The 121,896-nt window shown below is 30.2% G+C and overlaps 2 protein-coding genes across 2 annotated transcripts; one reads left to right on the top strand and one right to left on the bottom strand.

The window, feature by feature from the left end:
* Window positions 1-3,561: 3,561 nt before the first annotated feature.
* LOC126750264 (pro-resilin-like) lies at window positions 3,562-13,845 on the top strand. Its single transcript, XM_050459823.1, has 4 exons — window positions 3,562-3,730; window positions 3,814-3,948; window positions 13,305-13,551; window positions 13,607-13,845. Exons 1-4 carry the CDS (start codon window positions 3,722-3,724, stop codon window positions 13,666-13,668), a joined length of 453 nt encoding a protein of 150 aa, XP_050315780.1. The 5' UTR covers window positions 3,562-3,721; the 3' UTR covers window positions 13,669-13,845.
* A 6,401-nt stretch (window positions 13,846-20,246) lies between these two features.
* On the bottom strand, window positions 20,247-93,434 carry LOC126750531 (uncharacterized). Its single transcript, XM_050460171.1, has 6 exons — window positions 93,277-93,434; window positions 31,379-31,748; window positions 27,478-27,675; window positions 27,205-27,293; window positions 26,944-27,147; window positions 20,247-20,831 (listed from the first exon to the last, which is right to left on the bottom strand). Exons 1-6 carry the CDS (start codon window positions 93,286-93,288, stop codon window positions 20,706-20,708), a joined length of 999 nt encoding a protein of 332 aa, XP_050316128.1. The 5' UTR covers window positions 93,289-93,434; the 3' UTR covers window positions 20,247-20,705.
* Between the last annotated feature and the right edge of the window lie 28,462 nt (window positions 93,435-121,896).

Genomic DNA, 121,896 nt, shown 5'->3' with positions numbered 1-121,896 from the left:
CTTCGGACAAGTGATCAAATGTGAAATATTTGTCACACATCCTTTCTGGGAGTATGAAATGACAAGTTTAATTCGGTTTTGAAAATATTTCTGTCATACCAGAGCTTTTCTGGAATAAGGTTTTTTTTTGAGCAGTCGTTTTTATAGAGGTCATACATAATTTGAACATTTAAATCGGAAGCCAGATATTCCTTACAGGTGTCCTTTCGGCAGTAGTGAGACGGTACTCGAGGAAATAAATTGATGTGATCAATAATATTTTGTTTAACATTTTCAGGGCGTTTATTTCCAGGTACATGATGACCTCTTTTGTCAGGTTGTACTATATGCTCCTGAGTCCGTTTAAATATAAGTTTCCTTACAAAAGTGTCAGATATGTCTAGGGTTTTAAGAAAAAATCCTTAACATTTCGCAAGGGACGGTTAGAGCCAAAATAATGTATCGCCGATTACGTGCTAACTGAAATTATTTAATTAGATCCCAAATGACTTAAGCGCTGTTGCTTCACTATGGCTCCAAACAAAAATGTTTTTTTGTATTTACGCATGACGGCAACTTCCTTAATATTAATAATAACTCTTCCGTTTCTTTGGCACTAAACTCTTGAAGAATTGAACATCCGTTTGGGTATATTAACTCAATTTCGCTAATTTTGTAGTTACGTCACTATGGTTCTAAGCCATCGTGTCAAAAGTAAGACCAAGTTTTTTTACATTTTCCTTTATTTCTAAAAACACGTCACCCACCCTAATATTTATTTGATTTTCAATAATTTGCACATCATTTTTAGGACCAAATACTAATAAACAACAATTGCTTGGATTTAGATAAAGAGAATGCGGTAGAGAAATAGATCTTAAATTTTCTAATTCTGTATTAACACATTGAAGTGACTTACGAGTTTAATCTTTAAAAAACGAGTATAATAGTTGCGTATCATCCGCGTAATAGTGAACTTTACATGTTTTTATTATTTCATTAATATTTGATGTATTCAATAATTCAATCCATTCAATAATGGACTTATAACCGATTCCTGAGGGACCCCGCAGAGAATATGCTATTCACTAGATAATATTCCATCAATCCTAACACGCTTCCTGTTAAATAATGTTTAAAAAATTAAATCGCATCTCTTTTAAATCCTACATAAGATAAAATTGCCAATAATAAATTATGATCTATAGTATCGAAGGCTTTGGTGTAAGTGCTAAAATTGTAATTTTTTCTATGTTGGTGGCCCTCAAAATATCATCTGTTATATGAGCCAAAGCTGTAGAACAGCTAGGGCCCTTTCAAAATACAGATTGCACATCTGGTATTATTTTATAATGTTGAACATGTTTAGTTATTTGGTGGTGAATATTTTTTTCTAACACCTTAGCCTAGCAAGATAGAATAGTAATAATTGGTCTTAGATCCTTATATTGTTTTGGGTCACTACATTTAGGAAGGAGTGTTATTATAGCACATTTCCATTGATTTGGAAAAGTTGAATTTATTAAGCAATAATTAATGAGATGTGCTATATAAGGGAAAAGAAAAGAATAACATAAATAATCCTTACATCCAATTCACCAGATCTTATCGCTTTGGACTTAATCTCTGAGATTAATTTAATAATTTTCATTGAAAATTTCCATGAAACTGGAGTAAATTTTAGAAAAGATTGTAAGTTTTATTTAAAATTACTTTTATAAAAGTTCATGACATCTTTATTGTTGATTTGATATTGTAGAATAACGGACATTAAAAAATTATTTATTTGATTAGAATTTTTTGTAGATCAGGTATTTCGGTGTTATTTTGTTTAATTCTATGACAATATTTTCGTAAGTCCTGCCAATAATTTTTCGATTTTGATAGTTTATTATTTAGAAATGATGTTTATCTTGTTTTAAAGTTAGAATTGTCCAATTACGCAACCATGTATACTGCCCAACTATGGAAAAAGGCAGTATCTGCTAATCAGCAAATTTGTGGGAAAAGGGCAAAAACTTTAAGATCATTTGCCAAGCTTTTTTTAAAGCAAACTTTAAACAAAAATGTGTTCTTATATTAAAGACAATATCAGAAATGTTTTTTCAATAAGCAAAAACGTTTTTTAGTTCTACAGTAATTAATTAAGCCAATTACTGCTTTTCTCCATTGTATTAAATATTCTTCTGAGGCAACCATAAAGCAGTAAGTGTCACTTACTGCTTTTCTGCATTGATTTTTTATTATACTGCTTTTAAGTGTTGGGTAATAATGAAAAATGATACAAGTAAACTTTGAACATTTTTATTTATTGAGTCACTCTTTTTTTGTTACATTTCTTTTTAATATTTTGTGTTTTTTGTGGAGCGGTAAACACAGGTAAATTAAGCCAGAATACTTTCCGATTTTCGGTCATTAGGCTCAACAAATTAGCTCAAGAAGAGGGTCAGAAATTGTTTTTATTTTATATACATCACTCCGAAGGAAATTAAGTGTTTTAAAGTTTTCACTTTCTAGATCACTTTGTACCATCAAGTCAAAAGATCCTCGTGCTGCTTTTACATGGACATTTACATAGCAATATCTTTTCTTTGTTAGTTGTCATGTTTCTCTTATTAACAGATGACAAGTCTTTAAACTCATAAAAATCAGTAATCATCATTTCTTTTGTTTCAATTTTTCCTCCGTTTGATTTTTGAATAGCGGTGACGAAATCATTAAAGTCACAAGTTTTTTTTTGACGCTTAAGTGATTCAATTTGATGGTGTAGGAAGTCGGCTGACATAAACGTATGACCGGCCTCAAAATAAAAAAAAACAATAGTCTGAGCTGTCACTCTTAAAGAATTAACAATGTAAACAAGAAATGTCATTATTGCCCAATTTTTATTTTGGGAAGAGCAGTTATCGAGCCAAAATATAAAATTTTCAGCGTCTCTATGTCGAAGTATAAACTGAAAGAAACAACTTATCAACTCCTCTTTCCCTTTTCCCCGTATGGCTTCATGCCAAGTAACTGCAAATGGTAATACTTTTTTGGCATTGGATTTTTTTGAACCAAGGGGTGAAAAAGTTTCGATTTTTTTTTAAACTCTTTTTTAAAAATTTTTTAAAACTCTCCATCCTTAGAAGCATGATGATTTTTTCTAAATCTGCTGAAACGCAAACTGTTTTACAATCGTAGTCAGTGTTTGCATGTGCTTTATATGTGAAAGAGATGGTTCATCACGTCATTGATTTGTATATACCATTATTGTCATCTATGCGTACTATCTTGAAATACATAAGAATTCCTTACAACTGACTTAACTGAAATGCTTATCAATACGTTCACAATTACATATTAATGCATTGATAAGCCAAAATTAACTTTTCTGTAGATTTTCTCTAAAATAATCTAATATTTGCTTAAGAATAAACGAAACCTAAGCGATTTTCTTTATCATTTTTTCAGATTACCATCGAAATCAATGATGGGTGCTGAGCCGCAAAAAAAAATCTCCCTCACATGTGAGATTCATAACTAGAGTAAAATAAATTACTTAACCGCCAGATCTCTACAATAGATTGCCAAATATGTGAAACCGTATATAAACCAAATAATTTTTTACGTTCCCACAGAACAACGAATCTTCGCGTCTCTTCTATTTTATTGCAGTTTCGTAGTGCATCTAATTGGTACTGGTCGGTTTTATTCTCATCTTATTTACGTACATTTTTTGAACCACTTCGGATTTTAAATTATGAATACTGTAAGTATAATTCAGCTTAAATATTATTCACAAGTTTAATTTTAACTTAAAATTTTCAATACAAAATAATGTCTCTCTTTTAGGCAATAGTTATTTTCTTTTTGGCAGCACTTAGTGTTGCTCACTCTGAACCACCCATGACTTATGGGGCACCCTCTCAAGGATATGGAGCCCCTGGGGGCGGTCATGGCATGGGGGGCGGCAAAGGATATGAAGAAGTAGGTATCATTAGTAGTTTTTATCATTTAGAACCAGTAAATAAGATACTTTCTTAGAAAGAGGTCTTTTTTAACCACAAAAAAATCCTTCGAACGAAAAAATTTCCTTTTAAGAAAGTATCTTTCTTATTTATCATTTAGTTTGCTTCTAAAATGATCTTCTTGATTAAAAAAAATTAGGGCAAGGTTGAGCATTATTTAGAGCACCTAACTGGAGCTACTATCGATAATATAGAGACTATCTTAATAAATGGTAATATTTTAAATGATTTTTGTTACTTAAAGTTATTAATCCTTTTAAATAGGCCGTTTTGTGCAATTTGGGATAGTCTATCGCATATTGAAACTTTTGTCTGGATAAAATTGAAAACTTTAATATTTGCTTTAGTTAGAAGAACTGGGGATAGTTAAGAATTAGGTAGCTCCTGGTTAGAGATGAGAGGATAACTAAGTCGTTTTTATTTCTCTTTTTTTTTTTTTTTAAGGAAGTTTAGGAAATCTGCTTCCAGACATCTCAGGCATTGATGGTCTAGCGCCTGAGGTAGTGTGGGGCTTTTACCCACTAAAACCCTTTCCTCCGTTTGCCCCGCTTCACCTGGGACTCTCCCATTGGGATATTCCTCAGATGAAGTAAGGTTGAAGTCTTCTCTCTAGTTCCTGTTACTCTCTTTCTTCTCTCTCCTTTGTTACTAACTATTCTTCCCATAAATTCTGTTATCTTCCTTCAGTTGTCTTTGTTGTCAATCATTTTGTCAATTAAATTGTATTTATTTAGACTTCCTATGTCTAACTCCAAGTTACTCCTCAGGTTTTCAAATCTTTCACATTGGAAAAACATATGTTCCGCGTCATCATTATCGAAATCCCTATACATACATTGAGGGCTGTTTCTTCTTTTATATTTATGCAGGTAAGTTGCAAAACACCCATGACCCGATAAAAATTGTGTCACACTGTAACTTATGGTTCCGAAGTTTCGATTTATCCATTGCAGGATGTCTGGTATAATTTGTCTTGTCCAAGCTCCTTTCTCACTGGTTTGCCATCTTTCCTGCCACCCTTCTAAAGTGTTTTGTCTCTCCTCGATGTACAGTACTTTCTTCTCTTCCTCTGTCATTAGTCTTTGACGGGATTTTTAAAAAATTCTGGCACGTTCTTTGACTAACATAGTGATCGGTATTTGCCCTGTTATAACCAAGATAGCATCCGCAGATACGGTGTGATAAGCACTAGCACATCGTAGCGCTAGTATTCTCTGGCATGTTAAAAGCCTCCGTTCATTACGGGCAATATTTACGGCGTCCTTCCAGGCTGGTGCAGCATACAGTATTATTGATTGTACTGTAGTCGCTAGTACTTTTCTTTTGTCCGCTGACGGGCCTGCAACGTTGGGAAGAAGGGCATTTAAAGCTTTTATTGTCTTTTTGGCTTTTTCGATGGTTCGTTCCAGGTGCGGGGAGAAGCTCAGGCGGTCTAAGGTCACACCTAGATATTTCAAAGTCTTTTCCGGGGTTATTTGGTGTTGGCCGATTTGAAATTTTATGTCCTTGCGATGTAGCTCCAGGAGAAAACTATCGCTGCAGTTTTTTCTGGTGCGACCTTTAATTTATGATGCGTCATCCATGCTACAATTTTCTTTAGTATTTTGTTACCTAGTTCTATGGTTTTCTGGACTGTTGTCGTCCTTATGAGTATTGCCAGATCATCTGCATAGCATATTAATTCCACTTTCACGTATGTCGATAGTTTCATGACTTCATCATACATGATGTTCCACAGTGTTGGTCCCAGGACCGAACCCTGCGAAACACCAGCCTCAACCTCAAAACCGCAGTCACGGTCGATCAGGACTTTTCCGTCGCGGAAGTATGATATCAACATGTTCATCAGCGACCTCTCCACGCATCTGCTCTGCAACTTTTCAATTATGATGTTCCAATCGGCGGTGTTAAAGGCGTTTTTTATGTCCAAACCGATTAATGAGACTATCTGTCTAGGGGTTTTATGGACTGTTTTTATAATTTTCATAATTGGGTCCACTGTGGATTTGCCTTTTGTGAAGCCGTACTGGTTTGCATTTAACCCTCCCGTCCTTATTATTTCTGCTTTGAGTCGCTCGTTTATAATTGTCTCCAAGACTTTGCCTAGTATGTCCAGAAGACATATTGGCAGATATTTTTTCTCCTCTTCAGGGCTCTTGATCGTTTTTCTAGTAAGATCAGCTTGGCACTTTTCTATCTATCGGGAAAACGACCTGATTGAAGACACTTTGTATAAAGTTGGGCAAAAATTGGCTTGTGTTCTGATATTATTTGTTTGGCATGTTCGGGCAGCATTTGGTCTGGTCCTGGGGCTTTTTTAATTTTTATTCTGCTTAATGCATGATCAATTTCTCCTTGTATCACTGGCGGTGGTGGGTTAGCTTTTTCAGGTAACGGCAGGGGACTTTTTTCGATTATGAAAAGCTCGCTGAAGATGCGGGATTTTTCTTCTTTAGTAAGGGTTATCTTTGGTGGGGTTTACCTTAGTTGGTGTCGGATAATTTGGTATCCCTGCCCAAAGATATCGTTTTCCAGTTCGTTGCACAGTTTTCTCCATTTATCTCGTTTTGCCTACTTAATGCTTTTGTGTAATATTTTTCGGGACCCTTTGTAGTTGTTGTATAGTCGATCTCTTTCTTCCTCGTCCCTCCGCTCACGTAAATATCTGCGTCTGGCTGATGTAGTCCTGTATCTGTTCATCGGTTTCTTCGTTCCACCAATATGGTAATTGGTAATTCGAGTCTGCTCTTCTTCGACCTTTGGATGTTTTATATGCTTTGTATATGCTCTCTATTAGATCTTGCTCATTGGCCTGACTAAAATCTTTATTGAGTTTTCTGGCCAAGTTGTCCTTGAGTTTGTTTGGGATGCCGCGATTGACCTATCTGCACCCTCTTGGGTTTGTATTTGAAGCTATGGTAATCTTTATAAACCGGTGGTCGCTTAAACTCTCTTCGTCATGAAGCACTTGCCATGTAACATTTTCTCGGTTAAAATTTTCGGAGATAATTGTCAGATCTATAAAAGATTTGCCAGTTGCTCTTTTCAGCGTTGGATGCGCTCCATCATTTAAAATTATCAGCCCTTGGGACTCGATGGCGTTATATAAGGTTCTTCCTCTATTGTCAGTGACTGCACCTCCCCAAATTGTGTTCTTTGAGTTAAAGTTTCGTTTTTATTTATCTGAGGTAAACGTATGTGGCAGAATGAGGCTTTGTTATTATTCTAGTGCAAGCAACAGTAAAAATCGGATAATTCTAGATCGAGCAGTAAATTTTTTTGTCAATGGGGTCACACGAATCTTCGCTGCAACTAATTTATACAGTGCTTTCATTTCAAAACAAACCACCCTTAATAACTTTCATAAAAAAAAAAAAAAAAAAAAAACACGTCAAATTAGATATACAGGGGGACGTTTAATTATGCATTTACTGAAGTTCTGTCAATCACCTCCTCACCTCCAGCTAACCTCACTTTAATATGTCTAATGCGAACCCCCATCGTGTGATACCATGGGGTAGCCATTTGACATACCAAAGTTTGGCGTAAATAAAATATTTATTATTTCTAGATATTTTCGTTAACTATTTGCTTACACATTTACCGATTTCATTTTTTTTTTGGTACCGTTAAATATAGAATTTTACGCTGCTTACTATGATGTATCAAACGATGGGGGTTCCCATTTGACATATTAAAGTGAGGTTAGCTGGAGGTGAGGAGGTCATTGACAGAACTTCAGTAAATGCATAATTAAACGTCCCCCTATATATCTAATTTGACGTGTTTTTTTTTGTTTTTTTTTTTTAAGAAAGATATTAAGGATGGATCGTTTTGAAATGAAAGCATTGTATACAGATCGATGCGAGAAGTGAATTTTTCAGAATCTTAGTTCTTACAGGTTACTTACAGGCATTTGTATGGAAATTTAAAGCCCCTATAACGAATTTGACTAATGTCTGAACTAGTTTATAGTAACTTTTTTAATATGTGAAAGGAACTCAAAACCGTAGAATAAGATAAAATGACTTAAACAGAGTACTCATCTTAGTCCCAAATTCCTGAAATAGAAAATTTTTTTGTACTTAGACGAATTTGCAAATAATTGAGAGGTAGTTCAGCATCTTGAATCAATTTAGTTCATTCTCATGGAAAATTCCAAAAAAATATTTATTGTATTTTGAAGAATTAAAGGCATTTTAAAGCCTTTTAAAGATTAACCCTTTTAAAGGCTACTTTATATTTGCTTCCTGAAATACGATAAAATTTTTTGGAATGTGGCACATTCAAAGATTATGGAATAATTTAAACATTAGGTAGCTTTAAAAATTTAAGATAATTTAGAGAGTAAACCAAGCTTCTGGAATGCGATAAAGATTTACTTGCAAGTGAGATTGTACAGACGTTTGAAAGCACCTTAGAGCATAATTTTTATAAAAATGCCATATAAAAATGTATATAAAAGATTTACTTATAAAACAAAATTGGGAAAACACTATCTTAAATATTAATGATGTCGAAATTGCCACCAAAATTTTTTATAATGTTGTCGAACATATTATACAAAGCTCTGAAGAGACAAAAATATTAAAACAAAAAATAATTAAAAAAATAAAACCTTGGATAACTGCTGCTATTATATGTTCAGTAAAAAATAGGGACAAAATAAAAAGAAAATTGAATAAAAATTATAGTTTGGAAAAAGAACAACAATATAAAGCATACAGAAACTCATTGGGTAAAATAATAAATAAATGTAAAAATGACTATTACAAAACAAAAATTGAGGAATCTAAGAATAATATGAGCAAAATGTATAAAGTTATAAATGAGGTTACAAATCAAATTACTTCTAAAGGAAATGACATAATAAAAAAAAAATAATAACAAAGAATTTTCAAATAACAAAGACATGGCAATCTTTTATAATCAGTATTTTATAAACGTAGGAGTAAATATGCAAAACCAAATAAAAAAACCAAAAAAACAATTCAAAATTAATCATAACAGTGTATCTTCAATGTTTCTAAAACCAACTAATAGGAATTAAATAATTAAACATATTTTTTCGTTAAAAATCAATTCCGCGCCTGGGATAGATACTATTCGCTCAAAATTTATAAAAAAAATTCATATTTATTTTATTGAACCATTGGTTCACATTATCAACCTAATATTTAAAACAGGAACAGTACCTACTCAATTTAAAGTATCAATAATCACTCCAATATATAAATCAGGTGATAAATGTGAAATAGGTAACTATCGTCCTATAAGTGTGATCAATAATTTTTCCAAGCTCTTCGAAAAATGTTTGAAAGATAGACTTATTGACTATTTACAAAAAAATAACGTATTAACACAAAATCAGTTTGGTTTCATTGGGGGGCTCAGCACATCCGATGCTGTCTGCGAATTAACAAAGCGAGTGAATCAGCCTTTTGATGGTGATAGAAAGTGTTTGGCAGTGTTTCTGGACCTAGCAAGGGCCTTTGACACTGTACCGCATGAGCTTTTGCTAGATACTTTAAGATCTTATGGTATTAGAGGTCCAGTGTCAAGGGTCTTTGAAAGTTACTTGGGGGACAGAAAACAGTCTTTAAAAATAAATAATGAGATTAGTGAACCATCTTATATAAAAATTGGAATTCCACAAGGAACAGTTATTGGACCTATACTTTTTATAACTTATATTAACGCCTTTACCAATCTTAAAATTCATGATGGGCCACTGATATCATATGCAGATGACACGGTTGCGGTGTTCCACGGAATATCTTGGGGAGACACAAAAAAAACTGCAGAACTTGGTCTAGCAACAGTCAAAAACTGGCTAGATTCTTTTAAATTAAGTCTCAATAGTCAAAAAACAAACTATATTGCATTTTCTATAACAGCTGCTAATCGCCTCAGCTTTCAACAAATTAAACTTGAATCAATTGATATCAAGGAAGTTTCATTTACTAAATATCTGGGTATCATTGTGGATAAACATTTAAAATGGGACCAACACATTCTAAAATTAACACAAAACATCTGTAAACATATTTATCGATTTCATATTTTGAGAAATATTTTAAATGAAAAATTACTAATTTTAATTTATAAATCCTTGGTTGAGTCCTTGTTAAGGTATGGGGTGATTGTCTGGGGAGGTCTATACAAGAATTGTTTAAAACAACTTTATGTAGTACAAAACTTTATTTTAAAAGTTATATACAAAAAACAAAAAAGATTTCCTACACAACAATTATATTCTGAAGAAATTTTTAATATACGCTCAATTTACATATTGTCAACATGCATTTATACACATCACAACATCTAGGTGTATGTTAAAAACAATGACTGTTAACTATTATTATTGAGTATAATTAAGTTTAAAAAAATTTGTTATAATATAAACAAAATTATTAATAAATTTGAATTTGAATTTGAATTTAGACTTAATAAAAATTAAAATTACTTACAGGCATTTGAGGTTAGCTGAGAGCAATTTGGGGCAATTTACAATAACCATAATTTCTATACAAGATTAGTTTCTCTTAAGGGGGTGAGATAAATTACTTAAAAATAGCTCATTATAGAACGGTTAAAATGTTTGCGTTACTCGAGCTTCGAGCTCCTGGAATAAGTTAAAACATTATAGTTAGAAGTAGGAAGTTAATTTAGCGGTTTTTATTTAACAGAAGGATATAAAGATAGTAGAATATGTTCTTTTCTATTAATTTTGTCCAAGCAGGAGTAAAATTGGATAATTCTGGACCGAGCAGTACATCTTGTTGTCAATGGGGTTATCTGAATCGCCTCTGCAACTAATGTTATAGAGATTGATGTAGGTCGTCAATTTTTCAACAAAACAAGCACTAAATTTCGAGATTTTTTTACCGAAATTAATAGAAATAAAGTATTTTTACAAAATTCCAAATTCCTGGACAAGATTAGATTTTGTTGTTTTAGAGATATCTAAGGTTAGTTTAAAGCTTCTTCAAGCCGTCATTTTTAGAATGCTGAAGGGATAAAATACATGAATACTATAATGACGGTTCTTATTAATCTGATATCAGCACGAGTAAAATTAAACAATTCTGAACCGAGCAGTAATGTTTTTTGTTTATGGGGTCACCTGAAGCCTCTCTCCGACTAATTTGTATACAGATCGATGTCGGACATGAATTTTTCAACAAATTTAGTCATAATTTTGTCATTTTCATGCTAAAATTATACTATTATGCAAGAACCTCAAGTTCCTTGACCAGTTAAATTCATCAGATAATTTTTTTTTTACTTCTAGGTATTTGGGTGGAAGTTTTTTCATTCGAAGGAATTTTAGAGCACCTAGAACAAATTGTGCAACAATTGTGCACAAAAGTGCTCAAAATCCAAACCGTAAAATAAGATAAAATAACTTGAACCTTAATATCTCTCTTGAAGTCAATCTAAGTTCTTGGAAAAGAATATTTTTTTCTTTCTAGCAGTATTTTCAAATAATTCATGGATTAATTTGACTCGTTTTCATACAAAATTCAAATATTAATTCTACCTGCAGTCAACTATAATAATTTAACTATTAGGTAGCTTACAGCATCTTGAGGCAATTTAGAGAGTAGACCAAACTCCCGGAATACGATAAATATTTTTTTGCAAAAGAGATAGTAGAGGCATTTGAGAGCACTTTAGTGCAGCTTTAAATCATGATTTTTGTAAGAATTCTAAATTCTTGGACGAAATAAAAACATTAATTTTACTTACAGACATTTGAGTAATATAAAGTACCTTAGAGAGCTTTTTGGAATTGGGAGTAGTTAAGAGTAAACCAAAGAACTCAAGCTCCGTAAATAATTTAAAACCTTCAAGTGCCTGAAAAAATCATAGATAATAGAATGGAGTCTTTTAATTCATTTAGTGTAAGCAAGGATGTAATCAGATAACTCTGGACTGAGCAGTAATGTTTTAAGTCAATGGGGTCACTTGAATCGTCTTTGTAACTGAATTTGATACAGATCGATGTGGGATCTGAATTTTTTAACAAATCTAGTGCTAATTTTGTTATTTTTTTACCGAAATTAATGCAACGAAGATTCTTTTTCAAACGTTTTTTAGAAGAAAGAACAGTGGTATTGCAATTGGCTATCACTGTGTATATTCCTCCCAAAAGAGTTTAAATAAGCAAATTGTATTACGGTAGCAATACAGTCACTAAGTGAATGATTAATGTACCCATTTCTTCTGCAAACACCATTTTAAATGTTATTACCAAATTTTAAAATATTTATAAGTAGTACACTAGAAATTTACCAAACATGATCAACTGGTAGTGTTAGACAGAAATTGGGTATTTTCAAATTAACTGTTTCTAATGTTTTTTGGACCACTTGTAGGCATTTACAAAAACACAAATTCCTGGATAAGATTGATTTTTGTCATTCTGGAAATCTGCAAGTTTAGGTTAAGCATCTTAGAGACCCAAGTCCTTGAATTCTGGACGAGAAAAAAAAAATTACAGGCATTTAGGAATAGTTCACAGCAACTTGGAGCAATCTACAAAAACCTAAATTTCTGGATTATTTGTTCTCAAGGAATTATAAAGTATCTTAGAGAGCTATTTCGGTCATTCCAAATTTTTGGAAAAGTTTAAACGATTGCTTTACTTAGACGTATTGGGGGTAGTTCAGAATAAACCAACGAACTGAAACTTCTGGAATAATTAAAAACATTATAGTTAGCGACAAGTAAATAATTTATAGGCTTTTATATGCCTAAAAAAAACACGTATGCATGAATAAAATTTTCTTATTATTCTGGTGCAAGCAGGAGTAAAACCAGACATATCTGGACCGGGCAGTAATTTTTTCGTCAATGGGGTCACCTAAATCGTCTATGAAACTCATTTTTATACAGATCGATGTGACGTGAATTTTTCAACAAAACCGGCGCCATGTTCTACCAAAATGAATGCAACGAAGTCACTTCTTCAGCAGTTTATACTAAGGCAGCAATATTGACATGCTTTACTGACCCTATGCAAAATGTATAAATATAAGCATTTTGGCTCATTACAATTTGTTAGAATAGTGTATACGTTCGTTTTATTAAACTCAAGCTCCTGGGCCTAATAAAAAATATTTATTTAAGTTGTAATTTTGAGATACTTGACAATAGCTTAGAGCACCTTAAAATAACTTAAAAAATTCTATATTAAGAGCTCTTAGGCACTTCGAGGCATTCGAGGGTAATTTAAGGTAGTTTGCTTGTACTATCCTAAAACCAGGACGTTTTAAGGGTAATTAATATAAGAAATTGTATTATTTTCAGCCTCAAGCGTATGAATTCGGCTACAGAGTAAAAGACGACTACTCCGGATCGAGTTTCCACCAAAAAGAAGCGAGTGACGGTAGCCAAGTGCGGGGAGAGTACAGGGTGCAACTTCCCGATGGTCGAACTCAAATTGTGACTTATTACGCTGACTGGCAAACGGGATTCCATGCTGACGTTAAATATGAAGGACAAGCGACTTATCCAGCGCAGAAACCACAACAGACCTACGGAGCTCCAAGTGCTGGTAAGGACTGTTGTGTTTTGTGGAAAATTGGGATGTTTGTCAATTTTTTTTACAGGTGGAGGTGGAAGTGGATACAGTTACCCCAGTCCAGGTGGTCAATATGGTGCTCCACGTTAGTTCTTTGCCGGATATAATTTTTTTTTTACTTTCAAAAATTAAAACATGTACCTTTAATCGTTTTAAATTTAAAAAAGTGAGTTTGTAAGGGGCATTTTACACCAAAAAAATTACCATAATTTTACAAGAACATAAGTATATTTAGTTTAGTGTGAATAAATGAAAAATCAAAAATTACTTGTTTTGTTTTTAAATTAAATGCATCGAGAAGTATTTAGAGCGCAAAAATTGCCAAATTATAGAGAGAATAGTCCATTTAGGGGCATTTGAGAGAAACCTTACGTTTAGAACTTCAAGTTCGTGGACCAAAAGAAAATAATTTACTTAAAGGCACTTGGGGTTAACTAAGAGTACCAGAGGGTACAAAATAAAGCCACATTCAATGCTCATTTCAAGTTTCCAGACCATTTTTTGTTTACTTATTAGAGGCATTTGAGGGCAGTTTAGAGCACCTCTAGGCAATTTGGACTAACTCAAGTGCCTGGAATAAAATATTATTTTATTTTACTTTAAAGTGAAACGTAGAGGTATTTGGGAGCAGTTTGAAATATATTAAACTTCTCATTCTAATTTATTTCCTGGTAGAAAAAGGAAATTAACTTACTTAGAAACATTTGAAAATCGCTTATAGTTTTAGCGTAGCCTAAGTTACTTTCAAAAATAATTGAAGAGCACTGAGTACTTTAAAGCATTTCAAACGAAATTTCAAAATAGTATATTTAGAGGCATTTGAGAGCATCTTAGGCTCATCATGTTCTGAACTCCCAGTTCTTAAACAAAATAAATATTTAATTTACTTATAGGTATTTGGGGTTAACTTAGAGTACCAGAAGGTGCCATATAGTGCCACAGTCAAGACTCATTCCAAGTTTCTGGAATAATTAACTTTTTTTGGGTAAAGGCAATTGGGAGTGGATTAAAGCACTTTGAGGCAATTTTGAGTGATTTAAGTGCCTGAAATTAAATACAAATTACTTTACTTAAAAGTAAATTTTTGAGAGGTAGTTTAGAGCATGTCTGTATATTCATTAATGCATGTATCTTATATCCTTTATTTTCAATTGATTTGTAAAAAAAAAAAATAAAAAGTTACTTAGAAACATTTGAAAATCGCTTATAGTTTTAAAGCATTTTAAGCAATTTTCAAAAATAATTGAGGAGCATTAGGAAAAAATTTAGACCGTTTCAAAGCAAAATTCCTAGTTCTTTTTTAGGGGCATTTGGGGGTATTTTAGAGCACTTTGAGGTAACTTGGAGTAACTCAAATGCCTGAAATAGAATAAAAAGTTATTTTCATTTATTTTATTTTACAGTGAAATTCAGAGGTCTTTAAGAATAATTTGAAGTATGTTATAGTTTTCAATCACAAAATTCTAAATTCCTACAGGGGAATAAATTTAATTAGAAACATTTGATTTTGAAGATCGTTTAAATTTTGCCAGCACCCAGAGATATTTCCAAAAATAGTTGAGGAATATAAGAAGTACGTTTAAAGAGCATTTCAAAGGAAAATTTCTAGTTCTGGGATAAAATAGTATTTAGAGGCATTTGAGAACATTTTAGGCTTACTATGCTTTGGACCTCCAGTTCTTGAACAAAATAAATATTTAATCTACCTTCAGGCATTTGGGCTTAACATAGAGTACCAGGAGGTGCACTATAGAGCCACATTCAATGCAAATTCCAATTTTCTAGAATAATTTAATTTTTTTTACTAAAAGGCGTTTAGAGCCCTTTGAGGCAATTTGGAATAACTCAAATACCTGGAATCAAATAAAAAAATATTTTATATTGAATAAATTTAGACTATTTTAAAGCAAAATTCATAGTCCTGAGACAAAATAGTATATTTAGAGGCATTTGAGGGCAACTTTACGTTCAGTACTTCGAGTTTCTGGACAAAAAGAAAATAATTTACTGACAGGCACTTGGGATTAACTTAGAGTACCAGGAGGATAAAATAGAGCCACATTCAAGGCTCATTTCAAATTTCCAGAACTTTTTTTGTTTACTTATTAGAGGCATTTGAGGGTAGTTTAAAGCACCTTTAGGCAATTTGGACTAACTCAAGTGCCTGGAATAAAATAATAATTAATCTTTCTTTCAAATGAAACTTAGAGGTATTTAAGAGTAGTTTAAAATATATTACACTTCTCAGTCTAATTTCCTAGTTGGAAAGGAAAATTAACTTCCTTAGAGATATTTGAAGATCCTTTATAGTTTTGAAGCAACCTAAGCTATTTCCAAAAAAATTATGGAGTAGGAAATGATGTAAACTTAGAGTATTTCGAAGCAAAATTGCTAGTTCTAAGACAAAATAGTGTATTTAGAAGCATATGAGAGCATTATGTTCATGATTTCAAATTACTGAAATAAAAAAAATTACTTAGAGGCATTTTGGATTCGCTTAGAGTACGAGGAGGTACAATATAAACCAACATTCTAGTCTCATTCCAAGTTTCTCGAATAATTTAATTTTCTTATTAAAGGCATTTGGAGGTAGTTCAGAGTACTTGAGGTAGTTTGGAGCAACTCAAATGTCTGGAATTTAATAACAATTATTTATTTTATTTTAAAGTGAAATTCAGAGGTCTTTAAGAGCAGTTGAATTTATTTTATACTTTTTATTCACAAAATTCTAAATTCCTGGAAGAAAATTAATTTAAATAAAAACATTTGATTTTGAAGATTGTTAATAGTTTTACAGTACCCTGAGCTATTTCCAAAAATAATTGAGGAGCATAAGAAGTAAACTCCTAGTTCTAAGATTTGAGAGCATCTTAGGCTCTTAATATTCTAGACTCCTAGTTCTTAAACAAAATAATTATTTAATTTACTTATAGGCATTAGCGGTTAACTTAAAATACCAGAATATACAATATAGAGCCATACTTAAAGCTCATTTTCAGTTTCTGGAATAATTTAATTTTCTTTTACGTAAAGGCGTTTGGGAGTAGTTTAGAGAGGTGCAATCTGGAGCAACTTATAAAAACCTAAATTTTTGTATAGGATTACATTTTCTCAATGGAGTAATTTAATGTTCTTTGGAGAGCTATTTATTTGGCTTATTCTAAACTAATGCAAAAATTAGAACATTTGCTTAACTAAGAGAAATTAGGTGTAGTTAAGAGTAAGCTAACTAACTCCAGCTCCTGGAATAAATTGAAATATTATATTTAGAAGTGAGAGGATAGAAAATAAAGAAATCATAAATCGTAGAATAGAGCTTTTTTATTAACCTAGTGCAAACAGAAGTAAAATCGGACAATTCTGGATCAAACTGTTTTTTTTTGTCAGTGAGGGTCACTAGTTGAAGCATCTCTGCATTTCATTTTTATATAGATCGATATGGGACGTGAATTTCTCAACAAAACTAGTTCGTATTTTCCTATTTTGTCATTTTTGATTTGAAGAGCATTTGCAGTAAATTTAGAGCATTTCAAAGCAAAATTCCTAGTTCTAAAAACAGTATATTAAGAGGCATTTGAGAGCATTTTAGACTTATTATGTTGATCATTTCAGTTTCTCGGACAAAATAAATATTTAAATTACTTACAGGCATTTGGGGTTAATTTAGAGTACTAGGAGGAGTAATATAGAACTATATTCAATGCTCATTCCAAGTTTCTAAAAAAGTTTATTTTTTTACGTAAAGACATTTGGGGGTAGTTTGTAGCACTTTGAAGCAATTTGAAGTGACTCAAGTGCCTGGAATCGAATAAAAAATTATTTTAGTTAAAAGTGAAACTTCTCTACATCTAAAGTAACTTAAATGCCCGGAATACAACAACAATTTATTTTATTTTTAAGTAAAATTCAGAGGTCTTTAAGTGCAGTTGCACCTATTTTATGCTTTTTAATCACAACATTCTAAATTTCTGGAGGAAAATTGATTTAAATAGAAACATTAAATTTTTAAGGTTGTTTATAGTTTTACAGCACCCTGAGCTATTTCGAAAAATAATTGAGAAGCATAAGAGCAAATCAAAGTAAAATTCCTAGCTCTGAGACAAGATAGTTTATTTAGAGGCATTGGAGAGCATCTTAGGCTTATTATGTTCTGGCCTCCCAGTTCTTGAACAAAATAATTATTTAATTTACTTATAGATAATTAAGGTTAACTTAAAATACCAGGATGTGCATTATAGAGCCATATTTAAGCCCCAATTCTAAGTTTCTAAAAAAGTTTTTTTTACCTAGAGGCATTTGAGGGTAGTTTCGAGCACTTTAACGCAATTTGGAGTGACTTAAGTGCCTGGAATCTAATTAAAAATTATTCTACTTAAAAGTGAAACTTAAGGATTTTGGGGATAACATTCGGGATAGAATTACATTTTTTCAAAGGAGTAATATAATGTTCTTTGGAGAGCTATTGGGCTTATTCTAAATTACTGCAAAAATTAAAACACTTTCTTAACTAAGAGAAATTAGGTGTAGTTAAAAGTAAGCCAACTCAAGCTCCTGGAATAAATTGATATTATATTTAGAAGTGGAAGAATAGTTTAGGGGTTTTTATGTGCCTAAAGAAATCATGGATGGTAGAATGGAGCTTTCTTATCTAGTGCAAGCAGAAGTAAAATCGGACAATTCTGGATCAAGCAGTTTTTTTTTTGTCAGTGGGGGTCACTTGAAGCGTCTCTGCATTTAATTTTTATATAGATCGATATGGGACGTGAATTTCTCAATAAAACTAAAATTTTTGATTTGAAGAGCATTTGCAGTAAATTTGGAGCATTTCAAAGCAAAATTGCTGGTTCTAAAATAAAACAGGAGGCATTTGAGAGCATTTTAGACTTATTGTATTCATTACTTCAGTTTCTTGGATAAAATAAAAATTTTATTTACTTACAGGCATTTGGGGTTAAATTAAAGTACTAGGAGAACAGAGTACTAGGAATTCCAAGTTTCTAAAAGAGTTAATTTTTTTTTACCTAAAGACATGTGCGGGTAGTTTAGAGCACTTTGAGGCAATTTGGAGTGACTCAAGTGCCTGGAATCAAATGAAAAATTATTTTACTTAAAAGTGAAACTTAGAGGCATTTGAAAGCATTTTGAAGTATCTAATAGACCTTACTTAAAATTGCCTTGTGAAAAAGGAAATTAAAACTTACTTAGAAACATTTAAAAATTGCTCATAATTTTAGAGCATCTTAAGCAAATTTTAAAAATAATTGAGAAGCATAAGGACTAAATTTAGAGCATTTCAAAGCAAAATTCCTTTTTTTTTAGAGGCATTTGGGGGTAGTTTAGGCCACTTTGAAGTAGTTTGGAGTAAGTCAAAAGCCTAGAATACAACAACAATAATTATTTATTTTAATTTATTTTATCTTAAAGTGAAATTCAGAGGTCTTTAAGAGCAGTTGATTCTATTTTATACTTTTTAATCACAAAATTCTAAATTTCTAAAGAAAAATTAATTTAAATAGAGACATTTGATTTGAAGGTCGTTTACAGTTTTACAGCACCCTGAGCTGATTTCAAAAATAATTGAGGAGCATAAGAAGCAAATTTAGAGCATATCAAAGCAAAATTCCTAGCTCTGAGACAAGGTAGTTTATTTAGAGGCATTTAAGAGTAACTAAGTGCCTGGAATCTAATGAAAAATCATATTACTTAAAAGTGAAACTAAGAGGTATTTGAGAGTATTTTATAAATCTTTTAAATTGCCTTGGGAAAATAGAAAATTAAAAGTAACATAGAAACATTTGAGAATTGCTCACAGTTTCAAAGCATTTTAAGCAATTTTTAAAAATAATGAAGAGCATTAGGAATATATTTGGAGCATTTCAAAATAAAATTTCTAGCTCTGAGACAAAATAGTGCATTTAGAGGCATTTGAGAGCTTCTTAGGCTCATTATGTGGACTCTCAGTTCTTGAACAAAATAATTATTTAATGTGCTTACAGAGTACTATGAGGTGTAATATAGAGTCAAATTTAAGGCTCATTTTAAGCTTCTAGAATAATTAATTTTTTTTTTACTTAACGGCATTTGGCGGTAGTTTAGACTCCTTTGAGGCAATTTGTAATGACTTTAGTGCCTGGAATCAAATAAAAAAATTAATTTTAACCTATAATATAATTAACCTATAATTATAATTTAAAATTACATTTTTTTAAATCTTAGGAATGGTAAAATGGAGCTTTCTTATTAATCTAGTGCAAGCAAAAGTAAAATCGCACAATTCTGGACCGAAACAGTTTTTTTTTTGGCAGTGGGGTCACCTGAACCGTATCTGCTTTTAAATTTATATAGATCGATATGGGACGTAAATTTCTCAAAAAAAAATTAGTTATAATTTCGTAATTTTTGATCTGAAGAGCATTTGAAGCAAATTTAGAGCATTTTAAACCAAAACAAAATAAGGTATGTAGAGGTAACAGTAGGTATATAAAACACTTTAAGGACGATCAATATTTCACCACGAGAAATTTTATTTCCTGCTCCACGCTATTAAAAGAATGCAAAAAATTGGAAACATAGTGAGAGTTTGTTTTTACTGGAACAGCTCTGGATATATTACATTTAGGTCCCAAACATTGAAAAACCAGCGATATCAATAAAAGAAAATACAAGAATATAAAAAAAAATATTTATTTATATTTAAAAAAATTATAAATGGGTCACAGTGTAAATCCTATGTCTTAAGTTTATTCTCCATTTCAATGCTGATGTTAAAAAAAAAATTTCCTGGAGATCATTATTAATTATTAGAGAGCTCTGATTATCATTTATTAAAAAAATATTTATTTACTTATTTATATATCACTAAAAAATATAAAAAATATAATTCTTTTTTAACGAATATTGTACACACCTAAAAAAATATATAAATATACACTATGTACTTATTTATATATTTTTCCATGACATAATATGAAGATATCTTATCATTGGCAGCAATTACAAAACTATTTACAAAAGTCGTCACATACATACAATTTTTTTTCAAAATAATCCAAAAGAAATGTTCTATCTGAATTGTACTAAGGCTTTAGTACGTTTAAGAAGGTACTTATATCGTATTTATTCGTAATTTAATATTTATAACCTCCGGTGGGGGAATACTTCTGTCCTCCGGGTCTCGAGGGTGGCTGAGGTCCAGGTCCTGGACTCGGGTAACTCGGGGATGGCCTGAAGGTCGGCTGACCTTCGTAACTTATCTGAAATAATCGAAGTTTGTACAATTACAATCTTAAATAGCCTTTCCTTCCTTCGATATTATATTAAGTAATAAATAAATTTTTAAATTTTCGACTATTCAATGAAATTTCAGCTTTTAAAACTCTCTCATCTTTAAAAGCTGAAATTCTAGGGTGTCTTAAATTCTTTTCTCATTCTCAACTTAACTAAGGCTAGTATTCGGTCTTTTAGGTGTAATCTGGGATATCCTATTATCTAAAATATTTCGATTGATTATAGCTCTGAGGAAAAATTTCTGAGTGTTGTTGACCAGAATGACTGATCACTGAACTTTGGTCACTAATTTATATACAAAAGAATACACATATATTTTATTATTATTTAAATTATTATCCCTTGTTTTATACCCCATATAATAGTACTTCTGTTTTATTAATATCTATTCTTTGACTGTCGATTAAATTGTCAAGTTAGGTTTTGACATTTTATTTTCACTTTTTCCACTTATTTTGACTTCGCCTTTAGTTTTCTAAAAACACTTGAGACGCCTCTGTGCATTTTAGTCCCGCCCATTGTCGTTCTTACGTGCAGTGGTAAACCAATCAGAATGAGGCAGAGGTGGGTGTACCATAGACGCACTTGCCAAACTATTAATAATTAATTTAGAGAAAAATAAGTGGAAAATTGTATGGACAAATTAAGTATGTATGTAAATTCTATTAACTTCAGATAATTAAAGTATTTTTTTTTAATAATAAAGCAGTTTCTTCCAAAAAAAATCATGAGAAATGGAATTTGTTGAATCTAAATACAGCTTCAACTGCTTGAATTGAAGTGATGCTTTCGAGGCAGTTGACGTAATTTTTTTTCAGTGTTTCATTCTTGCATTTTATTTATTTCGGTTTAATTTAGTTTTTTTAAAATTTTAAAAATGATTTTTTTTTAACTTTTAAATTAAGTATCAATTATAGTCAATTTCTTGTGCTCTCAGATACTTGAAATATTTTTTTTTGTATCTTCTAGGCAGTTCTAGTCATTTTTAGGAAAAAATATTTTTTTTTTAATTTTAACAACTCCCTGTAAGTAATTAATGTAAAAAAAATCCAAGATAAATCGATTTTTTTAATTTTAGATAAATTTTAATAATTTACATTTGAATATAAGCTTTTTTAATTTAAATTTTTGACATTTTATATTTACTTTTTTTCACTTATTTTGCCTTTGCCTTTAGTTTTCATTAAAAAAACCTGAAACGCCTCTGTGCACTTTATAGCCGCCTCTTGCCATTCTTACGTGCAGTGTTGAACCAACCAGAATGAGGCAGAGGTGGGTTCATCATAGGCGCACTTGCCAAACTTATTAATAATTAATATAAATAATTAATATAGAAAAAAACCAAAAAATTCCAGATAGTTGAAGTATTTTTTTAAAATAATAAAGCAGTTTCTTCCAAAAAACAGTCGTGAGAAATAGAGTTTTTTCAATTTAAATACAGCTTCACCTGCTTGAATTTTTTTTTAATTCATTTAGTTAAAGTCATGCTTTTAAGGCAGTGAACGTATTTTTTTTTTAATTTTGCTCTAATTTTTTTTTCATTTTAAAAAAGATTTTCGAAAAAAAAATTTTAACTTTTAAATTAAGTATATATATATTTTAAATTAATTATTTTTATATTATATATTAAATTAAGAAAAATAAGTGGAAAATTGTATGGAAAAATTAAGTATGTTCTGTTAATCAATTAAGGTATTTTTTTAAAATAATAAAGCAGTTTCTTCAGTTTCTTCATTTCCAAAAAATAAAAATCATAAAAAAATTAAGATTTTTTAAACTTAAATACAGCTTCAACTGCCTGGATTTTCTTTTTAATTTAATTAGTTAAAGTCATGCTTTCACACTTTCACGTGATGTTTTTTCAGATTTTCATTCTTGCATTTTTTTATTTCCTTTTAAATAATTTTTTTTACTTAATAAAAAGATTTTCTATTTTTTTTTAATTTTAAATTGAGTATCAATTATAGTCATTTTCTTGTACTTCCAGATACTTGATATATTTTTTTGTATATTCTAGGCAATTTCAGTCTTTTTGGGATTTTTTTTTTAAATAGGGTTTTCTCATCAGAATTTGTAAGTAGTGAATATAGTGTTTCTTGTAGGGAGTAGTATAAGATAGTTATATAAAAAAATGTTTTTAATAATTAAATATAATATGGTGCTATTTCCAGGAAGCTGAAAAGACACTCCAGTTGGAAAATAATCATTTAAATTCTCCAGGTACTTAAGGTAATTTTTTCCAAATCTAAAATAGTTCCTTTTTTTTAATTTTTAATTGAAAAAAATGTTGGCATAATTGTAAGGAAAGTGTAGTAATTTTATTTCACTTGCAGGTAATTTGAATCATTTTATTTAAATCTTTTTTATTTTAATTTAAGCTTCAACTATCTTTTTTAATGAAGTTTTAAAATGAGTGTTCTTTGGAAAAAAGTTTTTTTCCAAAATGTTCTTTGGAATAAGTATCAAGTAATTCAAGTCATCCTTGATTTTTTTTTAATAGATTTTAACTGCCTAAAATATTTTTAAATAATTTTTTAAAATTCTAAATTAAATTAGTTCTCTTAAATTAATTTTTAAAATACCCTAATTTTTTGATGTATTTTTATACTGAAGTATTTCCAAATGATTATGCATAATTTTAATATTTTCCTCACAGCCACTTTTTTAAAAAATTTTTTTTTTAATTTTTTAATCAGAATTTGTGGATATAGTTTCTTTGAAATAAATACTTTAATACTGTTGTTGCACTAGGTATATACAAATTACTGTTATTAATATATCTGATTTATTTTTATTGATTTTTGGGGAATTTATTGCTTTTTGTATGTAGCTTCTATAAATAAGGAACATTATTTATTTGAAAAAAAAATCTAAATTTTTAATAGGGATTCAAGAACCTGAAATTACTTTTTTTTTTAATTTTAAATTTAATATATTTTTTTTATTATTAGAACTTTTTAAAATTAATTAAAGAGTTCTTAGTCTTATTTTTTCTTTTTAATTTTTGATTATTATTTTTAAGTATATATTTCAAGTTTTTTTTCGAACATTTTTTTTAAATTAAATTGGGATTCAACTGCATGGAATATTTTTATTAGGAATCCAAATTATAAAAACCCACATTTTTTAGGCAATTTTTGACCAATTTCCATGTTTCAACATTGATAGTCTTTCATCATAACCAAAGAAAAAATATTAAAAAAAATTATTCCTACAGTTTTACAGTAAAAGATGAAATCAAAATTCACACACACAGTTATAATCCAGGACATTTTACTTAATTTTCCACGGATTTCCATGAAAATTAGGTCATGAGTGAAACTTTAATTTCAAGCAAAAAATATATCTATAAAAATTTTCATTCGGACATTTTTAGGGGAAAAAAATGAAATTCGGATAAGCAGCAACAAATCGATTATATTACAAACATTTTAGAGAAAGTTAGTAAAATAAGTACCAACACATGAATTTTATTATCAACTCATAACTATTTTTTCCGGATTTTTTATTAAAATGAAGCATTTTTTTGCAATTTTAAAATGATAGGTCAAATAAGCAGTAATAACTCTCATATAATATTACACACTTCTATAAAATGACTTCAAATGCTTAGAAGATCGGTGGTCAAATAAGCAGCAACCAATTGATTCTACTATGAACTCTTGTACATTTTTTATTGATTCTTATAGTTTTCAATATACGGCTGTCGATTAAGTAGCAACAACTCGGGTATATTACAAACTCCTACTTATTTTTTATAAATTTTTAATTTTTGACTTAAGTGCCTGCAAGATATTGAAAATAGTTTTAAAAACTTGGAAGATCCTAGAAGTATTCGAATATATCACAGTGCCAACGCCTAAATTTATAAGAATTTCCTGAATTTTTCACCGATTTTCAAGAAAATTGGATTACATAAAATCCACTAAAATTTTCTTATTACAAATAAAAAATTTATGCATAATAATTTTTTAAAATTTCAAATTTTCATAGTAAGAAAATATATTCAAATCCATCGTAGTCAAAATCGATCGTAATTTCCTTAGTTGTGTACCAATTTTCGTTAAAACTAACTCATAAGTAAGAAACTTTCAGTCAAAATAAAAGATCGGACAATAGATGAAAATTCCCTTAATTTTCCCAATTTTCATGAAAATTAAATCCTAAAAAGGCGTACTTAATTAATAAGAAAACCTTTATTTATAAAATACTCGTTGGGACATTTATTAATCAAATTAATCCCAATTTCTTATGAATTTTTATACTAAAGTATTTCCAAATAATTATATATAATTTTAATATTTTCCTCCTTTTAACTTTAATCTTGAATTTTCTTTGAATTTTTATTTAGAATTTGCGGATATAGTTTTTTCTGTAAATTAATAAAAGAATTAACTATAATATTCTGCTACTTTCAGGCAGTTAAAAGAAAAATTCTAGGTAATTGAAAAAAGAAAATTAAATTTTCCAGGTATTTCCTTTACTATTGTTATTCCACTAGGTGTATACAAATTATTGTTATTGTTGTATCTGATTTATTTTTATTGATTTTTGGGGAATTTATTATTTGTATGTAGCTTTTAGAAATAAAGAATATTACTTATTTGAAAAAAATATGTTTTCTAAATTTTTAATAAAGGTTTAAGAACCTGAAATTACTTTCTTTTCATTAATTTTAAATTTGACATTTTTTTTAAATTTTGCTTTAAATTTTAGAACTTTTTAAAAATAATTTTTTTATTAAAGCTTTTGAGTTTTTAGTCTTATCCTTTTTTTGATTTTTAGATACTGTAATTTCGGTTTGTCGTCCTCGCATTTGCTTATTATATGTTATTAAAAAAATATTAATTTTAAATAGTGCTTCAACTGTCATAACGTTATAATTAGTTAAAAAAGGTTTTTAAAAAAAAAACAATTTCCTTATTTTCTATTCAAAATAATCATCCATTATTCTCAAAGAGACTTAAGTATATGAACAAAGGGGAAGAGAAAGTAAACTTAAAGTCCAAGTCTAGTTAGTCAAGTTAATTATCAAACAATTTTTAAAAAAATTAAATTGGGTTTCAACTGCCTGGAATATTTTTATTATTTTTATTTATTTTATTCAATCCTTCATTATAAAGGTTTAAAAGAACATAGTATGTGTCAATCTCAAAGGTATATATTTATTAAAAATCCTTATAAACTAAACGGAACTAGTATTGAACTTACAAATAAGAAAAAACACTATTACAATAAAAATTAAATACGTACTAAACAGACTGGCTAGTCCACATGAATGCTCTTTTATTTTCAATTTAAAATTTAATTACACTGTCAATTTCTTAGTCTAGTTCAATAGTCTTTGGTAATTTATTAAATGCTAATTTCTTATGGATCTATCATAAAACTTTCAATAAAACGATTCTATCACGAGCTTCCACCATGTATTTTTGCAATTTTAAAATGATGATTGAATTTAGCAGTATTAACTGAAATATATTACACACTCCAATAAAATAACTTCAAATGCTTGGAAGATCCGCGGTAAATTAAGCAGCAATAACTCGAGTATATTACAAACTCCTACTTATTTTTTATAGATTTTTAATTTTTGACTTAAGTGCCTGTAAGATATTAAAAATAATTGCAAATACCTGGAGGATCCTAGAAGTATCCGAATATATCACAGTGCCAAGGCCAAAATTTATAATAATTTCCTGAATTTTTCACCGATTTTCAAGAAAATTAGGTCATAGAGTACATAAAACTAAATATATCCAAATCAATCATAGTCAAAATCGATCGTAATGTCCTTAGTTGTTTATCAATTTTTGCTAAAACTAACTCTTAAGTAAGAATTTTTCATTTCGAAACAAAGATTTTTTTTAACTCCTAAGAAACCATATTTAACTTCATTCATAAAATACTTGTTAACCATAAATACATGTTGGCAAATTTACTGTCCAAATCACTCCCAGTTTCTAAATAAAAAATCGTGCATATCTTCCTTAATTTTCCACTCATTTTCATAAAAATTAGATTCCCAATCTAATAAAAAATACTTCAAAGCTCAATTTCAACCCCCGTTTACTCTACCTTAGCGTGAAATCCGCTGGCCCAATTGGCGGTATATTGAACAAGTTGCACTCTACCATCCGGAAGTTGAACCCGATACTCCCCCTTGGTCGTATCTCCGTCGTTGATCGCATTATGCGAATAATCGTTACCGAATTCGTCTTTAACTGCATATTTAAAGTCGAACGGTTCGGCCGGTTTATGCGGAAGTAGTAAATGATCGTTCTGGAAATAACGAGAATCACTTCTAACTTTCCTTAAGGGTAAAAACAATAAATTTACCTCTCCGTTTCCGGGTATGGGTTGCCCTGGGACGATTCCTGGTCCCCTAGTGGGGTAAGTTCGTGGTGGTGAGGGTGTAGGCTTAAAAGCTATATTACAAAAAAATTTATTAGATAAGCGTTTTTGAATGCTATTTAGGTTTTGAAGATGAGCAAGTAAACGCACTCGAAACTCAGATTCACCATTACTCGCAAAATTAGCATTAATAATCATCTTATACACTAACGTGGAACACGAATTCTCAAACAATAATTTATTTTGAATATAACATACCAGGTCCATAGGTGGGCGAGGGTCTAAATGGAGGTTGCGTGGGCCTGGTGGGCGTGGGTGGTAAGTAAGTGGGAGGCTGAGGTCGTGGAGGTTGAGGTCTCGGGGGCTGAGGTTGAGGTCTGAACGGGGGTGAGGTCGGCGGACGGTAGGTCGGTCTAGGTCCTGGTGGTGGGAGGTAACCTGGTGTTTCCGTTCTTCCTACAAAGTTGGTAAAAATGTTATTTTTTAAAGGGTAGGAAAGTATTGTATTACAAAAGCCCTATATTGTATGTATTATAAGAAATTACATACATTGTAATATATTGATGAAGGCGCCGAAATATATTAGAGTTATTGAAGATGAATATGATTCTGAGTGGAATATTTGCATACATTTCGTAGTTAAATGTGGTCAATGGGTGTTCCAGAAAACCACTCTGTACCTTATAAATCCTAGATGAAATAAATTGACCATTGATTTTCTAAACAAGGGTTTCAAATGCTTGGAATTTCTTTTAATCGTAATAATTTTCTAGGTTTTTTACAAAATGTTAGTAAAGTAAATATGGTAATTTTTGTACTACTTTCATGCAGTTGTATTTTTTTAAAGAAAAAACAAAAAAATGTTATATTTTTTTTTTTTTCAGTTTTCATAGAGCACCATCTCGTATAATATAACTAACAGAAGCAATAAATTCAATGATTACCCATAAAAACGTACACCAGTTTATAAACATTAACGAGCTCGCATATAAGAATAAATTAAATCAAACTAAAGAATAAATTAAAATTAATTTAAATAAATTAAAAACAATAAATTATTAGCTTAAAAGAATCCAGGTGTGTCATAGAGAAAAAAAATCCATATGAATGCCAATAATAATATTTACGCAAATAATAGAATAACTTTATTGAAGCAATTTTTAATTTTGAAAAAGATCGATTTTTATTGGAAATAATGCTATAGTTGCTTGGATTTTTTTTATTTCCACAATAAAAGCCATATTTCTTAAACAGCTGATAACTAAAGATTTTCAAAGTTTGCAAAAAAAAAGTTAAGCTATTTTTGAAATTTTAAAAGTTATTTTTGGAATTTTTTTTATTAAATAGTCACAGTCCATAATAGTCCTAGAAAATTAAAGCCATTTTTGAAATTCTTGGAAAAATTTGATTTTTCTATAGAAAATAGTGCTTCAGTTTCCTTGATTTATTTAAATGTTTGAAGTACATAGAGCCAAATTTTTTAGCCAGTTAAAGCCAATATTTGTGATATTTTTTCATTAAATCTGTAACTTCAACTGCTTTGAATTATTTTTTCCATTTCAAGTAAGTAAAGTAGTAGTTTTCAGACAGTTAAGGGAATTTTCAAACGTATTACGAGCATTTTTCAAAAAAGTGGATTTTTTAAATAAAAATAGTGCTTCAACTACCTGGAATTTATTTTTATTTCCAAGCAGGAAAAGCTACATTTTCAGGAAGTTTCTGACATTCTATAAAAAGAAATTAGTAATTTTTCTTAAAATTAGTACTTCAATTGCCTTAAATTTACTTCAATTTCAAATAGTTAAAGCCCGATTTTCCAACCAGTTGCAGCCACTATTACAAATTTTCGAGAAATTTTTAATAAAAATAGATTTTTTTAGTAAAAATATTGATTTAAGTGCCTTGGTCTTTTCTTATTCGAAGCAATGTTTAAGTCCCATTTTTCAAGTATGTAGTTGAAGTAATTTTTAAGATATAGTATACTCGCGGTAACGTGAACTTACGAATTTATGAACAACTCATTCATGTGAACACCAATATTTTGTTGTTAATTCTATAGCGTGAACAAACCTATATTTCGATAATGTGAATTTTAAGAAATCTTTAGTAATCCTGTGTAGACTTCTCTAGGCTTCTTAGTGGATATTGGTTTTACGCAATTGAAACGTTGTTTGGTCATTTAGTTGATGTTTATTAGATAAGAGAGAGTGTCGCATCTTGCGCAGTGGCCTTTTAAAATGGTTAAAATTAATAAGAAGTGTTTAACTCTTTATGAGAAATCAAAAATTTTGGAAGAGCACAAAAATGGTATGAGTGTTACTGCACTAGCAAAGAAATATCAAATAGCAAAATCAACTATTTGTGCAATTAAAAATAAAGAAGAAAAAATTCTAAAAGTTGTTGGAGAGAGTTTAAGACCTAACAAAATAAAAAAATGCACTTTAAAAAGTGTAGAAAACCCCAAGATGGAAACTTTGCTGTATAAATGGTTTACCAAACAGCGTGAACGAAATTTGCCAATTACGAGTGATATGCTTAAAGAAAAGGCTCATGATTTACATAGAAAATTAAAACTCAACGATAAATTTAATGCAAGTGATGGACGGCTTCAAAAATTTAATTGGCGATATGGTATAAGGCTGCTTAAAATTGCAGGTGAAAAGTTGTCCTCGCAGCCTCACCTTGTAAATCCCTTTATTGAAGGCTTCAGAAAAAAGATGAAGCAGCTTAATCTTAGTGAAGATCAAATTTATAATGCAGATGAGGCGGGTTTATATTGGAAGTTATTGCCAGATAAAACCTATGTTGCAATTTTTGAAAAAACGGTGCCTGGTCTAAAAATAGCTAAACAAACAATAACTCTTTTGGGGTGCACAAATGCCACAGGATCACACAAACTAACGCCTTTAGTACTAGGAAAAGCAAAATCACCCAGATGTTTTAAAGGATTTGATAATCCAGTCACCTATAAAAGCACTAAAAATGCCTGGATGAAAAACGCAGGAAGTTTTTAAAAATTGGTTTTTAAGCATTTTGTTCCAGAAGTAAGTAAGTGAAAGTTTTGTTTGCTTTTCAATTTTTTTAAGACTAAATTGGGTTTTTAGGTTAAATCATTTTTACAAAGCGATATGGAAAACAGAATCCGTGGTGCAATAAATGAAATATCAGCTGCTGAAATCGAAACAGCAGTTTTATCCACCCAAAGAAGATTGGAAGCTTGTTTGGAATGTGATGGAAAGCAGTTTGAACACCTATCGAGGCATTAAATACCAAATATGTTTGGATTTAAAATCGGTCCTTTTCAGGACCATAATTTAAATATAAAAAGAAATTCATTAATGAAATTATTCGCCTTAAGAAAGTCACATAAACTCCCAAGTATTCTGTGATACATAGGTATTATTAATTTATAATTTACCAATCAATTATTACTTTAATAATTTATTAATTATGACAACATTTTTAGGCGGGACACTATATGGCGTTACGTAAGTTTAGGCTCGGTGCGTAAAAAACTTTAATTCGCTATAACTTTAAAACGAGCAAAGATATCATCGTGCGGTTTTCACAGTACTTTTGCAAATTTTATTTACTTTTTAAGTAGGATGTCAAAAATAACTTTTAGAGCAAAATGAAAAAAACTGGAATTATTACAAATTGCGCCCTCTGTCGCTTTTCTTATAAACTATAGAGCAGTGATGATATCAGACTTTTAAAGCAGCTACATTTATCTAGCAAATAAATTTTGAATTGCTAAAATCAAATGAGTAGTTTAAAATTTACAGCGATTTTAATGATTCCACTTTCAATAGCTTTCCCCACCCCTACTAATATTCGTACGTCAATAATTCATGAACCAAAATTATAGCAAATTATCTAGGCTTACTAAAAATAGTTAATATTTAAGTTTTCGGAGAAAAAGAGGCTTCTCTTATTTAATTTTTAGTTGCGCCCTCTTGCGGTGAAATACGGGACTTAAAAATAATTTCCAGAATTTTCTGTGGCCACTTTTATGATAATAAAAAAAATTCCATTGTTGCCAGATGTACAGGTCCTAAGATATTTATCCGCTTATTTGGCCACCCGGTACATAAATCTAAGCTTAACTCTTAATACATAACGTTAATAAATAATGACGTTCTATTTCTTAGAAATTTACCTGTTGGCGGTCTTACAGGAGGTCCAGTAGGTCTCGGAGGCGGAACGTAAGTAGCCGGTCTCTGTGGTGGACTAGTGGGCAAAGGCCTAAACGGTGTACTTGGACCTGAGGGAGGCCTATACGGGCTCGGAGACGGGGCGAACGGAGGCGGTACAGTGGCTAAAGGAGGTCTGGTGCTTGGAGGCTTGTAGGTCGGTCTGGGGGTGGGACGAGGTGCAGGAGGTCGTGGAGGAGGAGGAAAATTAGGACTGGGAAACGGTACGTTAGGGCGGGGGTAGTTGTAGCCTTCTTTTGGTGGCAGATACGCGTTTTCTCCGGCGAGGATTGCTGCATACGCGCTGGCTATTAGGCAGCAAAATACTGCTGGAACCTGAAAAAAGAGAGAAATAAAAGTATGGTAATAATTAGTAACTCTTACAAGGAAAATACCTTTGTGAGAAAAATATGTTTAATAGGATCTGTTTGCTGTCATTTTTAACGTAAAATTAAAGAGTTATTCCTCTAATATCGAAGTAATTATTTTAAGGCTTTTAAAGCAGTCAAACTAAGGTAATTGAACTAATTATTATGGATTTGGTTCAAGTAGCAATAATTTCAGGTCATTTTGGGAGAAGTTGATTTTATTAGTTTAAATAAGGTTTCAGCTGCCAGAATGGAGTTTCCTTTCAATATTTTAAGCATCTTAAAGCACATTTTAATACTTCTAAGGTAATAAAAGTAATTTTCAAAATATTTAAAAAAAAATTAAATTTTATTAACTGTAAGGAGTTTTCTGCAAAGTTTTAAGCATTTCAAGACATCTAAAGGCTTGAACTGATTGAAATTTCCAATTCTAGTGAAACTTTCTTTCAAAATTGTATGCATTTGAAGTCACATTAAAAAATTTTCCAAATAAATAAAATCATTTTTAGAAACTTGAAACCATTAGTATTTTTAACTATTTATTTCTAAGCTATATGTATTTGAAGTCATGTTTTACGAATTTTAGAGGCTTCAACTGTCTGAACTTTACATTAAAATTTTAAACAATTAAAGCCACATTTCAAGACTTTTAAAGTCATTTTCAGATAGTTCAAACCATTAAAGTAAAATTTTTTTAAACAGTTGCAATATTTAGGATAATTTAAAAAAAATTGATTTTAATATTTTTAAATGAAGTTTCAGCTGTTTTTTTTTTTTAAATTTTAACCATTTTTAATTTACGACTTTCAAGATTCCTCAATCAATTAAAGTCATATTCAGGTAGTTGAAACCATCATACTGAAACTCTTTCAATTAGAAAGTAGTTAAAGTTTTCAGAAAATTTTTGAAAAACTTGATGTTACTATTTTAAATAAAGTTTTAACTTCCTGAAATTTTTGTTTCAAAATATTAAATCATATTTTAAGACAGTCATTTTTAGATAGTTAAAACTATTATAGTGAAACTTTTTTAGACCATTTTGGAAAAAAAATTATTTTAATATTTTAAAAAGGGTTTCAACTGCTTGGAATGTTCCTTTAACATTTCAAGCATTCGAAATCACATTTCATGAATTTAATGTCATATTTTAAGACCTTTACAGGCTTTACCTACCTGGAAATTTCTTTTAAATTTTTAAGCATTTAATGATACATTTCAAGACTTTTAAAGGCTGAAATTTCCTTTCAAAATTTCATGCATTTAAAAGGCTTTTAGAGGCTTCAACTGCCTGAAATTTGCCATTAAAATTTTAAGCAATTGAAGAAACATTTTAAGACTTTTAAGACAATTCACATCATTTTCAAGCAGTTGAAACCATTAAAGTGAAACATTTTCAATCAATTGAAACTTTCAAGATATTTTGAAACAAATAGATCTTAATGTTTTTAAATAAAGTTTCAGCTGCGTTGAATTTTTTTTTAATTTCAAGCATTTGAAGTCACGACTTTTAAGACTTGTCAATAAAGTCATTCTTGGCAAATTAAGTAATTTTTAGGTAGTTGAAATCATTATAATGAAATTCTTTTAAGAAGTTTAAATTTTCAGAATATTTAGAAAAAACTTGATATTATTTCTTCAAATAATTGTTCAATTGCCTGGTAGTTAAAGTAATGCTCAGGCAGTTGAAACGATTATAGTTACGATTTTTTTAACTAAATGGAATTATTGGGTCATTTTGGAACAAATAAATGTTACTATTTTAAATTAATTTCAACTGCCTGGAATTGTCTTATAATATATTAAGTTATCATAGTTCAGGACTTTTAAGGTAGTAAAAGTAATTTTCAGGTTGTTGAAACCAGTATAGTGAAACTCTTTTGAGCGGTTGAAATTTTCAGGATATTTTGAAAAAAATTGATTTTATAGTTTTAAATAACCGTTAAAATCATTTTCAAGCAGTTGAAACCAATAAAGTGCAATATTTTCAAACAATTGAAATGTTCAAGATATTTTGAAATAAATAGATCTTAATGTTTTTAAATAAAGTTTCAGCTGCGTTGATTTTTTTAAATAGGGTTTTAATTGTCTGGTGGTTAAAGTAATATTTAGGCAGTTGAAATGATTATAGTTAATTTTTTTGAAATAGTTGAAATTATTAAGTAATTTTGGTAAAAATAAATATTACTTCTTTAGATTAATTTCAACTGCCTGGAAAAGTCATTTTCAAGTTGTTGAAACCAGTATAGTGAAACTCTTTTGAGCAGTTTTAAAGATATTTTTATAAAAAAACTTATTTTATTATTTCAAGTAAGATTTCAACTGCTTTAAATTTTTCTTGAAAATGTCAAGCATTTAAAAGTCACATTTTATAAATTTGACGTCACGAAGTTTTTAAACTCTTAAGACAGACAAGTAATTTTTAGGCAGTTAAAACCATTACAATAAAACTTTTTTGTTAAAACTATTGGGATATTTTAAATAAATAATATTTTCTATTTTAAATAAAATTTGAACTGCCTGTTTTTTGCATAATTTAAGTATTTGAAGTCACATTTGAACCTATTTAAAGGTGTCAACTATCTGGAAATTCCCTACAAATTTTAAGTCTTTACTTTAAAGACTGTTCAGATAATTTAAGTATTTTTCAGGCTGTTTAAATCAGTGTAGTGAAATTTTCAGGATATTTAGCAAATACTTGATATTATTGTTTTAAATAAGTTTTCAACTGCCTGGAATTGCCTTTTAAACATTTCAAGTTTTGAAACATTTCAAGGCAATTAGAGTAATTTTTAGGTAGTTTAAACCACTATTGCAAAACTCTTTCTAGCAGATAGAATTTTCAGAATATTTTAAAAAAATTAAATTTTAATAACTCTATGGACTTTTCTTTAAATTTTCAAGCATTTCATGCCAAATTTTAAGACTTTTAAAGGCTCAAAATTTTATGCATTTAAAGTCACATTTCACGACTTTTAGAGGCTTAAACTGTCTGATGTTTGCATAAAAATTTTAAACAATTAAAGCCACATTTCAAGACTTTTAAAGTGATTTTCAGACAGTTCAAACCATTAAAGTAAAACTTTTTCAAACAGTTGAAATATTTAGGATAATTTTTAAAGAAATGATTTTAATATTTTTAAATGAAGTTTCAGCTGCTTTTTTTTCAAAATTTTAAGCTAGGACTTTCAAGATTCCTCAAACAATTAAAGTCATATTCAGGTAGTTGAAACCATCATACTGAAACTTTTTTAATTAGAAACTAGTTCAAATTTTTAAAACATTTTTGAAAAACTTGATATTACTATTTTAAATAAAGTTCCAACTGCCTGGAATTTTCTTCCAAAATTTTAAATCATATTTTAAGACAGTTATCTTCAGATAGTTAAAACTATTATAGTAAAACTTTTTCAAGCAGTTAAAATTTTCAGACCATTTTGGAAGAAATTGATTTTATTAGTTTAAATAAGGTTTTAGTTGCTAGAATGAACTTTCTTTTCAATGTTTTAAGTATCTGAAAGCACATTTCAATTCTTTTAAGGTAATAGAAGTAATTTTCAGAATATTAATATTAATATATTTTATTAACTCTATATTTTATTAACGGAGTTTTCTTCAAATTTTCAAGCATGCGATGCCAAATTTCAAGACTTTTATTGGCTCAAAATTTTATGGATTTAAAGTCACATTTTACGACTTTTAGAGGCTTAAACTGCCTAAAAATTACTTGAATTACCTAAAGAGTCTTTAAATTAAAGACTTAAAATTTCTATGGAATTTCCAGATAGTTGACACCTTTAAATGAAGTCAAACATGCCTTTAAATACTTAAATTATGCAAAAAAAATTCAGGCAGTTCAAACTTTGTTTAAAATAGAAAATTTTATATATTTAAAATATCCCAATAGTTTTAATAAAAAAATTTCATTGCAATGGTTTTAACTGCCTGAAAATGACTTTAACTGTCTTAAGAGTTTAAAAACTTCGTGACGTCAAATTCATAAAATGTGACTTTTAAATGCTTGATATTTTGAAGAAAAATTGAAAGCAGTTGAAACCTTATTTAAAATTATAAAATCAATTTTTTTCAAAATACCCTGAAAATTTCAACTGCTTAAAAGAGTTTCAATATACTGGTTTCAACAACCTGAAAATTATATTATTCGCTGTCTTAAAAGTTTTAAAATATGACTTAAAATTTTGTAATAAAATTCCAGGCAGTTGAAATGAATTTAAAATAGTAACATTTATTTGTTCCAAAATAACCCAATAATTTCATTTAGTTGAAAAAAATCGTAACTATAGTCGTTTCAACTGCCTGAGCATTACTTTAACTACTAGGCAATTGAAACCTTATTGGAAGAAATAATATCAAGTTTTTTCTAAATATTCTGAAAATTTGAACTTCTTAAAAGAATTTCATTATAATGGTTTTAACTACCTAAAAATGACATTATTTGCCAAGACTGACTTTATTCACAAGTCTTGAAAGTCGTGACTTCAAATGCTTGAAATTTATAAAAAAATTCAATGCAGCTGAAACTTTATTTGAAACATTAAGATCTATTTATTTCAAAATATCTTGGACATTGCAATTGTTTGAAAATGTTTCATTTTAACGGTTTCAACTGCTTGAAAATGATTTAAACTGTCTTAAAAGTTTTAAAATGTTTCTTTAATTACTTGAAATTTGCATAAAAATTTTAAACAATTAAAGCCAGATTTCAAGACTTTTAAAGTCATTTTCAGATAGTTCAAACCATTAAAGTGAAGCTTTTTGAAACAGTTGAAATATTTAGGATAATTTAAAAAAAATGATTTTAATATTTTTAAATGAAGTTTCAGTTACATGGAATTTTTTATTTAAATTTCAAGCATTTTAAGTTACTACAAGTTTCAAGATACCTCAGGCAATTAAAGTCAGATTCAGGTAGTTGAAAACCATTATACTGAAACTCTTTGAAGTAGTTCAAATTTTCACAACATTTTTGAAAAACTTGCAATTACTATTTTAAATAAAGTTTCAACTGCCTGGAAATTTCTTTTAAAATTTTAAATCATATTTCAAGACAATTATTTTCAGATAGTTAAAACTATTATAGTAAAACTTTTTCAAGCAGTTTTCAGACCATTTTGGAAAAAATTGATTTTATTATTTTAAAAACGGTTTCAACTGCTTGGAATATTCGCGGTCACATTTTATGAATTTAATGTCATATTTTAAGACCCTTACAGGCTTTACCTGCCTGGAAATTTCTTTTAAGTTTTTAAGCATTTAATGACACATTTTAAGACTTTTAAAGGCTGGAGTTTCCTTTCAAAATTTCAGGTATTTAAAGTCGCTGCCTGAAATTTGCCATTAACATTTCAAGCAATTGAATAAACATTTTAAGACTTTTAAGACCGTTAAAATTATTTTCAAGCAGTTAAAACCATTAAAGTGAAATATTTTCAATCAATTGCAATTTTCAAGATATTTTGAAATAAATAGATCTTAATGTTTTCAAATAAGGTTTCAGCTGCGCTGAATTTAATCCAAAAATTTCAAGCATTTGATTAGCACAACTTTCAAGAATTGTCAATAAAGTTAGTTTTGGCAAATAAAGTAATTTGCAAAACTCTTTCTAGCAGATAGAATTTTCAGAATATATTATAAAAAAATTCAATTTTAATAACTCTATGGACTTTTCTTTAAATTTTCAAGCATTTCATGCCAAATTTTAAGACTTTTAAAGGCTCAAAATTTTATGCATTTAAAGTCACATTTCACGACTTTTAGAGGCTTAAACTGTCTGATGTTTGCATAAAAATTTTAAACAATTAAAGCCACATTTCAAGACTTTTAAAGTGATTTTCAGACAGTTCAAACCATTAAAGTGAAACTTTTTTAAACAGTTGCAATATTTAGGATAATTTAAAAAATATGATTTTAATATTTTTAAATAAAGTTTTAACTGCTTTTTTTTTCAAAATTTTAAGCAATTTAAGTTACGACTTTCAAGATTCCTCAAGCAATTAAAGTCATATTCAGGTAGTTGAAACCATCATACTGAAACTCTTTCAATTAGAAACTAGTTCAAATTTTCAGAACATTTTAAAAAAACTTAATATTACTATTTTAAATAATTTTTTTTGTTTCAACTGCCTGGAATTTTCTTTGAAAATTTCAAATCTTATTTTAAGACAATTATTTTTAAATAGTTAAAACTATTATAGTAAAACTTCTTCAAGCAGTTGAAATTTTCAGACCATTTTGGAAAAAAATTATTTTATTATTTTAAAAAGGCTTTCAACTGCTTGGAACATTCTAGGTTATATTTCATGAATTTAATGTCATATTTTAAGACCTTTACAGGCTTTACCTGCCTAAAAATTTCTTTTAAATTTTTAAGCATTTAATGACACATTTTAAGAATTCTAAAGGCTGGAATTTCCTTTCAAAATTTCAAGCATTTAAAGTCACATTTCAAACTTTTTTAAATAATTAAAGTCATTTTTGGAAACTTGAAACCATTAGTATTTATAACTATTTATTTTTAAACTATATGTATATTTAAAGTCACATTTCACGACATTTAAGGGCTTCAACTACCTGAAATTTGCCATTAAAATTTCAAGCAATTAAAGAAACATTTTAAGACTTTTAGGACTGTTAAAATCATTTTCAAGCTGTTGAGACCTTTAAAATGAAACATTTTTAATCAATTGAAATTTTCAAGATATTTTGAAATAAATAGATTTTAATATTTTTAAATAAAGTTTCAGCTGCGTTAATTTTTTTTTTAATTTCAAGCATTTGAAGTCACAACTTTTAAGACTTATCAATAAAGTCAGTCTTGGCTAATAAAGTCATTTTTAGGTTGTTAAAACCATTACAATGAAATTCTTTTAAAAAGTTCAAATTTTAAGAATATTTAGGAAAAACTTGGTATTATTTTTTCAAATAAAGGTTCAACTACCTGGTGGTTAAAGTAATACTCAGGCAGTTGAAACGATTACAATTAGAATAGATGATTCTACGACTTTTTTCAACTAAATGGAATTATTGGGTCATTTTGGAACAAATAAATGTTACTATTTTAAATAAATTTCAACTTACTGAAATTTTCTTTCAATATATTAAGTCATATTTTAGGACTTTTAAGGCAGTAAAAGTCTATTTCAGGTTGTTAAAACCAGTATAGTGAAACTTTGTTGAGCAGTTGATATTTTCAGGATATTTTGAAAAAAATTGATTTTATTATTTTAAGTAAGGTTTCAACTGCTTGGAATTTTCCTTCAAAATGTGAAGCATTTAAAAGTTACATTTCGTAAATTTTATGTCACATTTAAAAACTCTTAAGATAATTAAAGTCATTTTTAGGCAGTTAAAACCATTATAATGAAACTTTTTTGTTAAAACTATTGGGATATTTTAAATAAATAAAATTTTCTATTTTAAATAAAATTTGAACTGCCTAAAATTTTTTTGCATAATTTAAGTATTTGAAGTCACATTTGGTTCTATTTAAAGGTGTCAACCATCTGGAAATTTTCTAGAAATTTTAAGTCTTTAATTTAAAGACTGTAAGGGTAATTCAAGTGCAGTGATATTTATATTGCCTGGAATTTTCTTTCAAAATTTCAAATCATATTTCAAGACAGTTGTTTTCAGATAGTTAAAACTATTATAGTTAAACTCTATCAAGCAGTTGAAATTTTCAGACCATTTTGGAAAAAATTGATTTTATTATTTTAAAAAGGGTTTTAACTGCTTAGAACATGTGAGACTTTTTGTGTTTTTGTATATTATGTATGCCATTTTGTACAAGCACACACTTTTTTTTAATTTATTTGCATTTTTTTGTTTTTATTGATTTAAATTTTTAAGTTTTTTTTTAAATATGTATAATATTATCTATATATTATGTATTACCTTTTATAGCTTAAGCTAAATATATACATTATTATTATTATTATTTCACGACATTTAAAGACTTCAACTTCCTGAAATTTGCCATTAAAATTTCAAGCAATTGAAGAAACAATTTAACACTTTTAAGACAGTTAAAATAATTTTTAAGCAGTTGAAACCATTAAAGTGAAACATTTTCAAACAATTGCAATTTTTAAAATATTTTGAAAAAAATAGATCTTAATGTTTTTAAATAAAGTTTCAGCTGCGTTGAATTTTTTTTTTAATTTCGAGCATTTGAAGTCACGACTTTCAAGACTTGTCGGGCAAATAAAGTAATTTTTAGGTAGTTGAAACCATTATAATGAAATCCTTTTAATAAGTTCAAATTTTTAGAATAATAAAAAAAAACTTGATATTATTTCTTCAAATAAGGTTTCAGTTGCCTGGTAGTTAAAGTAATGCTTAGGCAGTTGAAATGATTACAGTTAATTTTTTTCAACTAAATGAAATTATTGGGTCATTTTGAAACAAATAAATGTTACTATTTTAAATTAATTTCAACTGTCTGGAATTTTCTTTCAGTATATTACGTCATATTTGAGGACTCAAGTTGTTAAAACCAGAATAGTGAAACTCTTTTGAGCAGTTGAAATCTTCAGGATATTTTGAGAAAAATTGGATTTTATTATTTGAAATAAGGTTTCAACTGCTTGGAATTTTCCTTCAAAATATCAAGCATTTAAAAGTCACATTTCATGAATTTGACGTCACAGAGTTTTTAAACTCTTAAGATAGTTAAAGTTGTTTTCAGAAAGTTTGTTGAAAGTATTGGGATATTATAAATAAATAAAATTTACTATTTTAAATAAAGTTCAAAGTTTCAGTTGGAAATTTTCTAAGAAAGCTTTTAATTTGTCACAATTTAAGACTCTTCAGGCAATTTAAGTCATTTTCAGGCAGTTTGAAATGAAATTTTCAGGATATTTAGTAAATTAGAAAAAAGTTGATATTATTGTTTAAAATAAGCATTCAACTGCCTGAAATTTCCTTTTAAACATTTGAAGTTTTGAAATATTTCAAGGCAATTTGAGTAATTTTCAGGTAGTTTAAACCATAAGAGTGAAACTCTTACAAGTTGCTGGAATTTCCAGGATATTTTGTAAAAAATTAATTTTAATAATTGAAATAATGTTCCAACTGCCTAAAATAAATTTCAAGCATTTGTAGTCGCATTTCAAGATATTTAATGTAGTAGTAAATAATTTTCAGGTTGTTGAAACCATTATAGTGAAACTTTTTCAAGTAGTTGGGAGAATTTGAATTATTGAGTAATACTATTTCAAATAGTACAACTGCCTGGAATTATTTGTCAATAATTTAAGCATTTGAAGTTACAATTCAAGACGTTCCAGGCAATTAAAGTCAAGAATTTAAATCTTTATAGTAACATTTTCGAAAAATTTCGAAAAAACTTGATTTTATTATTATAAATGAGGTTTCAACTGTCTACAATTCTTATTTTAAGATTTGAAAACACATTTCAAGACTTTTAAAGGTTTCAACTGAAAATTCGCATTTCAAATTTTAAGCAATTGAATTGTGCTATTTCAAGACTTTTAAAGATTCTAATGGGTACTGGAATGGACTTCGAAATTTTGTTTTGTTTGGGATTAAAAACTTCTTTTTATAAGCCAAAAATCGGTGACAAATTAAGGAAATTATTGTGAAAAAATGTGTTTTTAGTCTTTGCTCAAGTAAAACTTTATAGCTCATTGCATTCTTCCTTAAAGGAATGTTTATAAAAGTCATACTTAAAATTTTGTTATTAAGTTCATCTCTTAAACATCTAGGTCTAATTCAAAAAGTTATTTAGCTACAAGTACTCTTTTTATATGAAATTGTTCAGTAGAACTTCGAGTGAAAACCTCATAAAAATGCCTGGACTAGTTTTTCCTTAAAAAACCCTTTAGACCCTCGTAAATCACCGCAAACCCTTAAAAACTTTTTGAGTAAGAGCGAGGTCAAGAAAAAGTTAAATTTTAAAATTTAAATCTAACTTCCAAATATTTAGAAATCTAGTTAATATGAAGCAATTTGTAAACTTTTAATATGATCCAGATATTTCTAAAATTTGGAAAAGTCCACCTTACATTAGTTAGTTTGTTAACAAAATTAGGTGATACTAAATACTGTTTTATAAGAAGAAATGATTATTAAATAAAATGTTGAGTATTATTACTATTATTATAAAATAAAAGGCGATTATTTTATAATGCGTTAATTATACCGTACGGCATCGATATCAAAAACATCTTCTTCGTAATTTATATGCCGTTGCTTCACGGTAGTGATGATAGTTACGATTCGGACAAGTTAATTTATTTTACGTGTTTTACGAACGTGGTCGCTTCCGAAGATGAATCCTCGCTGCGAAGATGATTTGTTGTATTTGCCATTTAAGGATGTCTTTATTAACTAAATAAATAAATAAAATATCGACGACCGCAGTCGGTCGCTTCTTAAGGGATTTAATTGAATTAATGGGATGACATTAACGGTGGAGTAAGAGGATAACCTTTTATTATACAATTGTTATGTGAAATGATTTAATATATTATTTTATAGTCTATAATAATACTAATAATAACTTTGATTTGCATCGGTAAAAAAATTTTACATCAGAGTATCAATACATATAGTTTTTCTTATCTGTTGACTGGAAAAAGCGTCTGGAAAGCAATAAAAATGTATTTTTTCTTTTTAGAGAAACACATTAAAATAACAAACAATAAGTTAAAATTAAAAGGTACAACAAAAATTAACAAAATTACAAATAAAAGTCAAAGTTTTAAAAAGTTATAAAAAAACCTTACCTAACACTACATAGTTGTGATCTTTACATAAAAAACAATAATTATGATAATAAAATAAGCAAACAGTAAATGGCGCGACCTCTAGTAAACGCAGTTAAAACTAAGGTTTAAACATGAAAGATAAAACTATGCAGGGATACGTTGAAAATGTAGAAAGTCCAACTACTGCCCTTCGTTTAATTAATGTTATTAATTAATTATTATACTATTTAATTAATATGAACATCATAGTTTCTACTAGAGACACCCTGTAAGCAAAATGTTCATTGCAACGGATGCATTGAATCAAATAAACAGCAAATTAAACATTAGTTGCGATATAAATTTTTATGTTTTAATTTCATGTGTTTCGCTAGTCTGTTACGCCATATTTGACAAACCATTGACTATAGGCATATCGTTTGATATACAAAAAGTCTTCAAAATATATTATAGAATTGTAAAACATCATACATTCCTGTAGGAAGATTTTTGTATTTTAAACAAAGCTTAAACTGCCTAGAATTAATGTTTAAATAAATCATTTCAGGTAGACATTGACAGTCTGACTTAATTTTTTCCAAGCAGTTTTCTTAATAAAAAAAATATGGCCTAACTTAAGCTGCCTGAAAAAAAGTATAAATACAATAAACCATAGGGGAATTGAAATCATTAGCAGATGAACCGTTTTTCATGTTTTTCAGGCAGTTAAAGATTGAAATTCCTTTAATTATAAAAAAAACTTTTTATGACTTACCGCTTAACTTTAACTTCCCGGAAAAAAATTACAATCAGTTGAAATCATTTTCAGTTATTTTTTGTACCGTGAAATGGGGTTAAATTGATCATTTCGTTTGTAAATTTGCTTGTAACTCTTTTGATAACTGCGTATCGATATTAAAATTCACAATCATAAATGATTGTGTATGGATGCCGTAAAAGGATTTTGCAATCGTATCTGCTCTAAATATAAAGTTGTTTAAAAAAATGCCAAAATAAAGTGTGATCAATTTCATATTAAAAGAGGGATGACTTTGATCAGTGCCATATAATTGAATTTTTCTTGCAATGCCTTAATATGCATTATGAACAATTTAACCCCTGTTTAAGTTCATCAATCCGTTTAAAAGTTACAGATAATTCTAGGTTTTGGGGTGAAATTGATCACTTAGGCGGAAATTGTTCAGTCATAAAATTCCACTAATTGGTTATTTTTTTAGGTAAAATAAAAAAGAAATATTGCAGTTTTTTAATACTTTATTAAAAACACTTGTTTAAAAATACAAAAACTTATAAAAGACATTCAAAAAGTAAAGAAACAAATCTTTAATTAATAGATGGAAGCAGTAATGCGTATAGTAAGGATTTAATATCTACTGCTTTTTTGAATTGATAAATGATTTGACCTTTGACGCATTCAGCGGCAGGTTTTGGCAAAATAGCAATTATATCTGCCAACTCTATGGAAAACTCGTCGCCTTCTTGTGGTTTAAAAACAGTTTTTCTTCCATCGACAGATTTTAGTCCCAGAACTTCGAATTCGTTTTCATTGAAATTTTGAACTGTAGCTATGTAACGATAGCCAACACTTTTTCGCATGCTCCCCAATACTTTAACCAATAAAAATATCCCAATTTTGATCTCACTTTGACTCACTTCCAAATATTCAATTTCTTCGTTTTCCTGCAACTGGATAAATAGATCGTCGGCGGTCATGTCAGCGTCGGAATTATCATTTGTTATAGGCTCTTCAACGTCGCTGTCTGAACTGTTAGAATCATTTTGGGCTGTCACACTTTTCCCTGGCTAAACATCAAGTTTTGTTCTCTTCTTATTTCGTCTTGTTGGAGCATTTGAAAATCTCTGTTGATGTAAGTAATTTACCAACACGTTCTGCGCTTGGTCTTGATTAAAATCCTCTCTAGGCAGCTTGTCTAATACTCGGTTTGGATTTAAAGGGACTATGCCACTTGCTTCAAAAGAAGAAATAAGATTTCGTTTAACCGCATGAGATATTTTATCTTTGGATAGTTTACTATCCATTGTCACCAAGGTTTTTTGCAACAAATGTGGGAAATCCTTTTTGTCAATTGACTGAATGTGTCGGATACGATTTAACATTTAACATCTCCTTTTAACATTGTTTTAGTGCTTACTTAAACAACAATATAAAATGTGCTTTAAGTACAACACGTGCGATTACAAAGACAAAAAGATGTATTTTTTAATTTTTTCAACGAGCACGACTCTATGTTAAAATTACGTGAAACTAATTAAATTCATTTATATACATGTTAGAGCTTTTAATTTATCCAAAAATCCTTTATCTACAACATTTAACAAGATGAACAAGTACCAAGCTAGGTGAAATAACTGCCCTTTTTTAAAAAATCTTTTTTAATTTTCAATTTAGAATTATAGAGTAGGAACTTCAAGGGATACCTATCTTAACCTAAAGGTATATCTATCAACACATTAATTAAAATCTGTCTGTTGTCATTATCAATATGTAAAAAGCTATATTGAAGTTGACTTTTTTAGTCATACGCTAATTGAAAGTAGATACTAATTTTTATGCAGATTATTATAAATAAGCTTCCATATTATTTAGAAATATTAATTGTATTCATAACAAATTAAAGGAATATTGTGATATTAAAGTAAGAAAAGCATAAAAAAGTAAAGATACTGAAACGCGTTACAGTACTGGTAGGACTACAGGACTCTTTTATCCCGTAAGCATTATATGAAAATAATTATATTTCTACTTCAAACCTGTAATATGACGAACTTCTAGAGCTTCCAGCTACCGATTCTTAAGTGAAGTATTCCTCTAGATACTTAATACAATAAAATTACTAGTGTTCAGATTTAAAATGTCACAAGATCACTCTTGTATCCCATTTAACGTAAGTAACATAAATAAAACTTTAAGGCCTTTATTACAGACGGTTAGTCGGAAGAGTTTCTTAAAATGTTCGCCGGTCCTCAATAAACCACTTGTATACAAATACGTGAGTTCCTTGATAAGAGGTACCTTTTTAAAACAGATTTAGATGTTATCTTCGCTTAGGGTACATTGTTGGCTTATGATTTATGCCTCTGGCCCGAGCAAATATGGGACTATTTGAACTACGTAAGGTGCCGTGGCAAATAGTTAATATCATGTTTTCTTAGAAGTTCTTATATTAGGTATTTTTCGAGTAGTGAGATTTGTATATGGGAAACACGACTGAACAGAGATTTCTAAAATCATAATGACTTTTTTTTCTCAATTTGCATTTGCTTCTTTAAAAGACAAATCAAAATAGTCTAAGGGACAAGGAATAAAGTCGTTTTAATTTTAAACGAAAAAAATTGTTTCTAAGATAATACGTTATACCTTATTATCGCAAACATCTATATCATATCACATTTATCATATTGACTTATTTTTGTTGATTTTAAATAAATGGTTTACATTGAAAAATGTATTCAGTACAATTTTTGCTGCCAACGTACATACAGCGTCTTAATAACTTACCCCCTGTATAACACCAAATCTTAAACCTTTATCAAAATGCTGTTTATGTAAAAATAATCTTGTATAGCTTATTATTGTATTTCATCAACAAAAAATAACACAAAATTTGATCACTTTCTTTAGCTACAGCATTTATTGAAAATTGTCAGTTTCGAATAAATCTCGAAAAGTATGATTCATTCCTTGTTATTATATAATATAATACCTATCCTTATGATTCATTCAATGTTAAATGGAAAAATACATTCTAGCAAGACTTCTCTCCAGGCCATTTTAAATGGCCTGAAAAACCCTACGTCCAACGGCTGACATAAATGTGTCGCGTTCTTTGGCAGGCATACAAATCCAATGTTATGTTCTTCACACAGTCTAATAACTTCTTCTGTGAAATGTGAGGCTAAGTTATCGCCTATTAGAATTTTTCGCCATTAAAAGTTTCGGCGTCCATCCACCCATGTGACGTTCGGTTGTATCGTGATCCAGCTGCACAGCATCTATCTATGCAACAGGGTTCTAATTTTGGTCCTTGTTCAGTCCACTGCGCCCACATTTTTTCTGCTCGATAAATTATGGTGGCAAAAGAACTCCTGCTGCAGAACCACACATCATCACCGAGGTTGCAGATTTAGTAAAATTGCACACTCGTTCAGGGTATTTCACTCCACGGGACTATATTAGTTTTTTTTGCGCTCAGGGTCGTCAAGAAAATAAGTTTCATCATAGTTATATACGTTGCACGACGGAATATCATTTAAAGTTGTTTTAGGGTGTTCAAAATATTCAGTTAATGTTTGCCTGGAAACATCAGCACGAGCCCTTTTAATATTAGCTGTTTGAGTTATTACATTGTTATGTCCTTTTTAACAGCGAAAATACCCAATCGGTACCGGGTAAATTGTCGTTAAATTTTGCCACTGAACGACCTTGGGTATCTAGTAGGTTTTTTGTCATATGCCTTAAATCTGTTAAATTAAGAGGAAACCCCCATTCGCCATAAATAGCAACACATTTAAAAATTGATTGCTCTTCATTGGAACTAAAAACGGTTTGCCCGCCGTTACTTTTAATATGACGCCCATGGTATCTATTATTTGAGGTCCCGTAAGAAATCTTGAACCATTTGGCAGCTTTGCGTAAACTCCACCCTTCATTTATGACCTTTTCTAACGCTTTTTCTATGGACTCTTAACCGTAGTCTTTGTACCTTCGTGCCCCAACTTTTCTCTTATAAACTCTCGGCATTATGTCAATATTCTAAAACCAAAAATATTATTATTACTAGTAGTACTATACCCCTAAAATTATATAAGCTTTACAATCTGCTGATCAATTTCACCCCATTCAGTTGATCAATTTGACCCCATCCAATAAATCTTAAGATTTGACGAAATCCGGCAACGCCGCAAACTTCATTTTGAGGTTATAAAAATACAAGATATTCAGGATACTAAATATATCACGCACATATCCACAATTTGCATGTATTTTTAAATAGCAGTCAAATTTTGGAAGGTTATATTTTTGTCTAAATATTACTTACATGTTTGAGAGCCGCAAACTCCAAAAAAAACGTTTAACTGACAAAAAACATGCACATGGACCACCAGCTATATCATTACTGAATACGATTTTTTACCGAACGGAAAAAATCGGCACTTAATATGCACGGTAAATTTAAATGTAAAATATTTTCATATGGTGATCAAAGTCGCCCCGCGAAATCAAATTCACCTTATTTCACGGTATTTCTTTTAGGTACTTGAGGGTTAAAGTACTGACGTCTTTATTTATTTTTTTCCAGACAGTTGTTAATTAAATAAAGTGCCTGGAAAAAAAATTACAAATTACATTATACAAGTCAAAGTAATATTAAAATTCCTGTATCAAGTATTTTCCTTATTTTATCTGAGGTTTCAATTGCCTGGAATGACTATTCAAAAAAAGTTATTTCAGGCATTTGACATCATCTACTTCAATTGTCTGGAAAAAAAAATAAAAATAATTCAAGACAGCTGATGCTATTAAGAGATAACATTTACAAAACTTCTATGTAATTTTTTTTATTTTCTTAAAAAAAAATTAATTATTTCCTATCTTAAATTAGGTTTCAATTATCTGTTTTTTTTTTCATATTAAAAAATATTTACCTACTCAACTGTCTGGATAAAGTTTCTTTAAAATTTATTTCTAGGCATTTAAGAAATTTTTTAAGATCGTAAAATATGTCTATAAAATCTCTGATAAAAATAGTATAGGTTATTTTTAATTTTTCTCAAAAACTATTGATTTCTCAAAAGAAAATTATTGATTTATAAAAGTTTCTTTATTGATTGGAGTACTAGTCGGTTTTTGAATTAAGAATCTATATCCAGTAGCAAAGTATCTTGTTTCCTAAAAAACAGTTAAATCATAAAAATGGCATAAAGGAAACTTTTTTATTTTCTGGAAAATTTTGGATTTCTCAAAAATTTTTATTGATTCATAAAAGCTTTTTTATCTATTTTTACTCAACAGCAAGGATATTATGGCAATCTTGGAAATCAATCAATTGAAATATAAGAATCGGCATTAAAAAACAAATCTAAAAGTATTTAAAAATGGAAAAAAGACAATTTTTTATTGGAGTACGTGTTAGTTTTAGAATCAAATCTAAAAGCAAAGAAATTATGACGTTTTTTAAAAATCAGTTGGATCATAAAGATTGCAAAAAACAAAAATTTTTATCTGTTTAATAAATTATTGATTTAAAAAAATATTAATTCATAAAAGTCTCTTTATTAATTGGAATACGTGTCAGATTTTAAATCAAGTCTCTATATCTAATAGCAAAGACATTATGGCGTTTTTTGAAAATCAATTAAATCATAAAAATTGCAAAAAAAACAAATTTTTTTTTTATTTTGAAAACAATTGATTACTCAAAAAAATATTGATTTATAAAAGTCCCTTTATAAATTAGAGTACGTCTCAGATTTTGAATCAAGTCTCTATATCTAATAGCAAGGAAATGATGACGGTTTTTGAAAGTCAGTTGATACATAAAAATTTTATTTTTCTCAAAATCTATTAGGTTCTAAAAAAATTTTATTGATTTACAAAAGGTTTTTCATTGATTGGAGTAGATGTCAGTTTTATAATTAAGTCTCTGTATCTAAGAGCAAAGAAATTATGACGTTTTTTGAACAGCAGATAAATTATAAAATAAATTTTTATTGATCTTAAAAACTATTAATTTCTAAAAAAAAATATTGATTCATCAAAGTCTCTTTATTCAAAGAAAATCAGTGAACATTCCATTATCTCGATTAATGTTGATCATCAAAATATAGTGACTCTGAGTATAACTACTTTGAAAAGATCTACTAAACATTATAACTCAGATCAATTGCAACATGATATTATTAGTACACCTTGGAACACCAGCATTTCAGATGTTAATTTACAAGCAGAAGCCTTCATCTTCTCTATTACATCAAGCCTCAACGAAATGTGTCCCATGATCCCATGTGTCACAGAACAAAAATATCAAGATAAGAAGTCAAATGCGTAAGAGGGATAGTCTGTATAAAAGAGCCATTTTACATAAAAGTGAAGACATATGGGCAGAGTATAAATCAAGACGAAATGCTATCGTGAGTAAAAATAGGAATGAGAAAGACAATTATTTTGCTGCAACCATAAATGAAAATCAAAGAAAGCCAAGGGAGTTGTGGAAAAATCTGAAGACCCTTCTGCCGGGTAAAACTGAAGCAATACAGAGCGAAATTCTCTTTGGAACAAAGATTGAGACTGACGTGGCAGCAATAGCACATCAATTTAATCATTTTTTTATAGGTAGTATCAGTGAGATTATTCAAAATATACCGCAACAAAATATAGTTAGCAATGCCCCAAGAAGTCCAACCTCAGCTAATATTTTCCAGAATTTTGAACCACTATCAATAACTAAATTGAGACAAGTCGTTAATAATCTAAAAAAATGTAGGCGGGGGTGAAGATGGCATCTCCAAACAGATTCTTTGTGATGTCTTTTATGTTGCTGGAAATAGGCTGTTCGACGTCTTAAATACCTCACTTTCAAATGGCGTCTTCCCGGAGTCCTGGAAGATATCAACAGTTATTCCTGTCCCAAAGGTGCCAAATACCAAGTTTTCTAATGAGTTCCGTCCTATCAATACTGTTCCTATATATGAAAAGGTCTTAAAAGTATGTGTGAAAGAGCAATTACTGCAGTTCTGTGATAACAACCAAATTATAGTTCCTAACCAATCTGGCTTTCGTGAACGTCATTCATGTGAATCTGTACTTCTGAATATCTGTGATAATTTTTTAAAGGCAATTGACTCAGGTAATTATGTGTTGGGGATTTTAAAAGGGTGTTTGAAACTGTTGATAGAGAAACTTGTTGTTAGAGAACATAAGAATTAAGCTGAACGTTTTAAAGTGGTTAAAGTCTTATTTGTGCAATAGATTGCAACGTGTGAAGGTAAATAATGCTATGTCTGAAACTGTAAATGTTGATGTCGGTGTGCCCCAAGGTACTGTTCTGGGTCCATTATTGTTTTACATTAATGATATGGTTAGGGTGGCTCAAAAATCAAATATTATTTTATTTGCTGATGATACTATGCTCTATATAGTTGGTCAAAATCTACAGCAAATGGTTTGCGACATGAATATAGAACTTGGCAATTTATTTGACTGGCTTTGTAACAATAAGTTAAGCTTAAATACCACAAAGTCAAAATTCTGTATATTTGAAGATCTATTGACATTGAAAGTGTAAGTGTTTGTGTGGATGGACAGAAATTAGTTTACGAGGATCAAATTAAATATCTCGGAGTAAGTAATTTTAGACTCGAACTTAACTTTTCAGGCTCATGCGGATTATATCATGAGAAAGTTTGCTAAAAAGGTAGGTTTCATTAATAGGGTGGGACAAAACTTATCAATGAATACAAAAATAACGTTATTTAATGCTTTTTGTTTAACTCTTTTATATAATTTTCCGCAATATAAAATCTCTCAATTGGAAAAAATTCAAAATAGGTCAATGAGAACAATATTGAGATGTAACCGCTATACTCCTATTAAACAGTGGGTGGGATAACACTAGGAATTGTACTGATTTTATTTTACCTCATAAGTGTAACACCGTTCAAATGCTTAATTCCGTGCTCTATAAAGGTTTGCTTGAATTTAATAAATTGCCTAATGACTTAAAAATCTGTAATAATATAAATAGTTGTAAACGATTGTTAAGAGTACATATTTTAAAATTGTATTATTAAGCCCATGTTTTGTTTTTTATATTTAATTTTTGTCGTTTTGACTTCTTTGTATTTTATATGTAGCAATTTGCTAAATAAAGATTATTATTATTATTACTCTTTATTTATTGGACTACGTGTCAGATTTTGAATCAAATCTCTGCTATTAGATACAGAAACTTTAAGAAGATAAATAGAGACCTAAAGAAATTATGACTTTTTTGAAAATCAGTTGATTCGGAAAAAATGGCATAAAAGACAATTTTTAATTTCTTTCAAAAACTATTGATTTCTCAAAAAAAATTATTGATTCATAAAAGTTTCTTTATTGATTGGAGTACGTACTAATTTTGGAATCAAGTCTCTATATCTAAAATCAAAGAAATTATGAGGTTTTTTGAAAATTAGTTAAATCATAAAAATTGCAAAAAAACACAAATTTTTATTGGTCTTAAAAACTTTTAATTTCTGAAAAAAAATTATTGATTCATAAAAGTCTTTATACTTCTTTAACTTCTTTATCTATTTCTACCTAACAGCAAGGATATTATGGCAATCTTGGAAATCAATCAATTGAAATATGAGAATCGGCAATAAAAAGTATTTAAAAATGGAAAAAAGATAAATTTGAATTGGAGTACGTGTCAGTTTTAGAATTAAATTTAAGAAAATATATAAAATATATAAAAAATCTAAGAAAATATATATTTAAAATATGATGCAAAGAAATTATGACGTTTTTTAAAAATTAGTTTAAAAGTAAAGTTTGCAAAAAAAACAAATTTTTTTTTGTCTAAAAAATTATTGATTCTTAAAAAAAAAATATTAATTCATAAAAGTCTCTTTATTAATTAGAGTACGTATCAGATTTTGAATCACGTCTCTATATCTAATAGCAAAGAGATTATGACGTTTTTTGAAAATCAGCTGATTCAGAAAAAATGCCATAAAAAACAAATTCTTATTTCTCTCAAAAACTATTGATTTCTCAATAAATATTATTGCTTCATAACAGTTTCTTCATTGATTGGAGTACGTGTTAGTTTTGGAGTCAAGTATCTGTCTCTAAAAACAAAGAAATTATGAGGTTTTTTTGAAAATCAGTTAAATCATAAAAAAAAACAAATTTTTATTTGTCTCAAAAACTATTGATTTTTAAAGAAAAATTATTGATTCATAAAAAATGTCTTTATTGATTGGAGTACGTATTAGTTTTCAATCAAATCAAATTTCCGTTTTGAGTAGAAAAGAAACTAGCTTGTTTTTTAAAAATCAATTAAATCATAAACATGGCCTAAAAGAATTTTTTTATTTTTCTCAAAAACTATTGACTTCTCAAAAAAATTAAAGATATATAAATTTTTCTTTATTGATTGGAGCACGTGCTAATCTTGAAATCAATTCTATATCTTTATTAGCAAAGAAATTATGACGTTTTTTGAAAATCAGTTTAATCATAAAAGTGCCAAGAAAGAAAATTTTTAATTTTTCTCAAAAAATAATGATTTCTCAAAATTATTTTTTAATTCATAAAAGCTTCTTTATTGATTGGAGTACATGTAAGTTTTTGAATAAAGGGTCTATCTCTAATAGTAAAGAAATTATAAGGTTATCTGAAAATCAGTTAAATCATAAAAATAGCAAAAAAAGAAAGGAACCCTAAATAATTTCTAAAACATTGTCATGAAATTGCCGTTTCTTAAGTAAATTTCCTAATTGCGTACTTTTTAAGCTGTTGATCTTAAATATCATATATATGTCTTATTTTAACTTGCAAATGAATATTTTAGTTTAAAATTAATTAATTAAAAGGGGAATTTTTAAGGAGTCACCGATTACTAATAGATCTAATCTCGAATACACTCTGCATTTCAATGATTTTGAATAACATTCAAAATAATTTCAATTTAAAATAAATCGTTTGGGCTCTTATGCGTAATTGATAATAAAAGGACTCATCCCACGACAAAAATGACCGCAATCAGAATGGCAATTAATTATATAACGCAAGAAGAAAAGAAATGCCAAACGTGTGTGCAATCGAGCGTAAAAAAATGCAATTTTGTGCATTAGAAAGAAGAGCTTGTGGTTCACTTCTTCGGCCGAGTTTCGCAACTATTGCACCAATATTCCATAGAAGATCTACGGCCATTGAAGACACGCACTTAATGTAAGTGATGATATTCGTGTCGGCGATGTTTCTTTTACTTTTACCAATCGACAGTTGCAAGATTTAATCTTCATGGTGTTTATTATATATGGTAGTTGTTGGTAAGTGTATCTGATGTGTTTACACAAATCTCACTAGATTTAAATGACGTTCATTATCTCGACGTTTATGTATAGATCATTCAGAGAACATACCAATAAAATTTAAAATAATAAAAATCCCCTTATATAGATTTAACTATCTGAAAAAAAATAATCAAATAATTTGTAGTTTTTTTCCAGGCACTTAAGTTCAATTAGTAGTCATAACATTTTTTTCGAATAATAAAAATCTGCCTGGATGGAACTAAATGAGGAAGTTAACTGTCTGGAATATTTTTTTTTAATATTTATTTCAGGCAGTTGAAGCCTTAGTTAAAATAATTAAAAACTTCTTATAGGAATTTAAAAGCCTTTATTCGTTGCAGGTTTTAATGATTTCAACTGCCTTGAAGTAGTATGTAATTTTTGTTCAGGCCCTTTAAGTCAAGGCCAATTCTTTTTAAATAACTTAGAACTACCTGGAAGAATTTTTCCAATTAAAATAAGAAAAATCTTTAAATGAGAATTTGAAAATTACTTCTAACTTCAACTACTTAAAAGAAATCAAAAAAAAGTTTCATCTGCTAATGATTTCAATTGCCTTGAAGTAATTTGTAATTTTTTTCAGCAGTAAAAAATATCTGGAAGGTAATGAATAATGACATATACTACCTAGAAGGATCTTTTAAATATTTATTTCAGTCAGTTAAAGCCTTATTTAAAATAAATTATTTCTGAGAACGTGTATACCTAATTCTAAATTTATCAGTGTAATCACTTACTCCTTGCAAAAGACCCGCATTACAATCCGATTTCCCATAACAATTTATATAACCACTAAAAAAACTTTTATAACCCTTTGTTTATTATTTAATTAAAATACTTCTAATATACATAATCCTACATGTGAATTTACCTCATAGATCTTATGTCATCGGATAATGCATATAGAGATGCATTCTTAAGAAGGAAGTGTCATATAACCCACGACTACTGGCACTTCTTCATGTGATATGCAAATAATGTGGTTAAGAATAATTTTAAAATCAAAATTATAGGTATCAAACTTCAGATTCTATAAATCTTATCTCGTCGTTAAGTTATATAATGGTTATATAAGAGAGAGTTGAAACCAGGAATATATGTTTATTTCATCCAGGTAATATGTTCTAACTGTTTGATGTAGTTAAAGCATTGTTAGTACAAATAATGCTATGTTTAATTTCTTAATTGATCTACAGGGTGCAACGGCACTGGCTATAACTTTTTTATTTTTATATACACGTTTTTAAGGAAATGTATTTTTAATGGTTGAAGAGTCGGCTCGAACAACGTTGTAACGTACATTGTTTCAACTTTTCAGAAGGAGCAAAAATCTATATACCTTTTTTTTAAACTTTAAAATGGAAAAACGTTGCATGATCATGACAGTAACAACGTTGTTTCATGCTGTTAGGCTTAAATTTATACGATTTATCCATAGTTTAGGCTATAGAGTCTTTTATACAAGCGCATTTTTCAATACACTCTAAAGTCTGGGATACAAAATAAAAAACGTGGTGAACTAATATATTTTTATTTTTCAGTCTGCCTTACGTAAAAACCAACAAAACTAACTGTAAGACTAATAACTAAATATAAACTGTATATATAATATCTATCATATAGAAAAAATGACAGTAGAACAAAAAATACATTAATAATCTTAATACTAAAAGTAGGCTGATGTATATTATGTTGTAAATGTAAACATGTAAGGAAAAATAATACTCATTCTGTTAACAAATTTTCGTAAAAAGGATGATAAACTGGATTCATAGACTAACACATATCTATTAAATTACCTTTTTTAGCAGCCGAAATAGGTATTGGTCTATCATATGCCAACGGCAAATTTGCTATGCTGGAAAAAGGTAAAGTAGTAGTCTTATATTTTGCAATATTTTTCACGATGGTAATATGTTGCCAGGGTCGAAGAACGTTATGAGTCTCTTTTGTAAACAATGTATTTGGGTCTTCAGAACTAATTTTATTCCATAGTGATTCCGTAAGTTTAAATTTGGAATTTTTGTATTTGAGCTTTTTCCAAATCTTTGAAATCTTTGAAGTCTTCCCTTTGCATGCACAAGGCATAAAAAGGCTTGCTTTCCCGTGCGTTGGCAATGACTGGCACCCACTCAAATGGCACGAAAACCTTCGCAGATTTTTCTTTTTTTCTATTAAAGAAAAGTCCCTATCGCAGGGCAGGAAGCTGTGTCCAGTTGACAAAAATTCTTGATGCACTTCTGTGAAATATTTTTGATCCACCAAAAGTTTTAAAATTGTAATGATTCGCCTGTTATTGTTCTGCCCCACACATCTGTCCGACCATATTATTAGCTGCTTTCTTTCGCCTGTTTGCAATGGATGGAAATGTTCTTTTACGTAACTCAGTAAACAAGATGAAATTTCTATGGATCCTCGTTTTGCTACTGTTTCATTCCACAGTTTATTTTTTAAAGTAGCTGCCTACTGAAATTATCTATTATTTTGTTGTTTAGATGATTTTTCTGGCATCGATCCGTCCAAAATTCAGTAACTCTAAAATGTTGCAAAAACGTTTAAAAAGTTAACGGGTAGTCACTGTGTCTTATTTTGGAGTGGGACTAACCGGGGTCTTCGAACTATTTTGTTCATCCTTCAGAAAAAAGGCATTTAGATTTCTGGTAAACATCAACCAGATAGAATCTTGTATGCCTCATTTTGTGGCTCCAGGACGATTTTAACATTGACATATCTCTTTCTTTTGGAAACCTCATCCCTTATTTTTAAAAACCGTATAAGAATCCAAGGCATTAATCAATGATATGTGACGCGACAGGCCTCCAATTTATTTTTTCCAAAGCCAAGAATAGCATTGGTCAAGTTGATCTTTGAGGGATGTAAATTGTATAATCATTTACCCATTACTCTGAGAACTGTTTCATGCCTTAAGATCTTTCGTGTACTGTTGAAAAGAGAACTTCTAAACAAGGTTTTTAACAGCCTAGAGGGATTATATCAGGATGACATAGTGACAGATAGTGTGTAAGATTTGTTTGTGTTTTTTATATGTAAAGTTTTAGCTTAGTCTGTGTTTATATTTTTTAGCTTTGTCTCTTACTTTCAGCTTAGTTTTATAACCCTACTTATGCTTTGTCAGTGACAATATGTATGTTTTTTGGACTAATAAAGCACTTTTGACTCTGACTTTAATATTCAGTTTATACACTATAATTTTTGTAAAAATCTCAAAATGGGTAAAACCACTGTCGAAAACATTTTTTTTTCTACCTGGTGGGTGACAGATCGCCACTAACAAACCTATCAATTATAAGAAATAATTAATGGTCGGAAACGTTATCCTTTAGCTAAAAAAATCAAAACGGGACTCGGTAATAATATAATGAATAAAAAATTCAAATGAAATAACCCTCCTACATCATCGACAAGGTCACGGCAAGTAAACTCTCATAAAACCCGTTATGGTTCACATCATTAAATGTGATATAATGCATTTGGTTTATTGTACCTTAATTTTGTCAAATATTTCAATAATTTTGACAGGAGAGCAAATAACATAACGTGTATATTATAAATCTCGCATTTCTTAATTATGATAATTACTATGCTAAGATAGCAAAACTTTATGAGACCAAGAGAATCATTAAATTACAATTACGCATGACATGGACAAATACTTAATGTTTAATTATGTACATCTTGAAGCATGTGGCCGGCAAGAACGATCATTTAAGTAGAAGAGAGTCAAAAGAGATTTCTTTATTAAGGTTGCATGATCTTTACACGGATCTTTGACGGTTTAAATATACATTAGGGTGATATCATAGAATGTAGTTTTGATCTTGAAATTCTATTAAATGTCTTTTCAGGAACAACATTATGTCGCAGAGTTAAAGGAGAAACTGCCGGAAAGGAATTATCAAAAATAATAAACTGCCTAAAAGAACGTGAATGTATGCTCTAAATATTCTGATTTTTTACTGCTAAATACTATTTCGTACTCACCGTAAAGGGGGTAAAAATGACTATAATAATAATAATAATAATAATAATAATAATAATAATAATTTCTTTATTGCTTTCAAGATCTAATTAAAATAGACAATAGCAACGTCACAAAACAAACAAAATTAAAATTTGATAACATCTACACAGTACATACTGCTAATAAAAATAGGAAGAACAAAAAGATAATGTTGGACATATCATAATCACATATATAATAATGGATGTATTACCTTACCACTTATATCTCAAGTATGATACATTGTGAAGATAAATAAATTAGTAAACAAACCCTTAATATTAATCATAATACACATTTAAAATTGTAAATCGAAACTATTTATACACTTGCCCAACAGATACCCTGCAGTGTCTTTCCTAAACTTCATGATAATTTTCTCTTACCTTAGGGCGAGAGGTAATTTATTATATGTTTTAATAGCAGCAAAGGCAGGAGATCTTTGAAAAAAGGCAGAGTGATGAGTTAGAACACTCAGTTCAGCTCTTCCCCTTGTCACAATGGACATGGCCTCAGCATAATAATCTTCATTAGTTTGAAAAAGATGCAGGTGTTTCTTTGCAAAAATAGCTAACATAAGAATGTACAGAGCTGGAACAGTGAGCAGACCAAGATTAGTAAAATAAGTCCTACAAGACGTTTGTGGTGTGAGTCTGAGCATGCAAAGACTGACACGGCGTCAGTTGAAGATCCCCAAAACATCACGCTATAAGTGATTAGAGATTGGACCGATGCATAGTAAAGTTGCTTCATCCAATTTAGGGAAAGCTCTTCTCGTAGACGCCTTATTAACGCGCAGAAGCTATTTAGTTTTTTGCCAAGAGTGTCTATGTGTGAGGTCCATGTGAGACAGGAGTCAATTTGTATACCAAGGAATTTTAAGGAAGCTACCTCTCGAAGAGACTTTTTTTCAAACTTTACTAGTAGGGAATTTTGAGGTAAAGTTTTGGAGAATGTCAGTAGCCCGGTTTTATCAGTATTTAGCTTCAGAGCATGATTGTTACACCACTCCTGCATCCTCTATACCACCTGAGAAGCTCTGACAGATAGTTCTTCAATCAGATGTTCTGACAAGATTATGGTCATGTGTCATCAGCATATTGGTTAATAAAACACCCTGGAAAACACTCACTGAGACCATTTACATATATGAATAGTACTGGGCCTAGAATTGAACCTGAGGCACTCCCTGTACCACCAAGGATGACGTTGAGTAAACATATGTACCATTACCAGAGCCAAGGCAAACTGTTTGTTCCCTCTGATCTAAATAGAGGCTATAAGTCTGGCACAGTTTCCCCTCAGTCCACAATTTTCAAGGATTGACAGTAGTAGACCATGGTTGATTGTGTCGAATGCTTTCGATAAATCGAAAAAGAGTCCGGCAACTTTTTCTTTTTTGTCAACATTTTCAATCACAAAGGATATAAGCTTGAAAACTGCCAACTGGGTTGAATGATTGGGCCTAAAACCAGACTGGCTATCTGAATGAATAGTTTGCCTTTTTAAAAAGTTCATAATACGGATATAAATGACTCGCTCAAAGATTTTTGATATTGAAGAAAGGAGAGATATTGGTCGATAGTTTTCTACATCCTGCTCATCACCCTTATTTTTAAAAATTGGAAGAACTTTCCCCCTTTTTTAGTTTAGATGGAAAGATTCCCATGTGCAGACAGGCATTTATTATGTGAGCTAGAGGCACATTTATATGGTGACTAGCTTTTTTGAGTATTTTTATTGGTATTTCATCAAGACCAGCAGAGTATTTATTTGGCAAGGCCGATAGAATATGCTAAACTTCCTTTGAATCTGTGGGAAAGAGGAAAATAATGGGGATGTGACTTCCTTTAGGCAATTGACCAGAAAATGAAGGAGTAAGAGCTGAAGCATTAAATTTCTTCAAAAGTATGTTGGCTATCTCATCCAAATTTTCAATAATTTTATTATTGCTAGAATTTAGGGTGACAGGTTTAGATGACTTTGACTTATTTGAGCATTGATTGAAAATAGTCCAAGCAGTTTTAGTTTTATTATTTGAACAGATAATATTGTTTTCATTTAAAGAAGTTTTATAGTTAGGAATAAATTTTTTATATTCCTTTTTTTCTTTTTTATATTGATTATAAGCTGCCTCACTATTTGTTTCCTTGTACCATACATACAGATCTTTAATATGACTAGAATAATTTTTAATTTCAGAGTTTATTCATTTTTATCAGGATCTTTTATTCTGTGGCTACTTAGAGGAAATGTTACATTAAAATAGTAATAGAAAATATTATAAAAGCAATCATATTTTAGATCGACTTCAGTGCAGTTATATACATCTTCCCAGGATTGATATGAACGTTTCTTTATAAATATTGGCTTTTTACTCTCTTTAGGTATTTCTATATGGAGTTTCTGACCATAATGATCTGATATATCTGAGAATAATTTATTACTTGTTACCTGACATTTAGCCAAATTGCTGAAAATATTATAAATTTGAGAGCCAAATTGTCCTAATGTGTGTTATCATCTGCAAAAAGAGTATATTTTCCCCGCACATAAAGATTGGTAAGATCATTTAGGTACAGGTCAGATCCCTGAGGAATTCCCAGGGAACTGGGACTGAACAGGGAATGAGGACATTCAGTCCTCAAAAGTACTCGCTGTAGATCTTGTAGATTAGACAAAAACCAGGAGGATATAATACCCCCGAAAGCCATAACGATGAAGCTTCCTCAGCAGAATACGTCACAGGCTATAACTTTTATTATTTTAAATATATTTTTTTTTAAATTTTGTTTCCACATAATATTTTTTTTTAGTTTTTATAGTGTGCTCTTTCAGAACTTTTTTTGTGAAACATATTTTGTTTCGTTTTTTGGCCTTTTACACTATTCTTGTGTCTGTCACTGTTTTCAATTTATTTGTGAAAATAGCCAATAATGAAAATTGAGTTAGGATAAAATAAAGCAGAGGAGAAAGCATTTTTTCTTATAATACATGTTATCTGTTTTATTTAAGATCAACCAACAGAGTTGTCAGATAAAGACATTAAAAATAAAAATAATTAAAAACAAAATAATACAATAGCTAATTAATTAAAAATAAAACAAAATCATAAAAACTGTTGATAATGTTTGCCTATTGCTAAAATGCTTTTTATCCAGCCTTGTTGAATCAATACAATTTAACATTCTGTAACCAACTACTTTGATACTTTATTGTAGAGTACTGTCTGAGTCCTAGAAAATAAATGGTGTACCAAATTTGAAATACTTATTATAGAACATAAAAGAGAATATGCAAAATTAAAAAAAAAAAGCTGAGAAAGTTGAGTTTGCCATCCTTTAGACGAAAATGATGTACAGGATGGCAACTAGACAATGGACTTTTTCTTAATTGCATTTTATTCTTATTTTAATGAGATCATCCCTCTGAAACATCTGTTTGACAATAAAACCCTATATATTTTAAAAAACATGCTATTTAATATTTTTATTATTAATACATTTATGTAGGATCGTTGACCATATGCCAATAAAGTTTTAATTACAATTAAAAAAAGTTTAAAGTTACAAGTTTCAGTTACTAATAATATTCTCAATATTGTAGTTATTGCCTTTTCTGTAGTTTTTCATCAAAAATAAAATTACTTTATTTTAAGGTGAACTACTTTACAATAGATTTTTACTGCATTGTTCCTGATAAATGATTAATTTACTTTATAAAATAACATATGCATTAAAAATTTGACTTTTTTATGTTGAAAATAAAAAGAAGTTGAACAGTTATTTCTGCACCTGAGGCAAAAAATAAATAGTTAACAATGTAATTTTCTTCACAAAAAAAATTATCTTAAGACAAATATATTTTTCTGTAGGATCCTGTAAATTTCAATGCATTTGTCATGTAAAGCAAAAGAAAATAGAGTACAAAGGTCTAATTGAAAGGTGTTTTGTTGGACTCCTTTCAACATTTGATATCTAATACCAACGCCTATAAATAAAAAAGATGTTAGGCTTAGACCTGTTAAGAATTAAAAAGTGTAAATTAAATGTATAAAAATAAAAAAAAACAGGGATACCTAGCAATCAACTATTACTCCCATTCTATTACATGATAGGATAATATCTAATAGTTAACAACAAGAAAGATATTTAATTTTAAAGCTATTTTAATAATTAACAAGCACTAAAAGAATTCAAGATGTAAAAAAAAAATATTGCTGTGTTAACTCTAGATTATTAAGTACCTATCTCATTGAGTTTCATAAATATGATTAATTAAAAAGAAGTAAAATTTAAATTTTACATGTTTCAGTTTTATGAACTTAACCATTTCCTGATTTTGTTTTTATATATTTCTTTAATTTCTTCTCAATGGTTCAAGCTGAAATGAAAAAAATACTATTATTTTTTATTAATAGACCTTTTTACATGGGTGACTTCTATATTTATATCAGACATCATCTGTACGTACATTATTAGTTTTTCAGATCTTTCTCAGTGTTAAAAATAATATCTCAAAAAGATAAATAGAAAATTCAGAAAATAATAGCTAAATTACTAAAAAATAAAAATTTTATTTATTTACTATATTTATAATGACAAACTTTTTACACTTGAGTTTTTAATGTGTTTTTTTAAATTGTTTGTAATTTTCAGGAACCACTTTCTTATTTTTAGAATGATTTCTTCAAAAATAAATGCACCTATTTATTTATTTTTCTTTAAAGTAGAGTTTGGGAAAGTTTTAGAAATATAGGATAAACAGAATAAGTTTTTTTGGTAAATAAATAATAAAAATCAAGTTTATATCAACTGGGTGTAATTCAAGTACTAAAACAAAATTTATGTATTTAAAGATTTATTAAACTTAAAAAAAATTACAACCAAGATGTAACTATTAATTTTGAATATCTGTTAAATTCGGTCTGAAAAAAATATTATTTTTAATACTTATTTTGTTAAATCTTATGATATGTATATATCTAGATCATGCTTCTAATCAATTTTTTTTTTACTACAATTTTTTTTACGGATTCAATATTTTACTAGAATAAGATATAAGTAGAACCAATTTACTAATTTTAAATAGAATTTGTGTAGAAATAGCTTCAGATGCCAACAAATTAAACATTATTGTTTTTACAATTTTTCATTTATATTAAATCTGAGAAATGAGATGGTTTGGGTATTTGGCATTAAATAGTTACTTCTTTTTGCGTGCGCACTCGATCCCCGTACCCTAGCATCATCAAAATTTCAATTCGTTGGGTTTCCGTTAAATTAGCCATAATTTATTCTGATAAAAACTATTAATTTTTGAACTGACAGTGACATTCGAAAATGGAGATTCTTTACAAGTGCAACCGTGGAAATAGAAACGATTGACGGTGTTTAAAACATTAGTAAATCTTGTAGATTAGACAAACATTATTTATGTGTTACCTTTTTATTATTGATTTATAATACCTTAGAAACGGAATATGTTATGGTAGCAATAATAACTGCTATCACACCTAGGGCATTATAAGTGGGCATTATAATTATTCCCGGAAATTTTATTGCTTATCCAATTTTATTTCTCTTACAATAAAGAATAAACATCCATTTTATACAAAAAATAATGTTTCTTTAAATACTAAAAATTAAACTTTATTTCCAAAATAAAAATTACAATTTTGAAATGTCCCGGAAAATATAGCTGACCACTCTAAATGGTCAGTGTTTTTTGTGATGGTAGAGGTGGCAGCACTAACGCTATTTTGTATACTTTGTAAATTGTCCATTAAAGAATTGTCAATAGTCGATACGGAATTAACCTCGGAATGAACCGAATTGGCAATCATTTTGGCTACTTTATTTTTGGATGAAATACTTTCTTCTATATATCCTTCAGCTACTGAAGAGCTTTTCCATTTCCCATGTTGTTTTAGCATTTAAAACGAAGCACCTGCCTCAACAAGTAAAGTTGACGATGTGCGACGCAAACAGTGGCCGGTATAGGCTTCTGCATTATCCAGTTTTAAAAATTTTGCGATCAATGTTGGGACGCTTCCTATGGTATTTTTTCCAACAGGTTGTACTGTACAGCGACTCTTTCTATAGGTAAAAAAGAATCTTCGCTCCTTTATTCCAGCTGATCTTAATGCTGCGTACCTTTTTATTAAATTTAAAGCGCCTAAATCTTCTTCAATGATAGTAAAACTTTTTGAAGTTGAAGTTTTAGTTTCTGGTACCTTTATAATCAAGACCGTTCCTCTAACTTCAATAACTTCAATAACTTCAATAACATCAACTCATCTCGTCTTAAACCTCCAAAAACACCCATTACCAATATGACTGTGTGTACCAAGTAGATATCATCAGGAGCCTTCTTAAAAAAAATTATTATTTGTTCTCCTTCCAAAACTTAAGACTTCTTCGGGACATATCCTTTCGACTTAAAAAAGATATGAGACGATGGTATTGCGAGATGTCTATATTTTATAGACCATTAACGTAGACCTTAGGGTAGAATATTTGGTCCAGAGAGAGTTCGGACTGTATTTTTCCGACTAAAAATATTAAAATTTATTAAAGATATGTACCTATTAAAATAAAATCAATAACTTACCAGTTCCTGAAAATATGCCATTAGAACGGTTTCGGTTATTTGAACAAATGCGTTGGCATCTTTCCAAATACCAAATATGCCATACTCCCGATCATACTGTTGCCTTGATTTAACTGACAAAAGATTTTTGGTCGCTTTTATGGCCTTTTCTCTTATTTTTTGTGGAATTTCTTCCATTTTAAGCAAATATTTAAACAAAAAATGCCAACTGACTAACTGACAGAAACATCAAAGTCAAACTTAAATAACCACTGCAAGTCACTTGATAAATTGAGGCGTCCGGTTTCTAAACTCTCTAAATCCATTTTATACAAAAAATGAGGTAAGGGCCCTGCTGCCATCTATTATTGCTTTTTTATCTTTCTCTAAATAATATCTGCACTAAAACTTCTTCAATCCAATAAAAATTATATGTAATATTCCGGCCACGGTAGCAGAACTCTCTCACTCCTTCGTAGATACTATTTCAAAACTCTTTAGGTCCTTTCATTTATTCCGTTATCAAAACTGCTTACATCTTATAATAAAATATTATATTATTGTCTTACGGTTTCAAAACTTAATCCGTCTTAATTCTGCAAGTTGTTTTGATTTTCTTTGCCCGCGTTTAGTAAACATCCGACTGCAATACAATAACGATTTGATTTTCGTTTTGTTATTTTCCACGTTTTTTTTAATAACACAACTTATAACGATTATTAATTTACTGTGAGTAAAGCGTTATGGAGAATTATTCTATTATGGTTATAACACCTGGTAAAGGTAGAAAAAAAATAGCAGATCCCTCGAAATGGAAATCTACACAAGCCAAAAGTGCAAGGTCAGTACTCATGTATTTATGTAATTAGTTAGGTACATAAAAGTACGTTTTTTTTTTAGATATAGACCCAAATCGCTTCCAAGTCTACCAAAATGCAGCCATAAGAAGACCTTTGCTTGTAGTTGAATAGAAGTCCATATTTTGTAGGAGAATGCGTATATAAAGATTACAAATAGGGGAAGTCTTTATCTCCAAGAAAAATGCATGTAGGTCACTTAGGTAAATGTATTATGCATTTCAAACCTTTGTTTGTGCTGATCTAACTATACAGGAAATTAGGAAATTTCATGCATGCTTTTATCAAAATAAAACAAAGATTAAACAGAATTTTATTCTGAAGCATACTTCCCAAAATGTTCCGAAGAGACGCCGTCCAGTTAAAGGTACACGTAGCAATTCAATTTCTTTATCTTATTTTATTAAAACAAAAAAAGGAACATTGTCGGTTTGCAGCAATGTATTTTTATCAATTCTTAGAATCTCAAGATTTAGAGTTCAGAATTTGAGCAAAAAATTCTTATCAGATAGTTGTCCTCCCAAAGAAAATCGGGGTGGTGACCGAAAAAACAGGCATTATGTTCAAAAAAAGCAATGGGTCACAAATTTTATTAAAAGATTAAACTGTGTTGAGTCTCATTTCATGAGAAATAAGTCCGAACGTCAATATATGGCAAGTGATCTGAGTATTAGGAAACTTTGGAAAATATACTGTAGTGAAAATAAAGATCTAATAGTGAAATATGATTACTTCAGGGACATTTTTACAAAAGATTTTAATATAAGCTTTCAAACCCCAGCTACAGATGCATGTTCTGAATGCATTAGCTTAAAATGTCAAATTACAGCTGCTTCGAATCCTGAAACCAAGGCAGAATTAATGTGCAAATCACGGCAAAAACTTAAGGCCAAAGCATTTTATGAGCTTCTTAAACAGCCAGAAGATAATACCATTAAACTTAGTTTTGATTGTCAAAAAAACTTGGTGCTGCCGCGCGTTCCAGACTAGTCAGCTTATTATTCAAGACAGTTTTATTGGTATAACTTTACCATATGTGAAGGTCATTCTAAGGCAACACAAACAAAAGATACTGTAACTTCTTACACTTGGACCGAGAACATAGGAGGAAAGGGATCTAATGAAATAGTTTCAATGGTTAATCACAAATTGTCCACACTTAATCTGGCAGAAACTAAGTGGATTAAGCTATTTTGCGATGGTTGTCCTGGGCAAAATAAAAACTCCATCATGATTGGCATGCTTATGCATTGGCTTTACTTTACAGAAACTTCAGTTCAAGAGATTCACGTAATATTTCCCATTGTAGGACATTCGTTTTTGCCACCTAATAGAGTCTTTGAAAGAGCTGAAAAAAAAGTTAAAAAGAAGGAAGTTATCCTTCATCCACGAGAATATCGAGAAATATTATCTGATGGTGCGACCGTACTTGATCTTGAAAAAGATTTTGATATCTTTGACAGGAAAAGAGCAATTGAGGTCTGTATTAAGCCACCTAATCAATGGCATTTCCAATTTTCAACTGCAAAGAGAATATCTATAAAGAAACAAAACCAACAAACAGGTAAAAGTATTGTTATTAAAGGAGAAGTAAATTTTAGATCGGATCTCGGTACCTATAAATCAGTGCTAAAAAAAGGGAAAAGCCTTACTTTAATAAAGGACTGGAGTGGAGATATACACCAAACGAAGATTTGACTTTCTACAAGAATAATATTGACAGTAATAGTGGGATAGAACAGGAAGACAATGCGAATACTAAAGATGTCATCTATAATATTGAAGAAGACGATGGGCTTAGAATTTAATTTTATTTTGTACATTAATGAAAATATAACTTTGTAGGCTACACTTTCAAAATATTTTGCATTATTTCATAAACTATACGGATCGTTTATCACTTTCGGGTTTTCATAACTCTTTAAATCCACTGTTTGTTAACAAAACTCGTTACATCCAAACTTTTTTATCAAATTGTTTCTCTAGTTACACCTAAAAATATGTTTTTTGTCAAAAAAACCTTATTAGAAGGGGATTAAGAAGGATTTTTACATATAATAAATTTTATAAATGTATTTTAAATAGTTTTGATACTACAGGCTTTTTACATTTTCTGTAAAACTGCTTATCTTGGATTTAGAGACTTTTGAAACCGGACGCCTCAATTTCTGTAGGCGGATTTTTTCCATCGGAAAATTCCATCAGGCGGAAACCTACTATTTCCACCTTCTGGGCATTATCGTCCTTACAATGCCCTTGATACATAAATAGCTATTTTATCCTCAATTTTACCGTAATTTGTAAATAAATGTACTTATTTGTTTTCTTGTTATTTAAATGTAAATATTTCGGAAACAGTTGAGTTTTGAGATAAGGTGTGTTATACAAAACTTGCTTGGAATTTCGCCTATATTTTATAAATGCAATAAAAAATATAGCATTTAAAAAAATGACCGATGACGTCATATCTTTTTTTTGTTCCACCCTGTATACAAAAATTTCTGTAAAATAATGCGCAACTTAAAATAAAAATCGACAGGTCTGAGCGTTTTCTCAAAGAATCATGTCTCTAATTTTTATCGAATTTATGCGGAACTTTAGGCTGTCACTGTACACAAATAATATACAAGTTTGGTGACTTACAAAGGCATATTGAAAATTCAAACGACCTCTCTTTAATCAAGTTATTACATTTGTTAATTGGTTTAAGTAGGTGAATTTTTTTTTATTAAAATAAGAGTACCACCGTGAAGAAAATTTTCCTTAAAACAAATGGAAACTGGGTTATAGTTAGCAACAAGATCACATTAATCTGGTTTAAGCCAATGTTCAGTAATTAACACTATGTTTGGACAGCCTATACTACCTAAAAATACATATAATGCATCACATTTATTTCACAAATATTAAATATTTATTAATAGAGTCGAAATTGTATTATATCTTCATTGATTTCTGCATAACTTATAACTTGCATACTTTATAATGGAATAAATAGTACAAAGCCCAGTTGGGATAGGTACATTCATAGAATTTTTGCGAAATGCCTTTTTACATAGGGTTTTAACATATTTATGTAACAGTTTATTTATTAAATAATTTCCTAAAAATCTATACCTTCTATTAACATGAAAGTTGTCAATAACTTTAATAGATGCATTAATATTCCCATGTACAGACTGGAAAACAAATCCATATTTTTATATTGAAGAAAGTACACCAAATTAGTATATTTGCTCAGTTGCTGCAAAAATTTTATTTAAAATCGTATACCTAACGTTTATACATACAATTACCATATCATTACTTAAATATTTCAAAAATTCGTAAAATAGTCACTATTGTTTGTAATGGAGCAAACAGTTTATTGCTACCTATAACTCCGTAATTTGAGTTGCATAGTGTTGAATGTAGGCTAAGTGCCCTATGCTTGCCACTTTCATCTCCCAATATCAAAACATTTTTATAAGACAGAAAAGAAAGAACTCCTTACCGATTTATACGTCATCAAGATATCACTTTTCCATGTTTATCACTTTTAAGTCACAAAACTGACCGGCATAATAGTTATTCTCTGAACTAAGAGTTTCAATTGTATTCAGGAGGCTACGCCGTTCTTCCTCCAATACTAGCAACTTCCCTTCTAAATAGCTTACATCTTCAGGTGATTTCTCAACCCCAAAAGTGTCTAGAGATACTTGTAATAATTCATAGTCATATCTCAACACATCATCCGTTTGTACCATAATGGAATGGCTTGATGAACGATCTGTTTGGCAATGACGATCTCTTTGAATGCAGGTAACACTTGTTTAGCGCGTTTCAGTTAAATACATTTTGAAGCTTGTAAGATAAATAAGCATTCTCAGCTTCGAGTCATTTAATTTTAACGTCCTCGTTCCTTAGTTTAAATAAATAAAAGACATTCTATGTTAAATTTAAAAGTTTTAAGGGCTAAAAAGCTTTGAGTTTATTTTTCTTAAAAGGTCCTTTTTTATTCTTGGCAGTTGAAACAGGTGTGTAACTGTTGCTACGGTATTATATTTTATTCAAGAAAAAAGAAACATCTCTCATCTCTTATGTACAAAAATTTAATAGAGATAATAATGGCGGCATTTTAAATCTTCGTCCGTGAACTATATACCAACTAAAATTACTGTAATTTTTTTGTTTAAAAGCGATCGTTTCACTCGTTTGTGTCGTGTGAAAGAAATTAATGAGAGGCTGTTGTGAGAAAAATAAAAGAAGGAACATTTATTGTCTTATGAGGTCTAAGCGTGATGCTGCGCATTATTAGTGCACGCATTTTAATAATTATAAAGTAATTAGCATAAATTTAATTTACAAAAAAAAATAAAACAGAAATATATCCTGAGAAATCCGAAAAAAATATGCACAAAAAAGTTTTTTTGACTAGTGGAAAATGGTTAGAAATAATCCTATTCATTCTAGTTTGTGATTAACAAGATTCCCAAGCAACACATCATATATTATTATCGTTAAATAGATATTTATTCAATGAGTATTTCAGTAGATTTTTGGTTTTGGTATATTTATTAACCATATACTAGTAGAATATACGTCATTATATATACGCTTCTGTTTACAAAAGGAAGAAAAGGTTGGCATTTGAAAAAATTGACACGGGATTTGAATATCTAGTGTTTAAACTTGATTACTACACCTTAAATATTTTATGAAATTCTTCTGAAAAATCACTGTTTTTCGTCCATATTATCGAATCTATTCGCGCTGTTTTTTCACTAAATATTTATATATAAAAGTATATCAAATTTAAATAAACAATGTTATTAAATTAAATATTTAGTATATATTTTCTGCAAAAACATTGTTTTTTATTAACACAAACCTAACCCCAGTAATAAATTCTTTTGAAAAATCACCGTTTTTCGTCCATAATATCCAATCTAATAGTTCTATTTTTGTATTAAATATATATTAATATTCATATATATAGTTATTAAATTTAAACAAACAAACTGTGTTATTAGAGTGTATATTAATGACGAAACTAGCTGTAGTCATGCGTATTATTGTAGAGAACAATAATTTTTTAATAATTTGAAAAAAACAATTTCTTACTGGTAAGTTGTGTGGGGTGGGTGGGGCGGTAAGGATTGGTTTAATGAAAAAGGTTTTTTTTGCCGAAAATAATTGCCTAAGAAAAAAATGGTTATTAAGAGGTACCTCACATCACCTTCAAGTTTTCAAATAAAGAGTGAAAAAATGAAAATTATTTTTTCTTAAATTAATCATTAAGTTTTGAAACTATTCCTTTTTTTTTGATTCAGACAATTTTTCATTATCCAGGTTTAAAAATACAGTTTCTAAATTAAAACTATTAGTATATTAATAAACCGTATATGGTTAAGGTATATTTTTTAATAGTTGAATACAAGTCCATATTTTGTAGGAGAATGTGTATACAGGGTGGTCCATTTTCCATGGCGGAAAATTAAGTGGCCGACGGAGAACGAAAAAATAATAAGTTTGCTATTATAAATAATATACGAAAAATTATTTGTTAAAAAATTATAGGGTGTCAAAATTCTAATTAAAAAAAACATTTTTTTTTATTTTTCTTAAACCACTTTAGATATTTTAATGAACTTTGGCACGTTTAGACAGTTAATCAAGACGCATCTTCTTGTGCAAAAATTATTAATTTTATTTACCAGTGGCGTGTGTGCGGGCCAATCTTCATACAATTTCAATTAATTTTAATTAAAAAAAATAATGCGCCACTGTTTTTTTTTTAATTTCTTTTTTTTTATGAAATCCTTGTTTAATTTAAAATAAAAAACATCTTTTTACTTTTTGTCGTACGACACACCGTTTGCGAGTAAAAATGTTGATTTATAAAAACACATAAGAAGATAACACATTTAATTCGTTTATAAAACAATAACAAAATAAAAATAATTAATAATTAAAGAAGTTGTTCAAAATGCAGCCCACCGACCTCAATACATTTTCTACACCGAGTTATTAAGGAGTTTATTGCAGCCAGTACCACAAAATTTTGATTTTGCATGTCATTACATGCTTCCTGAATTCCTAAGATTAATTCCTCTCTGTTAAGTACGGGATTAGCGTAAACTTTATCCTTAATGTTTCCCCAAACGTAAAAATCTAGTGGATTAAGATCCGGTGACCTGGGTGGCCAGGGTATTGGTCCAATTTGATCATTTGACCATTAATAACATTCCTCCCTAGCCGGCCAATCCACCTTCGAGGGTAATTATTATTAAGCCAGTTTCTTACACCTATTCCAAAATGAGGGGGGGCCCCATCCAGTTGTATCCAACTTTCATGTCTCAAATTAATGGGTAAATTCTTAATGTAGTCCGGCAGACTACTATTTAAAAACTGCAGAAATAGTTGTGAGTTTAGCCTTGGAGGTAGGAAATGCGGACCACAAACATTATCACGAACAACGCCCAACCAAACAATTCATTTTGAAATGATCTTGGCCGAATTGCATGAGGATTCTGTTGTGCCCAAACATGAATGTTATGAAAATTTATCACTCCGCGTCTTGTAAAACAAGACTCATCCGTTCAAAGTATCTTGTGTAAAAAGTCGGGATTTTCCTCTGTTGAGTTTAAAAGCCACTGACAAAATCTTACTCTCTTTTCAGCATCACCAGGGTGTAAATCCTGAACAGGCTGTAGGTGATATGCATGCGTGTGGTCAGCGTGTAAGGTTCGCAATATTTGAGATTTAGGAATTTGTAGTTGTTGAGCTGCCTTGCGCAGTACACGATTTTTATTATTATTTCTCTGGTTTCGGTATTGTTCATTATTACCACGTAGACCAAAGTTCCTAAAATTTTGATGTGTTCTAATGAACACACGAGCATCTGGAATTCTTCTATTTGGATACCGTCTTCGATATTCACGAACTGCCGCTTCCGCATTTCCATCACAAAATCCATAACAAAAATGAATATCAGCGTATTCATTATTTGAAAAACGCATTTTTCACAATACTTTTAACAACACTGTTAACAATAGCAAAATTAATAAGTTAACCAACGCAATAATTTGACTTACTTAAATAATTAACTGTCATAATAAAATACAAACAAACCGTCTTTTGTTTCATGCATGCATTGCCTTCTTGCCGGTATTATTATATTCATTATTTATTTGAATTTCGGAATCCAGATTCTTGTGTCTTTTTTATAACCCAACAAAATAATTTAGTCTTTAATTAAATTTAGTATTTTCATATTTTTTGTTTAATAAAAAAAAAATCAGCATTTATAAAAATTTATTTTTTTACTCGCAAACATGCAGTGTGTCGTACGACAAAAAGTAAAGAGATGTTTTTTATTTTAAATTAAACAAGGATTTCATAAAAAAAGAAATTAAAAAAAAAACAGTGGCGCATTATTTTCTTAATTAAAATTAATTAAAATTGTATGAAGATCCACGATCCAGAGGCACGCACGCCAGTGGTTTAAGAAAAATAAAAAAAATGATTTTTTTAATTAGAATTTTGACACTCTGTAATTTTTTAACGAATCATTTTTCGAATATTATTTATAATAGCAAACTTATTATTTTTTCGTTCTCCGTCGGCCATTTAATTTTCCGCAATCGAAAACGGACCACCCTGTATAAAGATTACAAATAGAGGAAATCTTTATCTCCAAGAAAAATGCATGTAGATCACTTAGGTAAATGTATTATGCATTCTTTATATACACATTCTCCTACAAAATATGGACTTCTATTCAACTATTAAATCCGCCAGTCTAGCCTAACAAGTCCCTAAATACAGAAGCTTGAACATATCGAAAAGCACACACCAGAAGATTTGGTTTAACAATGAATGCCTTAAAAACAACCTGACACCAAACTATATAAATATTAGAACCAACTCTATATCAAGAAGCTCCAGTAAAGCACTAAATATTGCCAAAAAAAAACCTGGATACGTCAAGAAATTCGCAACCATTTCTCTAATTTAAACTCCATAGACCAGAAACTTAAGTTTTTATATTCTCTAATTTCTAAGCAGCTACACAACATTGAGTTTTAATATTTTGTTGGTTTATATAATAGAACATGTTTGTAGAAAGGGTAAGGAACATTTTATAATTTTGAACAAAAAGCTGCATAGGTTAAAGCATGAACAAAATAACAACTTTTCAAATTCCTATAAGAACAGGTTCCGAACCCCATAAATTTCATCCTCGTATTCTTAACTTGTCCAATAGTGCTCTTTCTAACCAGGAAATACATCTTTTAAATATGGGCCTAAAGTTAAACTTACCATATTTTGATTCAAATTATGTTTCTGAACAACTTATAATTGAAGCTGAAAGAATTCTAAAAACCAATGAACTTTACAAACCAGAGTGTGTGAGAGGGCAAATATCCTTTAAAATCAACAAATATTTGAAAGATAACAACATTGATTATCTTTATAATGAGAAAAATAACATAGTTTTAAAACAATTAAAAAATAAGATGGCCAAAGATCGTTTAGTTTTAACAAAAGCCGACAAGGTAAACTGTATTGTTATAATGAACAAACCAGATTATTTATCTAGGGTTACTCAGTTCCTAAATTCCAATAATTTTTGCAACCTAACTAACAACCCTATGAATAAGTTTATAGCCCTATTAAAGTTTACTCTTAAACAAAGCCAGTTGACTCTTGATTATTTTTCCATCTCCGAAAGAAAACTCATTCCCATGAATCCCTCCACTCCTCTCCTTTACTGCCTACCGAAAGTATATAAAGCTAACTACCCTGTTCGTTCAGTAGTTGCCTACATAGATTCTCCTGCTTCCAGACATTCTTCTTGGTTATCTTCCATTTTACCTTCTACGTTAAACTTCAACAATCCATTTTCTATAAAAAATTCTTTTGAATTAACTGAACATTTATTTCCTATCAAGATACTACCCCAATCCTGGCTGATCTCTTTTGATGTTACTAACTTGTTTCCGAGCATACCTCCGAGTGATTGCATTTCAATACTCAGAGAATTACTTTATACTAACAATAATTTACCCAGTCATTTCATTTTGGATTTGTGTTCTCTAGTCAATTGTGTGCTCCTTCAAAAATTTTTTCAATTGGACAATAATTTTTTCGAACAAAAAACTGGATTAGCAATGGGCTCTAATTTGTCACCTTTTTTAGCCGAATTGTTTATGTATAAACTAGAACAACAAATTTCGGAACACTATTTATTTAAAAAACATGGGTTTGCTACGTAGACGATATTTCTACTATTTTTAATGAAACCAAAGACGACCTAGAAAACTTTGTTGATTTCATTAATTCTGTTCATCTCAACATACAGTTTACCTATGAGTTAGAGAAGGATTCAAGTTTGCCATTTTTAGACCTTTTAATCAATAATCACAATAACCATTTTGAATTTCAAATATTTCGTAAACCTACAGCCACAGATACTGTAATATCCTTTACCTCTGATCATCCCTTTAGCCAAAAATTTGCCGCTTTGAATTGTTTTTTTCATAGATTGTTCAATATTCCACTAAACGATATTAATTTCAAAAAAGAATATAATATAATTTTACAAGTCTCTCGAAACAATGGATATCCTATAAATGTTATTAAGAAGCTATACAACAAACATTTTTAAAAAAAACTTAATAAACCATTACTCAGTAAACCCAACACCCTCGGATCTTATCGATCTATTACTTACTTTGGCAACGTCTCTTCTAGTATCGCACAGTGTTTTAAGTCCAATGAATTTGTCACTAAATCTAATATTTGTTTTAAAACCAAAAACAACTTGGCAAAACATTTAGTAAACACTAAAGATAAAATACCGATAACACACCGATCTGGAGTTTACAAGTTAACTTGTTCCCACCCATTATGTGATATCTGTTATGTCGGCCAAAGCGAAAGGAAAATTGAAGTCAGAGTCAATGAACATTTAAGACTTATCACGCGAAATAAAAATACTTTTATTAACAATACCAATTCTCCTTTTGCGAACCACATATAGGGCATAATTTTGATCCGGGACCTAACACTGAGGTTCTGCATGTTTGTGAGAAAGGTTTACAATTGGACTTGTTGGAAGTATTTGAAATAAATAGGGCCATAAACTCCACAGACTGCACATGCATTAATGAGCAAACTAAGTTTGACAGTTTAAGCTTTTTTGATTTAATTAGCACTAGAAAATAACTTTTACCATTATTGTTTTTAACCCTTTCATCCTATAACATTTGTATTAATCAAAATTTAGAATCTTTTCTTTAACGCAACGCTAATATACAATAGTTCCTTATAGTACCTTCTTTTAATATGTAGAAATCTGTATCGTCCTAAGTATAAATTTTATATTTTGAATCGTAGATGTCCTTATTGTACTATGTTTTTAATTTTAATTCTTTCATTTATTATTGTTTTTATTCCCGATAACGGGTAATTTTTGTTTTATTTGGTGAACGTACATGTTTTTTGTATTGTTCTGGTAAGTTCTAAATCTGTATTATTATAGCGAATAAGCTCTTTCTTAAAACTGTCTTGAATTATCTGTATTTTATTTTAGTATCTGATGATGGCTGTTTACACAGCCTAAATGCATAATACATTTACCTAAGTGACCTACATGCATTTTTCTTGGAGATAAAAACTTCCCCTATTTGTAATCTTTATATATTTATTAAGCTGTATACTATATACGAGCCTGTTTACATAAAAGGGAGAAAATTTCGGCATTAAAAAAATTAACACGGGATTTACATAGCTAGTTTTTAAATTCGATCACTACACCTCAAATATGTGATATCACATATATACCACTGTGTAGAATACGATATACTTTTCATATATTCATATATCTTATAGTGCAATAATGGAATATCATACACACAGAAATCCAGAAAATAATAGGAAATGCAATAACCTGTATGAAACAATAATTACACCAAGTAAGATATACAAATAAAAAATTATTTATTTTAGAAAAATGCAATGCTGTACTTTTTTTTTATTAAACAATATTTACGATAAATCTCTCATAAACATAATACTAAGTTACTCAACGTATCACACGGACATTTTATTTGATATTTATAGTTGAAATTCAACCAAAAATGTACATCTGGCGTAAACCAAAAATAAACATTTATTTTACTATCGTGTGTTGCTCCGGTTAAAGATACATTTCCATTTACACTAAAACAATTTAGAGACTGAAAATTGTATATATGGTTTATAAATTTAATTATTACAAAGCAACTTAAATATTCTTAAAGTTAATTTATATTTCAACCGTAAATCGAGTTGAAATAAATAATCTGATTACCAATAATAAACGTTTACTGAAGAAGGAATTTATAGATTGATTTACTACAAAGTGACATACTAAACTTTTAACGTCCATAAAGACTAGTTTAATTGTTTTTTAAATTTATTTTATATAATTTATAAGTAATTTTTTATGGTATGATTGAATCAATTTCCATCATAAGAATGTTTAATTTAACTGACTAAGAATATTTGCAAATTAGTTGTCATTTTTTATACATACTTTTAGTATTAATTTTTATATATTTATTTATATTCCTATTATAAATCAGAAAGCTAGTTAGGAAGTTAAAAAAAACATAAAAAACAATTTTTAATCAATAATTAAAATATATTTTGTATATGTCGTTATGACGAACCTTAAAGGGATAATCAAGAATTCAAATCAATTTAAAAAACTCCCTCATTAATCAACTACGTAACTAAATCAGTTGCTTTAATTTCAAATCATCGCGTATATTTCGTGGGTGTTTATTGAGTCACAATGGACGGAAGCCAAACAATGACAGACGTTTCCCCATCTCGAAATTTAATTCTCTTAACTCGATAATTTATCGATTTTTTTTTGTACCATGTTGAGTGAAGAAGATATAAGATAGATTTGTTGTGTGGCTCTTTTTATGAATAAATTAAAAGCTGGATAATTAATAAATTAATAAATGGTGATAGGTATCCTAGAAAATCATAATTTCCCTAAAATAACTTCTTACGAAATATGCTCACAAGAAATATAAGATAAGACCAGGTCAACATTACAGGATGTTGCAGTGTTCAAACTTTAACAACGTATCCTGTGTTGAAAATAGGTCTTTTTTTTATAACCATATGTTAAAAAGCGGTTCATGTCATGATGTTCAAATTTTAAAAAAATTGTAATTTTTCAACTTTTTTATTACTTTAAATATTTTTGTGAAATTTGGTGCACAACTTTGGAGTGTCAAAAGACCTTTTTTAATCTGCAAGATTTTTTTTAAATTTGTTATAAGTCAGTAGTGTCCGTACAGGATTTTTAATCGAATAAAAAAAAAACGTTACGGTATCATAATTTGAAATAAATTGGATTCTCTGCCCTTTTTTACGATAAAAAAAAATCATGTGTGCTCTGCAAGGAAACTCATAGAATTCTTCAAAGACAAGCTCAAGGTCTTTATATTTAGTCTGATATGAGACCAAGATGACTCATTAGCATTGCTAAGTTCTCTGCTGGTCAGCCTTTAGAAACCCATTCGGATTCTTATGTAAACTTCTTCTTTTTTCAGCAACCCTTCACAGTACTCTCCTGGACATAGGTCTCCCATTGTGTCCCATTATTCTCCCATGTTTCTTTGTTCTGTGCCAGTTGGCGACGTGTAGTACCCAGCTCCATTTCAAGTGGGCTATGCGTGTTATGACGTCTTCAACTTTAGTTCTTTGTCTAATACTCTCATTTGTGATTTGGTCTCTCAGGCTTATTCCTAGCATCATCCGCTATATGGCTCTTTGGGTGGTCCTAAGCTTGTTAGCTGATTTAACAGTGAGTGTCATGGTTTCCATTCCGTAAGTCACCACGGGCAGTAAGCAGGCATTGAAGACCTTTCTTTTTAAATTAATTGGAATAGTTTCATTTCTCAAGACCTGTGACAGCTTACCCGTGGCTGCCCATGTCAAACGAACACGTCTGTTTATTTCGGCAGTTTTATTTTCTTTGCCCAATTTGATGCTTGATGTCCCAAATATACATATTCTTCGACGTTGTCAATAATTCGGTCTTCTATATGTACTTGAATATTGTCAGGTGACATGACTTTTGTTTTATTTAAATTCATGGTTAAACATATTCTTTTCGATTCTCTTGACTCTCTCCAACATCTCCTATAATTCTATTATATTCTGGCTAAAGAGTACTATATCATCCGCAAAGCGTAAATGGCTCAGATGTTTGCCGTCGATTTTGATGCCTCTCGTTCCAGTCCAGAGTTATAAAAACGTCTTCCAGTGCCAGTGTAAACAGCTTTGAGGAGATGGTGTCCCCTTGTCTTACTCCTCTTTTTATTTGAATTTTATTTGTTTCTATCTCTTCCGAGATTTTAACGGTGATTGTCGCATTTTTGTATATGTATTTGAGAAGATGCTTGTATTGAGAGTCGATTCTTGCATTGTTCATGGCCTTAAAAATAGCCCACAACTCTACGGAGTCAAAAGCTTTGTTATAGTCAACAAATGCAAGGTGTAGTGATTCATTGTACTCGTTGCATTTTTCTATTATAGTGCGAACGGATTGTATGTGTTCTATTGTGCTATGACCTTTTCGGAAGCCAGCTTGTTCCCGGGGCTGATAGGCTTCTAGTTTAGCTGTAAGCCTATTTGTTACTATCTTTGTCGATAGTTGTCGATTCTCAACCTTTTCCATCTCCTTTTTTGTAGTGTAAAATCACCTGGGCCTTTTGCCATGCTTGGGGTATCACGCCTTCTGTCATACATTTATTAAGAAGAATTGTCGTTGCTTCTACAGTAGTTCTTCCCCCAAGTTTTATCATTTCAGCTGTAATTCCATCTTCCCCTGGTGCTTTACCGTTTTTCACTTGAGACAATGCTAGTTCTACTTCTTCTCTGGTGATGTCAGGACGATCTTCGGAGCCTACATTGAGAATCGTTTCATTAACTCCGATTGCTTGTTCTGGGTTGTCTCCTGTGTACAGTGTGCTGTAGAAATTTTCCGCGATATCCATTAAATCTTTACTGTCCTCTTTGATGTTTCCGCTTGCGTCCTTTAGTTGATGTATTTGGAGGCGTCCATCATTGTTACGTGTTTTAAGTACTTTCATGTTTTTGTTGTTTTCGATAGCCGTTGTTATCTTTTCTGTGTTGTATTGCCTTAAATCTTCCCTTGTTTTCTTTTTTATCAATCTGTTAATTTCGTTGTATTCATGAGTCCCTTTCTCCAAGTTTTCTTCTCTTCGCCATGAGTTCTCTAGTTTTCTTTTTTATTTTTGAATTATTTTTCTTGGTAGTGGCACATATCTTTTTGGCTGTCGTTCTAATGTCAGTACTTATTCTGTTTTCTAGGTCGTTTATATTCAAGCTGTTCAATGCTTCTTTATTAGACAATTTCTTATTGAGTTCAGCTTGAAATTTTTGGCGGTTTTCCTGGATTGTTTTTAATGTGGGAATGGTTGTATTTTGATTAGCTTATTTCGTTCACTCTTCACGTTTATTTCTATTTTAGCTCTTACCAACCTGTGATCGCTACCAGTATCAAAGCGATTTAGGGCCAAAACGTCTTTTATAGTAAGCTTTTTATTGGTTAGTAAGTAGTCGATCTCGTTTTTCTTATTTGAGTTCGGGCTTCTCCATGTCCAACGTTTCTTTACTGATTTTTTGAAGAAAGAGTTCATACAGTATATACTTTCTTTTTGAAGATAATTGATCAGTCTTTCTCCTCGTTCGTTGGTACAACCCAGTCCGAATTTACCCACATATTGATTTCCGTTTCCCGCTGCTACTCCTAGTTTAGCATTGAAATCGCCAATAATGTATTTGTAGTGTGCTGTTTCTATTGTCAGCACTTGTAAAATGTCATCGTAAAATCTCTCTATCTCATCATCAAGTGCAGAGCTTGTAGGGGCATATACTTCAATTATTTGGACGCTATATCTTTTCGATATCTTCAATACTATGTAAATGACTCTACTCGAGATGGATTTCATCTGATTTCATACTGATATAAACCATATGTAAACATATGGTTTATATCAGTACCTCCAATTGACATAATTCAATAATTAGTCATTTGGGTACTGGACGATCAGATTTTTTAATTTTCTTCCAAATGCAATTAGAGAACTTAGCAACCTTTAAAGTAAATAAAAAGTATTCTGATTGAAAATCCTTGCTACATCATTGACGTCAGGCGTCATGTAAACTCCTCACTGGAGAAATAAAAAAGGTCTTGTTTTAAATCAGTGTGTTCTTTTTTTTAAATTTTTATCTTACCTTAGAATTAAGTTTATATTTTTTATTGCATTATATAATATGTAAGTAATATGAATAAATAGTGTTGAGTATTGCAGTAAGTATTTGTCCTTTGAGATAGAACTTTGAGTTTCATAGATTAGAGTGTCATCCGTGCCACGAATGGAAGCTCCAGTTATAATTTCCTTCCAGAAATTTGAATCTAAATCGAAATAAAAAGAAAAGTGAATCTATGGCCCTGCCAGTATCGGAATTTATTTATTAATTAGTCGTTTTTTGAGAACAAACCCTGAGTTTCTTAGATTTTCTTTAAGGATTTATTTATTTACATAATATTACATAAAAAAATGTTTACACAAGTCCAAATAAAATTCGGTACATCACTTTGCTAAAGCTACATGCTTATTCAAAAGCGAGCTCTACAACAGAAGAATTAAGTGTAAAAACACGTATTTACGACTTTATATAGTTTGCCTCTAAAAACTCAACTTGCACGGAACATTCTCGAAAACTTGTAAATTTTAACAGCAAACAACTCAGGAACATTTTCATATTATGTCATGAATTTCGCCATTTGTGAAATATTTTCTTTTATTCAGACGTATTGTCGTAATATACGAATTCTTCCAAAAAGAAGGAAATACTTCAGACTTTAAAGACAGATTGAATAAAGTGCAAAATTGGGAGCATTTATAATTTTTCCAGGCATTTTTCATATTTTATTAGAGGGTCACTTTTTAATTTTTCCAAGCATTTAAGACTATTTCTTAACCCCTAATTATTAATTTATCAGAGAATTAAGGCAATTTGTATGTTTTTTTTGGCCTCCAAGACAATTTATTTTTTTATTAATTTTTACGTTTGCCAGATATTTAAACTCATTTTTTAATTCTCTCAGGCATTTAAAGCTATTTGTAAATTAATAATTCAGGTATTAGAAGGCATTTATAATTTTTCCAAGCACTTTGTATAGTTATTTATTTTCACTAGCTTCAAGCTTTATTAGTAAATTTTAGTTTCTTTTTATATACTTTTTTTTATTGCCATGTTTCTTGAGCAACTTTCTTAAAATATCTTCCTTATATTTAAAGTAGAAAAATTCAAAATCACGTTTAATTTGTCCACACTAAATCGGTTGTGCTAGCAATGAAAAAAATTCAAATTTTCTAGCCTATCTAGGGTAAATCCAAAGGTGCCGAAGTTCTAAAAAAAAGATTCAAAATTCCGAGTTTTTCCAGGCTAAATTGGTTTTCTTCCCGAAAACCTTGCATTGTATGGAAAAAAAGTAATGAAATTAAATTTTCTCCAAACTGAATGAGGATATGAGTAAAAATTTCAAGTAATAAAAAAGTTATATTTGGAGTTTCTCGATGTTTGCTTATGTAAAAAAAATTTAGACAGGCGTTGTTAAAGGTTGGACACTGATGCTATTCGAATCACTCTGTGTATTGCCAGAATATCTCTTCAAAGAAGAACGTTTACCATATTATAAAAGAACTAAAAGATTTTATGCTTTATCAACATCAGGAAAAATATTGTGGTGATCCTCAGGATAAAAAATTCTTTTCTAACACTTCTCACCTGTTACAATAAGGTAAGGTGGGGCAAGTGCGTTACCGGGGCAAGTGCAGAAGTTGACCCTAAAAACCTATTACTTTTGAAAGATGTGCTGCCATCTATTATTTGATATCTTTAATACTTATGACGTCAATCTTAAACAACAGCGAGCTGGTTTATTCTGTTTCGCTAATGTTATAGGTGTGCGAGTGTCACATGTGTTTTGCAACTTCTCGAGCAAGGTCACGGGCGAAAATTAATCCATTTATATTTACCGAATCTGTTAATATTATTATATTATTTCTGGTAAGTAAGTATGTTAGGTACAATAGTTTATATTCAACATAATATTTTTTTAAATAATTACTTTTTTGACAGCAATTATTTAAAAAAATATTATGAAAAATTATAAATATTTAAGCATTTTTAAAATCGGGGCTAGTGCGGATAAAAATGTGAGGTAAGAGCGACACATAGTTACGCACTTGCCCCAAGTTTCACATACCTTTCTTTTTAATTTTAGTTTCACCATGGTATTTTGAGAAATTACATTTGGAAAAGTAACAGAGGCAAAGGATATACGAAAGAGAATTTAAAAATTGCATTGTCGGCAATAAAATCAGTTCAAATAACTTTATACCGAGCTACCAAAGTATACAAAATTTCAAGAAGTATTCTTCGTGATCATCTTAAAGGCAGAAGAGGACAAAAAATTTCCAGCTATGGAAGAACTCAAGACATTCCTCAACATGAAGAAGAAAAAATTGCAAATGGTCTTCGCACCATTTGCAAACTTATAGGCCGAAACCCCATTTGAAAAATGGGGTTTCGGCCTATAAGTGTTGCAGCTTGTAGCAAATTTCGTCAAAGAAAATAACATTAAAACACAGTTTAAAGATGGTAAACCAGGAGAAGACTGGTTTCTTAATTTCAAGCGTAGGCATAACCTCTCTATTAAAAAACCTATATTATAACTAACTCTATATTACCCTAACTCTATATAAAAAACCCCAGAGTGTTGAATTTGCCAGAAAAAAAAATCTTGATCCATTCCTAATCTACGAGTATTTTGATTTACTTGAAAAAACAATAAATGGTTTGCAAGAGCGCCCATCACAGATTTGGAACTTGGATGAAAGCAGTTTGTGTACAGATCCTTCAAAAACAAAAATTGTCGGACAGAGGGGAGCTCCATCGACAAGAACCATTAGTGGGCCTGAAAAACAATATACAACTGTTCTAATGTGCTGCAGCGCAAGTAATGAAAAAGCGCCTCCACTTATTATCTTTAAAGGTAAACATGTTTGGGAGCAGTGGACTGCTCCACGGGGTACGGAGGTTTGAGATACTACTTACGCTGCTACTCCTAAAGGGTGGATGGAGACAACTGTATTTAAAAACTATTTGAAAAACAGTTTTCTAAAGGTTATTGGTCCAGAACGACCAGTATTAGTAATTTATGACGGACACGCTAGTCATGTTGGACCAGATGTCATAAATATAGCTATTGAAAACCATATTACGATACTTAAACTTCCACCTCACACCAGTCACCTACTCCAGCCCTTAGATTTGTGCGTATTTAAATCACTTAAGACCCGTTGGGATACTAAACTTGTTGAATGGCAGAGAAAAAATGTGGGGGCTGCTGTAACGAAAAGTATGTTTTCGAAGATGATAAGGGAAATATGGGAAGAAACCAGGCCCGAAATATTAGTGAGTGGTTTTACTAAAGCGGAAATAGTTCCGGTAAATAGGAATGTTCGAAGATGATAGGGGAAATATGGGAGGAAACCAGGCCCGAAATATTAGTGAGTGGTTTTACTAAAGCGGAAATAGTTCCGGCAAATAGGAATGTTATTTAGCAAGATTCATTTGATCCAATAGTTTTTCAGCGTTGGCAAAAAAACCGTAACGTGGTTAGATTTGATGATCCTGACTTAACTATGTCTAGCAGATCAGCAAAAAATCATGAAAATTCAATCACCGATGAAGAACAGCCAACTTTAAGCTCGTCAAATATACCAACGTCTCAAGAAACACACAAGATCTCGGATGTTTCATTTGAAGAGTTGTTATTGAGGTCAACCAAACGTGAACATAACTTCGATTCAAAGAAAAGAAAACGTGTATGCTTAGGGGCAGAGGTAATAACTAGAGCCGATGTTGACAACATTTTAAGTTCAAAAACACCAAAAAAAAGCAAACCAAAAAATAAAACTAAAAAACATAAAAAAATAATAAAAGAAAAACTGAAAGTAGTTCTGAAGGTGACAATAGTTCTTGGCACAGTGATTCAAGCGAAAATAGAATTGTTGAATTTGATGAACTAAGCAAAAGTCATTTGGATGAGGTTGATAAAAACGAATCTACTGACGAACTTATATGCAAAAATAGTATTGTTGAATTTGACGAGCTAAGCAATAGTGATTTGGATGAGTTTAATAAAAACGAACCTCCTGACGAACTTGCATATACCAAAATACAAATTGGGGATTTTGTGTTAGTAAATATTTTCCAGGAAAAAAGTAAATTTTCAAATATGTTTGTTTGGTAAAACAACTGATAACAAGTAATAGATTTAAAAAGACTTATAACACGATTCATTAATTTTACTCATGTTTTTTACATTAAATAAATAATTTTTCACTAAAAATATTTGAAATTGTTTTGACCCTTCTTGCGAAAAAAATTTCGCAACATTTTCTAAAAAATATTTAGGTAAAGTTAAGCGTATGGAAAAAAAATTACATATGTGTAGGATTTCTGCACTAGCCCGGTATAAAACACTTAATATTATTAGCAAAATTAAAGGCATACTCTGCTCTTGCCCAGATCAGTGGGGCAAGTGCGTAACATGTACTTGTAAAAAAATATGTACATACAAATTTGGTAGATATTGTATTTTTGTTATCTAAATAGTACCAATTGATTGGTTAATAATTACAATTATACGACAAAAGTTAAAAATCATCTTATATTAAATGAGGCAATTTTCGTAATAAAATAAAACTTAACTATAAAATTTTTCGTTCGCAGTTGCCCCACCTTACCTTATATCGAAATATTTTTTCATTTTTATTAAAATTATTGCATACAACGATCTCCAATTTAAATGTTCAACTGTTCCTAAGGATGACAGTATGCATTAAAATACCTGAATAAATCGCATTAATTAATTTTCATTCAAGTAAGTAATCATTAACTCAACAGATTTCCTAATAATAATAATATTATATACTATGACAGCTTATCAAATTAATGATTCTTTTTAATCTTGTAATGTATTGAATTTATAGTTGCTTCAAGGATTGGAAGTCTACACATTACTTCTTCATATCTATGCCTTATAATTAATTAAATTGTAAAGTACTTAAGTAATAAATACGTGATAACTGGATATGCTAAAACTGGGTGAAATCTCTTAGGTGACAGTCCTCCTAACTTCCATAATTATTATTCTTAGCCGATACTACGTAATAACGTTCATCGTATATTTAAGAGTTGCTGTTAATCAGATTTTTATAACTAATGGGCCTTACTGTCGCCATACAAAGCGATAAAACATGAAAATAAGTAAATATTTATTAATTCAAGATACGGGCGTACCAATGTACCAGGAAATAAATGCAAATATGCTGGGGCCAAAAGTCAGGCAACCAATAAATAAATTATTTTATTCGAGAAAACGCGACAACTGTCCATTATTTTAAGCCCGTTTAATGTTTATGGAATGACACTTGCTTGAATACAGGATTTCCATTAGTATGTAAGTTTATCATAAAATCATTGGAGTATTATAGTGATCTTTTAACCAAGGTGCTTTCTTTTGGGTCTTGATCAATCAGTGTTCAACAGAAGACTGGTACAATTTAATTTCTGGTAAAAATTTACATAAAATTTAGGAATGGGTTTTAGTGTTGGTTGGAAAATTAACAAATGTTTTCAACTGCCAGGAATGTAAGAAAAATTATTTTAACATTAGAAAACAGCCTTTACTTGCCTAAAGCTCTCTGCCTAAAGAAAATATTCAGAAACTAAGGAAAGTTACAAACAGTGTGAAAAACAAACACAGTGAAAAAATTAGGAAATGTCTATGTCAGTATTCTGGAATTGTTTCAATTGCCAGAAAGAAAATAAAAATCAATAAAATTATTGGAGGAAAGCTTTCACTTATTTGAGATTATCAAAGACTATTTAAACTGTACGTAATAAAATAAAGAAATTTTAATTCAAAATAGGAAAACTCTTGAAATCGTGGGGAAAAAAGGAAAGTGCTTTAACTGCTTAGGTTAACTGAAATTTGTTTGAAAAATCCAAAATCTCATACAGAAAAAATGAATTTACTTGAAAATATTTAGAAAGCTACTCTACACCCATGCCTGGAAAAATTAATGAGAAATAGAAAATTATGAAATTCACAGTAGAATGTAGTTTATTAAAAATTATTTAGACAAGTGAACTTAAACAACCTGCAGAATATAAGGTTAATCAGGGTAAAAGAGGACAGGGGCAAATGGGGACATCGATAATAACTCCACTAACTCTGGCTTTATGTCAAATTTATCTCCGTAGTATTATTTTATGCTTTGGCGCTATCTAATAGCAGTCAATATAAACACAGAATAATTAGGTTATGTCAACCCATTTCAACGGAAAATATAATCTATAAAATATTTTGTGTAACGGTTTGGTCTATTAAACCGGTAACTACTAATACTTTAAAAGTACCTGATATAATTTATTTATTTATTTATTTATTTTACGGGATCAACCCCATTACAACAGTAAATTAAATACAAAATCAATTGAACCTAACCATACTTAACAGTAAAATACTAACTATCAAGCAGTAATAAAGCCTACTTATAAATGTAAAATACCGAAAATAGTTTTATAACTTAAATCAATATAACAGAATTCTTAAAATACTAAAAACATACCCTACTAAAGTATAATATTCAGTATTGCACCAAAAAAAAAAAAAAAATTAAACAATTTCTCTTATTTGACTCTTAAATCTAGATAAGGAAATACCCAAAATTTCAACCTCTCTAGTATTGACAATTCTTAGAGTTCTTTCAATAGGAGCATGTAATGCATAATTGGCGCTATGAAATGGTAATGAAAAGACACGATACTGCCTTAAGTTCCTAGATGGAATATTAAATTGTATTGTCATCAGAAGTTCTGGACAAATTATCTGACCATTCAATAATTTATACAAAAAAATTAAATCTGCATATATCCGTCTTTGTCTCAATGTCTTCATATCAAGCATTTCTAAAACAATATCATAAACATGATCATCCGGAATCCTTATTCGAAGTTTATAGAGACAAAACCTAATAAATTTGTTCTGAACTCTTTCCAAGGACAAGCAATTATTCATGTAAAAGGGCGACCATATCACTGAGCCATATTCCAGCAATGAAACAACCAATGACATGTATAACCTCTTACAGGTCTCTATAGAAAATTCTTTACAGTTCCTTAGTACAAAATTTATTTTTTTTACTGGCGTATCTTTATCTGCATTATGTAAAACAATTTTTTGATATTTATTTATACTGTCGACCTACTTAACATATTTTTTTACGTGTCCCCAATTACCCTAAAAAATCATGTACATGAGGCAAATGGGAACGTAATTTTCAAAATTACGTCCCCAATGTAAAATAATGTAAAATTATTTATTTTCTAAATATTTTAGGTTGAAGTAAAGAGATTCAGTATGGTTCGAAATTACGTTAAGAAGCGACCAGAAAAATCATACTCCATAGACAGTGTAAAAGCTGCTGTAAATGATGTAAAAAACCGCTGTCGTACGTATCGCTCTGCTTCGAAACACTATGGCGTCCCAAGAAGCGTTATTATATAACAGAATAAATAGACGAAAAACTTCGGTGGAAGTGATGGGGTCGTAGAAATGTTTTAACAAAAGAAGTTGAAGATCAATTGGAACAATTAATTTTGGCAAGGGCTGACTTTGGTTATCGCATGGATAAAGATGAACTGTTATCGTTTATTCAAACTTTTTGTCAACATTCAAATATAACTACTCCTTTTAAAGAAAACAAACCTGGTCAAGATTGGTATAAAAATTGTATGAAACGCCTTCCTCCACTGTCTCTCAAAAAACCACAAAGTTTACAAAATAAAAGAGCGGAGGCTTCTGATCCATTTGTTGTAACTGATCATTACGAAAAATTACACAAAATTGTTAAAGATAATTTATTTGACCAATTTCTAGAGCTTTTTTTAACTGTGACGAGTCGGGCTTTTGTACAGATCCTTCCAAAATTAAAGCGATTGGGCAAAAAAATAAGTCACTTTACCAACGAATTCGTGGCACCGGCCGAGAAAACATAACGATTAACTGTTGCGTTAGTGCCGATGGTTCTTACTTACCACCTCATATAATTTTTCAAGGAAGTGCGGTATTACCAAGTTGGACTGGAAATGGTTTAGATTTTCCAGGAACTACATATTCTGCAACGGCTAAGGGATATATGGAAGAGCCAGTATTTTTTTTTTGGTTTGTTGGACAATTTATTCTTCATGTGAAGAAAACTAAAGAATCACTGCTAGAAATTGGTCTAACTCAAAAAGCCTTTTTAATGTTTGATGGACACAAAAGCCACATAAGCGCAAGGGTTTTACATAAGCTGCCATAGAAAACCGAATAATTTTATTTCGCCTACCCAGCCACCTTACGCACAGACTTCAGCCTCTAGATTTTTCTGTTTTTGGCCCTCTTAAAGCAGGATGGAACAGAATATTACTTTCTGAAATGAGGAAATGTTTGGGTGTCACTAATAAGAACAAAATGTCAAAACAAGATTTTTCCATTGCTATTAAAGATTTATGGCAAAAATATCTTACGCCAGATATTATTGTCTCAGGATTTGTTGGTACTGGTTCTTTAGCTAGGTACAAGGCTACAACCAAAAAGCATATAACGGCCGAGGACTCACCTGTAACAGATGCAGAAGAAAATGAAGCTGTTACTTTATCGATACTTATCGATATTTCTGAACCCTCTCCTTCAACCAGTTCCACAAGTTTTAAAAATATAAATATAGCGCCTTCCACTTCACATCATGTTTCTCTAAATAAGGAGGTGAAAGATGCAGCCAGAAGAAGTGTAATTGATTTTTTTGTTAGTAATTCAAAGAGCAACGTCGAAAGGTCAGTTACTCCAATACCATCAAAAGAAAGGCAAATACGCCTTAAACAGCTGCAGTATGGAGAAGTTTTAACTTCACCTCAAGTTCTAGAGCGCCTGCGTGAGAGAAACGAAAAAATAAAGCTCCAAAACGAAAAATAGTCAAGGATAAAAAATCACAAAATAAAGATAAAAAAGGAAAATTAGAGAAAAATATTCCAGACAGCGATTTCGAGGTAGACGAAAATTTAGAAAAAGAAATGGACGAAGATATGGGGCACAGCGATAGCGAAATTGTGAGCGAAAGCTTGAATTACAATAGCGACGACGAAACGCTTGCAAGTTTTTTGGAAAAAACTCACACTGAATCTCATAATATGGGAACTGGGATAATGAAAGAGAAGAGAGAAAATAACATAAAAAATAAAACAAATAATAATACAAAAGATACGACGCAAGATGAGACCCCTATAAATACCAAAAATAAAGATTTACTAAACCGGTTTTTTACGATAAGTACTGTAAAAGCTTGGTATGTTGGTATGGTGGTATAGATTATTTTTGATAAAGATGTCAAAATAACATTTTTAGACTGGATGGGAAGCTATTTTAGGTGGCCAAAGCGCGAAAAAATTGAAGAGGTGTCTATAGATACTATTTTAATGGAAGTTTTTATAGAAAAGAAAGGGAACTATGTAATAATACATCCTTCCATAAAGAAAGTTGAAAAAACATGGAGCGAGTCAAAGACTTGGCAGATTTTGTATAACTTTTTTATATTTAACTCTTAAAAAAATTAAAGTTTTACTACTTAGTAAGCATTTATTTATTACTATTTAAGACAGGGTATTAATTTTATTTGTAAGTAGAGTTGATTTTTTATTTTTGTTAATAGATGACTTACTAAAATTGCATGTTATTATTATTTAAAATATTAAGTAAACGTTGGCCTTAAAGGACACCGGACCAAATTTTTAAAAAAATATGCAGTTCGGTTGTTTTTAGCATACAATTTTTAAAAGTAATTTTTTTAAAGGATAAGTGTCCAGCTAATCTAATACGAAAATATCAAATTTTATGTAAAACAATTTTTTCTGTAATCGGTTGTTATAGGTCAAACTTGAAATAAGCGTCCCCCATTACCCCTATTGACCTTAGAAAATGGCTTTAGTATTATATCATAGTATTAATTGCGTCATACATATATTTTCAGTAAGTGGAAATATTAGTAAAAGAAAAAAAATATTTACAAAGCTGTTAAAACATCAATCAGAGCCAATTATTCATGTTTAATGGTTGATTTGTACGTATATTGTTATTGAAATAAGCTGCGCGATTAATAATTAATTTTTTACGTGTAGGTCTCTATTTTAAAGTCAAATGTTTATAAAATGTATGTTTTTTAATTGTATAATTACCTACCAGATGAAAAAAAAAATTCATTAATGTTTAATTTCATTGAAAGAACAGCAAAATGAAAAACATTTAAAAAATAAGGTATACAGGGTGTCATTGAAATGGTGTAAAAAAATTCGGGGGAAGATAGTACTCCTAAAAATTTTAAAAAAAGTTCCTATAACTATAGGGCGGAAAATGCATATTAAGGGAGTTAGGGGCACTGAAAGGGTAAATTTAAAAAACGGTTTTTTGAAATTGTAGGCTTAAAAAACGAGATAAAATTTCGAAAAAAAATCCTCTGCCATAAATTTTGACCCAAAATCAAATGGTGATACTGAAAAATAATTTGGAAAATCGGAAAGGGTAGTTTTTGCAAGGGTAGGGGGTTAATTCGTAAATAACTTTTTTTAGGTTATTTTTTTCGCAACGTGGGTTCATTTTTTAAAAACTACATACTTTTTCCTACAAAAAAGGTACTCTTGTTGCACATCGCCCAGAACGATGGTTTTCGAGAAAATTGAAGGCAAAAAGTTTGCTCTGATGGGTTGCTAACTGGTTAAACAACATAAACCTATGAAAGTTATGGGGTTTCAAAAGTAAACACGTAGTTATTAAATAGTTAATTGAAAAATCTAAATTTTATGATTTTTAAAACATCTTATTGCTTTAAAAAACGAAATAAACCAATTACCAAAATTCCTTATTAAAATAATGCATTTCTTAATTCATTCATAGTAAATGTTCAAAGTGACCACCATTCATTTCAATGCAGACATCTGCTCTTCTTCTCCATGATCTGCGTACCCTGTGGAATATCCCTGGGGTTGTACGAATTTGATTGGAACAGTCGATAATGCGTTGACGTAGTTGCTCTTCAGTATTAATCGGCACTGAGTAAACCAAAGTTTTCAAGTGGCCCCAGAAGTAGAAATCTAATGGATTAAGATCTGGTGATCAAAGTCACAATTTGGAATAATTTACGTGTAAACTTGTCAACTCGCGCACGTTGAGTTTGAGAATAGGGGATTGGGTCCGCGTATTGAATATTTGGTACTCGCGGTGTAAACTAGGCTAATGAATCAACTAAGTATGCATTTAATAAGGAATTTTGGTAATTGGTTTATTTCGTTTTTTTAAAGCAATACGATGTTTTAAAAATCATGAAATTTAGATTTTTCAATTAATTATTTAATAACTACTTGTTTACTTTTGAAACCCCATAACTTTCATAAGTTTATGTTGTTTAACCAGTTAGCAGCCCATCAGAGCAAACTTTTTGCCTTCAATTTTCTCGAAAACCATCGTTCTGGGCGATGTGCAACAAGAGTACCTTTTTTGTAGGAAAAAGTATGTAGTTTTTAAAAAATGAACCCACGTTGCGAAGAAAATAACCTAAAAAAAGTTATTCACGAATTAACCTCCTACCCTTGCAAAAACTACCCTTTCCGATTTTCCAAATTATTTTTCAGTATCACCATTTGATTTTGGGTCAAAATTTATGGCAGAGGATTTTTTTCGAAATTTTATCTCGTTTTTTAAGCCTACAATTTCAAAAAACCGTTTTTTAAATTTACCCTTTCAGTGCCCCTAACTCCCTTAATATGCATTTTCCGCCCTATAGTTATAGGAACTTTTTTTAAAATTTTTAGGAGTACTATCACCCCCCGAATTTTTTTACACCATTTCAATGACACCCTGTATAAGAAAAAATTAAACTTTGAGATTAATTGGAACACATTTGAAAACAATTAAAAAGAAATATATGATTTTCTTTTATAAGTTTAATGTCAAAGAAAATGAGCTTACAAAATTATATTATTAAAAAACAAAATAATCGAATATTATAAATAAAAAAAAAATATTTTTTTCAAATAGATTTAAGACTTAATTATTAAAAAAAATGCTAGTATATTCTAACATAATTCCATGCAGATATCAGTAGCCATAGTATATTTTTAGAATGTCTTAGTTAAAAACTTGGAGTATCTGAATGTATGTATGTACTTCAATGTATATCTTAAATATTTTTTAAAAAAATTAATTTGTCGCTCAAAAATGTGAACGTTGTAAAATATTATTTTAATTCAATTTAAATAAACGCGAACTTAAAGAAACGGAAAAATTATAGTAAATATTCTTTGACTCAAAAGTAATTAAATATGTAGTTTCTGGTTAATTTTACCTCGAAACATTTATATTTTATTTTAGGCTCTTTATTCAGATAAAAAAAACTAAGAAAAAAATTAGTAAAATATAAAGGTTATTTAAAATGTTGATGAAAAAAATAAACGTATTTATATTTGTTGTTGAAAATTTTTTTGTGGTTTTTATAAAGATTTAAATAATAATTTAATTGGCGATTTTACCTTAAAAATTATTTCAATTAAATAAGGAACAAAAAATTAAACAAAAAAAAATAAATAAAATTGTAGAAAATATATTTTTTTTTAATTTTAATAAGAATTAAAAAAAAAACTCAAAAAGTATTTAATTGAAAATTGAGAAAAAAAAATTGAGATTAAAAAATATTTAAATTAAAACAATAGGTATAACTTAACATTGGTTGAGGATAATAAGGTAAAATTAACATCCGTTCCACCATCTTTTTTTTTGCAAACACCTTATATATATTTTCTGTATAATATACTAACAGGTTCATAAAATATATAAAGGACAATAATGGTACCTACATTTCTTATACTTCTTATTAGAAAAATTCGTTTTTTTTCACATTATAAAATAAATTTAAATAAAAAAAAATTACATATTTTATCACTTACCCTAATAGTCATATCCAAAAAATGAATATCCACAAAAAAAAGTCACAAATTCCGTAGTACCGTGAAAAAATAAGTGATGCACTCGAGAACCAAAAAAAAAATTTATTTTTTTTTGCGCCCTCCAATACGACACTGATCACCGCAAATAAGGATGGTACCAATAAAATACCTCGTGGTTTTATACCGCGTACCTCAGTGGGAGATGAACCAGAGAGAAGGGGACATCTTTGCTACAATAATTGATATTATTGTAACAATTTGTTTTAGTTTATATATAAAATTATGGATTGTTGGGTAGCGGATGGCAATTGTAGGCAACATACCAGAACGTCTGACTATTCTAAGGATCTAAGGATGTTTTTTTCGTACGAATATACTGGGTGTTCCGGGAAATGTGGAAAATCTCTCGGATTCAGGTAGAAAATAAAAAGATAACATGGAACTTTCCGATAAAAAAATTGATGATAAACTACAGCGACATGAGGATTTTCATCTGCCCATACACGCGAGTTATGTTAATTCACAATACCATTTTTGGTAAACCCTGCTTCATCGGTAAAAAAAAAAATGCTAATGAAGTTTGGATTAGTTCGCTACTGATCTAATAGCCAGCCCGAAATACTCAGGACTTAGTTGATGCACTTTTTGTAGATGATATGGGTTCATGTAGTACTTTATGTATTATTGTTTTTGGTGTATTAAGCTGAGCGGCTAATTTTCGAGTGCTCGTTGAAGGAGTATCAGCTACAACATCTAAAATATTTTCCTCCAATTGTATCGAACCTCTTCTCTGAGCAGTATCAGTTTTTTTCCAAAACTTCCTAAAATTACAATAAAGAACCAGCCAGCTCGCCTACCAGTTTCCCTTAGACTTTGGTCAATTCGTTAAAATGTTTTTCGATTTGGAATTTTTGCTTTCAATTTCATTGTAAGTTACGAGACCATACATAAGATGATTTTTAATGATTAAAAATGAAATTTAATGATCAGGAAGCTTCAAATGAGGAGTTCGCTTGCATAACCGGATATATTTCCTTCATAAAATTTTCAGAAAACACGAAAAACACCCTGTGTGTTTATATTAAAAAATAGTCATATTTTAAAAAAATAGCTTTAATTAAGCGAGGTTGGCCAATTTATTAACATGAAAAGAAACAAAAAAAAAACTACCAATTCGTCATTATTAGAAATAACAGTTTCTATATATCCGTTTTTGCACACAAATGAGACATAGTAAGCAAAAATATACAGTGTGGTGACTTTAACTGGAATAAATTCAGTTAAAACTAATCAAAATTTATCTCGCAAAATTCCTGAGACGCGTCGATTTTTGTTTATTTTTTTCACATTTCAAGATAGTTTTTGTATTTTTTCACCTACAGGGGGGGGTCCAAATTAACCCTAACTTTTTTTTCTCAAATAGAAAGCCACTTTTTTTAAACTCTCATTGAAAAGAGCCCTTTTTCTTGATTAAATTGCCCTATTTACTTTTGTGATTATCTAAAGGAGAAATGCGAAAAAAAAATAAAAACCATTAAATTATTAAAAGTTGCGTATAACATATAAGATGCTCAAAATGAGCACCATTTATTTGTTGGCAAAGCCCAAGACGATAATAAAATTCGTTTCTGACATTTTCTAACACTTCTGGAGATATTTGTCGGATTTCTTGCCTAATACGTTCTTTGAGTTCGTCTAGGTTTCCTGGTTTGCTTATATAAATTTGACTTTTCAAATGTCCCCACAGAAAAAAATCAAATGGGGTGAGATCGGGAGAACGTGCCGGCCACTCGATTGCACCCTTCTACCAATCCATCTGTTTGGAAAATTGTCATCTAAATACTGGCGTACATTACGGGCATAACGTGGGGGAGCACCATCTTGTTGCATCCAGATTCTTTCATCATACAAATCTGAATCGAACTGACTCGGATATAAGGCACGTAAAGCTGGAACTAGTTCATGTCCAAGAAATTCTAGATATCTTTCCCCAATTAAAGTATCATTGAAAAATATGAGCCCTATAACTTGCCTGCCAATTATGCCAGGCCAGACATTAGTTTTCTGGGGATATTGTGTATTAGTTTCCCTTACCCACTGTGGGTTCTCGTCAGACCAGTAGCGACAGTTCTGCTTATTAACATGGCCGTTTAGGGTAAATGTAGCCTCATCAGAAAAAAGGATCCACTCCGAAGATATGCGATTTTCGTTAATGGCGTTCATCATTAATTCACAGAAGTGAACTCTGCGATCTGGATCATCTTCCAATAACTCTTGGACGGGTTGCATTTTATGAGGTCGTTTGGTTGCACTTTTTAAAATTTTTAGCACAGATTTATGATGAATAGAGTTTTCGCGAGCTACTCTTCTGGCTGCAGTTACCAGATTTTCTTCCATCGCTAACAATACATTTAATTGGGTGTTTTCATCCATTTTAGAAGACCTTTGTCTTGAAACATCCCTCACGTGCCCAACTTCTCGAAATCTGCTTTCGATTTTACTAACCGTACCTTGGTTAATAGGTGACAAATCTGGATATATTGCCTGAATAAGTGGACAACCTCTAGCTGAGTACGACTTCTGTCCCCATAACCAACCATCATTAAGATTTCAATCTTGTGGGATTCGGATAAATAAGGCATTTTTTCAATATAAGTTAACTTATTTAACAACTGGTTGAAATTCACTTTAACAGTGACACTACAACAGTGTCAGGAAATGTCTCGATACCAATAAAATAAACAAACATGCCAAAAATTTACCAACACAAAATATTTCAAGACTTTTAATAATTTAATATTTTTTTTTTCGTATTTCTCCTTTAGATAATCATAAAAGTAAATAGGGCAATTTAATCAAGAAAAAGAGCTCCTTTCAATAAGAGTGGCAAAAGTGGCTATCCATTTGAAAAAAAAAAGTTGGGGTTAATTTGGATCCCCCCTCCCCTGTAGGTGAAAAAATACAAAAACTATCTTGAAATGTGAAAAAAAATAAACAAAAATCGACGGGTCTCAGGATAAAATTTGATTAGTTTTAACTAAATTTATTGCAGTTAAAGTCACCACACTGTATATTTATTTCTCTTTAAACAAACTGGATGAAGTAGTATTTGACAAAAGTAATAAAAGGAAAATTAAATATGTATTGTATTTCCTTCGTGTAGGCAATCGCATAGCTCATTTTCTTCTTGGGTTTCAAAATGTACCTAGGGTAAACTGCCCTGATGTTGGCACCCTCCCAATCGTTGGCACTAAGCATATTTTTATAATTTATAAGGTTCTTGAAAGATATTTGAACCTATAAATTAATATTTTTTAATGTGGCAACCTTACTTATTTTCTAGACACTAATAATATAGTTCTTGCTAGGTTCTTGCTAGCATGGCCGGGGCTCGTATTTATATACTATACTACAGCACAGACCACCATAAAACTCGGCGGCTCTGTACCGCAGTATAATATGTAGTTGCGTAGAAATGCGCTTATTTATCACTACATACTATACTACGCTACAGAGCATAAGAAAGAAAAATGTTTTTATGTGATTTGTTTGGTGCGGTAAAATTGGTAGTAACAGAGTAAATAAATGAGTTATTATTTATGTTATTATAATTGGTTATTTATGTTATATCCGATTTTTAAAATCAGTGATATAACATTTATGTTTGGTTGTTTAATTTTTGTTGATGATTTTAATATACAAGATGAGGCGTGTTAAAATAATTTAATGAATACAATGCTACTTTAAAATTTAAAAACAATGTTGTGAAGGTGTGTTGTATTTTGGGTTTTAGAATTTTAGTAGTGCTTTGTTTCTAGGTTAGTTTTTTTATTTTTATGTATATGAATACAAACTATGTATCTAAATAAGTATATATAAATTGTTAGATTTTAATAAGGTGCTACCTATTTAGTTTAAATTTGAAATTTAAACGGCCTAATGAATAAAAATAAAGTAATTTATTGCTCATTGTCAATTAGGTTTACTTTACTTACTTTTGCTTAAAATATGAAATCAAAACCTCAAGATTTTGCGGATTAGAAATAGTAGAATTATAAGCATATTTTTGTGTGTTAATGAGATAGAAGGTATAGGAATATACAATTTATTATTTATTTTCTTTTTATTTTATTTATCTACCTAATATTGTCTACCATAGATTGGATATGTTACCTATCTATAGACAATATTACCAAACTTAAGAAGTTTCTACGAACACCACTGTTAATCAGTAAGAAAAGGCTGTAAGAAATTATTCAATATTTTATTAGATCTATTTCATATAAACACCTGGCATTCATTCAACAAAAAGGTTAAATTCAATATTACCTATATTAAAAGAAAAAATTGAAATATTTAGTGAAATATTGCGTTTTGACAATTGTAAGCCACATTTTAGTGACCTTGGAGCCTTAACGTCTTCAAAAACATATTATTTATTATGCTGAGATGATATTCACTAGTCGATTTATTTCCCACACAGTAAACTTACAGGGTAAGTTTACATGGCGAGTACCAATTTAGTCTTCCGACTAAATACTGTGTTAATTTTATTAAATCCTTAGGCTTTTACTACAACAAAGTCAAGATTATTATTTTAATCTTTTGTTTGACCCTAGATATCAGCTTTAACTTGTCTAGCCCTTGAATAATGTCCATATACATTATACTTATATGTTTTCCCCGAATTTAGCCTACCCTGTTTGGCATTGACTAAATTCCTTTATTAAATTTTAGTACGCGGTTTTTTACAAGGAAAAATACAAGGTACATCTTCTAATTCTAAACAGTTATTAAACTTTTCTGAAATTGCAAAAAAAATGCAAAGCAAACTTCAAAAGAATACTTAACGTAGTCAAGCTTAACCACTGAAGGAGTTTATAATTTAGTTTTTAATTCATATGAATTGCAGAATAATATAAATCAACTTATGCACTATTACTATTTTGTGGCTCAATATGTGGCTACTTTGAACATTTTTACCAACATAAGGGCATTTTTCGCTACCTATTTTAGAAAAGTTTACCCTACTGTATTATCCATACAAGCAGATTAATGATAAAAAATATAAATCTGTACATTTTCAAGCAAAACCTATATTTTAAAATTAAACCAAATTTAGGAATGGACTAAAGAAATTACTTTTACGTGTACGTATTTAAAAGTTGTATTTACGTACCTTTAAAAGCCTACAAGCTACTGTTAACATTTTTAAAATATAACACACCTTCACAACAGTCGCATTATATTCATTAAATATTTAGACACCCTTTATCTTGTATATCGAAATCGCAAGCAAAAAAACAAAATTCAAAATAATTACACAATAATTAAATGTGTTACTACCAATTTTACAGCACCAAACAAATCACATAAAACTTTTTTCGTTCTATGCTCTGTACCGTAGTATAGTATGTAGTGATAAATAAGCGCATTTCTCAACTACATATTATACTGCAGTTTAGAGCCGCCGAGTTTTATGATGCTCTGTGCTGTAGTAGTATAGTATGTAAATACGCGGCTGGGGCTAGCAAATTATGCAGTGTAGTGAAAAAAAAGTTAGATTAAGCGATTAGAAATCATTTGTTTTTTTTATAATATTATCTGGCTAAATATAGAGATTTATGTGCTATAAGGTTTAAGAAAATGGTTATAAAATATATTTTAATTCCTTTTAACTTGGCTCCCTTTAATGGTTTGAGTTTTTTTAAATATTTGCCACTTTAACATATTATAATTAAAAAATGACCACAACTATAAAAATGTAGTATACAATTTTTTTTTGCTTAGTACTGACTGTTTTTTTTACTATATTGTGATCTAAATTATTAATCTAGATAATGTCCAAGTTATACTTTTTCAATAAAATTTAGGAATATTTTTTTGTGATTTTTATGAATTTTTTACTTTATTTATAACTAATATTTTAAAATATTACAATAAAACCCTTTCAAAAATGTTTGTTTAGTAATAAAATAAAAAAAAGTTAATAAATCTTTAAAATATTAAGGCGCCAACTATAGGGAGCGACCTTTCTGCCTTTAGGACCTATTTTTCGTCGGAGAAGCTTTTGCGGCTCCAAAAAATTAGGGAAAGCCAAAATAATTATTTTTCTAGTGGTTCCGCATCTAGAAAAAATTTTTAGAATATCTGACGCGACCAGAGGATCAAGCACCCTCTTTTAAATTGGTTGATAGTAAGCTTAGTATTTTTCTTTTAAATATTCAGTCCTTAAGACACAAAACTAACGATCTATTTTTATTGATAGAAGAACTAAATTTCCCTGAAATAGTTGCTATTACTGAACATTGGTTAAATACTGATAAACCCATATATGTTGAAAATTACAACATCATAGCTAGATACAATAGAACAAACATAACGCATGGAGGCACATTGATAATATCCACTAACAGCGACTTTTCAGTAGTGACAAAGTTTAATAACTTATTATCTGAAAAATTGTTTGAATTTTTCATTGTTTATAATAATTCACGACATGATCTCTACACCCGACTCTGATATACAAAGTTTTAGCCAGAAACTACTAAGCTTGCTAGAATCCATGCCCTTAAAAAGCAAACTAATTTTATGTGGCGACCTTAATATTGACTATTCCAGTGTATGTGCTGCCCAAGAATCACTCCAGTCTATATTCGAGTCAATGGGCTTGATAATGCACATAGATTCAACCACCATCGATTACGTAGTATCATCCTTTGCTCCAGAACTCTTAAATTGTACTCTTTTCAGTTCATGAAGCTATATTAACCAGCTTCTCTTTAGCTTCAATTAACAATAGCACTTTGCGTACATTAGGCCGTGTTTATAACAAAAATAATTTTCTAAATTTTAAGAATCATTGTCAAAAACTAAAAACAAAAGCCCTGGTCCTCCAAAGGTCTTCGTGTATCGGCAAAAAACATGCGCTCACTTTCCTACCTAATAAAGTTCTCAGAATCTATTGCTTTTCATAATTACGTCAAGCAGTATAGGAAAACTTATCTTAAAACAATTAACGCTACAAAAGAAATCTATTACAGTGGGAGGCTGGCAAAATCTGCCAATGTAGTTAAAGAAACATGGTCTATTGTTAACGAACTAAGAAATAAGTCTACCTCAACTAGCACTATCTCTACATCACCCGAGGACCTAAACAATTACTTTGTAAAAGTGACAAAAAATCTAATGGCCACCATAACACCTTCTGATGATCCTCTGTCATATCTCTCTAATGAAAATTTGCACAATTTCTTTTTTACGCCAGTATCATTTACAGAACTTCAAAGTACAATTAACGAAATAAAAAACAAATCATTAGCTGATACAGATGGGCTTACTCTTAAAATGTTTTCAAATATGCCTGATTGTACTCTAATCCATTTAGTAGACCTAATCAACATGTCATTTCAAAATGGGGTCTTTCCAAACTGCCTTAAAACTGCAATAATCATTCCATTACATGACAGAGGAGATAAAGATCAAGCCTCAAACTATCGTCCAATTGCACTTATTCCAACCTTCTCAAAGATCATAGAACGCCTGGCTAAAAAAAGGTTTTTGTCATTTTTGTTTAAATATAATATCTTAACCCCTTATCAGTTTGGATTTCTGAGCAAAAAATGCACCAACGATGCTATGTTCTCCCTATTTAATAGCGTTTATTCAAATATCAACAAAAATTACTTAATACTAACAATTTTCTGTGACTTTTCAAAGGCTTTCGATTGCGTAAACCACATTATTTTAATTAACAAATTGCAGCACTATGGATTCAGAGGTATATCCCTTCAATAGTTTAAGTCATATTTGTGCAACAGAAGTCAACTTGTAAAGGTCGATACGTCAAGATCTTCTTGTAAATCAATTGAATGTGGGGTACCTCAAGGTTCCGTTTTGGGTCCTATGCTCTTTCTGCTGTTTATAAATGACCTGGCCAGCCTGAACATAAGCGGAAAAATCTGTCTTTTTGCTGATGATACTAGCTTCACTTGGAGCAATCCGAATGCAATGGCACTACATACAACAATTTCCAACGACTTGGTCTTCATTAAATCGTGGTGCGATTCCAATCTTTTATGCCTAAATCTCTCAAAAACTAAAGTTTTATCATATAAAACGACCATTCCTCCATTTATTCTAAACAATACCAGTTTGGAAGTTGTTGAGTCTGTCAAGTTCTTGGGTCTTGTTGTGGACGGCTCTTTGAAATGGGATTTGCACATAGATACGTTATCTAAAAAACTAAGCTCGGCATGTTTTGCTATAAGATCAATCTCAAGAGAATTAGGCTTCTTCACGGCCAAAACAGTTTATTATGCTCTTTTTGAGTCACATCTTCGTTACGCCCTTCCATTCTGGGGTACATGCTGCAAGACCCAATTTGAGCGTATATTTAAACTTCAAAAGAGAGCGCTTAGCTACTTATTAGGACTTGATAGTAGAGCTCACTGCCAAGTAAAATTTATAAAATATAAGATCCTTACTCTTCCCTCGTTATTTATATTTGAATCTATCTGCCTTATCCGTAAACATGTGTCGCAGATTCCAAAAAGACCATCCCACGGCTATTCACTAAGGAACGTTGATCATAATCTTCATCTGCCAATTCCACGGTCGGAATTAGTAAAAAACTCTATACTTTATGCAGCAATAAAAATGCACAACCATCTGCCTTCCATAATAAAATCGATGACTACTTTTAGTTGTTTACGCAATGCCCTAAAATCTTTACTACTGCAAAAAGCCCTATATATAGTAGAAGACTTTTTTAATATTTCCTTTTAAAGCACACTCACTGGCGTTATTAGCTACCTATTTATTTGCAAAATGTTTGCCTGCTTTTTATTGTATGTTTTTTTTTTGAGACTAAGGTTTTTGACAATTTTATACATTTAATTGTGTGTATATTTGTTAATAAAAATTATTTTATTTATGTATTTCGACCAAATTGTACAATTTGATAATTTGTACAGTATTTTTGTTTTGTTATGTACCTATTTACTTTGTGTGTATTTTGTCTGAGTATTTTTTTATGTTTATTTGTTTATATTTGTTTTTTTTCCTTTAGCTTTGTCCATAAAATGTAAATTTTCTGACAATAAAGCATTTAATTTGATTTGATTTGATTGAGGGACCACGAAATTACAAACTTTCATATTATTGGCACTCTCCTTTTATGGTCCTTTTTTGCAGAAAATTAAATTTGTTTCTAACTAATACTATGCTAATTTATGATTTTTATTGACAAATGCAATCCTACAGTATTAGTATGGGAAATACATTTAAGAAAGTTCCCAAAGAACCATTATTTCGCAGTATTATCTGACAAGAAAACGAAAAAGAAGCATCAGCATGGGTATCTGAGCAAGATGTAAGAAAGTGGTTTAGTGATATTTATGTCTACTTTAAGGAAAAAGGATTCGAGAACATTTTACAGGCCTAAGGATTTTCAATGGGGATGAGAAGAATTTTTTTTATTGTCCCACTAACATGGGAAAAGTTCTTGCTTCAAAAAAAACTAAAAACGTATATGAGGTCGACCAAGAGGATATTAAACAGTATTTAACCGTAATGTTTTTTTTTTCGACGTGCAACTTGCCTTTCTAAAAGTTCTTAGATTTTCCTTGATTCCTATCAAAGTATTTTTTCAAATTTTATATTAAATAATATAAGTAATGTTCTTAAGTAAACATTTATTTGTTTTATGAAAATAATTTTAATTTCTATTATTCACCTAAGTTAATACTTTATTTTAATAATCAATTTTCGTTTTAAATCAATTTGTTCATGTTAATGTCTTTGTTTTTTTTGTTACACATACGTTTTAAATTCAAAATATGTACCTATAATTAAAAAAAAAAACGTAATAAAGAGTACGTAAAATTAGGTTTTGTTATTTATGGTAAACGCCTAATTATTGTTAAGTACACGAATTGAACGAGCAAGCAAAGGTGCCAATCATTGGGCAATTTGTCCCTCTCCTAATTTTATTTAATTATAATAAATATGACTTTTTTACTATAAATCTAATTTTATTTTTTGAAAAAAGTATCTGTGGCGATTCAATAAATTCACCTCAATATTATGAAGAAATAATTAAAAGGCCTAAAAATCGAAGGCAAAGACAGAATTTTCCTTAAAGTGCCAACCATTGGGTAGTTTACCCTAAGTATCCACATTGGCTCCGGTATTGTTACTACGTAGTAGGTTTTTTTACCACAAAAGATGTTCCCTGTTTCGCCCATCATCCCTAAAATGCTCCTTCATCAAATGATTTAAACTTTTTTTCTTTTTTCCTGATATGGAATTAGTCAGTGGTAGCGTGCTAAGCTGTATGTTGTCTTCTGATTTTCCCTTCTTAAGAAGTGATTCCCAAGCTGTATCACCCAATGATGTAAACCGATTAATAAACCAGTAAATTGAGACATGTTCATTCTCAATTTTTTTAAGTGAATTCTTTTGCATTCTGATATTCCCTTTATTTTTTCATATACCTTTTCCAGTTCTTTAATATTATACATTTGCCAGTCAAGGCCCAGTGTCTTTACCAAACCCACTTCCGAATTACAATTTCAACGTATGTTTCTTTTGTTGTAATGACTGGATGGTTTTTTAAGATTTTCTCTACTCTACCAAATGATTGGTCCGCAGGAAGAAAGGTATACCGTCGGACTGGAAAAGTTACTATCACTTCTTTTAAATTAATTTGGAGATTTGCATTTAAGCCAATATATAAACTAACTTGGTGCGAATAAAATGCATTCCCGATTGACGTACGGAAAAACGGTTGCACTTGCTGAAGGTCGAAACAAAAAGTTAAGCTGTTATCCGGGTTTTCTTTGGCAAGTTCACAAAAAGTGTTTGCTTTCTTTTTGTGAACGCGATATTCCATAATAAAGTTTTGTCTTGACTCAATAGCCCGTATTTATAAAACTAAAGCATTTACTTTGAAGTAAAAGGTACAAGCAAAAGGTAGAACTAAAAGGTTTTGCTCTAATTTGTATTCATAATCTCTACTTCTTCCTTGCAAGCAAATGCTTCGGGAAAATAAAGTAAAAGATACAGAGATTAGCGATTTCGACAAGACATGACTTGCAGCTAATGCTATAATGCTTTGAGAAAGAGCACATGTCACTGACTTGTGTTGTTACTAAACGGAATCGAATATTAGGAGGAGAATAAAATCGTGCGAATGTTATCGGACAAGTGATGTTCCTGTATAAAACGATGTATTTACCCTTAAGTATTGCATTATCGGTATAAAATCAAAATGGCCGAAAATATGACATGTGCTGTTTCTCGAATGACCGATTCAACTACTCTTAACATGATTACACCAATAATTAGCGATATATTAAAAGTCAAGTGTAAGTGAGCAGTTCCAAGCCCAATATGCCTTAATGCAAACTTCATTGAAAATGTGTGCAAAGTTTATTCAGTTAAAAGTCGATTACAAATTTCCAGGTTATCGTCTAATTATCGCATTAAAAATTTTATTAATAATTCAAAATGTGATATTTTTATAATAATTTTATGCACTCTATTAAGATATTATTTCGTCTGTATCATTGTAAAAATAACCATAAGTCACATTAAACCACCCACAGGCTGTCGCGTGTCTGGCTAGGTTTACGTGTCGAAAAAAAACAACAACAAAAAAAGCGAAACAAAGAAGCCAAATCTATTTTTTAATGTGTAGGTTTGAGACGGATTCCACCAAACGCTGATATTTTAAGACGTGATGGACTTTTGAAAGATATTACCAACCTACTGATCCTAATAAATATCGTTTTATGAAAGGTCAGATTGAAGAAAAAAATTAAATGTACGACAAGTAATCTATGCGTCGTTTTTGTACAAGTTTTTATGCTTAATAGATCTGTTTTGGTAAAAAACTATACTGGAAATAACTATATCACTAAGAATTATTATCACTGTCTTTATTTAAATGCAAAAAACTGAGTTAGATTTATTTTTTTCTATTTAAATAATGTACCATTTGTACTAGTACTAAAATGTACAAAAACCATTGTACGTAGTCGCATGTCCATCCAAGACCATCCAAAGAATTAATATATTTTACGTTACAAAGTACAATTTTGCGAAGATCATCAAGAAAATCAATAGTTCTTTTGACCATAGATAACTCGTTTTTATAGAACTATCGTTCGAAATGACTCGGTTTTCTTTAAAAATTGTACTGGAAACAACTTCAAAAAGACCCTAAGAATTATTTTTATTATTTTCATTTAAATGCAAGGAGAGTGATATTATATATCAATGTTATAATTGTATAGCCTCTGGCCACGCACAAGTTGTTTTTGTACAAATTATGTTACAGAATAGATCAGTTTTCTGAAAGTAGTCTAGTATTCATTTGTACCATGTACAATATTTAAAAGTTGATCAAGAACATCAATACGGTGTGCATTAAAAATTGTACAAAAACAAATTATGGCTATTTTCTGGCCACGAATAAGTCGGTTTTGTACAAATTCTTATGCTTAAAAGATCGGTTTTCATCAAAAGTTGTACTGAAAGCAGCTTCAAAAAAAAATTGGGAATTTCTTTCATTATCTTTATTTAAATACAGGAAATTTATATCAAATCTAATTTCTTAGTGATGTTATATTTTACTTGCATTTAAATGAAGTTTTATTTGTACCAGTATCAAATTTAAAAACTTTCGAAGATCATCAAAAACATCAATACTTTGTGCATTTAAAATTGTATTAACACAAATTATGGCGACTATCTTGGTCACAAATAGATCGTTTTTGTGCAATTTTTTGAATTTAATAGATTGGTTTGCCTCAAAATTGTACTAGAAACGATTTATGCATAGTCGCATCAGTAAGTTTGTCATTATTTAAATGCAAAAAAAACTGAGTTGTATCGAATTTCTTAGTGATATTGTATGTTTCTAGCATTTACCTAAAGTCCCATTTGTACTAGTATCAAATAGCACGAAGTACAACTTTTCGAAGGCCATCAAAAATGCAATACTTTGTATATATAAAATTGTACTAAAAGAAATTATGGATATCCTTCTGCCATGCACAAGTCGTTTTGTACAATTTTCCATTCTCAAAGAAGCGGTTTTTTTTCAAAAATTGTACTGAAAACAACTTTTAAAAAAAAATTAGAATTATTTATATTATCTTTATTTGAATGCAAGAAATTGTTAAATCGTATTTCTTAATGATTTTATATGTTTCTTGCAATTAAATGAACTCCCACTTGTATCATGATTTATCAAGAAAATCATTGCTTTGTCCATTTAAAATTGTACTATAAATTATGGCTACCTTTGTCCACGGATACGTTGTTTTTATTATACAATTTTTTGTACTTATGGATCGGGGTTTTCCTTTAAAAAATTGTACTGGAAACGTCTTATGCGCAGTCTCATCAGTAAGAATAATCATCAAGTTTGTCATTATTTAAATGCAAAAAAACTGAGTTGTATCGAATTTCTTAGTGATATTGTATGTTTCTAGTATTTACCTAAAGTCCCATTTGTACTAGTATCAAATCGCACGAAGTACAATTTTCCGAAGGCCATCAAAAAATTCAATACTTTTTAAGATTGTACTAAAAAAAATTATGACTATCCTCCTGCCATGCACAAGCCGTTTTGTACAATTTTCCATTCTCAAAGAAGCGGTTTTTTTCAAAAATTGTACTGAAAACAACCTTAAAAAAATTAGAGTTATTTATTAAATTATCTTAATTTGAATGCAAGATATTGTATTTCTTAATAATTTTATATATTTCTTGCAATTAAATGAACTCCCACTTGTACCATGATTTATCAAGAAACTCATTACTTTGTCCATTTAAAATTGTACTAAAAGAAATTATGGCTACCTTTGGCCACGGACACGTTGTTTTTATACAATTTTTTGTACTTATGGATCGGTTTTGCTTTAAAAAATTGTACTGGAAACGACTTATGCGCAGTCTCACCAGTAAGAACAATCATCAAGTTTGTCATTATTTAAATGTAACAAAACTGAGTTGTATCGAATTTCTTAGTGATATTGTACGTTTTTAGCATTTAACTAAAGTCCCATTTGTACTAGTATCAAATTGCACGAAGTACAATTTTCCGAAGGCCATCAAAAAAAACAATACTTTGTATACAGTGCTTTCATTTCAAAACGACCCACCCTTAATAACTTTCTTAAAAAGAAAAAAAACACGTTAAATTAGATATACAGGGGGACGTTTAATTATGCATTTACTGAAGTTCTGTCAATCACCTCCTCACCTCCAGCTAACCTCACTTTAATATGTCAAATGGCTACCCCATGGTGTGATACATTATTTTAAAGGGCGTTCATTATGCTATCAATGGTTGTAAAAAAAAATAAAATTGATTGACCAAGAAGCAATTAAAGTGTAAATCGGTAGGGTAGAAAAACAAATTTAATTAGTTTAACAAATTTATTTTATTAAATGTTCAAAATGCGCGCCGTTATTAGCAAGACAATAAAAAAGCCTATTTTCAAACTCCTTACGAACATTGGCAAGGGTCTACCCGCTAATTTCTCTGCATTCTTGAAATATTCTATTTTTTAAATTCTCAATACTCTCAGGTGGGGTTTTATAAACGTTGCTTTTTAAGTAGCCCCAAAGAAAAAAGTCTAGTGGGGTTAGGTCCGGAGACCGCGCAGGCCATTCGATTGCACCACGTCTGCCAATCCACTTTTCTCGATTAATACACATACAAAGTTATAAGACTGCAAAGATTTTTGCAAAAAATTTGAAGACACTCTTTTTTCTCGCAAATAACTGTACACATTCTTTACTTAAAAAAATAAATAATTTGCTTGAACTAAATGTACTGTTTGTTACCACACATTTTAACTTCTAAATTGCTTGATTTTTTTTTTGATGATCTATTATAAAAAATGTAGGAAGTTTAAAACGATGTAGGTACCACACTAAAAGTATTCATTTAAAATAACAAAGTTTGGCGTAAATAAAATATTCACTATTTCTAGATATTTTCGCTAACTATTTGCTTACACATTTACCGATTTCATTTTTTTTGTATCGTTGAATAAAGAATTTTACGCTGCTTACTATGATGTATCATACGATGGGGGTTCCCATTTGACATATTAAAGTGAGGTTAGCTGGAGGTGAGGAGGTGATTGACAGAACTTCAGTAAATGCATAATTAAACGTCCCCCTATATATCTAATTTGACGTGTTTTTTTTTTTTTTTTTTTAAGAAAGTTATTAAGGGTGGATCTTTTGAAATGAAAGCACTGTACATAAGAAAGCACTGTATATAAGATTGTACTAAAAGAAATGATGACTATCCTCCTGGCACGCACAAGTCGTTTTGTACATACAATTTTCCATTCTCAAAGATGCGTTTCTTTTCAAAAATTGTACTGAAAACAACTTTAAAAAAAAAATTAGAATTATTTATAATTTCTTTATTTGAATGCAAGAAATTGTAAAATCGTATTTCTTAATGATTTTATATGTTTCTTGCAATTAAATGAACTCCCACTTGTACCATGATTCATCAAGAAAATCATTACTTTGTCCATTTAAAGTGGTACTAAAAGAAATTATAGCTACCTTTGGTCACGAACACATTTTTTTTTGTACAATTTTTCGTACTTATAGATAGGTTTTCCTTTAAAACATTATTGTGGAGACGATTTTTGCGTGAACATAGGTTACGCATAACTGACTATTATTTTCACTATCTTCATTTAAATGCAAGAAATTGATGTCAGATCGTATTTTTTATTAATGTTCTCATTTGTTCCAGGATCAAATTGTATTAAGTACAATTGTTTAAAGATCATCACAAAAAAATTCTTTAAGGATACGCATCAATAAGAATAATCATCACTACCTTTATTTAAATGAAAAAAAACCTGATATCGGATCGAATTTTTTAGTAATGTTGTATGTTTATTGCATTGGAATGAAGTCCCAGTATGAAATTATACAAAGTATAATTTTTTAAAAGATCATTAAGAAAATCAGTAGTTTATACATTAAAAATTCTACTAAAACAAATTATGGCGTTTCTGGTCATGCACCAACCATTTTCTTACAATTTTTACTGTTTAATAGATCAACGAAATGCTTGTTTATGCAAATCAATTCTTCTACTTAAAAAATTGTACAATAAGCATCATATCGGAGATATCATCAACTGCCTAAAATAAACTTAAAATTATGACGCATAATCGGTCAATTCGATGGTGAATTTTGAATGAGTGTGAATGACTTTTTGATATTTGTGAATAAAAGTATCAAAGTAATTGTCAAAATTTGGCGTGTTTGACAATTACTTTGATGTACTCACTTAAAAATAAAACAAATATCAAAATCTAATTAATATTTTATAACAAAAAAAAAAAACTAGAACCACTGTCTTACGACACAAAAAAATACAAAAATTATACAACGTCCGACCTATTCATCATCTGATTCACAGATTCATCAGATAATATCAGACACCAACTAGAACCGTCATAAGCATGGTCAGGGAACGATCGTTATTATCTATCGAACAATGCTTCCCACATTTTATTATGTATATATTAAATATTCGTGTTTTCATTTTTTATCGGAGATACTCCCACGAGATGACATTATGTAACCGAAATTCTCTCAAATGCCTTAGTTTGTTATTGGATGCTACTTTTGTTATAAATAACCCGGATTACTCAGGTTTTTCCCAAGGTATTTGCCGTAGTGGGTCGAGAGCTGCTTATCTTTATTGTTTTTTGGGTGGATAATTAGAATTCCTCGGCTTTTGATGCATTTTTTTTGCTACTGGATTAACGTCATTAATTGTCTGAAATCTTTTGTTTAAGGTTAAATTAGCCATTATTAATATTTATGTCGTAATAATCTCATATTTTTCTGGACCGTAAATTCCCTATCGTCCGCAAAAAGTCGAAGATTCATCAATTATGTATGAAAAGTAATTTTGCGAAGTTGGTTTTATTGGATGAAATATCATATTTATATCACCGTTTCGGCAAATCTCATTGTGATCTTGAGGGTTATAGAATAATTCTTCGAACATCTCATACGTTTTTGGACTATATAATTATCTGCATAAACTCTTGGATGTTTATCTAAAAATAGTAAAAGCTCAATCCATTATGTTTACATTGGTTGCTTTTATTTTCAGTTATGGACACAAAGAAATTTTATGGTACTCTACAACATGTAGCTAATATAGACTCCGATAAAAGTGATGATCCAGATTTATCTGGCGATGAAGCTGAAAGTTGTGTAAATTCAAAAATACAAACCAACCAAAATGATCCAGATTCAGAATCCGACTATTCATCTGATGACGATATGCCCCTATCAGAAATTCGAAAACGAATATCGAAGAATATTGACTGGCACGAAGGTAATTTATTTAAAAACGATAACGAAATTCAATTTAGAGGTTGTCAGGATGTTCCGGATTTGATTCGTACGCTTGCAACTCCAGCAGAATACTTGAAATTCCTTTTCCCAAAAGAGCTCATAAGTTACATTACAGAGCAAAGTAATTTGTATAATATCCAGTGTCACCCACACAAGCCTGTCCATACAAAAAGTCATGAGATTGAACAGTTCATCGGAATCTGCATTTTGACTTCTCCAATACAGTTGCCTTCTACAAGAGATTATTGGAATGGTTCATTAGGCCATCCGGCTGTTTTTGAGGTTATGTGCTGCATTAGATTCGAGACGATAAAACGCTTTATTCATTTCAATCACAATAGTCAAATGATCCAAAGAGGTCAACCAGGTCACGATAAGTTATTCAAAATTAGACCTTTTCTTACCCAAATAAGAGAAAGACTACTATTGGTACCACGTGAGGAACACCTTGCTACAGACGAGCAAATCATTCCTACCAAAGCTAGAAGTCAACTAAAGCAATATAACCCTAAGAAACCTCACAAGTGGGGTTATAAGAACTTCGTTCTAGCGGAATTTCCGGGTTCAGCTACGATTTCGACCTTTTTGCAGGATCCCAAAGCAACCAAGTTCCTAACGGGCGCCCCAATTTAGGAATGAGTAGTAATGTTGTAATAAGGTTATCCGAGAGTGTTCCAAGGAATAACAACTATAAACTATTTTTTGACAATTGGTTTACTAGCATACCTTTGATGATTTACTTACATAAAGAAGGGATATTGCCTTTAGGGACAGTGAGAGCCAATCGTATACCATGTACATTACCATCTGAAAAAGATATGAAGAAAACTGGTCGTGGCACAATAAAAGAAAAAATATCTCGCATAGATAATGTGGATATTGCAACAGTGTCATGGTATGATAATAAAGTCGTGACCACCCTTTCTACCTATGTTGGTTCTGAACCTCGTGGTGAGAAAAAAAGATTTTTCAAAAAAGAAAACACTCATAAAATGATTGAATGCCCTAGAAGTGTTTTTGTTTACAATAATTATATGGGAGGCGTCGACCTTCTGGATGCCATGTTGGGATTTTATAGGATTAAAATTCGATCAAAGAAATGGTATTTACGCATATTTTTTCACATGTTGGATTTATGTTGCGTAAATGCTTGGTTATTGTGGGGACGCAGCAATAAAATTTGACCTACCCCTTAAGGACTTCAAGCTGGCCATCGCTGATTCTTTATGCAATGCTAATAAAGAATATAAAAGAAGAGTAGGAAGACCTTCAGCAGAGGTTCAGACATTATATGCTATAAAAAAGAAGCGTGGACCTACCAAAGAAATTCCTCAACAAGAGGTGCGTCTTGATGGTATTGACCATTTACCAGAATGGAGTGAACAACAAAGATCAAGATGCAAGTTTCCATTGTGTGAATATAAATCTTTTTTATCTTGTACGAAATGTAAAGTTTTCTTGTGTTTTAATAAAGACCGAAATTGTTTTTTGAGGTTCCACACTGAATAAATGATAATGTTGTTGCATAATGTTCCATATATGTCACTTTCCATTTTTTTATAAATAAATAAAGCAAATATTAAACAAACATTTTTTTAGTATTTTTAACATAAATAAAGCGTATTCCTCCATCCCTGGTAATTTTTTCGAAGAAAACAAAAAATTCATGCAGTAAAGGGTTAGAACCAAATTTGAAAAGTTGATTTTGTTGAATTCCTTTTCAAATTTATATAAACGGTTCGCCAGGTTTAATTGTCATCCTCAGAATAATAGAATAATTTTTTTAGCAGTACATGCGTTTTCGAACAATAAATCTTCTATCATCTGCAAAAACATCTTGAATATTGAAACACCAGTGAAAGACACATTATGTCTTAAAAGCAAATTTGAAAAATTGACTCTGTTTGATTCCTTTTCAGATTTACATACATTAACGTTTCGTCAAATTTGATTGTCATCCTCAAATAATTAGATCATTTGCCAATATCTCACATAATTCCAAAAGAACTATAAGTGTCTTGTCATCTGCAAAAATTCCACGGCTGTTTATCCAAAACTAGTCAAAGTGCAATTAATTAACAAAAGTAAATTTGAAAAGTTGGTTTCATTGGATGATGCTTTATATTCATATCAACGTTTTGTCAAATTTGATTGTAATCCTCAAATAATTGATTTTTTTTGCCAATATCTCACATAATTCAGAGCCATAAGTACCCTATTATCTGCAAAAATTTCACTGCTAATTACCTAAAACCAGTATGAGTGCAATTAATTGAGTATCAAAAGTAAATTTGAAAAGTCGGTTTCATTGGATAAAGCTTCATATTATGAAACTATAAATGAATTATGAATCAAAATCATGTTTCCAACACTTCACACATTTCTGGACTATAAATTTCCTATCATCTGCAAAAAGCCTTTGGATTCAAAATCAGTTAAAGATCCATCAATTATGAATCAAAAGTAAATTTTCGACATTGATTTAATTAGATGAAGATTCATATTTATATCAACGTTTCGATACAGTTCTGGACCATAACTTTCCTATCATCTGCAAAAAGTTGATACCTATTTATCAAAATCTGATAAACCGGCAAACAAAGTAGATTGATCTTTAGATCAGTATTTTGTCTCAAAAGCAAATTTGATTGGACAAAGTTTCATATTTACATTAACGTTTCGTAAAGTTCCATTGTCATCGTCGGGGAAATAGAATAATTTTGTTAGTACCTCACATGTTTTTGGACTATAAATTTCCTATCATCTGCAAAAAACTCTTGGATATTTATCACAAATTAGTCAAAGATTTATCAATTATGGCATCAAAAGTACATTTGCAAAGTTGGTATTATTGGGTGAAGCTTCATAGTATATCAAAGTTTCCTCAAGCCTCATTGCATTATTAGGAAAATAAAATAATTTTTCCAGTATTTAAACCATATCTCCAAAAACTCTCTAGATATTTATCCAAAATTAGTCAAGATCAAGTCAGATCTATTAATTATGAATCAAAAGTAAATTTGAGAAGTTGGTTTAATTGGATGAAATTTCATATTTTATCCACGTTTCGTCAAATTTCATTGTCATCCTCAGATTATAAGATAATTTTTTCAATCAAGTGCCATCAGCCATCTTTTACAAGTAAATTAAAAAAGTTGGTTTTATTAGATGAAGCTTCATAATCATGCTGACCAAAATTTAGTGTGGCTGATGTTTGTTTATATTTTATTTTTGCATTTTTTGGCTAATATGTATTTTTTGTGACAATTTTTCTTATTTTTCTTCTTCTTCTACAAGGTTGAATGCCTAATATGGCCAATGGCTATAAATGCAAACAAGACTATGTTCTTAAGGAAGATAAAACGCAACTATTTGGATGCCATATATCCCAGAACAAAACATGCGGAAGTTGTAGTGAGGTAAGCGCATCTGAAGTTCGCGTTCACTAATCCTCAAGGACAGAACACTGATGCACTCTTGCCCTGATTGCATCCATTTAACTTTTAAGATGTCTGATGTTGGTCTGCGTCTTTATAATTACCAAAGGGAAATAAGGAAATAGCGGGCCGAGTTTGAGGAGTTAAATAAACAGGTCAAATCCGATGAGGAGTAATGTAAGCTGCTTAAACAAATTAAAACCAGATACTAGCGATATTGCCAACCTGGAAAATAAAGTTAAACTTATAGAAGAACATGCTTAAAGAGCCGCTGCGTTATCTCAAGAGAGTCAACTGGAAAAACTTGAATTAATAAAAATTTCTAAACAAACAGAACTAAAGGCCTAGCTATCCAACTTGGAAGTCTTATAAAAGGTGTAAAGCAAAATGGCTTAGAATTGCAAAAATCACTATTGGAAAAACTTAATATGGCTATAAATTTGAATCATCGGAGTAACCTGAACATGACCAATGCTAATATTTGACAAAAACTTCATGTATCAGCGCAGAAAGTAAATCAGGCTGTATTGCAAACTTGAACCCAACAGATCCTCAACAAATATATCAATTATGCTCAGAAGAAGCTAAAAGTAATACTCTATAATTGGCCAAAGAAGATCTGATAATATTTCTGAAAATTTGGTGATATCAAGTCCGTCGACTTATAGATAGATATCGGTCTCAAAAGTCTCATTTGATATTGGTGAGTCTGATCCTATATCATATCTAACAGCTAACTTTGAACAAGACATTACATTTATCATTTAGAGAGTACAGACGTTAAGTCTACGGAATATAATGGCTGTTACAGTTAAGGCACCTAAAGAAATTGAGGAAAATCTACTACATCCTCAAAACGAATATGCTTTTCAATAGTTTATCCCATTTTTTTTTATTCCCTTTTACTAAAGGTGAAACACTTTAGAGATTATAAAATCTGCCTGTAGAAATAAGTTATCTAGTGTAAACGACATACATTGCTAGCTGATCATATCTCTCCACTTATCGATCTCCTTAACTTATCATTTTAGTTTCGATATTTTCCTAAAAAGCTAAAACAGCTGTTGTTATGCCTCTTCATAAAAAAGGGATAATCTCAACATCAGTTGCTATAGTATCCGTTTATACAAATATGTTGAATATCTTTTGAATGATGTTAAATTCTGCTTTTTGATTTTGCTTAAACACTTGATACCATTAATCATGCTTTACTACTAAATAAGGTTTTTTATTATGGTATAAGAGGTCCAGCTCACAAATAACTTGAATCATATTTGATAGGTAGAACCTATGCTATTAGATTGAAAGTTAGTGGTCGTACAATTAACCTCGACATTTCGACAAAAATATTAGTCTTCAGGCTAATTCGCTGACTTGCTCAGCCGAATCCAGTGTTTCCTTTTTCTTGAATCCCAAGGTGGGTTCCTTTGAAAATAAATGTGGCTTTGTGGGGTAATACCGAACTTAACCTGCATAGAGACACTTATAAGTAAGAAATTTCTAATTAAATTCTCCCAAAATTTCATTAATACGTCTATAAATCACAATTTCAAAATGATGAAGTATAACCTTTATAGCATTCGCGTTACTCTATCTCAATACAAGTTTTTTTTAAATAACTGTTTTGGTCGGTAAATAATAACACGGTAAAATCGTGTACATAATTAAAACCCTCGAATGCCCTTTAAAGCCCGTCAATTTTACCAGAATTAAACGAGAGGCATCGGGCTCTTTTTAGTCTATATTTAGGAATGATAAATGCGTCCGTGACTTTAAAATAGTCCGACAAATGATCCGTTCGAATTATGACATCTCACATAATGGGTATCTAATACAGTTTTCTTTTGTGAATTCGAACGGTGGTACTTTCACGTACGTACGAAGATTAACGTAGATTCCGGCAAGATAAACGTATCAAATGTAAGAAATTATCTAAAATCTGATATAATGGATACGGGGTTGTACTTAATATAGTTACGCGATATGGGTGAAAATGTGAGTCAGACATGAAGAAATTTCAATTAGTTAGTAGACCGTAATTGTGTTATTGATAAATTATATTTTTTATATTAGTATAATTCATTTTACAAGGTGACTCTATAGCATGAAATGACCCTATTTCAGGTTGCAGCGACCATGTCACCTTTTTCAACATCTGTATGACATCTTATGTGCGATATTTTAGAATGTCATATGTATGTCTTTAGTACATGGTATATTTGCTTTGGAAATACACCACAAATGTTTCATCTAAAACATTTATAGCAATATTTTTGATTCAGATCTTATTAAAATAAAAATCAATATTTTTTAATAGCATTAAATGTATTTTATACATACTTTTACAAATTAATAACATATAACAAAAATTACACCTATCTTTCATAATATAATTTTTTTTAAGAACTAGCGGTATAAAAAAGTGTTACCTGTTTGCAGAAGCAATAGACGAATGTTAAACCGTATTATGACTACTACCACTAATTAAATTCCCAAATGCGGAAATTATACTTCAAGAAATTACACCGTTGAAGCTTGAAATATTATTCCATAAATTAAAACTTCTGTACTATGTACTTGATGTGATGTTGATGTGATAATAAACCACATCAAAAGACACGATTCGTTCCATGTTGTCGCGTCACACTAAAGAAAACCCAAAAGCCGGTGAAAACCACAGAACACAAATATAAAGAAATGCGGGTTGCCGTGTTAACGCAAATACATTTTGGCCCTCTACTGAAGGTGCAATAATTCAAACTAATTTTGACATTTGTAAGCCGTAACTATTGATAACCCGTCTAGCCAATCAGATTTGAATTCAATAAAATGCAGGAAATTCGAATTCTAAGACTGGTCCGACTTGAGAGTACTACTAAATGTCACAATCTGCAGGTACTCCACTCGATTAAAACACATTTCCTTTTTATATGTTTTATGTTACAAAAAATATAAAATATATTTGCACAAAAAAAAACAAATTTCCCTTATACAAATATATTTTAACCAAGAACACCAGCTGATTATGCAATTTGATGTAGTTTCCCAAATTAAGCAAATATGTATAGAAGATAACCTGTATCAAATGTAATTTTTGGAACCAGAAAAATTAAAAAATTCCCGTTGTGCCATTAAACAATTTTTTGTACATCAAAAAATGTCCTCGGGTAATATTAATACACATATGTCATATGCAAAAAAATAATATTTATTTAGCAATAATGTCTATTTAAATTATAGGTATAAAAATACAACACACTGTATGATTTTATGTACCCAAAAATATATTATTTAATAAATAAATAAATAATGGCTTTATTTGTACTTTTCAATAGTGTACATAGGCGAAGTCTAGCCAAAGGCTAATCTACTTAACCTATTTAAAAAATGTAAGCAAAATTATTTTAGATAGCACAACAGAGAGAAAAAATTAACATTTGTAATGGTTACACTAATATTAATATAAAAATAAACAGATATACACCCATTGGTCCATAAAAATCAAAAATTACAAAATAAGAAATACCTACTGACAATTTAGCTATTCTGTTTTGTTAAAAAATGCAGCTTTAGTTTTTTCTTGAAACCCGCTACTGACATTTCTTTTAAAGGATTCGGAACAAGGTCATTGTAAATTGCCACAGCATTATACAGAAAACTACGACAAAAGAAGGCTGTTTGATATCTAGGAATTGACAACTTATTTATAAATCTTAGATTTGCTTCATGTAAATTTTTCCGAAAAGTAAGTGTTTTACGGAGGTAGGGAGGAGTAGACGACGCTAGCAGTCTATGCACAAAAACCGCCAATTGCAAAGAGAATAGATTTTCCACGCGCAGCCAACTAAGTTCACATAGTCTTGCAAAGACTCTATCATAATTTCTCAGTCCATAAATAAATCTGCAGCATTGATTTTGCAGCTTTTGCAAACGGTACGCAGTGATTTTGTCTAAACATGGAAAATAAACAATATTGCAGTAATTCATACTAGGTAATACTAAAGACTCACCCAGTTTTTTCCTTACCTTAAAATTAATTATATTTCTGTTTGCATACAATGGCTTTAAAGAATAGTATGACTTTTTAATAACATTAGAAACGTGTAACTTAAAGCGCAATTCATCATCCAAAAGCAATCCAAGATTTTTTGCACATTTAACCATACTTAGCTGATTACGTCCCATAAAAAGCTTTAAACGAAAAAAACTTTAAACGTAAAAAAGAAGGAAATTCTAGAAAGATCGTCGTTTATTTTATTTGATGCCTACAATACAGATTCAGCTTTAAAAGAATGATAAATTTGCATATCATCCGCGAACCCCTGGATCTGGCAGTATTTTACTTTAAACAAATCAGAAGCAAACATCAGAAATAAGAGAGGTCCCAAAACAGATCCCTGAGGTACTCCAGATGTTATATATTTGATATTTGAAAAAGTCTGATCTTCCAAGACCACCATTTGCCTTCTGTTGGATAAGTAGGATTTAAAAAACATTTGAGAAACATTATCAAAGCCATAATAAGCCAATTTTGCCAAAAGCAAATGATGAAGGTGTCAAATGCTTTGGAAAAATCAAGCATTATAAGTGCTGTGGAGTCACCTTTATCCATTGCAGAAATTATCTCTTGGGTAACGTTTAGTAAGACAGATGTCGTGCTATGTTGTTTTCTAAACCCAGATTGCTTATGCGGAATAATATTATTGGAGGTGAGAAAGCCATAAATTTGCGGCTGTATAAGCTTTTCCAAAACTTTAGCGATGACCGGGATAATTAAAATTGGTCTAAGGTCGCAGAAATTAGTTGGATTATTAATTTTAGCCAAAGGTGTTAAGAGAGAAATTTTCCACATACCCGGGAAATACCAACCACCTGTTAAAGTGGTCCAGGATATAGAACGGCGGGAAGAAATGGTTTGCAGTACCCTAGAGCTTGATTCGACACGGTCCACTAGAAGTATTGGAGAGGAACTGGGAATGAGCAATAAAACTGTTGCTCGTGTCTGGAAAAAATACGGGTACAAATGTTTCAAGTATTCAAAAACTCAGGAAATATTTCCTGAAGACCAGTGGCGAAGAATGGAATTTTGTGAAACCATGATGGAAAAGGCAAATGAAAACGAATATTTTTTTAAAAATATTTTGTTTTCTGATGAATCTTCTTTTTCATTACATGGCAAACACAATCCTTCCATTATTCGTTATTGGTCTCAGAAAAACGAGCGCAGAAGTTTTCAGTTTCTTACCCAGTATCCTCAGACATTGAATGTTTGGACAGGTATTTTGGGCGACAATGTTATAGGGCCATTTTTTATTGAAAGCACTTTAAACGCCCAAAAGTACCTTGAGTTGCTGCAAAACCAAGAACTTCCTGCCATTCAAATCCTACCTGATGTAGACCTAGGATCGGTTTATTTTCAGCAAGATGGCTGTCCTGCTCATAACGCGGCTAGGGTAAAAGAATTTTTAACAAATACTTTCCCTAACCGCCTTATTAGTGGGACTGGCGATATTAAATGGCCTCCTAGATCTCCAGATTTGTCTCCAAATAACTTTTATCTGTGGGGTTACCTTAAGGAGACCATTTACAAGCATGAATTTAGTAGGCCAACAAATTTAGAGGAGTTGCGAAATAAAATTGTCGAAGGTGCCAATTCCATTTTATCTGAAACTCTTTTGGAGGTGCGAAATAGCTTTTACGATAGGTTAAGTTTTTGTTTAGCGAAAGAAGGCGATTTATTTGAGCCTTTTATTCAAAAAATTATATGTTGTTAAGTTTGTTTATTGGAGTTTTATTTCTGATTTTTTATTATATTTTTATCAGAGTTGATATTTTATTTTTTATTAGAATAACGCTTTAATTTTGATTATGCAAAACACAGCATATTAAACATTTTAAGATTACAATTCTATGCGGGTCTTACACATTGTCATGTCTGTAAAACCCGCATTAGAATAAATATTTAAAAAATGCCTGGATTTTCGCAGCTCCCACGAAAGTCAGATGTACTAATCCCGTCCTCGGGCCGGCCGGGGCGGTGCTCTGTCGCAGGCACTCGTACACGCGCGACGTTGCAAGATTTCTCCTCTATGCGGTTTCCTATAAGTAACGAACGAAAACACGATCTGTATAATTAACATTGTAAATTTATAATATAATCATAATAGTCTTGGACATTTGAAAACAGTAAATTAGTGTGAACTTGTGAATAGAACAAAAAGTATGAAAAACCTAAAATTTGCCTTAAATGTGTAATTTACATATTAATATGATAATAACTGCGATCTGAAAGCTAATTGTGTCATAGTTAATTTTTTTCTTCTTGAGTTAAATATACAGGGTGTCCCGAAATTACATCGCAATATTTTACCAGCCGCATCTTTGTCTAAAAATAAGACAAAAAGTCCATATACAGTATGGTTCAAAAGTGCATCGTTTTTAAGTACCCTGTAACTTTTATGAATCATGTTAAAGATGGTTTTTTGTTAATATATCCGGAACGCCTAGTTGTAATCTTTTGAAATTTTCAACATTTACTATTGGTTTTATTAAAAACTGATATTGCAACCATTTTTGCCAAAATGTATACAGGGTCGTGTAAAATAAGTGGTCGGTAAAGTTTAAATTGTTAAAACTTTTTTTCTAGCAACTCCGTGATAATTTTGGTATTAGAATTGAAAAGAACTAACATTTTTACATGAAAAAGGTGCTCTTGACTAATTTCGATAGGAGCTTCCGTTTTCAAAAAAATCAATTAATAATAAATCATGAATTGGTATTTCAAAAAGTAACTACAAATAACATCTTGTAAAATAATAGTTGGCTGTTTGTTGACAATTAGTTTATTTGTTAAATTTTGTTTAACGTTTTGTTGACATTTCACATTTTTTAAATTTGCTTTAGCAAAGTAAATTAGTTCTTTTTTGTGATTCATTTTTCAAAAATTATGGATAGATTTACAAATCAAGAGTTAGCTGACATGCATTTTGTTTATGGTTTGTGTAATGGCAGTTCTTTAGCGGCTGTCCGTGAGTATCGCCGAAGATTTTCCCTAAGACATGTTCCAGATCGTCAAGTTTTATAAACACTCACCGAGATTTATGCAATAACGGAAGTTTTCAAAGAGCTCGTGGACAAGGCAGACCACAAGAAGATTATAATTTAGAAAATGTTTTAAATGTTTTTAAAGAAAATCCGGGGGCAAGTATAAGAAATGTGTCAAGAGCCACACATATCCCTCGCTCTATAGTAAGTAATTAAAAAAAGTACTTATTGTTACGATAGTAATTTAATTTTTATTAGATTGGAAGAATGCTAAGATCCCAAGAGTTACATCCGTTTCATTACCAGCGGGTCCAAGATTTAGAGCCAGACGATTTTCCGTTGAGGATCCAATTTTGTCAATGGGTAATTAATAATCCAAACTTAATTCCTTCCATTTTATGGACGGACGAAGCCACTTTCACACGAAATGGTTCATTTAACATGCATAATATGCATTTTTGGGCAGATCAAAATCCAAGAGCCATAAGCCGTAGTAATTTTCAAAGAAGGTTTTCGGTAAATTTGTGGGCGGGATTAATCGGGGACCAACTTATTGTCCCGATAGAATTACCCAATCGGCTAACTTCGGAGAATTATCTTCATATGCTGGAAAATAATCTTGTGGAGCTTCTGGAAGAAGTTCCTTTTATCTTACGCCAAAACATGATTTTTCAACAAGACGAAGTGCCTGCTCATTTTGGTCGCAATG

This window comes from Anthonomus grandis, chromosome 2, assembly GCF_022605725.1.
Source record: "Anthonomus grandis grandis chromosome 2, icAntGran1.3, whole genome shotgun sequence".
NCBI lineage: Eukaryota > Metazoa > Arthropoda > Insecta > Coleoptera > Curculionidae > Anthonomus > Anthonomus grandis.
Note: the sequence above shows the minus strand (reverse complement) of the source record. Positions and strands in the feature narration are given on the sequence as shown.

What these genes read in the sequence shown, in the direction of transcription:
- LOC126750531 (XM_050460171.1), bottom strand. An exon ending in TCCTGTAAGACCGCCAACAG is followed by an intron (nt 27,676 to 31,378) that starts GTAAATTTCTAA and finishes CCAACTTTGTAG; the next exon opens with GAAGAACGGAAACACCAGGT. An exon ending in CTCGCCCACCTATGGACCTG is followed by an intron (nt 27,294 to 27,477) that starts GTATGTTATATT and finishes TTTGTAATATAG; the next exon opens with CTTTTAAGCCTACACCCTCA.
- LOC126750264 (XM_050459823.1), top strand. An exon ending in GCGGCAAAGGATATGAAGAA is followed by an intron (nt 3,949 to 13,304) that starts GTAGGTATCATT and finishes TATTATTTTCAG; the next exon opens with CCTCAAGCGTATGAATTCGG. An exon ending in CTACGGAGCTCCAAGTGCTG is followed by an intron (nt 13,552 to 13,606) that starts GTAAGGACTGTT and finishes TTTTTTTTACAG; the next exon opens with GTGGAGGTGGAAGTGGATAC.